The sequence below is a fragment of the Mauremys reevesii genome, linkage group 1 (assembly GCF_016161935.1).
Source record: "Mauremys reevesii isolate NIE-2019 linkage group 1, ASM1616193v1, whole genome shotgun sequence".
NCBI lineage: Eukaryota > Metazoa > Chordata > Testudines > Geoemydidae > Mauremys > Mauremys reevesii.
In genome coordinates, this window is record NC_052623.1 from 296,299,870 (window position 1) to 296,444,048 (window position 144,179).

The 144,179-nt window shown below is 41.3% G+C and overlaps 1 protein-coding gene across 1 annotated transcript; it reads right to left on the reverse strand.

The window, feature by feature from the left end:
- Positions 1–9,356: 9,356 nt before the first annotated feature.
- Positions 9,357–84,071, reverse strand: RAP1B (RAP1B, member of RAS oncogene family). Its single transcript, XM_039501201.1, has 8 exons — positions 83,920–84,071; positions 46,422–46,508; positions 32,589–32,657; positions 29,427–29,483; positions 22,099–22,239; positions 15,558–15,701; positions 13,868–13,983; positions 9,357–10,610 (listed from the first exon to the last, which is right to left on the reverse strand). Exons 2-7 carry the CDS (start codon positions 46,476–46,478, stop codon positions 13,897–13,899), a joined length of 555 nt encoding a protein of 184 aa, XP_039357135.1. The 5' UTR covers positions 46,479–46,508; positions 83,920–84,071; the 3' UTR covers positions 9,357–10,610; positions 13,868–13,896.
- Positions 84,072–144,179: the final 60,108 nt, after the last annotated feature.

A 144,179-nucleotide genomic window follows, 5' to 3' on the forward strand; every position in this document is an offset into this window, starting at 1 on the left:
CATGTCGGGCTCTTCAGCGGCAATTCGGTGGTGGGTCCCTCGGTCTCTCTCGGAGGGAAGGACTTGCCGCCGAAGAAGAAAGTGGCACGGTGGAGCAGGCGCCGATTGCGATTGTGGCATTTCTTTTTTTTTTTTTCCACTTGGGGCAGCAAAAACCCTGGAGCTGGCCCTGCATTCAGCTATTAGAGGGAAGACACCTAACAAAGGGCCATTGAGGGAGAAGTGGAGGGAAAGAAGGAGTCATTGGATAAAAATGAGAGGAATATCACTACCACCTGAGAGGGTGGAAGAGAAAAAAAACTCATCAGCTTTTGTGGCTGGAATCTTGCTGAAGTTTTGGCTAGGGGGAGGGAGGAATTACTATTACTTTTGTAAATTCATTGCAGCATGAAAAGCTGTTGCTTTTAGGTGAACAGCTAGTTCCTCATGGCAATTGGAGCTGTATTTTTGTAAAACAAAATGTTTAAACAGTAAGTAGACTAAAGGCTCAACGTAAGAATTACCTTTATATATGAATTTCAATTTGAAAAACAAAGCTTGAGGGCAAATACTTCTAGATACCCAGGGGCGGCTCCAGGCACCAGTGCTCCAAGTGCGTGCTTGGGGCGGCATGCCGCGGGGGGCGCTCTGCCGGTCGCCGGGAGGGCGGCAGGCGGCTCCGGTGGACCTCCCGCAGGCGTCCCTGCGGAGGGTCTGCTGGTCCCGCGGGACCGGCGACCGTTGAGCACCCCCCGCAGCGTGCCACCGTGTTTGGGGCGGCGAAATGGCTAGAGCCGCCCCTGGTGCCTGGGGCGGCAAGCTGCCAGGTGCGGCAGTCAGGCTGCCTTCAGCAGCATGCCTGCGGGAGGTCCCACGGTCCCGCAGTTTCAGTGGCAATTCGGCAGTGGGTACACCGAAGACATGGGACCATGGGACCTCCCGCAGGAATGCCGCTGAATCCGCATTACCAGCAGACCTCCCGCAGGCACGCTGCCGAAAGCTGCCTGACTGCCATGCTTGGGGCAGCAAAATACATAGAGCCGCCCCTGTAGATACCATTTTAAAAACAAAAATCCATGTTAATTCTACTAATTAGGTGAAAGAAATATTCTTCCCCCCAATATGACAGCCAGCACTATTTAGGAATGTAGATGGTCCTATTTCTATTTTCTTCTTATGCTAAAAGTGTCCCTCAGAGAGGCAACCATTGAGTTTATATTGGGTCCCCAAAGACACCTAGAAGTGTCCATGTTTTTAAAGAAGTCTTGGCTAGGAAATGTAAGAAATAATAACAGTATAAAACTACCGGGAAACTGATGCAGGAGTTTTCCCAGCAATTCCCACATTTGACCATCTCTGAACATTTCTATAGAAATGTGGCATTTTTACCTACCTGCTGCTTCTTGTAAAGTTATTTAACTCTTAAGAAACAAACTGTAGCAGGCAAAAGTTGTAACTACTTGATTTTTAGCTTAACCTAGAATTGGCACATCTATAGGTATTAAATTAGTTTCTTAAGAAAGTTTCCTCTGAAGGTAATACTTATTCCCCAAGGTATAAAATACGTAGGAAGAGTGAGTGGGGTGTGGGTCTCAGGACGGCCTGCCTTCTAGTCAGAGTTCCTCTACTGAGGTGCTATTACCTTGGGCAAGTCACTTATCCTCTCTCCCAACTTTCTACTCTGTAAAATGAATATGTTTGCCTACTTATGTCACAGGGGTGTCTGAGGCTTTATTTGTAAAATGCTTTCAAATCCTCAACTGAAAACTAAATGAAAATTTTACTCTTATCTCGGGTATCTCATATCTTGCAGAAAGGTACCAGATGCTGTGGTGTTTAGATGTGCTTGTAATGATTAGAACTGGGAGCACTGGCTGTTGGGAGTCTGAAAGGACAGGAAACAGGGAGGAGGGGGGAGGAGTTGAGGAGGCGGAGTGAGAGTTGCAGAGCGTGCAGCAGCAGCTTGGTAAAGAGGTTTCCACTGTAAAAATAAAGTCCTGCTGAAGCTTTTTCGTGCCTTGACTGATTGATACAACAGATGCGCAGTTGGTTTAATAATAAGATGTTGATAAAATAGGAAGGATGTTTTAACATAATTTACAACTTGTAATAATAGGTAACTTCTTGGGTGGGAAAAGGTATATGCATACCCATACTTGAAATCCCAGCTCCCATAAACTAAATTCTATGTATGTACAGTGCCTAGCACAATGGAGTCTACTCTTGTTTGGCCCCCAGGCACTACCATCATAAACATGATAATTGTACATTTTAGACTTAATAGTATTAAAAACTATGCAAGTATCACCATCTGTCAGTTATAAAGAACTAAAAGGCTACTCCACCAAGCTCTGTAACCCCTAGAAGTAGACCTAGTTGAGTCAAACCCATCACTATCTGGACAAGATCCTCCAGTACCCTATAGAATTGTAGCAGAGGCACCAGCAGTCACCCAGATGCTTTGTTGGATACTTTCTCGAAGTCGATGAAAGCCCAGCCATACTCAATGTTTCCTTCCAGCTTCTCCTCCATCAACTGTCTAGCAATGACCACACTACCTATTGTCCCTTTTTCTTTTCTAAAACCTAACTGCTCTTTCCTAAAATGGGCTCCTTTATTCAGCAAATGCGACAGTATATGATTCTCTTGGTCAGTTTCATGCAGTGGGATAGCAACTTAATTCCTTGGTACTCTGAATGGTCCTGTATGTCACATTTTTGTTTGTATATCAATACCAGTGTGGACTTTCTTCACTCTCTTGCGATTTTCTTCTTTTCAGACTTCATGCAGGACTCATATAAGCCAGCATACACCAACCTCTCTCAAGACTTTGATGATTTCTATTGTGACCTTGTCCAGTCCTGCTGCTTTTCCAGGTACCATCTTCAGCATTGGAGCCTTGACATTTGCCTCTGAGAGATCAACATCCGTAATAATTGGTTCACACGATGGTAGTGTAGCATTTAAAGGGTTCTAGTTAAGTATATCCTTGCAGTATTCTCACTGTCACTTGCACGTCTTCCATCACTAGCAGTCTGCCCCCTGTATCCTTTACAAATGGTATGTTTCTCTTTTTCTTCCTTTTGTTTCTTGTTCACACAATTGAATATACTTTCTTTTTGGAAAGTTGAGAGCAGTTGTTCATCTCACAGAGCTTGCCTAAAGTTAGGTTTCTTGCCTTTGACTGCTTGCTTTGCTGCTCGCTTGGAGGCTCTATAGGTGGCAATGTCTTCTTTCAAAGAGTTATTTTACATCACTTTTCTGGTTTCTCTTATTTCTTTCTGCACCTTCTTGTTAACTACTATTCTTCATGAGACTGTGGTCTACCCAGCTTAGTGTGTCTACATACTGTCTCAGCTTCTCAGACCAAAATGTTCTTAAAGATACACTACTCTTCCACTGTTCCAATTTGTGTACCTTTTGTCTCAAACCTTCCAGCTGTTTCCCTAACCTTATCTGCAGACACCCCACACAATCTCCATATCTTGATGCATGTCTTGCTGGTACACAGCTCATGCCAGGACCATTTGTCAGTTGCAACTGTTACCAGTGGCTTGTGTTGGGGTGTGACCATTTTGCTCAGGAAAAGTTTACAATCCTTAACTTCCTCCTCTGGCTCATTTAGGTTATCAAGAAATCTATTTGCATGCTCATTCTGCTGCTTCAGTGTGTGCAAAGATGACTTTCTCTTCTCTTGAACCAAGTGTTGACATTTGCCCACTCATTACCTAAACACCCGTCAAGCAGTGCAGCAACATCTGCATCTGCAATCTCTGTGCATACCGTCCCAGTATCTGGTCATAGCCTGATCAATTTGAGCCCAGATGAGCAATAATTCCTATGGTCTGGCCATATCTTCTAGTTTCTGTAGGCCCTGCCTAACCTCTTCCTCAGGACAATGTTGTTGTGGGACATATACCAGCACAACAACCAACCTGCACTCCTTTGCTTCTATTCAGATAGTTGTTAAATGGTCATACACCTTGATGATTTCCTGAACATCGTTGTGAACCACACTCCTGCACCATTTCTCCTTCCACTACCATTTGCGTAGTAAAACTTACAACCCAGACCCAGTTCTTAAGCTGCATTTCCTAACCATCTGGTGGTCTGGTGGATGTATATGTGGTTTCCCCTTCTCTCTCCAGAGCACCGTAAGAGTACTGCTGCTGCTCAGTACTCTTAACAATTTTTTCTCGTCTTGAGAAAATTTATTCAGTTTTTCTTCTCCTTGGTGAATTGCCTGCCACTGGTAACAGGTCCCACCTACCCTGAGTCAGGGTGAGGGCCCTGAACAGCCTGATTTTAAAGCACCAGATACTTGCCTTTCATACCCCCCTTTGTTTAGAATACCTCTAGCATGAGAAAGCAAGTAGTAGAAGTTTGGTTGTCAGAGGCTGTGAGACACTGGCTATTTGGAGCATTTTTATAGGAACTGAGAACTTGACTCAGACTGACCCCAGGCCATGGCAACCCTTTAGGAGGTATGCCTCAGTTCTTCATCTATAAAATGGGGATAATAGAACTTCCCTACCTCTCAGGGGTGTTGTAAGGATAATTTCATTAAAGTTGTGAGATGCTCAGATACTGTGGTAATGGGGGACCATATAGGTTCTTTAGAAGACTCTCTGCACCCTCTACTGTAATAGAAGTGATAACTCTGCTCTTGTACTAGGCTCCAATTATATACTGCATTCTACAGAATCAGTTTTACATTATGCATTGCAAAGTGCTCTAGTTTTGTGTAAATACTCTAAATTTTTATGTCTTCATAATGCTTAAGCTTGATAAACGATGCTAACCTTTACCTGCTGGAAGAAGGATCTATGCAGCTGTGTCCTAATACATATATTTGAATTATTAATTAACTGTATAGTTTTTAAAACAATCTTTCAATTGCTAGTTTACAACATATGCTGTGGCATCTCTAACCACTCTAGTAACTAAAGTCTTCTGATTAATTGGGGGTAGTCTTAAGATACTGAAAACTGGCCTAATTAGACTAAAAATATTGGGTTTTCAGAACTGCTAGACTAGCTTTCCCTAGCAGTGTCGGGAACTTTTAGCTAAATAGTGTGGGAAAAAATACTATTTCTTACTTACTAGTCCTTAAACCAGGGGTGGGGAACCTTTTTTCTATCAGGGGCCATTAACATACACAAAAAATCAGTCGTGGGTCACACACAATCCCATGGCGGGGGGGAGGAGGAGGCTCAGAGCTTCCTCTAGGTGCTTCCTCGAGGGTGGGGCCAGAAATGACAAGTTCATGGTGTGCAAGGGGGCTCTGGACTGTGGCAGGGGGTTGGAGTATAGCAGGGGGTGAGGGCTCTGGGACGGGTCTGAAGGGTTTGGGGTGCAGGAGGGGGCTCAGGGTTGAGGTGCAGGAGACGGTTTGGGGTACAGTGCTGACCAGAGCCACCAGGGGCCCTTTTTGAGTGGGCGCTCCTGTTGAAAACCAGATGCTGGCACCCCTACAAGAACCAGTGCAGCTTGTTCCATAGCGTGATGGGGGCTGAGTGGTCCGTAGACTCAGCCAGGGGCATCAGGCAGCGGCTTTTGGGTCTCTCCCTCACCGGTAGCAAAACCTCAGTGAAGTATCACCTGCACTGCATTCTCCACTGTGGCCCCCAACACAGAAGCGAGCAGCAGAAGGAATACGGCAGCCCCTGATGGGTGGAACGAGAAGAGAATACAAATACCACCCTCCAGAAAAAGGGAATATGACACTCAGGAATAGTTAGAGGATGGGAAGTGGAAGTGTAGGGATCAGGAATGAAATTGGGATCCCCACTGGCTAAGCTGTGGTACCATCTCACTAGGCACAGGGGCTGACTGGGCAGCTGTGGGTCGCCCTTTATGACACCAGGCTTGGGTGCCATGATGGGTTTGGTGCTCATACCCTTGGCATCAGATTGGATAATGATTGATTTGGTACACATGGGAATGCCTGCCTTGATTCAGGAGGGGGCCCCAGAAAGCCCCAAACCTGGCTGTTTGTCCCCAGCCATCTCCTCAATGGGCTCAGTGGTGTAGAGCAGGGGGCCAGCTGTAGCTGGGCACATGGAAAGAGCAGAAGCTGCCCCCATCATCTAGAGCAGGGGCAGTTTCCCATGCAGTACACTGAGAACGGAGCAGCAGGCCCTGCGATGGACTTGCGGCCCAGATCAAGACCTGCTTCAGAGTGTCATCCTCCACCTGGGCTAAAGGAGATAGATCCAGGGCCTCCATCTCCTGGAAGATCACATAGAGACCCCTGCCTGAGGAGGTCCTCTCCAGGAGATTGAGGTGAGTTCCATTGGGGCACGCTTCCCCTATAAGGGACTCTGAGGGGAACATCTCTGTTCTCTTCTGCTGCCAGAGCTTTGTGAGGCAGCTCCAGTAGATGGGCTTTCTGAAGGGGCACAAAAGTAGGCCCAGCAATTGGGCTCTCCAGGTGCCAAGCAGGATGCCTCCTGCTTCTTGACAGGGAGAGGCTGGACCCACAACTTATGCTTGCTGCACTTCCTCTCCCCATAGCCAGTACCCAGGCCTCCAGGGTGTCCATGGAAGGTTGACCAGAGGGGGAGGAGGTGGTCCACGGTGCAAGAGAGATGGGCTCAGCACTTGGGGAAACAGGGATGGTCTCTCCCTGAAATAGCCCAGGAGAGGACCTATCCAATGTCACCACCACCTTCTCCTCCATAGACCTTCCAACCCCCCCATCCCAAAAAAAGCAAAAAAAAAAAAAAAAAAAAAAAAGCCTTGAAGCAGCAGCATCTGTCTGCTTGGGTGAGTATGAGAGGGAGGACAACCCCTGCACTCAAGCAGGATTATCAGCTGGTGGAGGAGATAGGGGAACTGGGTAGATGGCATCAGCAGCAGAAGCAGGGCCTACACCCTCCTGCGAAGTGGAGATGCTGGACAGCCCTCCTCACCAGGCCAAGAGTCCCTCTGGATGTTCCCCAAAACCCATCAGAGGAAGCACCAAGCCTCCCCCAGTGAATGGACCTGGTACAGGGCACCAGGAATGACCCCTCTAAGCTCTCCGTGCTGTGCAGTCTGCCAGCAGAACAAGATGACATGGCAGAGGGAGGGGTCCTTATGGCTCAGCAAGAGAACACTGAAGGGCAGTGTTCATGTGCACTTAGGGCCTCCAGAAGCTTGAGGGGTGCAAAAAAGGTCACCCCTGAGATGCCTTTCTCCACCACCTCCTGGACAGCAGCCTCTGATGTCAGGCAGATGACCTTCCCATACATCTTGGAGGCTCCTTCAATGGCCAAGGGCCCCACCACCCATGCCAATGCCCACACAAGTTTTTATGTGGGGCAAGGCAGCCCCCAGGAAGCAATGGATGCTGTGCCTTCTGGTCAGGGTAGGGGAGGGGGCCTGGCTCCTGTTGATATTGGATGAGGCAGTGGCAGCAGATCAGAGTGCTGTCACCTGTGCATAAGCTCTGGGTGCCCAATTTGATACCCAGGGGTTCTGATTGGCAGACATGCTGAAATTCACAGCTGCAACTGAAGTCAATTAGAGCTGGGCTTTGAACACACAAAGTGCCTCACAATGCTAAGTACTCTGACAAATTATGTCCTGGTCATCAAGATGGGCACCCACAATTAGCAACTTTTTTACCTTAATATATGCCTCAACTCCCCATTTTACAGATGGTGGTGATATCACTCCCTCACCCCATAGAGATGTTATCAAATTAATGTATGTGAAGCACTCATATTACAGTGATGAGGGCCATAGAAAAGCCCATGCAGAAATAATTCAGTCTTCAGTTAAGAGTTTGAATAATCTGCAGTACTAATGGCATGAGGCCACACACGTTGAACAATGAGGCTAAAACAAAATATTGAGTCCTGCACTTAGGATGGAAGAATCCCATGCACTGCTACAGACTAGGGACCGAATGGCTAGGTAGCAGTTCTGCAGAAAACGACCTAGGGGTTACAGTGGACGAGAAGCTGGATATAAGTCAACAGTGTGCCCTTGCTGCCAAGAAGGCTAATGGCATTTTGGGCTGTGTAAGTAGGGGCACTGCCAGCAGATCAAGGGACGTGATCATTCCCTTCTATTCGACATTGGTGAGGCCTCATCTAGAGTACTCTGTCCAGTTTTGGGCCCCACCACTACAAGAAGGATGTGGAAAAATTGGAGAGTCCAGCAGAGGGCAACAAAAATGATTAGGGGGCTGGAGCACATGACTTGAGAGGCTGAGGGATCTGGGATTGTTTAGTCAGCAGAAAGGATTAATGAGGGGGGATTTGATAGCTTCTTTTAACTACCTGAAAGGGGGTTCCAAAGAGGATGGATCTAGACTTCTCAGTGGTACCTGATGTCAGAACAAGGAGCAATGATCTCAGGTTGCAGTGGTGGAGGTTTAGGTTGGATATTAGGAAAAATTTTCACTAGGAGGGTGGTGAAGCACTGGAATGGGTTCCCTAGGGAGGTGGTGGTGGAATCTCCTTCCTTAGAGGTTTTTAAGGTCAGGCTTGACAAAGCCCTGGTTGGGATGATTTAGTTGGGGATTGGTCCTGCTTTGAGCAGGGGGGTTGGACTAGATGACCTCCTGAGGTCCCTTCCAACCCTGATATTCTATGATTCTATACTCATTTAGTGAGCACTATCTATTCTGTGCACTGACTGAGGCAGGGGTCTTGTGGAAAAAAGCAGTATGTGATTGTCATGTAAATGGATGATCATAATGCATATGCAAACAAGGGGCTGAATTAAGGTGGCACAAGCAACCTTAATTCTATTTCCTGAGTGCTTGACTTTGCAACCTTAAAGTTTTTAAAGTGTGTGTAAGAGCTAATTCTGGACCTAGCATGGCATAGATAATTTCATTATAATAAGTAAGTTTGCCCAAGATCAAATAGAAGTATGTTTTAATCTAGAAAGAAGCAGTATGTTAGTCCACTTCATTCATAGAGACTTTATAGCCATAACATGCTGATTTTAGAGATATCATTGCATAAAAAGTCAAACAATAGTTACAGAACACTTTCAAGTACCCCAAAATAGCCACTGAACATCAAAAACCCTTTTTATAGATTGCTTCCTTTAGTAAATGTTTTTTTACACAGGGAAAGAAAAAATTCAATGTGGTACCACTAGTGCTCTGAAAAAAACAGAACCCCCTCCCCCCCCCCTTGCCTAGGTAACACTAAACAACATTTGTAGTCCTGGTCATCAACCGGCACTTACCCACTCATATTAAACTGGATGAATTCCTATGGCCTGTGTTATGCAGGATGCCAGACTGTATGATCATAATGGTCCCTTTTGATCTTAAGATCTATGAAGCCTCACAGTGCAAAATGCACATTATGTTTAAACTTGTTCAACCCATATTTACCGGCACTGTTAAAACACTACACAAAACATTCAAGTAGTAGATAATTGTAATGCAAGCCCTTGCATGGCAATCCAAATTTATTGAACTACTGATGCTAAGTCATACAAAATTGCACCACTTTTAATTAAGGCTTTTAGTTTACATTTGGCCACCTCAAAGCAGTTGTAACATTAGGTTGGTCAATTTAAATACCGTGGCTCCCTGTTGGATATACACACAATCTTTACACCCAAACGTTAATTCATACAAAGCAACAAGGCATTGTTAAATAAATCAGCAAAAGTTAATTACTGCAACTTAGGCCCTGTGACCAATTACACATGATTAAAATTACTTCCCACATTCACATCCACAGTACTCTTCCACCATTTAACATCTCAACCAAAACGTTACACATGTAAAACAATCACTAACAGGCAAAAGTACTAAAACCTGTATATTTGGTATTGCAAATACACTTATGCATGAGCAAGCAAGGGAATTAACAGTGAGAATCTACAGCTGCAGAAGCCTGAAAATGATTTACAAAATTGTTAAATCATTAAAAAAATCATTTTAAAATATACACTTCTTGTTGTAGACCCCCACTGTACACACAACTATAAACATTGTTCCCTATGTAAACAAGGAAAAGGAAACATACAATAAAAGGTTGAAAAGTCTGGACATTTCCTTCCCAACAGATATTAAAGGCAATGTCTTTAGTCAGACATACTGAAAAGACTCTTATTTTAAAGACTAGATCACTGTCTCCACAGGTTTTTCCTAAAATTAAAAAACTAAAGCTGTTGTGTTAATCAAAGCGGTTTTGTATAATATGATGATGATGATGATCCTGTATTTCTTTAAAAAAAGTTACAATAAGCTACAAATACCGATGAAGCAAAGTTATCTGGAGTAGTCTATATAGGAGCTCTTTGGACTTTCTTTTATTATGCTAAAATAGTGGTGCTTTTAGGATTTACATTATTGTACTCTCCAATAGAAAGTATGGGGATTATTGAAGTATACAGTACACAGTTTTCATACATGTACAACATTGGTGGATGAATGTCTCTTATCAGTAATACTGGATGTAGGCTCTGGTTTTACCAGTTGCATACACTTAGAATATTTATAAGTAAAAATCTCTTGTGACACTGGAAAGTGATTAGAATGTGCAAACTGATGTAGTAGCTTTCATCCACTTCTTAAAGGGTACCACCACAGGAAAGTCCATTTAAAATGTTGGTAGGTTTAATAAAGTTGGAATGCTGGCACTGTTGAATTGGGCAACAGTTCTTCAGACCTGCAACGATGAAACAGGAGATTAGTATTAAAGCACAGTTTTCTAGGACTGAAGAGTTCTGCATCTCAGTGTAACTAAGGTGAATTAAATGCGACTTTCAAAATTTACTAAGACCCTAAATCAGTAGTGTATACAGACCCAGTGACATCAACTTGAAATTTAAAAGTGAAATACAGTAGTAATTTTAGGTGCCATTTGCAACAATAGGTAGAAATGTGATTTAAATGATGTCCCTTTTAAAAATTATAAATATCCATTACCTAGTACTAACATTCCCCCCCCCAAATCAGCTCTCAAAAAGTTCTGCATTTTGTCTGAAACAGCTCATGCACATGCTTAGGAAACACAGGACTCAGTTTTCACGCTGGAAAGTTAAAAGTTGTAACACAGTTATACCAGCAACTTTTTTTTTCTTTAAGTCATGTGAAATGATGCATTTCACAGATTTTGGATCAGGTATAATGGAAGATTATTATAAAAAATTGTTAAAAGGGCTCTGAGAATTATTTTTATAGCACACATACTAAAATCGGTTCATGAACCGATTTAGTATAAAAGCCCAACAAAATGGATTTTGAAGATTTTTTCCAAATGCATTTTGGTCAGAAGCAAAATTTTACAAGTACATTAAAACACAGTTTAGTTATAAAAGGGACCTTAGAAAAGGAAGTCAGATTGGTTGATGAGGATATTGTAAGAAAGGGGGACTTTATGGGCCAAATCAGCCAATGTGGCACCAAAACTGAAGTTTTATTTAAAAAAAAAAAAGTACTACGTTTTGATAAGTGCATTTTTATTACTTGTGTACAAGTGTATTACCCGACCTTTTTGCCTCAATACTCCAAAGGTATGTGGGTATTCACTGTATCTGGACACCTTTCACTTTCACCCTTTCAATGAAAACAGCCCTGGAAGCTGCCTCTTTTAAAGAGTTTCAGAAAACTAATCAGATGGAGAATTTATGATATATTTAGAAATGGGAACGTAGTATTATATGGGCAAGAGAAACAAAAAAAAACCCTACCCAAAGAAGTACCCCAGGTTTATTAAAAAATAAAAGTGTAAATTAAGTATAGTTTCTATCTTTATACCTTGCTTGTTAAATATTGAGAAGCAATGAAAACCAGGAGTTTAAGTTTTCCTTTAAACATTTCTTTCAATGTGCTCTGCCTACTGTGTTGAGTCGCTAGTGCAGTCATGTGCAGAACTACAATCTGACACTTGGATTTATAAAGACATTAATTAGACAGGCAAAAAACCCAACTGCCCCCCCCCCCCAAAAAAAACCCCAGGTGGCTGCTGATGCCCCCATAGGCACACCATTTGTCAGCATGAATTTAATGGGATTAGGGAAATATAGGCAGAATGCATTTAAATGACCTTAAACACTAGCCTCAATCATTTGCTATAACAACTTTGTAAACCATGGGATTCTGATGTAGAGTGATTGAAGTGGTGAGACTATGCAGCAAAGTATCAAACCCCCAATTTGTAGCACCAGGTTTAAAATTTCAGTAACTCAGCCATGAAAAAAAATCTTTCCCGTTGCTTGATTCCTGGATAAACTCTACACATGATTGAGTTTAAACAGATTAACTTTCACTTCTTCTGTACCAGCTTGTAGTTTACACTGGTGATGAGCCCAAACCGTGCAGTTAGGGTATGGATTATTATTAGTGCATAGAATACTGCCACTTCTACCAGTGTTCAGGGGCAGCTGTCTGGGGTTTTGGTCCAGACCCATCAGGTTACTTTTTTTTTTGGCCAATCTGGTGCTCCAGATGCTTCTGGAACCAAACAATCTCAAATTTTATTTGGATTCAGACACTTCACTCAGCCTAGACTGTTTTTTGGCCAGATACTGGAAAAGAAAAAAAGGACAATGCACTGTCTGAATTTTAAGACAGGTCGGCATATTATCACTGTACTAATGATACCATAGCTCAGACAGCAAAACTCCCTCCACCCGCATAAGCTTCAAATACACTGAGTGGGAGGGATGAGACAATCCTGTACCAGAACACTGAGAAAGAATAGAACTACTGAAATGCAATCCTATCCATTTGAACAGGCTACTGAAGGGGGACAACAGACATGAAAGAATCAAGATGAACAGGTGACAGTTGTCCAATGACAGGACAACCATGAGAGTATAGCATTGTCTCCATACCCAGGCTGAAAATGCAAGTGACCAGGAAAAAGGAAATCTGAGGACACCCTGTGATGTCAGTGACTCATCAATTTCTCAAAAATCTTGCCAAAAAAGTGCAGGCTTAAGCTTGCTCTTAGCCTTCTAAAATATATAAGGCATTAGTTAATTGTCACACTAAAAGAAGTTAATCTAGTAAACCAATAGCTCTAGGTAAAAAAAAGTTTCAAGGCGTGATATATATGAAACATGATTGTCCAATAGCTCGCTTCCAAATATACACGTTGCAACGTATTTCTTTTTTTAAAAGACTAACTCCTCTATCAGGACATGTTTTTAAGTTATGGAAACCTTACAGTCCAGAGCAAGTTGTTAAAAAAAAAAAATAGCTTAACACATTCTATAAGCCTACGTACATATTTACAGCAGATCACAAAGCAAAAGATGACATTTTAGCTATACAGTAGTATACTACAGACTTCCAGAACTGCAATTATTTTGTTGGTAAGATACATTTTGTTTAATCAGACTTCATACAAGCCTGCCTACTTTTGGCTAGCTACATTTAATGCTTTAAGATATCTCATATGATATTTACATTTTCTGATGGGTATGCAAGGTTGTTTCTTTAGTCCGGCAAAAGATTTTGGTCCATCAGAGGCATATCTTATATGCATGCCGTTGCATCTGACTTAGGTTTTTTGGGCTCTGCCATTCCAATTTCAAATAAATACTTTTATTTCTATAAAAGCAGCAAAGAATCCTGTGGCACCTTATAGACTAACAGACGTTTTGTAGCATGAGCTTTCGTGGGTGAATACCCACTTCTTCGGATGCAACACGAAAGCTGTTCACCCACGAAAGCTCATGCTACAAAACGTCTGTTAGTCTATAAGGTGCCACAGGATTCTTTGCTGCTTTTACAGAACCAGACTAACACGGCTACCCCTCTGATACTTGATTTTACTTCTATGTTAAAACAAATAAAGTCTCTGATCCTATTTTGCATTCCTATTACTTGAATAATTGAACCTTTGAAAACAAACAGTGGTAGGTCAACAACAACAAAAAAGCTGAGAAAATTAAGAAAGTAAGAGAGCAAGCTTACCTGGCTCAGAGCTACAGTACATCTATGAATTAAAGTAGCTGACACGATGACTTTTTGCGTGCTTTTCCAGGCACTGGAGTTTTTCTGTTAATTTGCCGCACAAGGTCATAAAAGATCTGTGAACACAAGAAGTTCTTAGTTTAGGCAATTTAAGCCACTTCTGACTTTCAGCCTCCAAGCTTTTCATGCATTTGTTCACTTAAAAATGTGCACATTTAACCTTCATGTTTTGAGACCTATTTAAAATATGAGTAGGTACCTATTTGTTTTCTACCTCCTCCTCTAGTTAAAGCTGCCAAGATTCTCTCAGTTAACTGGAAGTAAGGTATAATACTTCACTTAGTATCAAGAGCAGCTTGTCTTGCAGGCAAAGTTTCCTGTATCCACATATATTTGAACTGTATTTCACACTCCAACATGATTAACTATATGCATCGTTCTGATTTGTAATTAAGTGTTCAGGTCAAATACAGTGGACAAAATTGAGCAATAAGCAGTTTATGTACTTTTTATAGAATTACTCCTCCTAAAGAGAAAATATTCCTTTAAGAAGATTATAGTAGAATTCCACTGTATATTCTAGAATGTTACATGCTTTGTAACCAGTCGGGTATAAGTTACACATTTGATAAGATCCATTAATTTAGTGTTTAAATATATGAAAAAAATCAGTCTAATTTAATAACTCGTTTAATATCCGAGTACTATCCTGATTTTTAATCAAAATAAGTTTAATTCAGCAGCTTCCTCAGGGATAAAATGTGGCAATAATTGAAAAGCTCATAACAAAAAAATACAAACTAGGATGGAAAGTTTAGGAATATATATCTAATTGGAATTGTCCTAGGACTGGGATTTTGGGAGAACACTAATTCATACTACAATTAAATAGCATGTGCTTCACTTATAAATAAGGTTTCTTCTCCCCCCAATATCACCTCCTCTCAATCTCTGAATGTCTTGCAACAAGTTCATAGGTTGTAGCTGCACTAGTAGTTATTTCCTGGGCATTTTCCACATTGAAATATCCTATTCCTACCCATTTCTACTGCATGAAATTCTATCTAATCCAATAAAATGTATTACTTTTACCATTAAGAAAATGGATTTATCTATTGGCTAACAGGTAGTCTCCAGAAATTCTAAATAGGAAAACACAGATATTAGCTATGATATAGTTTAAAATTAGATATGCTTAAGGCCTACAAGACCCCAAAAGATCATTTATATTAACACAATTGGTAACGACATTTGTGCAAGACATTTCTTGTGGCAGGGATACTCCCTACTGGTCTCCAAGAAGCTATCCTGTAGTTCCATCTCTATCACAAGAGTAAAGAAAACTTGAAAAAGCAAGAACAAGTGTTCTGCCCAATGTGTTTTCAATGAACAATTGAGTACAATAATGAAATGCTTGCATGTTCAGTGAAAAATCTGTAACAAGCAGAAATAAAAGCAGTTGCAAGCCCAAAGCCGTAAGTTTATAACTAGGAAGCTAGGTATAAACAGCTAGGTAAGTCTTGATTACAAGCATCTGATAATGTAAAATTTCTTGTAGGGTACAATTCTGCCCACTGAAATCTAAGGGACTTTAACATGAAGTTCAAAATTTTGTTTTTAAGACAGCAAGAAGCAGTAAGTTGTTAGAAAAGCAATTCATTTGTTTTTTTCATAAGGTATTAAGCCTTACCTCATTAACATTTATTTTCGATTTTGCAGAAGACTCTAAGAATGCACAGTTATTCCATTGCCTTGCTAGATTCTGTCCTTGCTCCTTTCCCACAACTCTTTCATCTTCCAAGTCACACTTGTTGCCAACTAGAATCATTGGCACCTAAATAGGAAGATATTTTAATTTATATATAAAGTTGAAGCCAGAAGCTGAATCACTACAACTGATGGGGAAAAAAGGGCAGCACAAGATAAACCTGGTATCTTACATGAAGCAGATTTTTTTGTGCTACTTGTTAACAGTTACATCAAGTCATTTTGATTTGAAGATGATCAGGTTACAGAACTGTAAACTGAACTGTTATCCCCGGATCTGGTCACATGTGCAAAATACTTCAAGTGAGTTCATTTTATTAAGTCAGCTCAAGCTATTCACTCCAAGGCCTCTCCTGACTGAAGACTGCCAGCTGTATTCAGCTAGTGAAAAAACTACTTGACTGGTTAAATTACAAGTTGAGACCACACAACTCCTGTTCAAGTTTCCCACCCTTACTGAACTTGAACTCAGGAGTTCCACAGGTTGACTGTGCACTGTGTGAAGAAGTTCCTTTTATTTGTTTTAAACCTGCTTCCCGCTAATTTCATTTGGTGGCCCCTAATTCTTATACTATGGGAACAAGTAGATAACTTTTCCTTATTTACCTTCTCCACACCACTCATGATTTTATATACCTCTATCATATCCTCCTTTAGTCTCCTCTTTTCCAAGCTGAAAAGTCCTAGCCTTTTTAATCTCTCCTCATATGGGACCCATTCCAAACCTCTAATTATTTTAGTTGCGCTTCTCTGAACCTTTTCTAAAGCCAGTATATCTTTTTGGAGATGAGGAGACCACATCTGTACGCAGTATTCAAGATGTGGGTGTACTATGGATTTATACAAGGGCAATAAGATATTCTCAGTCTTATTCTCTATCCATTATTTACTGATTCCTAACATCCTGTTTGCTTTGACTGCCGCTGCACAGATGTCTTCAGAGAACTAGCCACGATGACGCTGTGATGAAGCGATGAAGATCTCTTTCCTGATTAGTTGTAGCTAAATCAGCCCCCATCTTATTGTATGTATAGTTAGGGTAATTTTTTCCGATGTGCATTACTTTACATTTATCCACATTAAATTTCATTTGCCATTTTGTTGCCCAATCACTTAGTTTTGTGATATCTTTTTGAAGTTCTTCACAATCTGCTTTGGTCTTAACTATCTTGAGGAGTTTAGTGTCATCTGTAAACTTTGCCACCTCACTGTTTACCCTTTTCTCCAGATCATTTATGAATAAGTTAAATAGGATTGGTCCGAGGACTGACCCTTGGAACACCACTCGTTACCCCTCTCCATTCTGAAAATTTACCATTTATTCTACCCTTTGTTCCCTGTTTTAACCAGTTCTAAATCCATGAAAGGATCTTCCCTCTTATCCCATGACAACTGTACCCAATTTTTTTTTTTTTTGGGTAGGCTTATTTGCCCCCTCTGCAAAAAAACTGCAAAACAGAATTAGGAGTGTCCTTGGAAAATACAAAAGTAGGGCTGTTGATTAATGGCAGTTAACTCACACAATTAACTAAAAAAAATTAATCTCGCTTAATTGCAATTTTTAATTGTACTGTTAAACAATACCAACTGAAATTTATTAAATATTTTTGGATTTTTTCCCTACATTTTCAAATATTGATTTTAATTACAAGTATACAAAGTATACAATGCTCACTTTATGTTTATTTTTTATTACAAATATTTGGCAAACAAAAGAAATAGTATTTTTCAATTCACCTCATAAGTACTGTAGTGAAATCTCTATTGTTAAATGTAGATTTGTGTGTGTAAGTTGCATTTTGTTACGTAACTTCACTCAAACAAAATGTAAAACTTTAGAGCCTACAAGTCCATTCATCCTATTTCTTGTTCAGCCAATAGCTAAGACAAACAAGTTTGTTTACATTTACGGAACATAATGCTGCCCTCTTCTTACTTACAATGTCACCTTAAAAAGTGAGAACAGGAGTTCGCATGGCATTTTTGTAGCTGGCATTGCAGGGTCTTTACGTGTCAGATATGCTAAACATTCATATACTCCTTCATGCTTCGGCTACCATTCCAGAGGACATGCTTCCATAACTGATGACACTTGTTAAAAAAAATAATGCATTAATTAAATTGGTGAGTGAACTTCTTGGGGGAGAACTGTACGTCTCCTACTCTATTTTACCCGCATTCTGCCATATATTTCATGTTATAGCAGTCTCAGATGACCCAGCACATGTTCGTTTTAAGAACAATTTCACTGCAGATTTGACAAAAGGCAAAGAAGGTACCAATGTGAGATTTCTAAAGATAGCTACCTGACTCGACTCAAGGTTTAAGAATCTGAAGGGCCTTCCAAAATCTAAGTGGGATGAGGTGTAGAGCATGTTTTCAGAAGTCTTAAAAGAGCAACACTACAATGCAGAAACTATAGAACCCGAACCACCAATAAAGAAAATCAGCCTTCAGCTGGTGGCATCTGACTGATTCAGATGATGAAAATGAGCATGCGTTGGTCAGCATTGCTTTGGATGGTTATCAAGGAGAACCACTTATGAACATGGATGCACATCCTCTCAAATGGTGGTTGAAGCATGAAGGACATATGAATCTTTAGTGCATCTGGCACATAAATATCTTGCGATGCCAGCTACAACAGTGCCATGCGAACACCTATTATCACTTTCAGGTGATACTGTAAACAAGCAACATTATCTCCTGCAAATGTAAACTTGTTCAGCCAGTTGCTCAGACAAACAAGAAGTAGGACTGAGTGGATTTGTAGGCTCCAAATTTTTACATGGTTTGTTTTTCGATACAGATGTAGAATTATCTACAAAAAACTGCAAGTTCAATTTTCATTATTGAGATTGCACTACTATATACTTATAGTAGGTGAATTGAAAAAAATACTCTTTTACAGTGCAAATTTGTTATAAAAAATATAAAGTGAGCACTGTACACTTTGTATTGTGTTGTAAGTTAAATCAATACATTTGAAAACGTAGAAAACATCCAAAACTATTTAAATAAATGGTATCCTATTATTAACAGTTCGATTAAATGTAGGATTAACCGTTTTTTTTTAATTGCTTGACAGCCCTAAAAAGTAGTTTATATTATCATTTGGTAGAAAATACATGGCTGTGGAACTTAGTTATGGCATTCTAAGCTTTCCAACTGATTTGGTGGAGAGAACAGTTTTGATGCAACTTACTCAAAGCTGTTTGCCAAATTCTTTTAGCCTTGTCAGAGAAAATTTGCTTCTGCACTGCTCTGTCTTCCCCCAAGTATCTCTTTCCTAAAAGGACTGCAATAATGCATTATGGGGCAAACACTCAGAGAAGGCTGTGTTATTCAAGTATCTGAAGTGAAACCAAGCTTATGCAACATACTTAGTTTCTGACCTTGAATTAATGACAAATAGCTGAATTACTTACCTGTAACTGGAGTTTTCAAAGTGGGTAATGTCCATAATCCCCACTCTTTGCCTGTGCACACTGCTAGTGGACCCAGGAGTTGCTGGGAACTAAGTTTCAGGAAAGTTTGATGCACACTGAGTGCCAGGCACCCCACACCTATATACAAACACACGGGACATGTTCCCGCTTCAGTTTCCATTATCTGTCAGATGTAAATAATCTGAAGTGATTTGGGAACAGCAAATAGAGCAGATAGCTAATCCTAACACATTCATCCTATTTGAAGAACTTCAGTTCCCAATAAGTAACCCAGATTTTTCCTCCACACATCCCACTTCTTGTGGAATAAAAAGCAGTAACCCATAAACATACTGATGAGAAGGTTACGAGGCTAAGAATTAAGGGTGGGGGGAAACTAAGCTGATCAGTGTAGCAGGTTCCACATCACATTTTAAAATGATATGGTTGGTATAGACTGGAAGCTGCTTTACCACTAGATTTCCTGAGGTACCTTTCAAATACACTTGGAAAAGCCCTGAAATACAGCTATTCATTTAAAATGAGATTTTATGTACAGTGATCTTTTCAAAATGCAGAGATTTGCTCCTTCTATTCAAAGTCAGACCCGCTTACTAATGTAAGCAGTTAGTTTTACTTCCATAACTGGTTAGTTCTGCAGAGCTAACAAGAATAGAGGAGAGCAAACTGGATTCCATTCCTTCTTGTGCAGTGCCTCAGTAGAATTGTTTATTTTAAGCTCCATTTACAGGCAAGTTACTCTGTGAAAACCAACCAAATACAGGGTTACACAGGACATCACGGAGGGCACAATTTAGTTCACAGGGCTGAGATGATGCACAAGAGGAAAGAAGCCAGCTGACAGGTTTTTTTTTTTTTAGTTGCTAGTGCTAACATTTGACCTAGATGGCACTGAAACAGCCCCACGAAGCCTTTTTACTTCATTTTACCAGTCACTTTTCAAAGGGGAACTGCACTTTAAGGACAAGTCCTATAGTTTGTCAGGCAAGACTTCATTGAGTTTTATTACTTGAATACAGATTGGATGATCTGGCCTTGAGGAGTTTACCCAGACCTAGCTCACCCTCTTCATAGATTCCAAGGCCAGAAAGGATCGTTGTGATCTACCCTGCCTACAGTTTCCAAATGGATCCGCACTGCCATTTGAAATATTTTAGGGGTCTGCAAATTAAAAAAGGTTGAAAACCACTGATCTAGTCAGACCTCCTGTATAACACAGGCCACAGAAATTCACCAAAATAATTCCTAGAGCATATCTTTTAGAAAAACATCCAGTCTAGATTTAAAAATTGTCAGTGATAGAGAATCCACAACTGTTGGTAAGTTATTCCAATGGTTAGTTACTCTGTTAAAAATTTACACCTTATTTCCAATCTTGATTTAACAGGGGAAAAACAAAACAAAACAAAAACAAAAAAAAGCTATGAAACCATGTCAAGAGGATTAGTTTTTAGCCAAAATGGCAACCTGGAACTCTCATCTTCTATATTAGTGCTCTTCTCCTTCCACTTCTTTTGAATGACTTTCAGATTGGAGTTTATAAAAGTAGAATACATATTTCAGTACCAAATTATTTTAAATACACCACCCAGGCAGCCTTTGGATGTTTCCTATTTGCCCATAAAAGCACGACACTTTTAATTAAGACTCAGTTTAAAAAAATCTTAGAGTTGCCTTGGTTTTCGTCCAATTCCTTGCAATGCTCATTTGTTGCTAAATAGAAAAATAACTTGTTCGGGTTCGGATGCAAATAAAAGATTCATATTATCTAGAAATGAAGTTCTTCCTCCATTCATGACACTGGGATGATACTTGCTTGTAGGGTTCCATTAGAGAGAAGAGAATTAACTGAGGTGAAGACATGCACCAGATCTTGTGCATGTAGTAGTATACCCACAACAAACTTTCCTGAAAATTTAAGAGTTCAGTGTCTCCTGGGTCCATGCAGTAGTGGTAGCAGATATAGCTACATATATTCAGGGAGATTAGTCAAGATCCCTCATGAACATTAAATAGATTAACTAAAAGCTGGAAGTAGCTTCCCTCCACCTCTCCTCCCCCATTAATGTCTGTTACTGTAAACAAGATTATGATCTTCAGAGCCAACAAAACAAATGATTCTAAGAAGGAAGTGGAACAGGGTGTTACTAGTTGATATCACCCCCTTTAAAATACTTCAAAATAAGACTTGTTACTCAGCTGTTCACATTCAATCTACCTCTTTTTCCTTTATGCAATAATTTCTTTTGCTCCTCAACACAAGTTTAAGCAACAATAAAACTCAAACTTTTGAAAGTTATCCCTCACTCAAGTGATAAATTATCCATGTACTTCCCGTACTGTAGTAATATAGCCCCAATTAAATGCTGAAAGGCTCAGTCTCATTAAGATGTTCAAGACCAGTCATTAGTAACAGAGGGATACAAATTAAGATTGTGTGAAGGTAATACTAAGCTTAGTCTTGCAAATACTATCTCAAAAAAAGAACCTGTCAAAATGACCCATTTTGATTAACAATTACAGTACATCTTTCAGTAAGCAAGAAATTCTAAGATGTGTCTACAGCTAAAATATTCATTTTATAACAATACTGTTGAAAGCAAAATTGGGTTATAGCTAACTGTTATAAGCATTCACAGAACAACAATGAAGACTGAAATTGTAAGACCAAACTCAGCAGCTTTAAAGATGGGGTCTTCTGCAGTACTTTTGTTTTAGATAGACTAGTCAAAATAAGCTTATATATACTTATGGAGTATTTAAAAGCAAAAGATTAACAGACTATTTGACAGATTCACCTTAGACACCATACAAAAGTGCATATGATTTTTTTTCCTGACTGCTTGATGCAGAAGACACATTTTCAGTACAATGCACATACTGATCAATTTGCCTTTCAAATTAAAGCTTGGAATGAATTCAATGATGTATCTGATTAAAGCAAGTACAGCTTTAAAAAGCATTTATAACGAGGACTTTAAATATCAGTTTTTTCTACAACAGGGGACTGCTCACATCATCAGTGTCTTTGACCCGAAGAATCTGTTCTCTTAGGTCTTGCAAGTCGTTAAATGTGGACTGTGCTGTGATGGAATATACTAATGCAAAGCCTTGTCCATTTTTCATGTAGAGGTCTCTCATTGCTGTAAACTGTTCCTGTAATGAAAAAGACATACAATGGTTAATTTGAATTTCCTTACAGAAGCTGCCAGATCACCAACGTCCACATAAAGCCAGACAAGGATCACAAGTGGTGAAGTTTTTGGAACACAAATTGCACTTTAAAAAGCTTACCCTATGCATTGTAACCGTAATATTATAGTCCTCAGATATTCTTATAGATCTGACTTTTGGTCTTTTATACACACACACACGGAGATAACTTGCACTAGTACTAGTATTTGATAACAGTTCTAGGATCTGTCAAGAAATCTCTATAATGCCAGAAAAGTGACAAATCAAAGCTATTGTAATTTCTCATACCAAAAAACAGAGTGAAAAGAAACCTGAGATTTTATTCAATGAAAAAAATAAACACATACAGTAGAATCTCAGAGTTATGAACACTTTGGGAATGGAGGTTGTTCGTAACTTTGAACAAAACACTATGGTTGTTCTTTAAAAAGTTTACAACTGAACATTGACTTAATACAGCTTTGAAATTTTACTATGCAGAAGAAAAATGCTTTTTTTTTTTTTTAGTAATTTACGTTTAACACAGTACTATACAGTATTTGCTTTTTTATTTTGTCTCTGCTACTGCCTGATTGTGTATTTCCAGTTCCAAATGAGGTGCGTGGTTGCCTGGTCAGTTGTAAAGCATCTCTGATGCTCACAACTCTGAGGTTCTACTGTACTTTGTTATTCATTTCATAATACAAGTTCAAAAAGGGAAGTTGTTCAAAAGGAAGGCCTGCAGTCCTGTGAGGAAAAACATCTCATTTACCATAACTAAATTCTTTAGTCTTTAAACATATACAATATGGAAACAAAACCATATCAACATTCTGAGCAATATACTATTATCATCATCCAATTATTTAGCTGGTGCTTTTATTCAAGGCAATTGATACTGTACAGCATGTTACAACTTTACACAAAGTGTAAGTTAGCAGAGCTATATACCTCTTAAGTTTACAAATTTTGTAGCTTTGGATCGTTATTTTTTTTGCAGTTTGAAAGTACATTACATTGACTTTCATAGCATAAATATAAACGTAAAAACAAAATGGACTGTAACAGTATTCACTCACATCAATATTTATTTTGGAGTGTCACCATCTGTCACCAGAGTGGCATGTCTGGCACTGTGAATGCACAATGCAGAGACAGTCACTGGGATTACAAACTTGTCTAGTGTTCTCTGGATTAATGCACGACCCACAACATTAACCACCTTTTCAAGGTGATGTAGGAGGTTAAAAAAAATCTTTGAAGCTCCTGTACAATAGGCCATTTGTCAAAGTTGTCATCGCATTCTTTGTGTCAAGGATGGGACAATTACCTCCTCCTCATCATCATAGTAGTCTGCCTTGCATTGTTTTTGGGTTTTACTTCAAATTGGTCTCTGATCTCAGTTGCAATGTCCTCATCAGACACGTCGTGTAACAAAAGCATTGTCATCTATGTCTATCCATTCTTCCAAATGTGTGCGCACTGAGTTCTCTTGGTGGCTCAACAACTGCTTTCTCCATGGGTGCTATGGGCAGACCTCTCCCCGCCCCCCCCACCAATTCCAGATTGTTGAAGGATCAACGTCAGACCAGGCATTTGCAAGCATTAGAATGGCATCTAAAAGACATCTTCTTGGCAATTTCCACTGCGGTGGCTTTGTCGTCATCATCAATGTGGTGCAATATCATGCAAACCATTTGCTTGTGAAAGTATGCCTTGGCAATTCTGATAATTCCCTGATCACATGGTTGAAGGGTGAAGTTCTGTTCTTTGGGAAGAATTCAATTCGGACATTCCTCAGTGCTACATCTGTTGTCACATGGGCTGTGCAGTTGTCTACTAGTGGCAAAAATCTTTTTCCTTTCCTGGCCCAAACTTTCAATCCCAGTCCTTCAGCCACTCACCAAATAGATACCTCATCATCCAGGCAGCTGCACTGGCAACAGAGAGGGCTGGAGGATGTCTCATTTTTAAAACATTGAGAGTTTTGACTTTTCCAGATGAAAAGGTCCATTTTCTTACCAGTCAAGGAACAGATGAACAGAACAGTAATTCTCTTTAGACTTCTTTCCTCTTTTGTCTGATTTAAGAAGGTGAGTGTGCCATCAGGTAGGGCTTGAAAATTAATTCCACTGTCATCTGCATTCCAAAAGTCTTCAGCAAAGCCATGTCTCATTTCAATCCACTTGTTTTCTAACCATTTTTCATGTGATCCAATGTCTGTGTCTTTGAATTCTCCTTGCATTTTCTTAAAAACAATCCCCTCTTTTTTTTTTTTAAAGTGCTCAAAGCAGCCAGAGCTGGCCCTGAAGTCAGTAACGCCCAGTGCCACTGCCAGTTCTTCTGCATCCCCAACAGTCCACTTAGGGGGGCATTTCTCTCTCTGGCAATTTTGATCCACTTTATAAGTGCTGCCTTGACCCTACATGCTTTGCCTGATGGCATTTTTTCCCCCTCTCTCGCTATCTTTCAGAATCTTAGACAATATAGGCCGTGGAATGCCCAATTTCTGAGAAGCATCTCTGGCTGGTCTTGGGAAAATCATCATAGGACTCCAGTTGGTGGTGTTTATCTACAGAAAATGTCCTTTTTCCTGCTATGTCAACTCACACAAACTTGACTTTTTTTCTACACTGGGATTAAACTTTATACACACTAAATGCCTAATAATGCGAGATGTGATCAAATTCAAGAAAGCTTTATTGGCTTATTACAAGTCATTGCACTTTATTATCGTACTACATGTAGTCAGCTTGTCCCAAAATTATTCTTTTAAGCAGAGGATTTAGCATGGGAATGATTTTATCCCAGTAGTTTTGATTACTCTGTGCAGTAGATTGTTGTAGCAGTAATTTTTATAAACTGAGTACATTGGTATTTATCATTCAATTTGGCTAAATAATGGAGAGGTTCCATAGTTTATGATTTTTTCTTGCTTGCATTGTTCCAGTTTTGTTAATCAGATCCAGAGATTTCTTTTGAGATGGACCCCCTTCCCCCCAAAAAAACCAACCAAACAAAAAAAACCCACATCCAACACCACACATCTGGCACCTGCAGAACTCTGTTCTTTTTGTGACTCTACTCTCTGTAGTCTCATGTAAAAAAAAAAGTGTGAAATTTTGATCAGAGTCCTCATGCTCCATGTAAACTGACACCATTTGGTAGCTGACTGGAAATATAGCCTTCCAGAGAGTCCCAAATACCAACAGGAAATAGGGGCCATTATGTATGAGGCACACTGTGGAAGTTCAAGTCATTCTACAACTGCTGCATGCTTTAGGACATTAAATGTTTCTTTCTCCATGGAGGTTTGGATAATGTGCTAAACGTCCATATACCAGAAGTTCCTGAACCTGAGAAGTCTCGTTTTATTTTCGTTGTCTGAGCAAGTGGCAAAGATCTGTTACACTTTTATCTGCATTACTGGATGTCATCAGCTACTTGAACGATGTTCTGTCCTTTTTTCAGGTTAGTATCAATAGCAGTAACAAGGAATGCATTTTTCCCTGTGTGGATGCTTGTAGACATTATTGGGTCATTTCATACACTAAACCAACCATCTTATACAATGTTACAACTGAGCTCTTCCTCTAATTTTAGCTTTCTTCCCCTGCAGCATCCAGTGTGGGACCTGCAAGCTGAAATGTGTGGAGACATATACTCAAGGTGAAATGCTTCAGTCATTTCTTTAAACTGCTAATTTTGTACCACTTTGAAGTCAAATGTTTATCTAATAGGTTGGAACTTTTCTTATAAAGTTAAGTTCTCACTTTTATGGAATTAACACCATTTATCTCTACAATTTTGGAGGTGCTGAAGATGAATAGCGTGTGTTTCTGAATTAAGCTGATACTGAAGATAAGTTCCTGTTTGAGGCCTTCCACTATATCATGGCTCATTTCAACAAGACTGGCATTAGAAGTATCTTAGTTGCAGGATTTAACTCAATCTTTTACATTCAATTATACATTTGATCTTGAAAAATCCTGGTGCTATTCCACACCTTTTGAGAGGACAGTGAATCCTTTCCACATGGATACTTCACTTATACATTTTACTTTTAAATGTCTTTCATTACTTTGGTCCATTCAGATCACTTGCTTCCTTCCACTTCCTTCAACTTTAGTTAAATTCATACTGATGGACAATTCCTATAACCGCAATTACAGCTTTTCACATTTAGTTCTGTTAGAATGAGACTTGGTACTTACTTCTGTATAATTACGTTGCTCAGGGGTGTGGAAAATTCCTGGTGTAGACTGCTGCCTCTTAGGGAGGTGGATTAACTATGCCGATGGAAGAAGCTCTCCCGTAGGTATAGTAGCTGATTCACTAAAGCAGTACAGCTGCACCACTGTCCGTGAGGACAAGCCCTGAGAATCAGCCACCCTCGTGAATTCAACACCAAACAAGATGACTCAGACAGCTTCAAATAGGCTCAATATAGACAGATAATTGAAATATTTCAGGAGTACTTGTGGCACCTTAAAGACTAACAAATTTATTTTAGCATGAGCTTTCGTGAGCTGCAGCTCACTTCTTCGGATGCACAGAATGGAACACACAGACAGGAGATATTTATACATACAGAGAACATGAAAAGGTGGAAGTATGCATACCAACAGGAAGAGTCTAATCAATTGAGATGAGCTATCATCAGCAGGAGGAAAAAAAACTTTTTGAAGTGATAATTAAGATGGCCCATAGAAGGTGTGAGGAGAACTTAACATAGGGAAATAGATTCAATTAGTGTAATGACCCAACCATTCCCAGTCTCTGTTTAGGCCACAGTTAATTATATCTAGTTTGCATATTAATTCAAGTTCAGCAGTTTCTCTTTGGAGTCTGTTTTTGAAGCTTTTTTGTTGCAAAATTGCCACCTTCAAGTCTGTCACTGAGTGGTTAGAGAGGTTGAAGTGTTCTCCCACTGTTTTTTGAATGTTATGATTCCTGATGTCAGATTTGTGTCCATTTATTCTTTTGCGTAGAGACTGTCCGGTTTGGCCAATGTACATGGCAGAAGGGCATTGCTGGCACATGATGGCATATATCACGTTGGTAGATGTGCAGGTGTACGAGCCCCTGATGGCGTGCCTGATGTGATTAGGTCCTATGATGGTGTCACTTGAATGGATATGTGGACAGAGCTGGCATCGGGCTTTGTTGCAAGGATAGGTTCCTGGGTTAGTAGTTTATGTTGTATGGTGTACGGTTGCTGATGAATATTTGCTTCAGGTTGAGAGGCTGTCTATAAGCGAGGACTGGCCTGTCTCTCAAGACAGTGTGTTCAATTCTATGCACCCGAAGAAGTGAGCTGCAGCTCATCAAAGCTCATGCTAAAATAAATTTGTTAGTCTTTAAGGTGCCACAAGTACTCCTGTTCTTTTTGCAGATACAGACTAACACGGCTGCTACTCTGAAACCTGAAATATTTCAGATACCTACAACCCAATCTACCCAGGATATTCACAACTCCATCCACACCCCTCTATTCAATATCTAAAAGACAGCATATTTCACTCACTAGCTTCTCCACTCACCATCCATTCACCTTCCCTTCTATGCTTGTTAACAGTTCTTTAATTTATTGCTTAACAGCCATAACAAGCACTTTGATGGTCTCATTCCTCCCTTTATTCTAAAAGGTTAAGAGTTTTAAAATTCGCAGATTCAAGTAAAAACCCTGTTTGTCACCATAATATTAATCACCCAACAGAAAAGTGCTGAGTTATCAGAGTTCCATATTTAAGCCATGGTTTAGGTAGATAAAGTAGAAAAGACGGCCAAATGTATTCAACTCAATTTTAGCAATGAAACCAAGTTAGTTATGCTAAAGGATGTGTTTTAAAAAGAAGGTGCCTAAACCTAAAGTTTTGGTACATAAATGAATGTATTATACTCCATTTACATTATAATGGACAACTGAGTATTTAGGGGGTAACCATTTAACTGAAGTAGAAGCCAAAACACCATAGTAGAGAAACTTATATAACAGTAAGGCTTTACCATACAATACAGAGATTGTAGTGCTAAGACTGCAGCATGTGCCAAAAACCTTGTAATTGACATAACCATAAGTTAAGACCCAATAGGAGCTAGGTAACATGAATAGGACGTTAAGTTCCCTGCTGAAGTGAATAAGGATGATGCAATGAGGGAAGCAGTACGGCACAAATTTTGAACAGTTTGTGTATTATGCAACATCCAAAGCGTCCATAATTACAGGGAAAATACATCAGTGGACAGAAATAGTAAAGAATCAGAGAATGAAAAACCTGGGGAAAATGTTAAACTAGATTCAACATAGGAAAAACAAAACTTAATATAGCTAAAGAGAAATAAAACTCTGAATGAGTAATGTTGAAAAACGAAAGCAAAAAGAAGGCCAATGCAACTGTGTGAGGCCTCTGCCTTTTCATTATCATCCGGCTACAACCACATTTGATCACAACATTTGATAAAAGCGTTACCGGTTTTGGAAAAAAAGCCACTCAATCCGTCTATCATTTTACACATTTAAGGAGAACTTTGCTGCTAATTCCCAGGGAAGCGTTACTGGACCAGTCTGCTGTTACGGTTGTTGCGGGGGGTCTGCTCTAACGGTCTTGATCCAAAACCCATTGAAGTCAATGGGAGTCCACTAAAACGGTTTTTGGATTAGGCCATAAAGGTGAAATTCACTCCTGTGTAGAGGGTCAGTACAAAGCCTATACATCTCACAAGTCTCCAATTAAGTCCAACTTTGGCTGCCAAGAAGAGACTAGAATAAAACAAGAATACCATACCTCAGGGGAGGGCAAAGTATAGGGAATTCCCCAACAGAAATCAGGATTACCACCTTCTGGGCTAAATTTAAGATGCCTACATAGAGGTGAATTATCCCTCAGAATAATAATTCTTAATTTTAGGTTTTCCTATTATGAGGTAAAGCAAGAATCATAGGCAACATACAATTTGCTTTCTGCAGTGTTACGTCCAATTCTGCTTAAATACTGATCAGTGAAGAGCTATATGTAAGGGAAGGGTAAATGTGGTCGGTGTTGTACAACGGATGATTAAAAACTAATGTACCACCACTGATTGCTATTCCACTTTTACTTTGGAAGTATTTTTTAAAAGTGCCTAAGTGTGATTCATATATACAGAGGCTAATTAGTTGTACATACCGTTCCTGCAGTATCTAGGATTTCAAGCATACACTGTTGTGCATCTACTTCAACTTGCTGCCAAGAAAACAAAGATGAGGTTAAATTTTTTCTTCTCAAAACAAGAAAGACTGTCAAATAGGCAACTAGTTTCCCTTTACAATTAATCTTATAATACACAAGACAAAGTAAGGGAAAATAAGATCCTGGCTTTTAATAAGATTGTGCACTCTGAAAGCAGGAGATAGAGGTAAAAGTTTTCAGAAGCTCTTAAGTGATTTAGGAACCTAAATCTCTTGAAAGCAGTACTTAGGGACTTTTGAAAATGTTACCCATATATTAAAGAGTATTATAAATCTTTACAGTTTACCATAAGCAGAGAACACAGCTAGTCTGTACTTGCTTCAATGGGCACTCAGCAAGCATATATACTTGATATTTGCGAGGAAAAGCACAGATCAAAAGCTAGAAAGTTAAAGTGGCATGTTGATGATCGTTAAAAGGGAAAACTGGATTAATGGAGAGGTGGTAGAAATTCCCTGATGTAATCTCTCACTTATCAGTTTGCTTTAAGTGTGAAATAATATGACAGAATCTCTCTTCTGCTTCTCATATCACTCCACCCATGAAGGAGGATTGGCAGAGTTGTTTTGCAAATTGATACATTTAAGGGAGCTTGCTACTTAGTTTTTTAATGTATGATTGACCGTTTAAATTTAGGTTTCCTTTCTGAACCAAATTTAAAACTAAGAAGGAAAGGTTGTTTGTTTTTCCACATTTCCTCCATTTTCTTCTCCCTCTGAAGAGTATAAGGCCTCTTCAGTAGCCACTATTGTACTACGAAGGGATGCTGTTAAGTGGTGTACTCAACACAATTTCCTTTATAAGACATCTCAGGTTGAAATCTCAAGTCAACAGTATGTTGAAATAATTTAGATATTGTAGTCATTGAATTATGAAGTTTTAAAAAGCAGTTTAATACTTAAAGCAGATTACAGTCTGAACTTCATGTACAGCAGTTGCCAAAACAATGCTTTCAGAACCACAGAAACCACAAAACAAGTTAGAATGTCATTGCTATTGCCCTTGCTTGAGGGAAGCGTACTGATATTGTTCACACTAAGTATGACTTCCAGAATCAGATCAATTTAGAGAACAAGAAATCCATGGGATTCTGAGTCATTCCAGGACAACATGTAGTCAGAAATATGTTAATTTTTTGTTATGAATCCTAGCTGAAAGCCCTCATTAACAGAAGCAGAGATTAATTTATTTGTTTCTTGAGACCATTTAACCCTTTCATATTTCATAAAAGTAACTACTGGCTTTAGTTTCTTTTGAAAGCGGATCTTTCAAATATTTGCAAATGTCAAGTCTAAGGTGAGATCTACTGAATAGTCTAAATACATGCAGTAGGGAACATATCACCACTTTCATAATGGTTGCTAGTATTTTTGGTGTAATTTACTGCAGGCACTCTGATGTGGTGAGGGTCCAACAATTACTGGACAGGACTTGAAATTCTTGCCCCTTACTTTCAAGGCTGACATTTAAAAAAAAAAGTACATTTATTTAAAAAGAAAAGATTTCCTGTATAGTTAGAGCTAGAACAAATCTCACGTGAGTAAAATTTTCCACTACAGTGACTCTACCTGGTCATCAGGAAAGTAGTAAGTCTGGGATATTCTTCGCTCTCAGTGATTCCCCTTCTATCACCGAGCCAGCACAAAGCCACCAGCTAGCTGCTTCAGTGCCTTGACAATAGGGAGTTGAGGTAGACAACAATGGGGAACAGGTCAGAGGTGGGCCTACCCCCCCTCTCCAGCTGAAGACAGGACAAGGGATACTCGTGTCACTGCAGTTTGTCTGGGTCAGTCTTACCACAACTAGATAAGCTATATACACATGTTCATCCATCCTATTAAAAGCACATCAAGGTAAGGCTATTTTAATGTTTCATTTGAAGTATATATAATGAATTGTCTCAAGTGGTTCATTATGGTATAGAGTTTGAGAACCACTGTTTTATGAGTTCACTAATGCATCCTACACTAACTACTGATTCAAGCCGGACTTACCCCAACTTCAACACTAGGCACCAACCCACCTTTGTGGACAGCTTTCAGTAGGAGTCAAATCCTACTCTATTCAATGCCTCCCATGTAGAAATTAAGAAAAATGTATGCTTTGTAGTTAAGTAAAATAATGGGGTTTTAGCAGTCATGGAAGGGCTTTGAAAGTATAGGGGAAAATTTAACAAGGCCTTGAAAATATTAGGTTCAAAAGTTAGAACAAACATGGCATCTAGAACAAGACAAGTTTTGGGGAGAAGGCTAAGCTTAGAATGTGGTTAATGAGAAAAGATTTGTGTGAAAAGGGGTCTCTAAATTATAGATGAAGTTACAAACTGGTTCTAACAGACAAATAGATGTTGTTTTGTGATATATGATAAAAACTGAAAGTAATCTTTACTATACCAATGTTATCTTGAAGGAGGCCCAGTCCTAAAATTGTATCTACTCAAGGACAGGAAATGGGTCAACCCCAAACTGGCTCTTAGCTAAAGTTAGCAACTGGCAATGACATTACTTGTTTATTAGGAGGATATAAAAAAAGGTGAGCTCTTAAAGAGTTCATTGTTAGTACCCGCCTTACCAAGCTGGAGCCAGCCAACATGGGTTTGAACATCTCAAGTCTAGTCCATTTGCAAGTATCTTGATCAAGTACTTCTAACTGTGTTACTGTAGGGTGTAATAATTGCCTAAACTTTTAGACATGTTTAGAGCATTCAGCCTTTGGATTTTATGAAGGATTTTATGACTAATTGGTGTTATCGTTGATGCACAGTATCATGACATCAACCGTAACACTCCAATATTGGACATTAACTTATAATTTATAGACAGTAAAACATTTAAGCTTAAATTGCAATTCTCTTTAGATAACCACCTTTTGAAGGGCCTATGTCATCAACAGAAGCCATATTGATAATCACTTGTTCTTGTTCATTGGCTCATGAATATTTACGCTTCATAGATGTCAAATGAGTTAGTGACATTAAATGTGTTTAATGCTCTTGCCATTCAGATGCTAATTTTTTTTAAAACAGTGTTCATTTTAGAGTTTCAAAAATGATCCGTGTTTTGTACTATTAGTGTAGTATCACTTAATTTATTGCATTACCTTTCTGTAGGAGTCTTCTATCGTAGGATCATATTTTTCAACAAATATTCCTTGAACAAACTGTACAGTCTGCAACACAAAAAAGTTCCCTTATACAATGTTTATATGATGTCAAAATATAGAACAATATGTTTAGAAGTGTACATAGAATTGCCAAGAGCACATTCCTATATTTAGTGAAGGCAGACATATCTAGGTATACATATTCAGATATTTTATAAGACAACAGGTAGACATTTCCTCCAGATTGTAAACAAAATGCATTAGAGGTACATCCGTGTTCTAATACTTACATGTATTTATCCACTGAAGTTAGAGTGGATAAGTCATTTTAATGACTGTTTAAAGCAAATGAGTTCACAATCTATGTCTGAAAGACTAACATTACTATGAAATAGTTACTTACATATCCCGGGGGAAAAAGTCAGCTTAATATAATTAGTTAGATACACATGTTGTATAGTTATACAGCTTTCAACACAAAATTCAAGAGCTGTTTTGTATTGTCTACAACCTATTTTATTAGTACTATAAATGCAAAATGTGTATCCTGGACTACTAAATGGCCGTCAATATTTTCTAGAACACTGAACTTCAGGCCAAGTCTTGCTCCCCCCATCTGCCTGTTCTGTAAGCTGGGTAGGGAGAATTACAGAAGCTGAGGGTATCTGTGTAGGCCAGACCCACACCGAAGTATGCTGGTATCTGACTTGTGGATCTTTAGCCTGGTCTACACTAGGCGTTTAAATCGGTTTTAGGAGCGTAAAACCGATTTAACGCCAAAACCGTCCACACTAGGAGGCACCTTATATCGATTTTAATGGCTCTTTAAACCGGTTTCTGTACTCCTCCTAACGAGGAGTAACGCTAGTATCGGTATTAACATATCGGATTAGGGTTAGTGTGGACGCTGATCGACGGTATTGGCCTCCGGGAGCTATCCCACAGTGCACCAGTGACCGCTCTGGACCGCAATCTGAACTCGGATGCAGTGGTCAGGTAAACAGGAAAAGCCCCGCGAACTTTTGAATATTTCCTGTTTGCCCAGCGTGGAGCTCCGATCAGCACGGGTGGCGATGCAGTCCGAAATCAAAATAAAAGAGCTCCGCATGGACCATGCGGATATGATCGCTGTAAGGGCAGGCAAATCCGTTCTATCAGCGCTCCGTTACAGAAGATGAAATTCAGAATCCTTTTTTCAAAATCTCCAGACAGACGCCATAGCAGGGACTCAGCGCACTGCAGCGTGACAAGCGTAACGGAAAGCCAAAGAATCAAATGGATGCTCATGGACTGGAGGACTGAAGCTATCCCACAGTTCCTGCAGCCTCCAAAAAGTATTTGCATTCTTGGCTGCGCTCCAAATGCTTCTAGGGTCAAACACAGTGTCCGCGGGTCAGGGCATAGCTTGGCAATCTACTCACCCACCCCCAGAAGCGAAAGGTAAAACAATCCTCTGACTCTTTTACATGTCACCCTATCTTTACTGAATGCTGCAGATAGACGCGATAGTGCAGCACTCAACACCAACATCCTTGCTCCCCCCCCCCGCCATGGGTGGCTGATGGTACAAAATGATGGAAATCCATCCTCATCATCAGCCTCAGCTGATGGTACAAAAGGACTGGTAACCGTCCTCGTCATCAGCCTATTGGCCCTAATTTTTTCTGGTGGATGGATGGTGCAATATGGCTGGTAACCATCCTCATCATAGCAACAGGGGGCTGAGCTCCATCAGCCCCCACCCTTCATGTGTAAAGAAAAGATTCAGTTGCCCCTGGACTAGCAGTGGGATGCTGGGCTTCTCTCCTACACACTGCTTAATGTCCTGTCTGGACTATCATAGCAGCTGGAGGCTGCCTTCCACTCAGTTCTCACTAACAAGTCAGTGTGTCTTATTCCTGCATTCTTTATTAATTCATCACACAAGTGGGGGGACAATGCTACGGTAGCCAAGAAAGGCTGGGGGAAGAACGAAATCAACAGGTGGGGTTGTTACAGGAGCACCCCCTGTGAATAGAATACAGATCATAATTTCTGCAGGCTCTGACACAGAGCAGTTGTGCTCTCTGGTTCTATGATACGGTGGTTCTCTAGTACACTTGCCTATATTAGGCAGCACTGATTCTATTTTTAGATACAAAAAGGAGGGATTGACTCAGGAGTCATTCCCAATTTTGCTTTTGCGCCCTGGCTGATCGGCCAGGGGCACTTATGACAGCAGCAAATGGTACAAAACGATGGAAGGTGCAATATGGCTAGTAACCAATCTTGCTTTTGCGCCCTGGCTGATCGGCCAGGGGCACTAGCAGCAAATGGTACAAAAGGACTGGTAGCCATGATCATCCTCAGTTCCAATTTATGGAAGGGTTTGGATGGTGCAATATGGCTAGTAACCATCTCTGCTGTCATGCAAAAGCAAAAGCATGCTTCTGTGTAGCGCTGCTGAATCGCCTCTGTGAGCGGCATCTAGTACACATACGGTGAGAGTCACAAACGGCAAAACAAGCTCCATGATTGCCATGCTATGGCATCTGCCAGGGCAATCCAGGGGAAAAAGGCGCAAAATGCTTGTCTGCCGTTGCTTTCCCAGACGAAGGAGTGACTGACGACATTTACCGCAGAACCACCCGCGACAATGATTTTTGCCCCATCAGGCACTGGGATCTCAACCCGGAAGTTCCAAGGGGCGGGGGAGGCTGCGGGAACTATGGGATAGCTAGGGAATAGCTACCCACAGTGCAACGCTCCAGAAATCGACGCTAGCCACGGACCATGGACGCACACCACCGATTTAATGTGCTTAGTATGGCCGCGCTCCACCCGATTTTATAAATTCTGTTTTACAAAACCGGTTTATGCAAATTCGGAATAATCCCGTAGTGTAGACGTACCCTTAGACTAAAGCCCAGTGCCTAAGAGCATATGGACTACTACTCAACATCAAAACTGCAATACCAATCCAAGAAGATTCCATTACCTTTTACCATAAACTCTGGATTCCTTCTATGTCAAAGCCAACTTAAGACAGGCTTGGCGCAAAATTTGCCCTTTAGTGTCTTTTTGCAGAGAAAAAGGTTTTACTTCGGTCAGTAGTCCATGGATGTAAGCTAAAGCACGTATAAAAAGGTTGAAATCCTGGAGCCCAAAACATTCAGTTCCCATGCATGCTGGGAAAGTTATGGCTCAAGGTTCCTAAATTTTTCCATAGCACAAGCCATATTTTAATTAAGGCATGGTCTCATGGACTATCTCCCCCTCAAATTCATGGTCATAGCACCCATGGCAATTCCACAAATTGCTTACACAGAAGATCTCAGAGTACATATGTTCATAAGATCCCTTCAGATGTCCTTTAACAGCTGGAAAGGAGACACCAGCATGGTGAAAAAACCCAGTTCCCCACAGACCACCAGTAAGTGCTATGAGACTTCTGTTTTGGGATATTATAGGTTGCTGTGAGGCAACTGAACAACTCTGTAGAAACAGATACACTTCTAGTTTTTTTCTAGTGTTTTTGCACATTTTATTAGCACTTAAGGACCCAAATGGGATTAAGTCTGCCATTGTACTAGATACTAAAACAAAAAACAATACTTGGGAAGGACTGAGTTCAAAAGCCTAAGATTTTGACAATATGAAAGATGTTGAGTTTATCACAAGTAAATGTCAAAGGAAGCGTGTGATGATGAACAGGAGCAAGAGGGAATAGTTTCAGTTGGGAGCCACTGGCATAAGAGACTAAGGCCTTGGCTACACTGGCGCTTTACAGCACTGCAAGTTTCTCGCTCAGGGGAGTGAAAAAAACACCCCCCTGAGCGCTGCAAGATACAGCGCTGTAAAGCGCCAGTGTAAACAGTGCCCGAGCACTGGGAGCGCGCTCCCAGCGCTGCAAGCGAATCCCCACGGGGAGGTGGAGTACGTGCAGCACTGGGAGAGCTCTCTCCCAGCGCTGGCGCTGTGGCCACACTCACACTTCAAAGCGCTGCCGCGGCAGCGCTTTGAAGTTTCGAGTGTAGCCAAGCCCTAACTGAAGGCAAGCTTGCTGATAACCTTAGTTTTTGGTTTATCACAGCTAGTGTTTGGGGCCCCATGAGAACCACAATCACGGAACCTCCAATTTAGTGACCCCAGAAATGCTGAGATTTTATTCCCTTCTTTGCAAATATAGCTTTTAATGCAATATTGCAGGTTTTTTACATGTACCTTTTGGTTCTGTTTGGTAGTATGTTAATGGCGGACCACATTTTGTCTGGTAGGGACCCGAGACTGGTGAAACCAGTTCACGATTCTGCTCCAAAATGCTACATTCAGATCTGATCTACTCTTTGTTCTCTCATGTGTATTGGGAAGAGAGGGGAAGGAAGAGGACTCATGGTTTAGGGCACCAACAAATGACTACCCCATAGCTAATATTTGGAAAGAGTCCTTGTAGCTACTGACAGTCAGAAAGGTTACGTCAAAGAATGGTAGAAATTTTGCATTTTAGACAGTATGTGGCTGTTGCAGTTGTTGCTTTATGATTAAGGCTATGTTTATGTCACAGATTATGGAAGTCACGGAATCCATAACTTCCAGAGACCTCTGTGACATTCTCTGCTTCAGCCCAAGGGGCTTGCAAGACTCTGGAGCTGGCAGCTAGCAGGGCTCTGGCAGGGTTCCAGTGATGGGGGGCCCTCTGAAAGGTTCCAGCGACATGTAACAGACTCTTGAGAGGGCCCTCCTTGGGGTTCCAGCAACAGTCAGTCTCGCGCAGGGAGGGAGGGGAACGCGTTGGGCAAGCGGCTGAGGATGTCCTCCTGCAGGTTCCAGCTGCTGCAGGCAGAGGGGGAACCCCACAGCTCCCAGCCATGCAGTGGCAGGGGAAAACCATGGAGCTGTAGCAGCAAGAGTCAGACACGTCACAGCTTCCATGAATTTTTGTTTATTGCCTGTGATCTGTCCGTGACTTTTACTAAAAATAACCATGACAAAAATCTTAGCCTTGTTTATGATTTATAAATTCAAGACTATATTTGCTAGTATTAAAACCCACCTACCATTTCACAATCCACTCTCCTAGCACATTTAGATTTATTTCTGAAGAGGAAGTCACTCAAGGTATGTTTCCAGTATTATCAGTAGCAAGTTTTACAACTTCAGTAACAGGCCTACTTTAACTTAAATAGACTGAAAAGCAACACCCTAAGTGTTCCTCTTTAGGAAGTTCTCACCATCAAGATCTATAATTTAATTTTATTATATATACACACACAACCATTTAACCAATTCGCTATTCAGTTTACACTCTTCAGTTCTAGGACTCACTTATGTAGTGTCAAAACCTTCATCCTTGGTCCCTTGTTCTGGTTTAAATACCCTTCCAAACTGCCTCTTTGAACAGCAGGGTTTCTTTGTATGCTGGTATTCAGGTAAAGCCTATCCATAATGAATAGACTTCTGCTCTAAGAAGTGCCTTAGTTGCCCATCAAAAGACCTTAGTCTGTACTAGGAAGTTATCATAGGTAACACTAAGACAAAAATAAATATAAATATATAAAAAAAAGGGAATAAAACAAAACAGCGAGAAGAGTAGGAAGCTTTCTGGGGTGAGTACCATCAAATTCTGTAGAATCCAGACCACCATTTCAACACATTCAGGGACAGCACCCAATAGGAAACCCAGAACCTTCTGCTTTCCCAGAAGCTAGGGTGGGCAGAAGAAAGGCAAGAATTCCTCACTTTGGCTCCTGGACAGACAAAATAGTAACCTCTTTCGTCTGTAGATGGTAAGTTTGTCCTCTGGCTAAAAGATGTCTTGTACAATTTCCAAGATCTGGGCATGCATAAGCAAGCATGAAAGGACAGAGAACAGAAAAAGTAAAGTATACTGAGCTTTATGGAACATCAAGAGACAGCCCATGGAAAGATACAGAATGATGCATCACAGATAAAGAAATAAGGTATAATCAATGCAAGGGATACACTAAGTAGGAGTTTCAGGGTAACATACTCCTTCTCCTGCCTCACTCTGAACAGCGTATTGCCAGCAGTTACAAGTTACCACACAGCTCTAGCAAGCACATTTATTCTTAAGGTAAAAACATTACAGAAAACATAAAAACAAACAGATTTAAAACCACACACTAAACATACCAGGAGTCACCCACCAGTGTTATGGGGCCCTAGAAGCCAAAGTCTTCCCAACCTTTTTGCAAGGGTGCCCCACCCCCGGACAGAAGGCTCTGTCTGTCTGTTTGCTGTATCAAAAAGGTGGTCCTGAGTCAGTTTAAACACAGCCTTTACATGCCAAAAGCTCTGTTGGTCTCTGGAAAACCTGGTTTAAACCAGTACATGTAAGCTTCCCCCAGAAGGCAATAGCTCTCTGAAAGTGTTTAAGATGAGTCACTCAGGTTATCACCTTCCATGGTTCTTAGTTGCTAATAATGCTGTAGCAACCCCTCCCCCCCCCCCCCCCCCCCATGGAGTTGCATACAATCCTGGCCTACCTTGATATAACACAGATTCATAAATTTAGCACAATAAGTTGCCTTAAAGTTACTGCATGCAGTCGTGATATCTGTCACAGGGCTGCAAATATTGTAGAGTGAATATATTTTTCAAAAAGTTTCACCAGTATTCAATGAATCTGTCTGACATATCCAATATTTTCTCCAACCTGCTTTGTAGCCAATTTCTTCCTCCAGCTTTCCTCAATAACTAATTCTATGTCTGATTTCCTGCATAATCTTGTCTCCATTACATCGTCTGTTCATTTTCTTTTACTCTATGCTCTTCCCAATCTCACCTCACTGCTTTGCTTTCTAGGTTTGAGACCCATGTAACGCAGGGGATGCTAGACCTAAATTCTGTGGTGCTCTGATGCAGGAGACTGAAGATTTTGCAACAGCTTTATTTTAAATTGAAAAGCCAAAGTACCAATTGTATTACTCATTTTTATATCAAGTTTATTAACTTTGGCTACCACTGGACAAGATGCTGCATGAACAACTGATTTTCCTGGAGGGGAAATTCAACTTTCAGTAGTTTGGGAAATAAGACTAAGCACTTCAGGATGGATTTTTTTTTTTTTTTAAAGTGTCAAAACCTGTATCAAAGTATGCAACGACAATGTCAGAATATTCAGATATTAGATCTTGACTGAGTTTAGACTTGCTAGCAAGATGAAGCCACCATTAGTAATAATTTTTTACTCACAACTTGAACATAAATATGCATGTCTCCCTACCAAGAAGGGGGTAACATTTAAAACAGTCCAATTGACAGGAATTTGCAGACCTACTTTGACTTTTACTGATCTTCCTCTCTCTGTAACTCAGTTTCCCCATCTCTGCAGAGTGCTCTGATATTCGGGTGAAAAGAGCTATGTAAGATCTAAATATTTTTCAGCTAATGATTTTGTGAATGGCAGAGTTTGACAGAACAAAACTTGCTAGCAAGTAATTGCTGCCCCAAAGAGCAATCTACCGGTGGCCTGCAAATCCTGAAAGCAGATCCATCATTGTGTCCCACCCTTGGTCCTACAGGTTTTTCCTCCCTCCAGCTGTGATAAAGTAGAATCCCTTACATGTGAGATTGATCGCTGAAGACTCCTAAAGTGGAGATGGAACGTGGATTGGGGCGGGGGAGAAATCTGCACTGACAATCTTTAAGAACCACAATTACTGTAAGGAAAGTAGGTCTCTTCTTCCTGAATGTGTCAGTGTAGACCCCCACTGTAGATGGGTAACAAGCAGTATCCTGCTCATGATGGTAGCAGTGAGGAGTACCAGCTGTGTTAGTCAAAAAGTGATTTCAGAACAGCTCTCCTGAACTTAGCTGAACTTAAACAGCCAAGTCCAAAGCATAATGCTTGACAGTCAATGAGTTAACTCCATGTCAAGGAGAGAGCTTTGCAGATTTCTGTCAGCACATTTCTGAAGCAGAAGGATGCCACTTGAGCTTTGGTGGAGTGAGCCTTAATGTTCGGTGGGAGAAGTGTAGTAGCCAGCTGGGAATACGTGACACGTGTTATCTATTTCAATATTCTCTGTGAAGAGATGGCCTAAACACATGGCTATAACCAGAAATAGATGGGGACAGTCTGAACGATTTAGTCTTGTCAACATAATAGCACAAAATTCTGGAGACACTTAATGGGCACACAATTTTTTCTCCTGACATAAGTGTGATAGATAAATGAGGACTTAGTGCTACTTTATACTGGTCCTCTGGAATGTCACATGAGGAGTTTCAGCCAGAAGTGCTTCAAGCTTGCTCACTTTTCTGGCTAAAGTGATAGCCACTAGAACAGTCTTCAAAAGAACATACCAAAAGAGATTCAGAGGGAGGCTCCATGAATCTAAGGAAGACTTTGTTGAGGTTCCTGGTGGGAAGAGGGTCTTAGCTGGGTAAGCATGCAATTGGTCTTTGAGAAACTTAAGATACCATTAGGTGAGAAAAGAGAGCATGACTATACAGGAGGATGGAAAGCTGAAGTTGCTGACCTTAGCAAAACTTAATGAAAGACTGTCTGTTTTATGTGCAGTAGGTAGTACAGATTCTGTTATCGAGGTTTGGTCTGGACCCAGTCTATGTTGGGATGCCCATATCAAGAACCTTTTTCCATTTTAGGATATGTAGGCAGCAGTCATGGTGTGTGGTATTCAGCTAACAACCTCACTGACAGGTGCACTGACTTCAGGTCTGGATGGAGTATCTCGCCACAGTGCTGTGAGATTAGATCTGGGCAGTCTGTGAGTGAGACAGGTTGCCGAACAGATATTTGTAGAAGATCTGTCAAACAAAACTCTACCAGTAGGGAAGTCTAAGCAGGATTGTGGTTGTGTCATTTGATTTTGACTTTACCCTGGAAATTGATGGAAGATCTTGTGACCATTACAGAAGGAAGGCGTCAAGTAATGACCACAACCTCACACCTCCTCCGAACAAGAATTCTGACACCTAGTGCTGAACAAGTATACCACCAGGATCTGCCAACACAGGAATACTGGCGCTATGACTGATCTCTACAGTGACCACTTGAGTAGTAACAGGGTTGTCTGTTCAGGAAGTCTGCCAAGTTGTTGCCGACCCCCAGGAGGTGAAAAGCCATCCAGTTATTCTGTTTTGGAGGCATCATGCTCAGAGCTAGATAGCTTCCAGACATAAGGGAAGGAGTGTATGCTTCCCTTGCATGTTGCCAGCCAGAATGTGCATGGTGGATTTTTGAAAAAAATAGGCAGGAAAGCTATGCAGATTAGCCTGATGGCTTAGCACTCCAAGACACTGATGTGGAGTCCCAGGTCTTCTGGGGACCAGTTCCCTTGCATATGCAGATTGTCCAGGTGGGCTCCCTGTTGTATTTTTGGTTCCTTCAACCATGTCAGTTCTGTGATGACATGAAGTGGGATCATGACTTTCTGATTTAACTTAGTGTTTTGCTAGGAAATAGACCAATCTGAGTTAGAGCTGGAATGGCCATAGATCAGTGGTCTCCAAACTTTTTACACCCAAGATCACTTTTTGAATCTACGGGCAACCCAGGATTTACCCTACCCCTTCCTCGAGGCCCCGCTCACTCCACCCCCCGCTCCACTGCTCGCTCTCCCCCAACCTCACTCACTTTCACCAGGCTAGGCAGAGGGTTGAGGTTCAAAGGGGGGTGCAGGCTCTGGGCAGGGCCGAGGGGTTTGCAGTGTGGGAGGGGGCTCTGGGCTGAGCCTGGAGTTGGGGTGCTGGCGGAAATGAGCGGTGCAAGGTCTAGGAGGGAGTTTGGGTGCAGGAGGGGGTATGGGGTGCTTGCTCTGGGAGGAAGATCAAGGTGGGGCTTGGGGTGCAGGCTCCAGGAGGGGGCTCAGGATGTGGCCTCCCACCGGACAGCACTTACCTCCGGCAGCTCCTGGTCAGTGGCGGGCACAGTAAGGCTAAGGCAGGCTCCCTGCCTACCCCAGCCCCACACCACTCCCAGAAGGGGGGCCAATGCGCCCCTGCAGCCGCGTGTGTTTTTGTCTCCTCTCTGTAAGCATCACCCCCACAGCTCTCTTGGCCAGGCAGGAGCAGAGCATGGAGGGAGACCCCTCCCCGCCCAGGCTGCGGTGGCCATTTCCAGGAGTGGCGTGGGGCCAGGGTAGGCAGCGAGTCTGCCTTAGTGGCAGTCACACTGCACCGCCGGAGATCACAATCAACTGGGAGATACTCTAGGATCAACTGGTTGGTGACCACTGCCATAGGTGAAGTCTAGCAAGCAACATTATGCATGAGCATGCTGACATATGGCTTAGCAGCCCCCAAAACACATCTAGATAAAAAGTAAACCCAGCTATGATCGTAGAGTAATAGCTAATGCATTCACAAGACCATCTTTGGCAAGGTACACTCACTGACCTGGAATCGATCAGCATTCACAGTCTTATCTGTAACAGGCTAAAGGCTTAGTTTTCTTAGTTCACAAAAAAACTCAGTTGAAAAACACCCAGGCTAGGTTTGGTGCCATCTCCTGCGGAGATCTGTCCTTGAACCAATTTTGAGCTGGAAGAGACAGAATGATAGAGACATGCGTTTCCATTCTGAATCTGAGATGGTGTAAGTATTTGTGAGTCTCTCAGATCTAGGACAGGACAGAGAACCCCCTTCTTCGCTGCGACAAGGAAATATTTGAGTAGAAGCCTCTTCCCCTGTACTTCATTAGGTACCTCTCAGAGCTTCCAGACAAAGCAATGACACCACTTCTAATTGTAACAGGATCTTGTGAGAAGGGTCCCTGAAAAGGGAAAGGGAAAGGTACAGGGTTAAGGAGTGGAAATGTATAAGGTAGCCTTGGGAGATGTTCAATGCCCATTTGTCAGCTATGATGGCCACCCAGGCCTAGTGGAAATGGAATGTCTCCAGAAGTGATATGGATCCCTCAAGGACAAATCTCAGGCCCTTACTGGGCTCAGTCACAATACCAGGAAAGAGGTCTCCATGGGGTCTCTTTTCCACTATGCCATTCCAGTTCTCATTGAGGACCTAGAGGCTCTGTCCTTGGAGTAATGTTGTGTGTCCTTTTTTTTGTAATTTGCCTTAGTGCCTGGAGCAATGTTTGAATATCTGGCTTTGATTTGGTGACACTTTCATAGCGACGGGTGCTGGCTTTGCTGCCTGGGCAGCTGGTGACTTTGAGGGGGTTGGCTAGTCACTAGTGCCAGCTCTGATGGCCTCCTTTTCACCCTCTTTCTACTGCCCAATTCCAATGTATAATGTGTGCCTGACGTGAGGGAGCACTGGCTGATGTTGGCTTATCTGGTGTCATTCTGGGAGTGACTGTCATCTCTAGGTCTCAAGTGACCCACATAGACTACCTTAGCAGATATAGCTTGAGGTGCACATCCCTGGATTTGCAGGTGCTGGAGAAAGAACACTTCCACACAGAGGCCTCTCTGGGATGTGGCTCTCCCAGAAGCAAGAGGCACTGGCTATGTCCATCCTTGATAGGGATCAGTCACAGGACAGGCAGGGTATGAACCCTGAAAGTCTGGAATTTGCCATAAGGCGTGGTGGTTAGTGTTAAGCACCCTATCCTCCTGTACACAGCGGGAGAAGGTAGTCTACAGTTTTTCAGAGCATCTAATTTGATGGGAGCGTGAAGATGAAAATGTCTTCACAAAGTTGGTTTAAAAATGGTTTCAAAGTTAAGAGTATTAGAACATTTCAGGCAAATTAAGTGCATATATAGAGTCACCAACAAAAAGTCAATCACTTCGTTTATTGACAGGTATAAATCCAAGAGATATTCTGGACTAATGGTAAAAACAAATCTGATTTTACAAAACTGTATGTTGCCCCAGATTTACATATTCTGCATTGTCCCACTTGTATAACATTATTTAACACTAATTTAACCCAAACTGAGAGCAAACCAGGACAATTTCTACGCTAGATGCATAACAAATTAAGTCCCTGCAAATGGCCTCATTCTTCCACTACGGCTAAAACCGTAATGCTGCAACATCCATACTAAGTATAGAAATATGGTTGGCCAGAATAAGTTAGGAAGTAGAGAGACTTACTACTTTTATCAGATTAAACAACTGAGCAAATGTGGGCAAAGTTAAGTGATTAAATTTTACAAAACCAGTATGCATACGTACTGTAACCCAAGTTATGCTGTTTCAACTTTGCTGTGCTTCATTTTGTATTTGTTGCCCTTAGAACTGTTTACCATCCAGATTAAGTATCTGAGGGGTAGCCGTGTTTGCTGCTTTTACAGATCCAGACTAAGAGTCCTGTGGCACCTTATAGACTAACAGACGTTTTGGAGCATGAGCTTCCGCGGGTGAATACCCACTTCGTCGGATGCATGCCTACATCCGACAAAGTGGGTATTCACCCACGAAAGCTCATGCTCCAAAACGTCTGTTAGTCTATAAGGTGCCACAGGACTCTTTGCTGCTTTTACATCCAGATTAAGTATTTTGTTTCTCCAACTAGTAATTCAAATAAAATTGCAGCAACAAAAATATTGTCTAAATCAGTGGTGTTATGCATTCTGTGGCAGGGGCCAAGTTACTTTTTCATTTAAGAGTCCAGGAATAGAGTGGACTGGCAAAAGGCAATTTTTGTGGTCTTGCCCAGCTTCAGAATGTGCCTTCTTAGCCCAGTTAAGTATCACATTTACTTAAACATTTGAAATGTTCCTTCCTCTGTCCATTAACTCACCCTCTGTGCAACCCTCCTGCTCCTCCCTCCCCTCAAACACTTTGGCAATCCCATCACTACTTCAACACTTCCCCTTCCGTCTGAAGAAATCCTTTCCCCTTCTCCCCATCCCACCTTTGGGGAAATATATTCCATTTCTCTACCACTGGAGAATTCCCTTCCTTCCTCCACTATCTGGACATTTGGGGAGAGTAAGTAATGAACAGAAGCATCCTCTTTCTGCCGCCTGGGTTCATGAGGCTCAATGGTGGCAGCAGCAGTGAAAGCCAAGAGAGAGCAGGAGCCCAATCCTGCAGGCTCAGTTACGGTGGTAGTGAGGAGAGAGGGTGGGGGAGGCTCAAAAATAAACCACTCCAAGACTTGGTTGCCGCATTGGGTGGAATGGCTTTGGTACCAGTGCACAATCAGGCATTAATTCCTCAGTAAATTTTCCTGAGCAGTATATATATCCTCACTGTACTGGTGAATGTAACCAAAAAAATATTAGGGTGGGGGAAACCAAAACAAAAAACCCCACCACCATTGTCTCAGTAGCTGGCACAGTCATCCAATGAACTGGGAGCTGACCTGACCAGGATTTGTTCCACCTCCACCCCTCTAACTGACCCAACATATGAGTGACCTTTGAGAAGTTATTGCACCTTGATAGCCTCAGTTTCTCACCAGTGCAGTAGGGATGCACTTTCCTTCCTTTGCAAAACATTGAGAGCTATGGCTGAAAAGCACTATGACTGCAAGGTATTAGCATAACCAGACATGGATAAAGTCAAACTTAGATCTCAGACATATTTCAGTCTTAACCTTCAAGTTGATGTGATCAGCAATAATGTGTTCCTAAGGTTAGGTTAAGCATCCTTTTAGTACTAAGGGTCTGATTTCCAGCAGTTTGGCAAGTGTACATTCATGCACACGAATGGACACCCGATACTGGATGTGTAGGCACAAAGTCTAAGTTTGCATATATATATATGGGGAGGTAAGTGTCTATATCTAGCCATTCACACTCAAGTCATTAGTTTCCATGCACATATGGAAGTGTACATGAAAGTACACCTACCTACTAACTAAAAATAAGGCAAGTCAGTAGAAAAAAATGTCTAAACTGCTTCAAAAAAAGAGTTTATTAGTTACAGTAGTTAAAGGAATACTACTTACCAGAGCAGACTTTCCAACACCTCCTGAGCCAAGAACAACTAGCTTGTATTCACGCATGGTGAAAGTGTTAAGTCACCCCCTTGATACCTAAAATACACAATAAAAAAATTAGATCCCAAACTTCTACAAAAGGACAACCGCATTACAAGAACTTAAGTATATTACAGTGTTAATGTATTGTAACTGTGCCTACAGCTATGTACCTATAGGATGGTCACTATTTGAGAAAACTAATTTTAACACTAGTTTTATATGGCTGATAACTGCAGGATAACCTACCAGTACATGAACTAAGGCAGGCATAATCTAAGCAAGCTGCCTCTTGATTTGCTATACAACATGGAAACTACAGACCCTAACTGGCAGTCAGAACCTGTACTCAGAATTACTATTAATAGCAGTAATTCTACTTATCCACCAACTTAAAAAAGGATGCCTCTAGAATACTTTCCTCACTGCCAGAACAGTTAAATTTATACCTTTTAAAAAACTGTTTCTAGTTCAATACCAAAGGATTACACTATGTATCTCTGCATGTAGTAAGATCCATTACAAAATATTTCAGCCTTGTGAGTACAACTAATTATATATCAATAACTAGTTTTTCCACTTTGCAAAATAGCTTGTAGCTTTTACTGCACTGCCTAGGGTTAGAATGTTTTTAGCTTGCCCAAGGTGGTCTCCACCATTGTATTCACTGATTTACTGAACAGTTAGATTCTCTCCCAAGTATTTGGAAGCAGCCAGCAATTTTCTTTACCTACACACAGGCTTTCCATTAACTGAGGCACATTTACATATGGGACACTATTCACAGACTAAGTCAGAAGGGACCATTAGATCATTTAGTCTGATCCTGTACAACACAAGCCACAGAATTTCATCCAGTTACTCCTATGAACCAAATAACTTCCCTTGGCAGTTTGTTCCAATAGTTAATCAAAAATTGGTACCTTCTAATTTGAATTTGTCTGCCTTTAACTTTAGATATTGGTCTTGTTATACCTTTCTGATAGATAAAGCAGCCCTCTAGTACCTGGTATTCTCTCTCTGTGAGGGTACCTGCACACCATAATCAAGTCACCTCTTGATTTTTTTTTTTTTTTTGGAGGAGCTAAACAGACTGAGCATCTTCAGTCTCTCATGGTAAGACTTTTTTCAGCCCTTAAAAAAATGTAGTTCTCCTCTACACCCTTATAAAAAATGTTGAAACCAGAACTGGATTCAATATTTAGGATCTCTCTCACAATTACCATATGCAGAGATAACAGGAATAAGGAAGGTTACTTTTAACTACTTCCCTACTTATACATCCAAGGACCACATCAGCCTGTTTTGCTACTGCATTGCTAGGGCCCTACCAAATTCATGGTCCATTTTGTTGTTTCATGGTCATAGGATTTTTTAAAAAATTGTAAATTTCATTTAAGCTATTTAAATCTGAAATTTCATGATGTTGTAACTGTAGGAGGTCCTGACCCAAAAATGAGTCAGGGAGTGTAGTATTGCAAGGTTATTGTAGGGAGGGGTTGCGATACTGCTACCCTTACTTCTGTGCTGCTGCTGGTGGTGTGCTGCGTTCAGAGTTGGGTGCCTGGCCAAAAGCCACCACTCTCTGGTTGTCCAACTTTGAAGGAAGCGCAGAAATAAGGGTGGCGATACCATGACCACCCCCCAACATGACTTTGCAACTGCTTTTTGGTCAGGACCCACAGTTTGAGAAACACTGGCCACCCCCATGAAATCTTTATAAAAGAAAAGCACACAAAAGCAAAATGTGTCCCAGATCATGAAATTTGGTCATTGCCGTGAATTTGGTAGGGCCCTAATAATTACACTGGGGGCTCATGTTCAGCTGTTAATCCACTAATGGTCCTTAAATCCTTTTCAGAGTCACTGCTCTCCAAGCCTTGTCTACACTACAAGTTTAGGTCGAATTTAGCAGCATTAGATCGATTTTACCCTGTACCCATCCACATGACGCAGTCATTTCTGTCGACTTAAAGGGCTCTTAAAATTGATTTCGGTATTCCTACCCGACCAGGGGATTAGCGCTGAAATTGACCTTGCTGGGTCGAATTTGGGGTAGCATGGACGCAATTAGATGGTATTGGCCTCTGGGAGCTATCCCAGAGTGCTCCATTGTGACTGCTCTGGACAGTCTGAACTCTGATGCACTGGCCAGGTAGACAGGAAAAGCCCCGCAAACTTTTGAATTTAATTTGTTTGCCCAGCGTGGAGAGCTGATCAGCACAGGTGACCATGTAGTCCCAGAATCACAAAAGAGGTCCAGCATGGACCGAACGGGAGGTATTGGATCTGATCGCTGTATGGGGAGACGAATCCGTGTTATCAGAACTCCACTCCAAAAAAAGACGAAATGCCAGAATAGGGACCCGCAGCAGTGCCGCGTGAAACTTAAGGAGCTGAGGAAAGCCTTCCAAAAAACCAGAGAGGCAAACAGCCGCTCCCGGGCACAGCCCCAGACATGCCACTTTTATGATGAGCTGCATGCCATTCTAGGGGGTGCCCCTACAACTACCCCACCCCTGTGCTTTGACTCTGTCAATGGACTCTCATGCAACAGGGATGCGGATTTAGGGAACGAGGAAGGAGGATGACACTGAAGTTAGCGCATAGCAAGGAAGCGGAGAAAACGTTTTCCCCGACAACCAGGAACTGTTTATCACCCTGGAGCCAGTACCTTCCCAACCCACCCAAGGCGGGCTCATGGACCTTGAAGTCAGCGAAGGCACCTCTGGCGAGTGTACCTTTGTAAATACTGTACATGGTTTAAAAGCGTGTTTAATGATTAATTTGCCCTGAAGACTTGGGATGCATTCGTGGCTAGTACAGCTACTGGAAAAGTCTGTTAACTTGTATGGGGATGGAGCAGAAGTCCTCCAGGGACATCCCAGTGAAGCTCTCCTGGATGTACTCCCAAAGCCTTTGCAAAAAGGTTTCTGGGGAGGGCAGCCTTATTCCATCCTCCATTACCACAGCAGGCCAGTAGCATGTAGTCTGGAATCATTGCATAACAAAGCATGGCAGCGTATGGTCCCGGTGTTTGCTGGCATTCAAGCAACATTCGTCCTTTATCTCTCGGTGTTATCCTCAGTAGAGTGATATCATTCATGGTCACACGGTTGAAACAGGGGAATTTTCTTAAGGGGACATTCAGAGGTGGCCGTTCCTGCTGGGCTGTTTGCCTGTGGCTGAACAGAAATCATCCCCAATGTTAGCCACACAGTGGGGGAGGGGTGAAGCGATCATCCCAGAGAATAGGGTGGGTTGGAGTGCTTTAATTGGGTTTGTGCTGCACGTTAACCCAAAAACCGCAGCCTCTCCTTTTAAAATGGCCAACCCAACATGTGCTTGGTATGGGACATGAGGGCACTGCTGCTTGAAACCATTCCCACGTTATGAAGGTTAAAGAAGCCAAAAGACTGTGGCTCACCAAGGCTGCCTGCAAGCCGAATTCTGTTGCCCGCCAGCCCTGCGTCTGTGATCTCTCACACCAAGCCGGCAGGCCCTCAATACAAGTCAAAATGTGACCTTGTAAAGGAAGCACACATGCTATGTAATGTTAACAGCTTGGTTCACCGTGGAAGAGCGTACCCATTGTTCTCTAAAATGTGTCTTTAAATACTACTCTCCCTTTTTCCCCCTCCCGCAGCTGCAAATGTTTCAAAGCTCCCGCTATCATCTCCATCCCAGAGGCTAGCGAAGATTAGAAGGCGGAAAAAAAAAAAACGCACTCGCGATGACACGTTCTCTGAGCTCATGCAGTTCTCCCACACTGACAGAGCACAGCAGAATGCATGGTGGCAGACAGACAGTGTCAGAGTGCAGGAAAGTACAAAATGAACACGAGGACAAGAGGGACGCGCGAGAGGAGATGTGGCGTCAGCATGATGAAAGGAGGCATGAAGCAATGCTCAGGCTATTCGAGGATCAAACTCATATTCTCCGGCATATTGTTGAGGACAGGCAGCAGGAGGAACACAGACTGCCACTGCAGCTCCTGTGTGACTAACCGCCCTCCTCCCCAAGTTCCATAGCCTCATCACCCAGACGCCCAAGAATGCAGTGGAGGGGCCTCTGGCCACCCAACCACTCCACCCCCGAGGACTGCCCAAGCAACAGAAAGCTGGCATTCAGTAAGTTTTGAAGTGCAGTGTGGCCTTGTCCTTTCCTCCTCCCTTCCTTCCACCACCTCACCCCCCCCCCCCAACCTTCTAGAGTGCTATTGCCACTCACTTGTGAACTGTCAGGGCAGCTCTCATCTTGGTATTCTTGTGCTTCAGGGCAGGGGAAAGCAAGTTCCAAGAAAGTTCCCTTACACATGCGTAAGTTTCACAGCCACTGTGAATCATCCCAGACCTGCAACACTATGTGGTCCCACCAGTCTGTGCTTGTTTCCCAGGCCCAGAATCAGCGTTCCATAGCATGAGCCTGCCCCATTGTCACCAGGATGGACAAACTGCTGTGGCCCGTGCTTTTAGAGAAGTCTGTGTCCATGTCCTCATCACTCATGACCATCCTGCTGTCACCTCCTAGCCTGCCTTTGCAGGTTCTGGTGCTGCATATACTGCAGGATAATGCGCGTGCTGTTTACAGTGCTCATAGCTGCTGCAGCGACCTGAGCAGGCTCCATGCTTGCCGTACTATGGCATCTGCACGGAAAAAAGGCGTGAAACGATTGTCTGCAGTTGCTCTCACGGAGGGAGGGGCAACTGACGACTAGTTATCCCACACTTCCTGCAGTCTCCGCCGACCATTTGAATTCTGGGTTGTGCTCCCAATGCCTGATGGGTCAAAAACATTGTCCCAGGTGGTTCTGGGTATATGTCATCAGTCCCCCCTCCCTCCCCCCCAATGAAAGCAATGGGAAAAAATTGTTTCTCGCCTTTTTTCACTGTCACCGTATGTCTACTGGATGCTGCTGGCAGACGCGGTACTGCAGCGCTATACAGCAGCATCCCCTTGCCTTGCCGACGGCAGACGGTGCAGTATGACTGGTAGCCATCATTGTCGTCTCGTGGGTGCTCCTGGCTGGCCTCGGTGAGGTCGGTCGGGGGCGCCTTGACAAAAATGGGAATGACTTCAGGTCATTCTCTCTAACTTTTGTGTAATGGAGATTCAGTCCTGGAATATCATGCCAGCTGGAGGCTTCTGCCTCAGGCTGCTCTCCCAGTCATCAGCACCGCGCAGTCACGCCTACCCCTTGCTCCCATGGCTCATGAAGCCTGGACAGTAGTAAGGAGCAGTCCAAGTATAGGCTGAGCAAGTGCAGAATGGTGGTTCATTCTATTTCCCTGTAAGCCAACTGCCCACCCCTCCCCACTTTGATCTCTGCTTGCAGAGGCAATAAAGTCAGTGTTGTTTCAAATTAATGCATTCTTTATTACTTAATCACACAAATGGGGGGAATAACTGCCAAGGTAGCCCGGGAGGGGTGGGGGAGAAGGGAAGCAACAGGTAGGGTTGTTGTAGGAGCACCCCTAGAATGGCATGCAGCTCATCATTTCTGCGGGATGTCTGGGGCTCTGACCCGGAGTGGCCGTTTGCATCTGTGGTTATTTAGTAGGCTTGCTTGATATTTTAGGCAGGACTGAATCTCCATTACACAAAAACTTAAAAGAAGAGAATGACCTGGGGAGTCATTCCGATTTTTGTCCAGGTGCACTGAGGCTGACCAGGAGCACCCATGACAGCAGCAGACGGTACAGTATCACTGGTAACCGTCTCTGCCAACTTGCAAAGGCAAGGAGCTGCTGCTGTGTAGCACTGCAGTACCACGTCTGTCAGCAGCACCCAGGAGATGTACAGTGACAGTGAGCTGAGCTGGCTCCATGCTTGCCGTGATTTGTTGTCTGCACGGGTAACCCAGGAAAAAAGGTGAGAAATGATTTTTTCCCACTGCTTTCACAGAGAGAGGGGGGAGGAGAGCCTGACAACATGTACCCAGAACCACCTACGACAATGTTTTTGCCCCATCAGGAATTGGGAGTGCAACCTAGAATTCCAATGGGGGGCAGAGACTGCGGGAACTGTGGGATAGCTACCACAGTGCAACGCTCTGAAAGTCGATGCTAGCCTTGGTACTGCAGGTGCACACTGCCGACTTAATGTGCTCAGTGGGGACATACACAAACGACAGTATCAAATCTATTTCTAAAAAATCGACTTCTATTAAATTGAACTTATTTCATAGTGTAGACATAGCAAGATAGAGGGTATGGCTACACTGGCGATTTGCAGCGCTGGAAAGCCTCCACCAGCGCTGCAATTAGTAAGTGGCCACACCTGCAGGGCACTTCCAGCGCTGCAACTCCCTGGCTGCAGCGCTGGCCGTACACCTCACTCAGCATGGGAAATAAGGATTCCAGCGCTGGTGCTGCAGCGCTGGTCATCAAGTGTGGCCACACACCAGCGCTGTGATTGGCCTCCAGGGTATAAGGTGTATCCCAGAATGCTTTTATAAATTACTCTGTTTTGTTATGCAGCCTCTCTTTGTTTTGTTGTGAACGAGCTCCTCGCGTTGCCGTTGCAGTTGCCGCTTATCTAAAAAACGAACAGAGCTCCTGTTTGCTGTGATCATCTGTACCTGGCTGTAAACAATCAAATGAGATTGCAGGCAGGGAGGGAATGAAACAGCGGGGAGTCGTGTTGGCTGCAGGCTGTTTGCAATTAAGAGTTAAAGGGGTTGGAAACATGTTCTGATTTTTCAAGTCAGGAAGCTAAACACACAGTGTTGGCTCCAAAAATCCACTCTCTCTCTCCCCCCGCTCCCTGTCACACTAGACCCCACTCCACCCCCGTCTTTTGAAAAGCACGTTGCGGCCACTTGAATGCTGGGATAGCTGCCCATAATGCATCACTCCCAGCAGCGCTGCTAATGCTGCAAATGTGGCCACACACCAGCGCTGGTAGCTGTGAGTGTGGCCACACACTAGCGCTGCTCCTACACAGCTGGATGACCAGCGCTGCAAACTACCAGTGCTGCAAACCGTAAGTGTAGCCATACCCAGAGTCTTCAGTTCTGCAACTATGGCCTTCATTTTTTGCTTCTAGATTTATCACCTTGCATTTGGCGATTAGTAAAGTTGTCTTTGATCAACTAGGCCCAGCTTACCAAGTGATCCAAATCATTGTGTCTACCCTGTCATCAATATTTACGACTCCACCAGTCTGTATATCACAAGATTTTAAATTCAGCAGCTATTTTATATTTACTTCCAGACTATTGATAAAAATATTGAGTGGCACTGGGTCTAGAAGAGATCCCCTGAATTCTAAATTTCTGATTCAGAAAGCTGCCCTTAACATAGGAACTTCCGATAACCCCTATTTAAACTGTTACACATGAAATGTGAGGGTAATATTTGATAGCACTGAGAGTGCACTTAGCTCCTTAAGCCCTGCCCCAAAGGCCTTCTAAACTAGCTTTAATATGTGTTGCCATTTTCAAAGTCCTTGAAAACCATCTAGGAATTCTGCTGTCCAGTACTGAGGAATCTGTAGCACATACCCACTGTAGTTTTTTTATTCTGTACCCAAAGTATTTTGCCTCCACCCTCCACTAAGAGTCTGGTAAAAATGCTTTAGGAATACCCCCAATTAGTGTGACTAAAGAAAGTATCTTTAAGAGTAGTTAGCTTTCACTTCTTGCCTGGAGAAGGGGAGGTGGGGGGGGGGGAATAAAATAAAAAGATAAGCATTCCAACTAGCACTTATAAAACTTTAGAAAGCAGATACAATTTTAGCCTCCCCTTACTCAGTGTCCTAAAAGCTTGAGGGAGTTCTTAACAGGAATGCATATATTATCTATAGATTTCTTCCAGCAACAGTCAGAGCAAGATTAAGATGTTCCACAAAAGACCTTCCTTTCACACACAGAGTCAAGATACCCTGTGACCTGGAAAAAAAAAATCACAATGTGTCATTTTTCAGGAAATGGATGCCTGATGGCATGGAAAATTACATAATACTCGTATCTGAAGTTCGCTAATAGGCTGATCTGGCGATTGACTACTACATGAACATCCATTGCTGTGCTTGTGTTTGGAATAGTGTATCAATACTACCATGGTTCTTCACTTCTTTGCTGCTATACTGTCTATCCATGCTCCCCAAAACCTCATTTCATACTATACAAGTCATCTACCATGTACCATCATTGTTAGCAAGATTATGTAGTTACATACATTTATTGTAGCAGTGTTCATTCCAGGATATTAGAGCGTGTGAGTGAGGTAATATCTTTTAGTGGATCAACTTCTGTTGGTGGAAGAGACAAGCTTTTTAAACTTGGAAGAGACAAACTTTTGAGCTCTGTATGTTTAAAAAGCTTGTCTCTTCCACCAACAGAAGTTGGTGCACTAAAAGATATTACCTCACTCACCTTGTCTCTGAGGTGTTACGTCAGTCACCCTACAGATGCTTGACAAATACCCATGTTTTAATTGAGCTCCAGATAAAATTTCCATTGTACACTTGCTCCACAGAGCATCAGCATAAGAGAAGTAATATACTGACAAAAATACACAAGACATGGGAAACTTAAGAATTACTTTGATCTGACCAAGCATGTATACAATTATAGCCGCAGGATTGTCATTTTAACTTTACTTGATGAAGTAATGCCCAGAATTTGTTTCTGAATGTAAAACATCAAAATATAGGAAGTAAACAGAATTGGACACTGCTAGTTAGCACATTTTATAGGCACAAAATGGTACTCCATGTGTCAAAGTAGTTATATAGCAACATTTCATTCAGTTTTTATTTTTACAAAATGACTATAGTACAATTAGAATGATTAAACAAACACTAAGTTATATTGTCAATGTCCAAGCCCTGCTTTTTAAAAGCAACTTTTTTTTTTTTTTTTTTTTTTAAAACAAGAGTGGATGTTGCAAGTTAGGAAGTGAACAATTGTTCTGGGTGAACTAATGAGTTTTAGTGTACAAAAATGTAATAACTTCTATGAGAACATAGTAACGTATGGTACAGAGAATGATAGTGAAGACAGCATGTGTTTTCTTTTTTCCCCAGAGGAGAGGAGAAGAGAAAGTTTTGCTATTTTTTGGATAAGTGCTAACAGGTGTCAGAGCTAAAATAACTACACTTGCAAAGGAACTGCCATACTAGAACATACCTGAGATCCATATAGTCCAAAATCCTGTCTCTAACAGTGGCTATTTCCAGATGCTTCAGAATATGCAAGAACCCTTTAGTAAGCAGATGTGAGAATTTGCTTCCCATAATAAATTGCTATGCTTCAAGTCTTAAACCAATCTCTAGCTATTAAAGTTTAATATCCCTTCCAAAACTATAACCAAACATTATTTATAAAGCTCTAGACATTTAAATTCCTATAAACTGAAATTCAAATCCTGAAACTCAAGAAGGAGTCAAACCAAAAGTGGAAACTAAGTCAAAATACAAAGGACAAATACAAAAACCCAGCATGCATGTATGGACAAAATTAGAAAGGTCAAGGCAAAAAACTAGATTGAACTAGCTAGGGACATAAAGGGCAACTTTTTTTTCCCCATTTTATTAATGTGGGAAGCAAGAAGACCACCAAGGACAAGGTAGGCCCATTACTCTATGACAAGGGAAAAACAACAGAAAATGCAGCAATCGCTGAAGCATTAAATGCCTTTGGTTTTTTTTTTTTGTGAAAACTGAAAGTTAACAGTGATTGGACAACATAGTTAAAAATCAGTGTAAATGAGATAGGATTGGAGGCTAAAATAGGAAAAGAACATATTAAGCATTATTTAGACAAGTTAGAAGTCTTCAAGTTGGCAGGACCTGATGAAATACATCCTAGAATACTTAAGGAACTAGCCGAAAAGATCTGAGCTATTACTGATTATCTTTGAGAACACATGGAGGATGGGAAAGATCCCAGACGACCAGAAGAGGGCAAATATAGTACCTATTTATAAAAAGGGGAATAAGGGCAACCCAGGGAATTATAGACCAGTCATCTTAACTTTGGTACCCAGAAAGATAAGTGAGCAAATAAGCAATTTGTAAGCACCTACAAGAAAATAAGGTCATAAGAGCATGTATTTGTCAAGTACAAATCAAGTCAAACCAACCTAATTATCCTTATGAAACAATGAATTCACACTACTGTGGCTCTTTTGGGTAATGTCAATCGTTAATTTGACTCCTGAATCACTGATGTCTGAGTATCACTGGCCTATATTAACATTCTATAAATTGGGTGCACAACTGGTTGGAAAAGCATACTCAGAGAGTAGTTATCAATGGGTCACAATCAAGCTGGAATGGCATATTGAGTGGAATTCCAGAAGGATCTGCCCTGGCTCTGGTGCTATTTAATACCTTCATAAAGGATTTGGATAATGACAGGGAGTACATGTATAAAATTTGCAGACAATACTAAACAGAAGGGTTGCAAGCACTTTGGAGGACAGGACTAGAATTCAAACTGATCTGGACAAACTGGAGAAAAGGTCCAAAATATGAAATTCAGTAAGGACAAATGATAGTATCTTTAGGAAGGAATAATCAATTGCACAAATACAAAATGGGAAATGACTGCTTAGGAAGGAATTCTGCAGAAAAGGATCTGGGGATTATAATGGATCACAAACAATCTGAGTCAACCATGTAATACTGTTGAGAGAGAGGAAAAAAAGCAGACATTCTGGGATATATTAGCAGGATTGTTGTAAGCAAGATGTGAAAAGTAATTCTTCCACTCTACTCAGCACTGATAAGCGCTCTACTGGAGTACTGTGTCCAGTTCTGGGCACAACACTTCAGAAAAGATGTGGACAAATTGCATAAAGTCCAGAGGAAAGTAAAAAACTGTTACTCATCTTCTCATAACTCGTTCTTCAAGATGTGCTGCTCATATCCATTCCAATTAGGTGTGCGTGTGCTGCATGCATGGTCATCGGAAAGTTTTCCCATAGCAGCTCCCGCTGGGTCAGCCAGGGAGCCCCCGGAATAGCGCCTTCATGGCACTCAATATATGACCCTGCTGACCCAAATCCCCTTCAGTTCCTTCTTGTCAGCTACTCAGACAGAGGGGAAGGAGGGTGGGTATTGGAATGGATATGAGCAACACATCTCGAAGAACAGCAGCGCAATTACCTCCACTTTGTCCGTGCACATCTTGGGCAGCACCTTGTGAACAAGTGAGACCAGCGGGAAGGCATACATGAGGCAGTCTCCCAAGGGTAGCAGGAACACCTCTGTGATTGAACCCAAGCTGTGTTTCTGGAAGGAGCAGAACATTGGGCACTTTCTGTTGTTCTGGGTGGCAAAGATATGGACCTGGGGAAACCCCCACCTTTGAAAGAGCTGCTAAGGGAAATCTTTCAGACGACCGTGCATGCGGCGCACACATACCTAATTGGAATTGATATGAGCAATCACTCAAAGAACAGCAAAAGTTATTAGAGGTCTAGAAAACATAACCTATGAGGAAAGACTGAAACAATTGGGTTTAGTCAGTCAGGAGAAGACTGAAAAGGAACAAACAGTCAAGTATGTAAACAGTAGTTATAAAAAGGATGATAAATTGTTCTCCTTAATCATGGAGGACAGGACAAGAAGTCCTTGGCTCAAATTGCAGCAAGGGAGACTTAGGTTAAACATTAGGAAAAAAGCTTCTTAACTCTAAGGGCAGTTAAGCACAGGAACAAAAACACTTCAGATAGTTTTGGAATCTGTCATTGTCTAACTTGGTCTTAAAAACCTCCAAACATCTGTCAGGGATGGTCTAGATCAGTGTTTCTCAACCTTTTTGAAACCAGGGGCTGGCTTGCTGACTTCCTAAACTGTGTCAGGGAGATCTCAGGGACCTGCGCGGGTCCACGGACTGGTCACTGAGAAACACTAGCCCAGGTAATGCTTAGTCCTGACTCAATTCAGGGGACTGGACTAGACCTACTGGGGTCCCTTCCTGTCCTACCTTTCTATGATTTAACGATCCTGTATCAAGAATATCCAATTTTTTGGAATTCTTGATAAGTTCTTGGCCTCAATGACTTACTACAATTGCATTCCAGTCTAATTACACAATGTGTGAAAAGTAATTTCCTAATCAGTTTTAATTTTGCACCTTGTAATTTTATTGAACGTCACCCTGTTCTCGTGTTAAGAAACAAGGAGAACTGAAGCTCCTGATCCATCTTCTCTATACCATACCTTATGTCCTCTCATCTTTTTTTTAAAGGAAACAACCAGTTTTTTCAATCTCTTCATGTGTTTTTCCCATGCTCCTAATCTGTGTCACCCTTCTCTACCCCTGCCATACCCCCCTCCCCCCCAATTCTGCAATATCCTTTTGGGATATGCTACAAGTAGTGGTTCACATAGTATTCTAGAGGTTTCTGCAACATTAATTTATACAGTGGCTTAATGTTTCCCATATTCTCCATCCCATTCCTTATGAATCCCCATCTTGTACAGTTTTGATCAAAAAAAACAAACACAGTATTAACAGCTCAGTGAAGACCTCTGCAAAAAGATGTCCAGGTCCCTCCCAAGTTGATACAATTAACTTAGAACCTTGCAAATTGTAAGTAAGTTTTTCCCTCCTACGTTCATTGCCCTGCATGCATCAACACGGAACATTTGCCATTATGTTGCTCAGTCATCTAGTTTGTTTAGATCACTCAAGTTCCTCACAGTCCTCCAGTCTTAAATAACCTAAATTATGACATTTGAAAATTTTGCTACCTGACTACTCAGCCTTCCTTTCCAGATCATTAAACAATATGGGGCCTAGTAAGGAACCTTGAGGCACGCCACTGTTACTCCATTTTTATCATAGCAAAAGGCTATTAAATAGTTTTTCCCCCTCCTAGTCAGTGTTTGATCCATGACAAAACTATGCCTCTCAATCCATGACTACTTATCAGGCTCTCCTGAAAGTCCTTGTCAGAAGACTTTTGCAAGTCTAAATAAGTCATGTCAACCACTTCTCTAATATATACTACTCTGACATGTTCAAGTTTGAAGTGATTAGCAAAACAGGATTTTCCTTTGCAGAAACTGTGCAGGTTAAACCCTTATCACATGGTCTTCCCGGTGTTTTATTCTACTTATTAGTTTCAACCAATTTGCCAGGTACGGAGGTAAGGCTTACTGGAGTGCAATTCCCAAGATTATCCCTAAGTATAGGTAAAACATTTCCTACCCTCCAATCCTCTGGCACAGTATCTGTTTTAATGAGATAATTTGAGTTCATATTATTACATTTTTAAAACATACAGAACAGCCTGGGAACTGAAACAGTGCCAGAAAGCTTCAGCAAAAATCCTGGGAAGAGGGAAGGGAGAAGTGCTTGGGAGTACAGTATAACTGTTCTGAACCATAAGACTCCCAGAATAGGATCAACCAACCACTTCCTTTCAAGGTTAAAAGAAAGTTTTCCAAAAACCCAGACTGACAGATTTATTTAATCAGCCTTCAAATTCAGTTAGTTGCTAAACTGTAGTCAAAATTATCCACTTCAAGAACCAGCATAATGCCAGGTATGCACATACTACAGTCTTTCCCCTAGTCTAAATCATTTTAAGAATAGTCAACAGCCTGAACAGACATTTTCAACAGCATACTTGCTGTAGAATGAGAAATAAAAAGCCAGCTGCTAGTTGATTCTGTTCTTGTGTAACACATTGCCATGTGGGAGATCAGAGTTACTCATCACACAAATTCTCACACCTTCAGCAAGCAACAGTTGGAAGCGTAGGGAGGTGGCAGCAGTGGAATAATACTGACTAGATGTTCAACATTGCTTCAACATAGAAGGTACTCCCCCAGACTGGTAAGTTAATGATAAGCAACACTAGTACTTCCAGTGAGTTTCATGTGGAAGTTAAGACGCTTTTAAAGCGGATATAGTTGTAGGTCAGGGATCGGCAACCTTTGCCATGCGGCTCGCCAGGGAACGTGCCCTGGCGAGCCGCGTGCCAAAGGTTGCCGATCCCTGTTTTAGGTTAAAAAACCCCAGCCACACACAAACCCCAGCTTCTTTCCAGCCCCTTATCTCTGACTGAGAACTGGTCTTCTGCCACCTCCCTAGCCTGCCCTTGAATATTGGGGGCTGCTAGGCAGCAGAACCTATTCACTACACTGCTAAGGCCCATCCTCACTACATATTTTAAGTTATATTGTAACTAGGTCCCTAGCTTTGTAATGTAGGAGACTTTAATGTCCTCAATAGCTAAGAAATACGAACTGCCACCAATTCATTTCAGTGAAGTGTAGACTCCAAAACCCAATGACAATTTAAAAAATGTGCAATTTGTCGCTTTTGCAGATACAGCCAAATGGTGTGCTTATCCAGTTTTCGTTTATTCTTTTCATTGAGGATATGCCACTAGAACAAGGTTGCAAGTTTGGCGGGAGAGTATTGAGGGTATATTTTGAAGAGGTTTGATGAGTTGCAGTAGTGGGCTTGCAAGACAGTAGAGTGGAAGAACAAGAGTCACTAACATGTCCTGGCAGCAGAAGACAAACCAAGATTTTTCAAATCTGGCTTCCTGAAGTCAGGTGATGTAGTATTGCCAACCTCAAGCATTCAAAATACTTGAGACTGGTTTAAGAATCATGAAGTTTTAACAGCAAAGTCTATTTTCTTTACTTGTTTTTTGAGCTTACCTTTTTAAATAAAAAGTTGAGATTCTCAGTCACTTAACTCCAGGAACTGGGGTTTCAAGACAGACCACTGATGAGAGTTGGCAACACTCCCAGTTTTTGAAGTGTGAGCACACAACCTGGCAACCAGTGCTGAAATGGAAAACCACTGGTGGCACAACAATTGCAAGGGGGGGAGGAGAGAAGAGAAATCAGTCTACTTATTTAGATGCCTAATTTTTGGCACTCAAGTCTGGAAGATTCTTGGCATAAAAAGTCCAATTGCCAGGCTGTAAGACTATATGAGAAGCTATTTCCCTCCCAATATTAAGTCAACTCATATTTAGCACCAGCAAATCAATTCTACTACATATGCTACTCTGATGGGAAATTACACAGTCATTTGCTTTTCTGGTAAATATAAGCCACTGTAGAAATATAACTGAAGGAAATACCAGACTTCCCCAATCTCCTCTCCACTCACATTCAAACTCAGTCTCAAGCATGCTGTGAAGAAAGACTCTCCCTGACACCTGTCAGCCACACCAGGAAAGCCAGGCACTAGGACCATCTTCCCTTTCCTCTGCTTTTTGTCACCTGCTCAACTAGTCTTCCTCCCACTAATTCAGTTAACCTTATTCCACACTCTTTCAGGCCTACCAGTCACCTGGAAAGCTCAGTGCTGTCATCCCAGTATCACTCATTCCAACCTCAGCTTCCTCTGCTCTTGTACAAGACCCAGGAAACCTAACACTTGGCCAGATAACTTGTATTTGTACTGGGAAACAAGATTTTGTCAGCCATAAGAAACTCCTGTACAGCCTAAACGGGGTTTTAAAAGCTGTCCAGACAGTGTGGAGAAATGAGGAAGCAAGAGGCCCCCCAGAATACCCTTCCTCTCCCAGAAAGGAAGAAACCCACATTCCCCCTCATCATGCCATAGTGCATTCTCGGAACAGGTGGAAAAGACTGACAGTCACCACCCTCTTTTCCAGGGTCCAGTTGTGGAGGTGTGGATAGGAGGTATTGAGGATGGGAAAAGGATCCCTGGCACAATAGGTCACACCTTCACTAGTAAGAGCTGCCAACAGATAGAAACATCACATTTCTCTCAGAATGGATGGGGCTGACCTTCCCTGGCAAGACTGCCAGATCACCCTTGCGGCTCCACTTCTAGGATGCAGACCCAGCTCATTAACCCTTAAGGAAGGTTGAGCCAGAGTAGGGGAAGGAACAAAGACAAGGTTGGGAACACTGACTAGTACCAAGAGATCTGCAATCTTGTAGGCCCTTGTTTTAGGTTAGTTAAGACAATCAATCAAGGATGTCCAATCCATAGAACAGCCAGCAGAGGTTTGTTCCACCTCCTAGAGATTGGAAACAATTGGACCCTGGCAGTGAGCAAGACCCATAAATGGTGACATCACCGAAAACCAGTTTTCTTCTCTTTATCTGCTGAAAGACAGAATGCATTACACATTCTGTGCTGGCATAGGATGATAAAGAAGGAATATAACTGCAAAACTACAAATATTGTCAAGTGGACTGAAGTGGGTGTAGTACCTTTAATTTATTTTTTAATTTATTAATTTACCCCAGCTGTACTTCACTTTGATTATAGTCTAGGAATTTAAGGGGTATCAGGAAGTTAAAATAGTGGCATCCCATTGGCAAATTTATCTTTTGATAAATGACTGAAATCTTGACATCTAATCAGCGAATAAAACTGGGTATTTTATAACTATATTTCCTGTTATTCAATATTCAAGTTTGAATTATTCTATTGGCTTTAATTTCCAAAGACAGTTTACACACATATACTTCTTTAAGCTCATAAATTGTGTTTCTGCACAAATAAGTATAGGTATATTAATCCCTAAAGTGTGGGTTAAAGAAAAAAATAAATGCAGGAAATGCATGGGGGGGGAGGGGTGACCAGCAATAGCTGGCAGTGTTACTTCATAATGAAAACACACTAATTTGTTTTCATAAAGACACTTCATTAGTTGCTCAAAGGATTCACAGAACCTTTTATTCTAACACTTATATATAAAAAAATAGAGCTTTAAATTCAACTTTTGGATTCAGAAAGGGGAGAGAAGTAGTATTTCCAGAACACTTTTACCAACTGGTACAGGTATCAATTTAAGTTATATATTCAATCTTCCTCTGCCCTTAGGTTTACTCACTCAATGGAGCCTTGATCTTGTTCTCTTCACTACTGGTTGCTCTCAACTAATTTGGTAGCCACTGACATTTCCCCTTCCCTCATAACTCTGCCGCCTCTGCACCCCAGCAGCACTAGGAAAGAAAGTTCCAGGCAGGGAGTAATGAGTAGACTTGGAGAGGGAAGGAACCATCATTACCAGAGTGGGGCAGAGCAGCAACAAGAGAAGGGAGTGAAGAAAAAACCTAGAAAGCTTACAAGTCAAACCTCTGCATCCTGGCTGTTAAAGACCAACACCAATTACGTTCAAGAACAGGACTTGCATCTTGAGATTAGACAAGTTTAATATAGTTGCAGATTCTGCTAGCACTAGACCTAGCAGTCTAAAAACAGAAGCAGGAACTTCCCTTGCAGAAACAAATATCATCCAAACAAACCTTACCAATATTGCCCACAGACTGACAAATTGCTTTCTCAAATAATTCAGTGGAGAATTCACAAGTTAGCTCTATGTCATGGATGGTGCTGTGATAATTGCCCTGCATACTAACACCGTGATTGTGCATACATGCACAGAGATGACTGAGGATGGCCTCTCCAATCACAGAATGCTTCCTATTTCCTGGTCACAGGGGTAGGGAGACAAGAGAAGGAATAGAAAATGTGGATGAACACCCAATCCCCTCCAGGTTCATTACAAACAGGAATTCTTCTATACCCAATTTCAACAAGGCTTCTTAGCTTCTAGATGGTTTTCTGTGGCTCAATTCCCCAGGGCAGAGGATGGATCTAACAGTACAAATATACGCAGAGGCCAGGAAATTAGTGACCAGTAAACCGAATGGGTTGAAGTGACAAGAATCAGAGATAGCTGAGTGTGAGGTGGAAGAGGAAGTATATTATTGAATAAACCAACTCCTTTCCCCAGTAAGAATCTTTAAGGATGCATCAGAATGACTGCTTGGAGGATTCTATATCTGAACGTTGCACTTGCTGATGCAAACAGAAGTGCTTGGTAAAGGTGTGGATGGAGATTCAAGTGCCCATTCTGCGCCTCATCTATAAATGTGTCCCTCTGCCCTAGAGCTGGTCATGGCTCTAACATATTAAGATCAAACAAGGTGGTTCACCAAAACTTAAGATCCAGTGGGAGAAGACACTCTAAGAAGTGTCAAGACCCTTCAAGGACCCACAGTGAACAGGGAAGAATGGAACTTCCCTCATGTCTGTGTCCAAGACAAGTAGGTCTATAGGGACCCACAAGTGTTGAACCACCATCAAGACGACTGCCTTCCATACCCTGTGATTAGTGCAGAAGCTGAAGGAAGGTCTTCTGACCATAATGGAGAGGTTACTTTAGTAAGAAAGCTAGGAAAAGTGAAAAGTACTATTTCAAGAAGAATGAGGTGGTAAGGAAGAGAAATTGCAGACTACCAAAATGGAGAACTTTCCAAGAAAATAGTGGCACACTGAGGGGGCACAGAGAGAGGTTTCAAGATCTGAATATCATGTTGAGGCTCCCTGGAAGAACTGGTGATTTGAGGAGAGACCTGCAGTAGGACATGGCTCTTTAGTCACAATGGGATAGGTCCCCACTGGGTGGGCCATTTGATTTCAAAAGCATTAGAGGACAAAGTCTAGGTCCACAAGGAGTTGAGAAACATTTATCAAAGCCATTCTGGAACAAATCCAGAATGTTTGAGAGGGAAGTCATTGCCAAAGTTCAGTAGGACTAGTATCAGACTGAGAAGACAGCCTATGCTCTGTAGTAAGCTGTGTTGATATTAAAATGGTTTTGAAATCTTTAATACTGGTATTCTTGTGCTAGTTTTTTCTTTTATTATTAAATAAAAGAGCTCTTCTCATGAACCATGCCAGTGCTTGCTAATGGTAAGGGCAGGGTGGAAGAAGCACCCTTCCAGACTCACTGACAGGTGTGGAAGTAGTTCTGAGGCTGCCAAATGCTCCTCGGCCACTCTGGGGTAATAATTTGAGGTCTAAAATGATACTTGATCAAGGAACCAGATTCTGTCAAAATATTAAACTCTCCGTTAGTTTCAGGAGGAAATGAAATAAAAAGTGAATTAAAAAAAAGTAAAAATTTCGCTCAACTCCTTCAACTTCAAGTTTTGGGATCTTACTGGGAGATGGAAAGGCTTACCTAGTAATTGCGTCCACAATCCCTCCCAAATGACAAGATACTAAGGAGTGAGTAAGCTACTTTTTGTTCACATCCAGGTGAAAGAACTAAAGCAACTGTAGAGACATGCAACACCTGAAGAACAATCTGTTGGGACTTAAGTTAGATAAACTAGTCACTAAGGCAAGCGAGCAAACGCTCCCTTTGAGGAGCATTTTTATCATGTCCATGATGGCCCAATATTAGAAGACTCCATACTTTCTGGAAAAATAGAGCTCTTTATTTGGTTTCAAATTCAGCATCCAATATTTATGTCATCCAAGTTGAACAATCCATCTTTTTTAATCTTTAGTCATATGGAATCTGTTCCATGTCCCCCTATCATTTTTTTGCCCTTCTCTGCACTCCCCCCTCCCCCAATCCTAATGTATCTTTTTTGGGTTAGGACAATTAAAACTGCATGCATGTGTTCAAGGTATGGCTGTACTATGGATTTACATGGTGGCATTATGATATTTAATGTTTTATCTATCCCTTTTGCAATGGTTCATAACATTGTTAGCTTTTTTGACTGCTGTGACACATTAAGATGTTTTCAGAGAACTATTCACAACAGTGACTTGAAGAGCTTTCTTGAGTGGTAACAGCTAATTTAGACATCATTTTGTATGTACAGTTGGGATTATGTTCCCCAATGTTCACTTCTATGCATTTATCAACACCGATAACAAAATGGCAGATGAATTTCAGTGTTTTGGACTTAACTATCTTGAGTAATTTTGTACTATTTCTAAACTTTGTCACCTCACTGTTTACCACTTTTTCCAGATAATTTGTGAATACACTGAATAGCACTGGTTCCAGGACAGATCCTTGAGGGGCTCTGTTACTTATCTCTTTCCATTGTGAATTCTGATAATTTATTCCTACTCTTTGTTTCCTATCTTTTTACCAGTTACTGATCCATGAGAGGACCTTCCATCTTATCTCATGACTGCTTAGTTTGCTTAAGAGCCTTTTGGTGAGAGACCTTGTTAAAGTCTTTCTGAAAGTCTAAGCATCCACTGGATCACCTTGTCCACATGTTTGTTGGCACCTTCAAAGAATTCTAATAGATTGATGAGGCATTATTTTCCTTCATAAAAAAGCAGTGTTGCCTCTTCCACAAAAACATATGTTCATCGGTCTCTGATAATTCTGTTCTTTACTATAGTTTCAACCAATTTGCCTAGTACTGAATCCATCAGTTCAAAGATGATCATAGGATCATCAGCCTGTGAGCCTTTTATATAAAAAACAACCCTCCCCTCCCCACAACTGGCATTCTATTGGCTATCCTCCAGTTATCTGGTACAGAGGATGATTTAAACAATAGATTACATACCTCAGTTAGTAGTTCAGCAATTTCACAACTGAGTTCCTTCTTGGGTGAATACAATCTGGTCCTGATGACAAATTACTGTTTGACTTATCAATTTGCTCTAAACCTGCCTTTATTGACACCTCAATCTGGGACGTTCTTTTTATCAACTAAAAGGAATGGCTCCGGTGTAGGAATCTCCATCATCCTTGGCAGTTAAGATGGATGCAAAGAATTCATTTAGCTTCTCCATTAGCACCTCAACCATCCAGTGGCCTCATTGACTGTTTGGCAGGCTTCCTGGTTCTGATGTACTTAAAAAAATAAAAAAAAGTTTGCCAGTTACTGTTTCTTTTTTGGGCTGCCTAATTCTGCTTACACTCTGGCAAGTCCAATGTAAATGTTTCTTTCTATTTTCCTCAGTAGAATCTGACATTCAATTTTTAAAAGGATGTATTTGTCTCTAACCACTTTTTACTCTGATTAGCCATGGTGGCTTTTTTTGGTGGGGTGGGGTGGGGTGTCAGCTTAAAAAAATTGGGGTATACATTTAATTTGAGCCTCTACTATATATTTTTTAATAGTTTCCATGCAGCTTGCATATATCTCACTCGTGTGACTGTTCCTTTTAACTTCCATTTGACTAGCCTCCTGATTCTTTAGTAGTTTGCCTTTTTGAAGTTCAATGCTATTGTGTGTGTGTGTGTGTGGGGGGGGGGGGGTTGGGTATTCCTTCCCACCCGCAAGAATGTCAAATTTAATTATGTTATGGCTGCTATTTCTAAGCTGTTCAGCTATATTCACCTCTTGGACTAATTCCTGTGCCCCACTTAGGACTAAATCAAGAATTGCCTCTCTCTCTTTGTGGGTTCCAGTTTATTCATTTATTCACTAGCTGCTCCAAGAAGCAGTCATTAATGGTGTTTAGAAATTTCATCTCTACATCTTATCCTGAGGAGACATATTTCCAGTCAATATGAGCATAGCTGAAATCCCCCATTATTACTGGGGTTTCTGTTTTTGTAGCCTCTCTAATCTCCCTGAGCATTTCAAAATCAGCATTATCAGTAGTATATTCCTATGGCACTACTCTTATTATTCAAGCATAGAATTTCTATCCATAGAGATTGTACAGTATTGTTTGATTCAGTTAAGATTAAAAAAACAAAAACAAAACAAAAAACGATGTCTGACTCTGTGCTCTCTCTCACAGTGCCACTTCGTGACCAACGCAACCTACTCTATCATCTCTGTACATTTTGTACCTGATATTACTATGTCCCATTGATGATCATTATTCCACTAAGTTTCTGCGATGCCCATTATAAAATATCCTCATTTAATACCAGGCATTCAAGTTCACCCATCTTAGTATTTAGATTTCTTGTATTTGTATACAAGCAGTTATAAAATTTGTCAATATTTAGTTGTCTGCTTTCATGTTACATAATTGAATGCGACTCATTTGACTGGTTCTCTTCAGTTCCTATCTGTACTCTAGCAACTCCTGTCCTCCTTACTAGGATATAGAGCAGGAGTCAGCAACCTTTCAGAAGTGGTGTGCCGAGTCTTCATTTATTCACTCTGATTTAAGATTTTGCCTGCCAGTAATACATTTTAACTTTTTTAGGTGTCTTTCTATAAGTCTATAATATACACCTCTATCCCGATAGAACATGACCTGATATAACACGGTAAAGCAGCGATCCGGGATGGGGGTGGCTGAGCACTCTGGTGGATCAAAGCAAGTTTGATATAATGCGGTTTCACCTATAACACGGTAAGATTTTTTTGGCTCCCGAGGACAGCATTATATCGGGGTAGAGGTGTACAACTAAACTATTGTTGTATGTAAAGTAAATAAGGTTTTTAAAATGTTTAAGAAGCTTCATTTAAAATTCAATTAAAATGCAGAGCCCCCCGGACCAGTGTCCAGGACCCAGGCAGTGTGAGTGCCACTGAAAATCAGCTCACGTGCTGCCTTTGGCACACGTGCCATAGGTTGCTTAACCCCGATACAGAGCATCTTCCCAATAAATCCTCCCTGAAGGATGTCTCTGTCCAAACAGAGCACTCCTCTGTACTTGTCAGCTTTCCACCACCCTTTGTTTAAAAACTCCTCCATGATCCTTTTTATTTTATGTTAGCAACCAAGATTTTATATTATGTCATTAACGATGATTTAGCCCATTACGTGCATCTGCATTAGGGGTGAAATCCTGGCGCTGATCAAGTCAGTGGGAGTTTTACAACTGATTTCAAAGAGGCCAGGATTTCACCCTAGAGGTTTGCTCCAGTTTAATTAGACTGATTTAGTTAAAGTAGTGCAACTTTTCAAGTTTAGAAAAGTCCATAAGAGACAGGAGCAGAAATACTGATGTCATCAAAAGCCGTTATACCTATACTCCAGTCCAAGAGTAGCTTATTCTTCCTGAATATACATATCCTTTAAAACAAAATTCAAGCTGAGAGGAAAGTGTTTTGATTTGACTTTTTTTTTTTAAATAAAGGGGAATAAAAAGGACTGTTGTGTTTATAGCTAGCACTAGAACTACCAACTCTGCAAGTGAACCTGCTATTTTGGCAAACGAAAAAAGCTGACACTGGTTTTATTTCTTCCCTTTGTAACCACAAAAAGCTATCAAAGCAGGCAAAATTAAACATTTGTTCAATCAGATGTATGCTAACTAGTTCCTCAAAAATAATCTCAAAGTGCAAATAGATCTTTACACAAAGTTTTCTGCTCAAATGACCATCTCTAAATAGCTAAACTAATGTCTCAGCCTATCTTCAAAAAGTTTACTATAAGTTTTGTAATGATGAAGAATTTTAACTAATGATACAGAGCCCATTTTCTCTATAGTGAATTCAAAATGACCATCACATGACACCCGTTTAATATAGTTAGCCAGAAATTACAGTAGTAACTTCCAGCTACAATTCATTTATGAAGTATGTGTGACCCTACACTCCATATTCTTCATAGTTATATGCTTATGATATGAATCTGGCATAACTAAGATGTGTTTTATGCAAAATGAGTCATGTGAGGCATCATTGGAAAGGTTATGATTTACTGAATGTAATTATCCAATTTGTATGCATGTATCATTTCTGTATCTGAAGTTAGAAATATTGACAATGTAATAATTACATCTGTGTTTTCACCTGGGGAACGTCCACCAGACAGCATGCAAACAGCCTGGATGGGCCATTAGGAAGAACAATAGTACTTTGAAGATACTACTCTCCCTCCTTCCTGAGAAGTTTCCTGGGCTGCTGCTTTGCTGGGGGGAAGAGAGAGGAGAAGAGAGGACAGGAGCTGAGCCCGGGCTGGGAATGGTGTCTGGCGTGTGAAGGATATACCTGGAGTTTTAAGCTGCAAGCAAGAGCTGTCTGTCTACAAAGAAATTCTGCAACCTGTTTAAAACATTTAGGGTGAGAAATTATTATTTGTAGCCAGTATTCTGTAGTGTACTAAGCTTAGTTTGCTTGTTTTGTTTTATTTGCTCAGTAATCTGCTTTGTTCTGTTTGCTATCCCTTTACATTTAGGGTTTGTAGTTAATAAAATTATTTTTTGTTTATTCTAAAACCCTGTTTGTGCAATTCATAATGGTGGGGGGCTGTGCGTACCTTCCTCCACATTGAGGGAGGCCAATTTCATGAGTTTACACTGTATAGATTTTTTTTCCCCCTAGTGTAAGACAATATAATTCTGGGTTTACACTCTAGAAGGTGTGTGCACCAGAGTGCTGGGCAATTCCTGATTTTTCTCACACAGAGCTAATTGAAGAATCAGATTCTACAGCTGGGAGCATGCGTGTACATGTGCGTGTGTAGCAGGACAGGGTGAGGGAGCCCAGGGTGGTGGAATGGGCAAGCTCAGTGGGACCCCAGCACATCAGGTGGCACCGTGGAAGGGGGGAGGGTCCCAACCTGTCATAGTATGAACAGAAAATTTTATGTAAATAATGTAACTACTTTGGTATTTGAATGCCTTATGAGGTACAAGTTGCAAACTGTATGATGCATTTTGAAAAATAAAGTTATATGCTCTGTACTTTAGTCAGGCAGAAATACTGAACTGCTACAAATTCAGCTCTACTATAGCCACTGGTGCTTTTTTATAAAGTTTAGATCTCACGAGCTACAGCCTACACAAAGCCTCCACAGAAGTGCACTTTACAGAAGTCTCTTAAGCTGGGTTTCTACCTGTCTGTACAGGTCTATTTGACCTCTAGCTGGTCTCAATCAAGAAGCTAGGGTTTGAGAATTGACAAAATCCCAAACAGAACTACATATTTAAAAAACCTTAAATGAACTGATAAGTTCATGAGAAAGTTAGTTTGGTGACATGTAACTAATGGAAGTCCTGTCTTGGAAAGATCTAATACAGTATATTTGGGATACTTCCATTGCTTTCATAAGTTACAAAAATCATTGTTTAAATCTAAACCATAGTCCGACCCTTCCTAGAGGTGGTACAATGTTTTGAAGCTAAAATTACTTAAGTTTGATGAGCTCTTCCCTCCCCCCTTTTTAATACTATAATTTTAACGTCGGGAAAGCAGAGTTAGAAGTAATAGGACCACGTTAACATTGAAACTTCCACAGTAAGACTTAAGAAAAATCATGGAAGACAATTTTCACTGAAAGTACACTTATTGGGTTCTTTGGAGAACAATGCTCACTTAGCAGAAGTGACGGGCACATGGAAGTTTATTTTTTACTATATGAAATCATTCACTAACATTTTTTCCTGTGAAGAAAAAAAAAAAAGGTATTTTAACATTATCTGCAGAAAAAAATAAGATCCAGCTTGAGTTATCCATGATATCTGCTTATACTTGCTGATTCTAACTCAGTTCTGCTTGTTATATTGATTGCCTGCTGAGCCAGTCAGCCTATGTGTTTGGTTCCCTTGATGTGACTGGCCTTTATTGACATTAGATGATGCTCTGCCCAATTCAGGAACCCTGCTGTTATCCTGATGTGACAAATCCTTTGTTTGCCATAAACAAGCAGGGAGAGAAAAATCATTAAAATGTTAGCAACTGGTGATTTTGGATGAATTATCACCAGGGATCCTAGAAAACCATTGCCACAGAAAAACATGGAATTCACATTTTTACAGACGCTTTAGTTTTTATTTTTTCACAAAATGTAAAAACACAGTAGAACCCTGTTTATCCACGCCTCTGTTATCCTGCTCTCCACATTAACCGCCCCGAGTGGGAACTGCAGCCAATAGGAGCTGCAGGGGTGGCGCCTGCGGGCGGAGGCAGCACGCAGAGCCACCTAGGAAATGCAGGGACAGGTTGCCGCTTGCAGGGAGCTGCCCGAGGTGAGCGCTTCCCACCCCAGATCCAGCACCCTGAAACCCATCCTGCACCCCAACCCCCTGCCTCTTAGTTAACCAGAATTTTTCACTTACCAACACCCCCCCATTTCCCCAACATATCAGATTAAAAAAAGCTTTTACTGTTGATGGTTTAACAAAATTGTTTTAAAACAAATACGAAGTTGGGTTTTTTGTTCCCTTGGCCTTCCAGTATGAACAGATTCTTGTCTGAATTATAGTGGCATTGACTTTACTGGAGAGACAATGTCAATTTACTTCAATGAGTCATACTAAACCTAAAAGGTAATAATTGGAGATATACCAATCTCCTAGAACTGGAAGGGACCTCGAAAGGTCATCGAGTCCAGCCCCCTGCCTTCACTAGCAGGACCAATTTTTGCCCCAGATCCCTAAGTGGCCTCCTCAAGGATTGAACTCACAACCCTGGGTTTAGCAGGCCAATGCTCAAACCAGTTTGTTAATGCGATCTGATTTAGCCCCATTTCAAAGAGGACCAGATTGCATTGCATTAATGAACTGTTAATGCATGTCACCAAGGTCCACATATGAACAGTTAGTCTGCGGCAGGCCAGCATGTGGCAGATACATACCTCAACTTGCTGCACATTAAAAATCAGAGGGGTAGCCATGTTAGTCTGGATCTGTAAAAGCAGCGAAGAGTCTTGTGGCACCTTATAGACTAACAGACGTTTTGGAGCATGAGCTTTCGTGGGTGAATACCCACTTCGTTGGACGCAGACTCTTTGCTGCTTTTACACATTAAAAATTTTGCCATTGTTTCTTCAATCATGTACTTTTTTGCTACCTGAGCAGAGTTAAACACTCAAATCAAGAAATGGCAAGGTTAAGAGTTAGAATACTATGTTCAGAAATACAGTAGTTAGAACTGACCAAAATTCAGAGTTCTCAGTTTCAATATTTTGGCATCTCGTTTTGAACTGACTCCCAATGAGGTGACACAGGGAGACAACCAGACCAGGAGTCTGGCAACCTTAGGATCCCCAGCCTGGGGCAATCTGCACTGCATGGCTGCCCCAGAGGCATGGACCCTGAGAGTTGGTCACAGGACTTCCAGCTCCCTACTATAGATCCAAGAGTCGACCAGTAGCTAGCTGGGGCACTTAGAACTTGCAGGTTCCTGGCTCCAAGCAGGGAGCCTGGAAGCCCTGACATGCCAGGGCTGCCAAGGAGCCCCAGCTGGAGCCCAGGTTCTCAGAGTTCTGAGCTCCTTGCTGCAGAGCAGGAAGCCCAACAGCGTTGCCACAGAGCGGGTCATCCAGCAGTGCTGAGAGCAGGGCTGACTGTCTGGAACATGGGCTCCTTGGTAGATTCCATGAAACCATTAAAGACTTGCCAAAACATTTCACTTCCGCAAACTGGTATTTTCCAATTAAGCTGAACATTTGTCAGAAAACTTTTGACCAGCTCTAAAATACTATTTCATATACACAAGAGTTAAAAGGTAAAAGCCAAAGAATTTTTTTTTTTTTTTTAAACTGAGCATGTGCACATTTGCTTCTTTACAACATATGAAGATCTAGAGGCTTAGTTGCTTTTAAGAAAGTTTGTCTATTTTTTAAATCATCTTTGGAAAAATCAGGAATACCAATTCATCATATTTGGTTTCAATCAGTACATGGGGAAGTCTCAGAATTTGTATTGTTAGTGCTTACACCCTACCTAAAATGGTTGTGTCTTCAATTTTAAGACCTCCTTTCTTCAAAATTTTACTATAAAGAAAGATTTTAAGACGACGACTAATCTTTCCCCTCTCAAATTTTCCCTTTGTTCTTCTAATGTCATTGCACTAGTTCTCCTGTTAATCTCCCAGGCTACACAGGACCCAAATTTCTAATGCAACGGAAGTTAGAAATTTCAGAACTTCTTTATACATCATGAAAAGATTAAATGGTACAAACACCTTTTCTCTTCCTTTGTAAGTCACCTTTAAGGCTGCACGTATAACATATTCTGTCATTTCCTGATTCAAGTTCTTAACCACACAAATTTAACTTAAGATTCAATAATAGTTCTTTTTTTCCCCCTACTCTTGCTCTAAAATGTTTAAGTAGAACTTCTAAGCTTGATAACTTGCAAAAGAAATACAGATGGTGCTTGTAGCAATGCCTTTATAGTTAAGCTTGGCTAACACTTCCCAGTATAAGATCTTGCTTTCATTTACACAAACATTTGCTAAATTTCAACCACTTAGGCTGAAGTTTTCCAAGTAGGACCTTTGCCTCGAGCTGAATTTCAGTTCAGGCATTTCCTCCAAAATAAGGGGAAAGGGAGTTTTGACGACATTAAAATTTTCTTGCAACCACATCACTTAGCTCTTGCTCCCCCATATTTTAGATCAGAGACTTAATTTGTCAAAGGAGTCACACCTGCAGTCAAGGATGCGTCTTGGACACAACAATCTGCCCAAATTTAGCTAAGTTATTAGTTCCTGAAAATTCTCAGTTCACATATAATACCCTATCCCTTATATGGCACTTTTTATCAGTAGATCTTATGCCCAGTAGAGATGTTAGAAGCATTAATTGCCAAAGATTCCATCTGCATTTGTTCTCCTTCCTGACACACAGACAGTGTGAAGTATAAAGAAGCTGCCTGACTTGCTCAAATGCAGAGGTATAAATGAGAGGAGAGGGGCCAAGGGTAGCCTGGGGAAGGACACACAAGTTAGACCCTTTTGCATCTATTACAGCAGGGGTGTGCAAACTTTGTGGCCCAAGGGCCACATCTGGGTGGGGAAACTGTATGCAGGGCCATGAATGTAGGGCTGGGACAGGAGGTTGGGGTATGGGAGGGAGTGCGGTGTGCAGGAAGGGGCTCAGGGCAAGGAGCTGGGTGCCGGAGGGAGCCCAGTGCAGGGGGTTGGAGTGCAGGAGGGGGCTCAGGGCAGGGGGAAGAGTACAGGAGGGATTTGGGGTGTGGGCTCTGGCCCGGCAGCGGCACACAGCAGGGCTAAGGCAGGCTCTAACTAACTAAAAAGAGAATACAAATAATCTTATAGGAAGTTCCAAAATTACTGTTGCCTGTGTTTTTATTACATGATTACATACTATTTTTCATCAGGACCCCTGCCCCATTCAGTGCATAGAACCGACCTGTGCGCAGGGAATGAGTCATTGTTGTAGAGAATTAGGCTATTGCCATCACTTGAAGTTGGAAGGTATGTGGTAAAGGAAGCAAAAGGATGCAGGAAGAGAAAGGATGGTCTTACAGTTAAGGCAGCAGAATGCCACTCTCAGTTGGATTCTATCCCTGCCTCTGCCACAAAGTTCTCACATAATGTTGAGCAAGGCATGAGAACCTAACTTTACAGGTGGCCAGCCATTGTATGTTCATTTTCTCTGTGCCTACCTTCAGCCACCCCAGCCTTGATTTGCAGATGTGATGAATGCTTAAAAATGCAATTCAAGTTAATGGGAGAGCTGTGCTTTGAACATATGAAGCACTAAAAAGTGCTAAGTACTGAGAAGTCAGGCCTTAGTTATATCAACTTGGGCATCAAAATTAGTGAATATTTTTAGCTTTAGTCTGGGTACCTCAGCTCTCCATCCGAGAACTGGGAATAATACCACCTTACCTCAAGAGATAAATTCATTAATGTTTGTGAAACATGAAACAGATGGTATGGTAATGAGTGGTAGCATAGAAAAATCCATGCAAACATTAATATAGTGATCAATTGAGGTTTTAAATAACATACAGCAAAAAAGGCATGGGGCCACACACTGAATGAGGATGACAAAATATATATATATAAATTAATAAAGATGAATTCACCATTCATCCTGCACACTGAATGTGACAGGGGACCTGTGGAAAAAAAAATACTATATCACATAATTAAAGACTGTAACAGCACCCCCACCCACCCCCAACCAAATTAAGGTCCTATAGGCAGGCTTAATTCTGACATTTCCTAATGTTTGAGTGCTTAACTTTCCAATCTTTTCATTCTTCTAATGTAGTTTTTTTGTTTATAATTCACAACTTGTGTAAGCCTCACATAGGCACTATTTTAGCTACACTCTACTGGGTCATCTTTTCTCATCTACTTAGCAAGAAGCTGTTCTCCTGAGAACTTGAAGAGCTTCATATCAGAGAAGGGCTCTTGCCTGTGTATCTTACAAAGTGACCAGAAATCCATTTGAACTCTTTCACATTTAGTAAAGTCACAGGGACTGAGCAAAGAGCACATGCAGAGTAGCTGCATCAGACCACATGTACGCCTAACACACTTGCTTCACTACTCAGCTGAACTGTCCATGCATGTAACAGCAGTTTAGTTTCAGCTGCAAGTGCTACAAGCTTAGTACGTTTCAAATGAGATTTTCAAAGAGTCATTACTGGAAGTCAAGAACAAGTTTTATATGAACATGTTAATCATTTATATTCTATACTTTTTTAATCTCAAATATTTAAGCTTTATGTTATTTTAAAGTGTTTGCAATATTTTTAAATAGGTAAAAGATCATTCCTTCCTTTCCCCATATTTAGGTAGAAAAGTAACTCTCTCTTAGGATTTCCATAAGGCAGTTTGCCTTTTATGGACAAAGCCTCGAAGATAGCCAATCAAAAAAATTCATAAATTTGTGTTTAATTGCACGCAGGGGGATTAAAATGGATATCATTACACAAGCTTACTTAGCTGTCACTATTGCTCCTGCGATAAGTGCCCAAGCAACTCAAGTTTATACACAAGAATAATACATTTTGCAAATTAAGCTTCATCTTAAATGAAGAAATTAATTTTCCATCAAGCCTTTTTAAAAAAAAACAGAAATAACTGGGTGGGCCTGGTCCAGCAGCTACTCACACATCTTAGACTTCAATGGGGTTTACATGTGCAGAGAAGCAATTCTGAAACATTTAGTTTTCCCTCCTTCACTTCCCCACACTCCTCCATACAGCTTGCTGACAAACTGTTCATTTGCAGGTCAATAGTTTGCAGGTGCCAGACGAAGGACCACTGCGGCGGTGGAGCAGCCGCCGAAATGCCGCCTTGCCTCTCGATAACACCGCTTGTCGATGGCAAGCGGCGTCATCGAGAGGCATCCCCGCCGAAATGCTGCCAAAATTTGGCGGCATTTCAGAGGGTGCTCTCCCGGGGGCCAGGATGCGGGCGCATTAAGATGCCCCCGTGGGTGCCGTTGGGGACCACTGCCCTATAGCCAATCTTGACCCCCTAAATCAAGGAAAGAGTGCTAATCTTAGCTTACAGTAGGGGAAAATTGCATAGTTAATCCAGACCTTGCCTCTTAATCTAGAGAAATCCAGACAGTTAAAAACTGTTTAAAAATTTAGTTTCAGCAACTAAGTACTCAAGCAAGCAAGTCTGTTTAACATTCAAACCTCTCTACTCTTTATTTAGGCGAGAGCTAGCAATACATTTCCAACAAGCCCCCCAGGAAAATAAGGGAAGGTCAGAACTGCAATTACTGATATTTCCAAGATTACAAAACAAGAGGCCATTCAGCCCTAGCAGATATACCATGAAGCAAAAAAGGAAACAAGTCCTTGAAATTTTTTTTTTTTAATTGATCACCTTTAACACTGTCTGCAATTTACAGGAACTTTCTATTTTATAACAGCTGTTCTAAGATTACTTGTCCATGTATTAGTTCTGGAGATACTAGTAACACTGGGAAATAATATACTTGTTCAGAGGAACTGGATGCAATTAAGGTTCAAATCATTTGCTCTTTATGTTGTAATGCTTGCAGGAGAGGTACAAGTGACCCCAGAAACGGAGAATCCCCTCACAGGATTAAAAGTTAGAGGCTTGCAGAAGAGACCAGGGATGCAGCCTTCTAGCCACATGGTTTCCAGGGAAGAAACCCTTTCAACAGAGGGGCCTGATCTATGTCTGTGCTGCTGCCTGGCCTTTCTGCCCTGGCAGAGTCGCATAGCAGCAGTTGCTTCAAGTACTGTCCACTCCCACTTGGCTTTCCAGCTGAGAATCTATGGACTAAGCATAAAGTGATGTTGCAGAGTGGCTTTTCCCAGTTCCATTGTAACAGTAGTTTGGAGTGCTGTCAAAGGAACTTCTGTGGTGGTTTTCACCAACTACACCTCTACCCTTATATAACGCTGTCCTCGGGAACCAAAAAAATCTTACGGCATTATAGGTGAAACCACGTTATAGTGAACTTGCTTTGATCCGCCGGAGTGCGCAGCCCTGCCCCCACCAGAGCACTGCTTTACCGTGTTATATCGGGTCCCGTTATATTGGGGTAGAGGTGTATACACTATTCATTCATGGGACCTTCCAGAAGAACCAGGAGTCAAAATATGGTGACATTAAGGAGAAGTATCTCTGGAATGATGGAGCTATAAGCAGCAGCAGTCTCATTTTCTATCCAAAGTAAACTAATTTATAGGTTCTCAACTTGACAGTCGCAACCCTCCTCCCTTTGTTTATGGCTAGAACGAAAAAAGTACTTAAAACCTTTTTCTGTAATAACATGCGGTCACAGCATGGAGGTGGTTGAGAACCACTTAACAGTATATAAATAAGTGTAAAACTTAAATCACCCTTATTTCAGTAGCCTTGAATATTTTATAGTTTTTTCTATGAGGAGGAGACATGGGAGTCTGCAGCTAAAAAATAATTCACAGGACTAATTTCATTTCTGGAAGAATTTTACCACAACAATGCTAGAGGGAAGGATATTGATCTGCTCTGTATGGTGGCTACCAGGTAGTGCTTGTCTAGACTTGGGACTTGTCAACATGGGGAAACTGAACAGCATAGCTATAGCAGAACAGCTATTCCACTAGAGTGGTGCTAGTATAACTTCCCTATGTAGACACTATTCTGGATTAAGAGGGACTAGCTATTCCACTATTGCTATGCCAGTCACTGCCCCATGTAGGACAAGTGCTAGGATCAGAGGTGATTTTTAAAGAATATTTTGCTAGATGTTTTAATTAGTGCTGTTTAAAGTGTATTAGCACTTAGACACCTTTGAAAACATGTGCAACTCCTTGTCAACTCTACCAGAGTTTAAAAAAAAAGCACAAGACATCTCAGCTAACTTTTTAAAAAATAATGAAACAACTTTTTCTAGCTCTTGACAAGGCCTTAGAGAAACTACTCTCTCTAGTCAGGTATATGGTCAAGGACAGTAAACCGGTATGTGTATGTGCATGTCAGGGTTGTTACTTCTGACACCCTTTCATCCATTGGGAAGAAGAGGATGTCCAAAACATCCCTTCCTCTCACACAGATGCAACAGAGCTGACACAAGGTTCTGTATCCAACTCAGCAGGTATGCAGATTCTTTGACATTACAGGACACACATCTCCTGCTTCAAAATACACACCAAAGCAGACTGAAAAGTGCCACTGCCCACAGCCATGCACTGAACTTTAAAATTCTGATGTTACCATAACTAAGGCTGAGTCTTTTGTGGAGGTCACGGATTCTGTGATTTTCTGGCATCTCTAACTTCCACAGCTGCTGGTACAGCTGACCCTAGGGCCACCTGAGCAGCTGGGGTGCTCCGGCGCCCTCGGCCGTCTGCCCAGGAGCAGCAGCAACCGCTCGAGTGCACACACTCCCCCGCCAACAACAGCGTCTGCTGGAGCGCCCCTCCTCCCCCACCACCCAAGATTTAGTTAGGGATATTTTTAGTAAAAGTCACGGACAAGTCACTGGCCATGACTTTTTGTTTATTGCTCGTTGCCTGTCGTTGACTTGTCCGTGACTTTTACTAAAGATACCCGTGACTAAATCATAGCCTTAACCATAACTATATTGTAAGTTAGAAAAAGGAGGCATGTATCATCGGAAGTTGTGATGATTTGTTTGTGCAAATGAATTTAGTTTTAGTGAAAAGTGAGAGTTTAGTTTTAATGGAACTGAGAATTCTCAAACGGGTGCCCAACCTGCAGCCCACCAGAGCACTTCATAAGGCCCATGCTTCAACAAAATATACTAATGGCAGATTCATTAGCATTTTGTCATTATGTTTACATCATTTTAGCTTATACAAGTGTGTAAATAGACAATACTGTACACTGTTACGTATTTAGAGATAAACAACCTAAAGTTGAACCAGTGCCTGCCACTTCCCACAGCTCCCATTGGCTGGTAACAATGAACCGTGGCCACTGGGAGCTGCGAGGGGCCATGCCTGCGGACCGTCAACATCAGCAAAATGTCTCATGGCCTGCAATCAGATTACTCTGATGGGCCACAGGTTGCAGCCCACAGGTTGCCCACCACTGTGTTAGACTGTTTGTTAAACTCCAGTACACTTGCTCCCTCTCTCTATCCTCTTAGGAATTTCTATTTTCCATTTTGTGGACCTACTCTCCCCCAGATTTATACCTGTGCTGCTACAGCTCCACCAGAACTAAAATGGTAGTCAGTTTTACTTGGTCCCAACATTTGCCCCAGCACAGCACGAAACAGAAATTAGCTCTTACAGGCTCAGTCTTACTCCTGGTTTTGAATTGTCCTCATAGTCGGGTTTTCAATCAAAATAGCACAATTATATCCAGGGTATTATATACCTCACATTGCAACAGTACAGTAGAACCTCAGAGTTACAAACTTACTGGTTAACCACACACCTCATTTGGAACCAGAAGTATGCAATCAACCAGTGGAGACCAAAAAATCCAATACTGTACAGTACTGTTACATGTAAAAAGATTTAACAAAATTAAGGCAACTGTTTTTGCTGCTTGTTTCATTTAAATTAAGATGGTTAAAGGCAGCATTCTTCTACATAAGTAAAGTTTCAAAGCTGTATTAAAATCAATGTTCCGTTGTAAACTTTTGAAAGAAACACCATAATGTTTTGTTCAGTGTTACGAACATTTCAGAGTTACAAACGACCTCCATTCCCAAGGTGTTCGTAACTGAGGTTCTACTGTATTGAGTACTCCACCCACTCAGATGAACACTAACAAAACTACCACATCTAAAATAAAAGTTGTGTTCATCCTCATAGTTTCTTTACTTTGTACATTTTACAGCAATTTGTGATAGCCAATTTCACCATACCCTCTGTATAGCCACCTTCCCCTTTTGTTGGGTCTTTTTCACAGGGGAGAAAACAAACATGTAAACAATATATAAATATGTAAAACTAGGAAAATTGGTAGACAGACAAGGATAAGCCTAGGACACATAACTCACTTAATTTAAATTGACAAAAGCTGGTGTGCCTTTAACTTTAATTCTAGTCTACCTTGGTAACAGAAACCTAGAGGTGAAAGATTATTTCTAAGTTACTACATCCTCAGTAGGGAGGACACTAAGCACAATGAGTTTTGTTGTAAGTAGTATGTAACATTTAGATGGTATACAGCAGTTTATCAATAGTTTGAAGAAGCAAGTTTGCTTAATCTTAAACCTTGCACTTAACAATTGAGATGAGATGTCCATATATCAGGCAGGTACCTAGAGATGATAAATGGCCGTAACTGACTAAGTAGAGATACTATCATATATAACAGCAGACCAGAGGTTTATAAAGACATCCAAGACTTAACTACAGTTTGGCATAACAGTTTTTCCATCTCAAATCTGAAAGAGTCTACTACTCTGCTGCCAGCCTCTCTCTTTAGGGTATGTCTACATAGCAATTGGGAGGGTGGCTTCCCACCACAGGTAGACAGACACGCACTAGCTCTGCCTGAAATAGTAGCGTGGCTATGACGGCAAGGGTGGTGGCAGTGCCTCAGGCTAACTACTGAGTATATACTGAGGGGGTTGGGCAGGACTGTACTCAGGCAGCCTGCACAAGCCACCACAGCCACACTGTGTCTACTCTCACTGGCAAGTGCACTCACTGCTGTGTAGACGTAACCCTCACTGAGCAGTCAGTGAGCTCATTTCTAGCCAGAAAGATGGCTACAGTATGCTATAGGCCATTGGCAGTGGACAGAGAAATAAGGAACTAGAAACCTGAACAAGATAAGTGAAGACATTTAGAAGCATTGAATTCAGCCCTTTACTTAGCTTTCCATCTAACAAAAGGTATAAGACAGCCACAAACTCTTAAAGCTTAGTTTAAAAGTTATTTTAAGTTTACCAAAGAATAGAAAAATCCCTTTCCAGTATCCACGTATGACCTAGTATAGAGAACTATAACTTTGTCTCATTTGAGTGGTTGTTGTGCAGTACATGTGACATATGTTGGTAAAACTAAGTAGGACAGTCAAGAAGCATAGTTCCAACTGAAAAAAATGTTGGATTTTTTTTTAATAACTTGGAATTTGTGTGCACACATGCCATGAAAGAGCCTTGGAAAACATCAATTCCACTAGCTTTGTCTATTTAATGCCCTCTTATTATATGCTTGAACTCACAAGTCTCAGAGTTCCTATACAAGAACTGTAAAAAGCAACAAAGAGTCCTGTGGCACCTTATAGGCTAACAAATGTATTGGAGCATAAGCTTTTGTGGGTGAATATGCTATCAAAAATCTAGATGATTGAGTCCCAACTGCATTAAAAATACTTGGTTTGTGATGTTGCCTAAATATGGAGCTACACAAAGTTACACACTTATTCCACAAGTAATATAGAAACTTTTTTCAAAATGAAGATTCATATTTCCTAAGTAGCATTTATTAACCATTCCTTTTAAAAAGGAAAAGAACAGGATTTCAATAAATGTTGCACAGTCCAACTTTTGTCAATTTGGACTAAAGTACAATGATCACTTCCTGCAAAGCCTTATTTTATTCTTCTGTGGCATAAATTCTGACAGCTTTTAGTCATGCCACCATGGATCTCTTTCTAAAATATATACCTATACCTCAAAATTGTGGGCTTGATACGGATGTTATTGGGTGAGGTTTTTCTGCCAGTATTATGTAGGAATTCAGACTATCTCATCATAATTGCCCCTTCTGGACTTAAGACCTACAAATTCCTGAGGTTTCTTTTCCTTTTCTATTCAGATAAGGGTCAGAAGATTCATAAACATTAAATGATTGCAGTGTTGTCTATTTACATCGCAAGCTCCTTCTGGGCAGGATTGCCCCTTCCCACCCCCACCACCGAAGTGCTCAGCACACTTGAGGCACTATATAAGTAGCACAGAAACCAGAAGTTTAAAAGCAAAAAAACCAAAACAAAAAACCCACCATCCCAGCATGAAGGGATGACGAGAGAACGTTTAGCGAGGTACGAGCCAGCGCAGTCTCCATGTGTTACCCCGGCTCTGGGGGCCGACACTATGGCAGGGGATCGCCTCGGTCCAATGCAAGTGAAACGGACGAGGCCTATGGGCTGGACACTCTCGCCTCACGCCGGGGGAGGGTGATGGAAACTGTGAGCAGCTTCTCTCCAGCGGCTGATACTGCCGGACTAGGTGGGGCTGAACGCAGACTTCCCACAACGGGCTGACAACGCGGGGGTGAGAACTTTCTTCGCCGCCCGGAGCCGAGCGGCCCCTGACCTCCGCCCCGGCCGGCCCAGGCGCGGGCTGGGGAGCAGCTCAGAGCTCTGGGGTTACAACTTTCCGCTTCCGCTCTAACTTCGGGGCGGGCGGGCGCCCCCAGCTCGAGGGGCGGGGGAGCGAGTGGCAGCCAAGCCCCAGACTCTCGCCCCGCGGGTGTCCCCGCTGCCAGGGGCAGGAGGCGGCAGCGGCCGCTCTCGGTTCCTGCTCCGCCATATTCAGACACTTGCCCCCTTTCCGCACAGCGCGCTCTTCCCGCCGGCGCGGCCGCCGCCCCGGCCCCGCTCCCTCTGCCGCGGGGCCACCTGTACCAGACACCCGCCGCTGCCGCAGCCACCGCCCGCCCGGTACCGGAGGGACTGCGCCCGCCCGGCCACCACCTCCACCTACCGGACGGCGCCGCCGCTCCCCGTGTCGCCTCCGCCCCGGCCGAGCCTGCTCTGCACGCCCGCTCCCTCTCTCGCTGCCGCTGCCTGGGCGAGGCTTGAAGCCGTCGTCGTGACGCGGACGCTGCACGCCGAGCCTCGCTTTGGTTTCCCTAGCTCGTTCCGGCGGCGGGTTGGGGGTTGGGAGAGGTGACCTCCCCGCCCTGCTCCCACACTGCGCGCGCGCGCGCGAGTGAGCGCTGGCACCGCGGCCCCTCCCCCTCGCTCAGGGTGACTCCCGAGTGGTAGCGGAGCCGCGCGGCGCCCGAGCGAGGCAGGGTCCCGGTGGCGCAGCCAGGCCTCAGGCTGGGGGAGTCTCGCACACAGGGCAACGAGGCGGCTGATCGGAGCACGGGCGGGAGGCTGTGCGGCTGGGCCCGGGGTGGGTGTACTGGCGGGTGCTCTAGGGCAGGGGGTGGGTGCTCGGGGGCAGCTTAGGTGGGTTACTGCCCAACACCGTGTGACTTGTACCTACCTGTGACAGACACGGTTAACATCCTTAGAAGTTGGTCCAATAAAAGCTATTGCCTCGTCTCTTAAGGCTCTGAGTCAGTTTTAGCCTGTGACAACGTGTGTAGCTTGTCATGCCAATGGATTCTCACTGACTTTGGTCTGTTACGCCTCAACCACCAGCATGCCCTCTGAGTGGTCAGACCCCTGAACTTACTACCCTCTTACCCCGACTGCCTCACTCAGGGTCTTAGCAATTCAGATCAGGGAGGTCAAGGATGGTGGTTGAGCCCAGTTCCCCAATCTCTGTGTTAGGATTTGCATAATCACAAATACTTCATGATTGGCATCTCTATGTTCATGCTTGTCATGTACTGCCTCAGAGAGAGAGTTTGGGGAATGAAATAAAGCAAGATCTAGTCTTCCTGTGGTGTTGCCATCAGTCAGGAACTGAAATATGAGAAGGCTAACTCTAGGGACATAGGAATTGCCATACTGGATCAGAGTTATGGTCCCTCTAGTCTTGTATCCTGGCTCTACCCCAGAGAAGCACCAGATGCTTCAAAAAGAGGTGCAAGAAACCCCACAATAGGCAGATAAGGCAGAATCTACTTCCCCACTAAGGTCTCATCCTAATTCCTAATAGTTATAGATCAGTTAAAACCATGAGATTGGTTTAATCCTGATCTTAACCTATAAAGAACTTCTTAAACTATTAAAAAAACTAGGAGAAAATGTAAAAAAAAATGCATACACCCCGAATTGTTATCCGCATTTGTAAAGTGCTTTGAGATCCTTGGACAATTGGTATCATATAAAGACAAAATATTATTACTCTGGACACTCCTATTAAGCCTCCCAACCCTTACAACCGATCATTACCCTCCACTGCCACAGGACAGTGGACACATTAAAGTTGAAGGAACTATGACCTTTCTTGAGCCTTCTCCCCCCATTCATATTAGTTTTATACTGAATAATATAAAATGCCTTTTTTCCTAAAGTCACAAGTGTTCTTTTTCATTTGAATAAAAATGTATTTAAAGACTTAAATGTTAAGAATAAATTATTTATATTTATGGGAAATACTTAGTAAGCAAATGGTTAATATGGTGTGTTCAGATAAAGCTCTTGCTCAGAGGAAGTTCACCACTGAGTGTGTGAAACTGACAGGAAGTTACAATGAGGTTATTGGCAAAGGGAGTGGGTGTGGAGGAAGCACAGGCTTTCTGTTTGCAGCACAGAGATAGACAAGAAAAAAAAGATTAAATTTCCCCAAATTGCATGATAATGGAAAATTATTTGGTATGCTGCTTGGAGTCCATATAGCTCATGATAAATATAAAGTAAATATTATACCTCAGAATGTTAGAGCAGAGGTGGCCACAGTGCAGCCAAAAGAGCAAACAGATCACAGCATTAGATGTTCCATCTAGCTCCAAGGCACTAAGAAAGGGACACATAAGTTCTTATTTTCCCCTTTAAAAATATTTTTCTTCAGAGCATTGCACTAAAATAAAATCCAAAACATCATAAAATCTCTTCCAAAGTCCAGACAAATGTCTTGATGTTTTACAGCTAAAACCCTGTACAGTACTTTAATAATGAACCCTTGTAAGTGACAGATAATTCAAGAGAGCTCAGGTTGCAAGAAATCTAGTACATAGAGGTTTAGTTCTTTTTTTAGACCCCCTTTCAAGGTAAAAATAATGAATCTGGGAGATGTTAGTTGCTAATCTAGGTAAATTTGCAATGGCATATTTTAAGTAAAATTATATTCATGGTGTTTCTTGTAACTATTATCTTCACAGTGCATTTGCTGAAAAAATGCGAGAATATTTGTCTCAGTATTGTTTTCTTTCTGTTTGTATATATTTTTGTCAGCTCCCTCAAAAATTCAATATAGAGATTAAAAGAACAAATTGGAAGACATATCCTCTGCCCTCTGGTACAAAAAAAACCCCATATACAGCTTTCCTCTGTGAGCTAGTTTAATCACGTACAGTATTAAGCGCTAATACACATGCTGTTAATTATAACAGGAGTTATAGCAACCACAATCATTAAGATTTCAAGTTAGTTTCCATTATGAAAATATTTTACACAGTGCCTTTTGTTACCAAGTGCTTTACAGACAGTGGGCCAAATTTTGCCCTTTGTCATACCAGTGATCAGCTGGAGGGGGTTGGTGGGAATTTATCTGAGCCTTTTGTTAACAGAGCTTGGCCTTTGAGCTTCATGAAGGGGAAAATCAGAATTTGTTTTAAAAAAATAGCTTTTGTGTTAGTGAAGGTCAGTTGTACTGGAACTAGGGGTGCTGTCTCACCCCCTGGGTTGAAGTAGTAATAAAAAACAACAAATACATGGTTTCCATCATCAGCACCCCCCTATAAAAATGGTTCCAATACCCCTGGGAGGGTGGCCTTGAAAATGTAAATTGCTGCAAATTGATAACCAGGCTCAAAAGAAACAGGCAGTTAGGATTCAGGGTCTTCCACCTTCCTCCCCTTTAATGTAAAATGAGTTCTTAATTTTGAGGTGTAAGTCAAAGAATCACCTTGCTAACCCTCACCAAAATCCTCAGGCCAGTCATACTCATAATGATGTGACTGTGGTGAACAGGAATTAGTTATGTTTGGGGAGGGAGGAGGCAAAATAATGATTCACAGACCCACCCTGCTTGTTAAAATGTTTTGGATTTAACGGAGGCTATGTCTACACTAGCACTTTTGTCAGTATAACTTATGTCGTGCAGAGGTGTGAAAAAACCACCCTTCTGAGTGACATAAGTTATACTGACAGAAACGCCAGTGTGGACAGTGCTATGTTGGCAGAAGACACTTTCCCACTGACATAGCTACCGCCGCCTGTTGGAGGTGGTTTAATTATGTCGACGGGAGAGCTCTCTCCCATCAGCAAAGAGCAGCTACATGAGTGATCTTACAGCTGTGCCGCTGTAAACTGGCTAGTGTAGATATGGCCTGAGTCAACTGGTGGTCCCTAAGGCAACTGCTCCAGTACAGGTGTACCTCCCAATGTACTTCCCATCTGTGTCTTCCATCAGGTCCTAGAGTGTGGGCGGGGGGCAGATGCTTCATGCATAGTCTCTACTACTAACCTTGCCAGTTGTTCTAGGAGTGCATGAGGAAGAAAAGAGATGGGGGAGTCCTACAGCCACTGCAGTCTTATCTCTCCCTTCCTGGCTGGCCTATCTAGCCAGCCCCAGTCTGGAGTTTAAAGAAAGGTACTGGGCAGGAAACTGGAGCCCCATGTATCCTAGATACCACACACATACCAGTAGAGATCTTCTCATACCAGGAATTCCCATGCCAAGAGAGACGTGCTTATTTACACAACCTGCTGTACCAGCAAGTCACATGAGTCCCGCTCATCCAAGGCCCTTAAACCCTGTTTCCCAACTGACCACTCTCTGTGTTTAGAGAGGATCTGTTTCTCACCTAACCAACCAACCAACCCTCACCCAGAGGTAGCAGGATACTCTATCTACCACAACTGCTAGTAGAGGCTGCAGGACAAACTACAGCTGCTATTGTGAGGCACAGTTACAAGGGAGCCACTTAGGGATGTGCTAGATAGGAGGAATCCTGGGCAGGATGTATGTGAAAAGACTGATGGAGTTGAGTGTGGGGAGGATGAAAGGACTGATAGATTTGAGGTATGGTGAAGGATTGGTGGTCTTGTGAGAGAAACCTATGGCGTTGGGTTGTTTTATGGGGGGCAAGAGGATTATGGAATTGATGGATTTTTCTGAGGAAATAAGGAAATTATTTTTAAAGAGCTCCTTGATAAAAAGCTGGCAGCACACTACTGGACAGCACCCATGCAAGCTCTCTAAGTTTACTCCCATTGTCTTCAGTGGTGTTACCTGGGTGTAACAGGGCAAAATTTAGCTCTGTATGTATATTTCAGTTTAATTATTACCACTGAAACACAGCTATCTCTGAGGTAGATTTCAGCAGCTGCTCTGTGCCAGCAACTCAGAAATTTAATGGGTATGTGCCAGAGAATGTTATGCTGGCTGCATGCCAATTAACTACTGTGTGCTTTTCTAGACATTTGTCCCAAAGGGAATAGAAATGTCACTTGGCCAGTTTGGTTGGATGCTTTACTTTTAGAGGAAGCAAAGTCCTTGTCTCATCTGGTGAGTGGACTGAATGGCTTGAAGCCACAGCTGTTTCTTCCAGGGAAGGTTTACCGTATCAGAGCATGGTTGTGATGGCTTAAATGATAAAGGGACAGCTTCTCGAATTCTCAAAAAGTGGTTGGGGGTATTTTGTGTGTTTAGATAGTGACATGGATATTATTTATAATTCAACAATTTCCATTTGATATTTATGCATATACTAAAGTGTTGGTTTTAATAATACATTGTCTTCTTATTTGCTCAAGCCAAGCTGAATTTTCCTTTCCCTATTTTTGTATATTTGCATATAGGCCTTTACTAGGGCTATTTAATTCTCTGCACACTATTTCTGTGTGACCTCATCTGCTCACACTACTTTAACTACCATTTTTACACTGATGATTCTCAATTCTATCTTTACACTCCTGACCTCACTACCTTCACGCAACCCTGCATCCATTCTTAGCCTATCTCACTGACATCTTCCAGATGTCTTGCTATCTTGACTAGCCATCTTGCCAACTTAACATGGGTAAAACTGAACTCCTGATTATTCTTCTGAAACCCTCTTCACATCCTCAGTCATTTCACTGATTCCCTCTCCCTCCAGCACTGTATCAAGTGATCTTGTGATCGCCTAAAGTCCCTATATAACTTTACTCCTCCCTGCTTACCTACCCATCTCTTATTGTGCTGTCTTCATCCCCTTCATTCGGTCCATGTTGCCATTCTTGAAGTCCTATTGTTTACATCTCCCACAAACATTCCCACGGTGCCGCTTTTTTCCACGTTGCCCTCTGTGCATGGAACATTTTCTTTAGATGGTCTGCAGTGGGGGATCTACCCTTCACTTAAGTCCCCCTGAACTTTTTCTCAAATACCTTCAAGAAGTCCCTTGCTTCTCTATTTCATGTACTTATCTTATAAGTGACCAGTTTGTTTAAATGGGGAAGGTGGTCAGTGCTAGGAGGAAAGTGTATAAGGGAACTGGATTAATGTGGAAATTGGAATGGGGGGAAATAAGGGGGCTGAATTGTGGAAGGATAATGGAGGCAGAGAAAGGATATTGTTCATGTTCAACTCAAAAATAAACCTTATATAACTAACAAGACATTTATCATCACCTTGACCTCATTGCCTGTATAATGTATCACTTTTCCTCACTTTACATTTGTTTTTTTATTCTATATGGTCTTTGGGTCTGGACTGTCTCTTTTTCTGAATTGGGGAAGAACCTAGAACATGCTGGACTCTACTGCAATCTAAACAATAAAAAACATCAACATTACTTACAGAGTCTGTTTTTCTCTACTTGGTGGAGACTATTTTATCTGTGATAACAGCAGAATGTGTAAAAAGTGTGGAATAAGGTCCAGCATGACTGCTTTCAAAGCACACTACTCAGTATCATAGAGGGATTCAAGAAGATGCCATTAGCCTTGAAACTTAAACTCTTAAAAATAAGGGTTAATTTGGAAACAGAAAAGCCTTCTTTATTTTATTCTCTGTTGAAAAGATCTGCCAAATTGCATTGGGCAGTCAGCTTATCAGATAAGGAACAAGATTGTCACCACAACAGCAATGTTTTGGGAGGACAAAATTAGGAATAATGTATCCAGTTGGAACTAGAGAGGGAATGTAATTACCTGAGGTGGAATGTAGCCAGGATCTGAGCTAGCACTCTTACTATTGCAAAATATCTCATGGTATTTTAATAATTTCAAGTGTTAGGACCTTGGCATTACTTCTCTTTCAAGAGACAGCACTTCCACCAGTGTGCATCATGAGTAACTAGTTCAGTACTGACTCAGAAAGAGGATTACTGCCTCCTGAATCATCAACTCCACTTCCTGCAGTACCTGGATTTTTCTTAGAAGTCTCCCATCAAAGGCACAACCCCACTTAACTTATGAGAACCGATGAAACCACATTTCAAGATATTAGGACTGCATAGAGTTTAACAAACCAAAACTCAGTTTCTCCCATGTGACTCTGAGTTGCATACTACTGTAAATTGACACAAAGCCTAACCCCTCTCTGTTGTTATATACTTTGTAGAACATTGCATCTAAAATAAAACCTAAAGAGTGCAGGTAAAGAGAGCACTTTGGCTAAGTTCTGCAGTGAAGTAAATGAGAGTTTTGTCTGAGTTAGAACTGAGATGCAGAAATAGTGTTGATGGGCTCAGGAGGCACCTGAGCCCAGCCCAACTTGATCAGAAGGTCAGGGCAATCAGTCTGATGCAGGGAAAGAAATCCTTGGAAAGAGAAAAATAATCTTACTTCGCCAAAAAAGGGCAGGGTTTAATCTTGAAAAACCAATATTCTTGAACCTTAAAAACTATACTTTGATTTGTATGTCAATTTCAAAATGTTGGCAACTTTTTTTTCCCTTCATACTTGAAATAGTCTCTAAAGGCCAAATTCAAAGCCCATTGAAGTCAGTGGAAAAACTCCCATTGACTTTAACTTAACAGTGTTTGGACGAGACCTTAAATTCATTGATCTTCCAAAGTTATGGAACATTTAACAAAGCTGATATTCTAAAATAGGTCTATTTCTGGTTTGATCCAAAATTTAAGCAAAAGTTAGTATATTTAATAATGACTGGTCTAAAAATATTCTCTACTTCTTTTGTCCTCCCCCTGCTCCTAACTGCAGAATTCTATCTCAGTTAACAAATTGGCTTATATTCAAATATAAATGTGACTTTTTTTTACTCTTACCGGCTTCAGAATCCAACTCTAAGTAACCCAATGGGCCAAAAGCATTCCTGATGTAACTCCACTGAAATAACTTGAAATCACTGGAGCTCCATTAGGATTTAATTAGGCACATTTTTGTTCATTTTAGTGCCCAGCTTGATCAGCAGAACAAAATGTAGAACCTGGTCAGCAGAATTTATTTTATACCCTCATTAGGGTGATTTTTTCCTTGGTTAATTCTTAGCTTTCCTTGTAGTTAAGATCTGCGTTGCCATATATCTCCTCTGGCTGGGAGAGATAGTCCCATCAGACATAATCCAGAGGAGACATGTGGGTGTCTAGAATAAGGGCATATATTGTTATTTTTTAGGGTTAGTAAAAAAATATGGGAAAATTGTTTGTGAACAGTTTTCACAAAAATGAATCCTTTTTTTGGTCAAAATTTCAATATGTTATATAAAAACTTCAATATTTTGACCAACTTTATAGTCAATCAAAAACAGGATGATTTTTATGAAGATGTTTGCCAAGAATTTAGTCAATTTTTTAGTTGAAATTTAAAATTTACAGTGACAAAATTTATTAAAAAATAATCTAAATTTGGAAAGCTCTACTATTTTTCCAGTGTTTATATGACACTTTGGGACCATTGTTCCAGGATTTGGTCCATGATCTGGTTTTTGAAGGTTTCAAGACTTTTTCACATTGTATTATAATCAATGGAAATAATTCTGCCTTCTCCCTCCAGGTACAATATGATTAGATGTTGCAGACCCAGCAATTTTTTTTTAAATCAAGCTGGGTTGCTGAGGGGTGCACTTTAAACACTGGTTTACCAAAACTGTTATTCGTAGATTATGATAGCCCCTCCCCCTTTTTTCAGGCCGCTTGAAATACTTGTTAATACCATGTGCCTATTGTGTTTTATTTCTTTTATTTGATGATGATGTTTCTACTTTGTTATATTTCTTGGCTTTGTATTATTTACAAAACTAAGTAAGTACATAAATAAATAAATAAAATAAATATAATGCTAGCCTTCCAGTTCTTCTTCCAAGCGGACTAACACACAACATTTCACATGGCTTCAGGCATGAAAGAACCATGAACACCAAAATGTTCTGAGATTATCAACAGTGGCCTGTCACCCTGGTGTCAAGAAGGTAAAGCAGGAGATTGGAATGATCTACACATTCCAATTTGCTATTGATTTCAATAGGAGAAGGTGCTGGCACCTTGTTTACTTCATGAGCGGTTGGCAAGTATTACTGGGCCTGGTTTTCTAATATTAGTAAAAGCCTGATATTTAATGTAGAATTAATCATATTCAACACAAAATATAGGCCCAAATCCTCAGCTGCAAATGAGGAAAGTATAAATACAGCTGATGAGGGTGTGGATGGATTCAAAGGTATCTTCAAGCTGGGTGAGGATTTTACATCACCTTTGCATTACACTGACTCTGTGGCAGAGGTGCATCAGGAGAATCTCCTTGTGTAACCTGCAGTGGCCTGAAGGCTGTTCTAACTTGTGCCCATTGCCAATGGTCCCAAGGTGCTATTACAATATCCAAGGATTGCTAGGATGAAGGGAAGCCCTGGCCATGCCCCTTTGCCAGGGCCATGCTCCCTACATCAGCCACAGGGAAGGGAATAGTGTAGGAGCTGTTACACTGGATCTGTATCATCTGTGCTGGGGTGATAAAAGCTGTACTGGCTTTAAAGCTGCTTTATGCCAGCAGAAAAGAATCTGGGCCATGATCTTGATCACATAACCTAAAATTAAACTCATCTTTAAAAAATTGTGTTGTGTTTTTATTTTTTGCTTCTCAGTATTGCTTTAAAGATTTATTTGATCCTGCTTTTCTTAACTATTCTTGCTATCTTCTACATAATTCTCTTTTCATTAAAAAGAACCAATTGACTTTCATGGCACCTTTGACTAAGAACTGCAAGACTGATTCCAAAATGAACACGTTAGCTGCAGTAATTTATTATTTTTTTCTCTAATGCATATACTGTAATTTATTCCAGACTCTATTATATTTAATTCCATTATTTTATAATATAGTAAACTTTCTCCCTTTTCTTTTTCTATATCTTTTATTTTGTCTCCCTTTCATTTCAATGCAGCAATTTGAAGAAAAGCTTTCAAGTTAGCTCAGGAGTGTGGTTTTGTGATATAATCAACTTTAAGAGAATTTTAAAGTTCTGCTATAACCTCCATAAAACTGAAACCTATTCTCTGAAATCAGCACTTGATCTTATTTTATTCATTTATGCCCACTTCGTGGCAGAAAACAAAAAGGGACTCTAGCTACTTTTTGAAGACACCCTTGTCAAACACCACTTTATTCCAGAGTCTACCTACTTAGTATAGAGTTCCAGGAAAGATTAGAGCCTCTAATTTATAAGCCAATTTGTAAATTATTCTCATAAAACAAAACACTTTATTTTTTACTTTTACTTTGTGGATTTAGTGCTGGAGTGAAAGCCCTGAAAATGGAAGCCTTCCATTTACAGAATACGTTTTGTGGCAGCTAAAACTTCGCCATGATGCCCCACCTCCTGGCATATGTTTCAGACCAGTTCTAGGGATAAGCAAATACTTTAATTCTCATGACCATTCTATCCTTGACTTCTATGATTAAACTGCTAATTAGTGATGCTCATATAGATAGTTTGTGTGATCTGGACACTTATCCACTAGAAAATGAATGGAAACCACCAATCTTATTTTACAGAGGATTCTGGGTAGTAACAACTTTCAATCAGTACTAACTTCTAAAGAGTAACCTAGAGGTAAAAAACGCCATGTGCCATATGTAATATGTAATGTATGCAAATCAACATTTATGGAAAATAAATCCTGGCAAACTATCTTTTTTGGATGAAATTACAAGTATGATTGATAAAGGTAATCTTGCTGATGTAATGCACTAGAAATTCTGTAAGGCAGTCGACATGGTACTGCATGACATTTTGATAACAAAACTAGAAAATTATAAAATTAACATGGCATCACATTAAGTGGATTAAAAACTGAATAATTGATAGGACTCAAAAGTGATTGTAAATGGGGAATCATCTTCAAACAGATGTGTTTCTAGTGGGGTGCCACAGAGATCAGTTCTGGGCGCCATGCTATTTAGCATTTTTATTAATGACCTGGAATATAATACAAACTTTATCAATGACAATTTTGTTATGACACAAAAATTGGGGGAGTGGTAAATAACGAAGAGGATAGGTCATTGATACAGAGGGGTATCAAGAGCCAGCCAGCAGAAATTGTGGGGGACGTGCCATTTCTTGAAAGTTTAGTTTAAAATGTGTTAAGTGCTGAATGTCCCTTGTTTGGCACAATCAACTCATAAAATACATTTAGCTTATCTGTCATAAAATATCTGCAGTTCATTTTCTAAGGTTCACAGAACTGCCAAAATCCTGCCTCCCTTATATGTACAATCACACAGTATACATGCAATCATACAATCATACATATGTACACATAGAAAAATGTGCAGTTTAAACATAAACAATATACAATTCAATTTATTCACACGAATTTGTTGGAAGAACAGAATACATAAAGGTAAACCAATTAATGCATGTTTTTTCTGTTTTTCTGTATATTTTTATTGTATCCTGATTTTGGTGGTTTTCCATTGTCAGCCATTTTCAGCCAAAATCTCTAAAAAAAAATTCTCTCCAGATGAATAAGGTCTCATTAGATTATGTCTGCCTTCTCATGAAGTTTCATAAATCCTTCAAAAATTATGGGTATCTGAGGAAATTTCCTTTAGCAAAGAAAAGTCTTGAGGTATCATTTTCTTTTCCCTTGTCTATAGGGGAAAAAAATAGAAAAAGATGGAAAATCTCTTGGATGACGGGTGTGGATGGAGGAGGTAGAATACTTCTGGGAGGAGGAGGAGGGCATCATAAGATCTCTGGAGAAGAGGAATATTTCTCCAGGGTTTTAGGTGGAAAAATTTGGGGTAGGAGAAACAGGGAGGCAGCTGGTCTCTAGGAAGGAGAAGGAAAGGGAAGTTCATTATAGAACAGTATATTTTTAATACATATCCACAGTGAAATTCATGTAACTTCCTCCACTTACCTACAGGTTTTACAAAAAAAAAGTGCAGTTTTTGAGTAACAAATTTTCTTAGAACTTGCTAAAATTTTCTATGGATATTTTCAGTGGCTCTACTGTGCTCTTACTGTGGATGTATGTGCAAAGACACACTATGATGTGCTGTGGGAATCTAACTCTGAATATTCTCACTTCTATATGATTAAAGCCTCAACTTTTACAATGTATTAACATACAGTATTTAAAAAAAATTTAATGTACAGATGAAATTGGGACACAGGAAACATCTGAATGCCTCTGATTACCTCAGGGCAACTGCACCTTCCTGGAGTTGCTCAGCTGCTAGCATTAATGATCTTTATAATGACAAAAGCAGCATTAGATAAAAATAATTCAGAAGAAATATCTCTAATTGTTTGAGCATACAAGCGTAATTGGCCTCACACAGCAGCTGTGGTTAGGTGTGGTTTATGGATATCATCAAGAAATATTGATGTATATGCTACATATGGATGATATATGGATATAATCAAGAAGTATACACTAGGTGCTGTGTCATGCTCTCATTTTAATTGACAATGACTTTATCACTTATCCACTCTCTGTATTTACAAATCTTGATTAAACCACAATACTTCAATGTCAATATATGCACAGAGATTTTATAGAATGTAAGTGTAACCTACTATTTTTTCTGTTTGAATAGTTCATCCACAGACTATAAAGGGCACTCATTTATAAACAAGAGTTGGTTAGTGCCAGCTGCCCATAGGAGACATTGAGAATATGTAATATAGTAGAAACTGTTTAATGAAGACATCCCAGTAGATGGCTTCTCATCCTGACTAAGCAGCCTTTATGAATAAGCAATCTTCCTCAGACCCACTGTCCTAGGTGAGGTCTAGCCCTGTTGTGGTTGGACCCAGATGGGAGAAGCTTTCAGGCTCTACACGGCCACTATGAAGCGTCTAAGGGACTGGAATGGAGCTGCCTCTGTCTACGTGGTGCTTACAAGCTCTGTAGAAGACCCTATAGACATGTTTTGCAAATGGTATGTGTACTTCCACCTTTTCACGTTCTCTGTATGTATAAATATCTTCTGTCTGCATGTTCCATTCTATGCATCCGAAGAAGTGAGCTGTAGACCATGAAAACTTATGCTGAAATAAATTTGTTAGTTTCTAAGGTGCCACAAGTACTCCTGTTCTTTTTTCTCAGCCCTCAGAGGTCCTAAAAGTGCCTCTGCTTCCCCCTTATACAGGCTTACCCACTTTGTCTCTCTCAGAAAAACAAAAATATTTTTGCTTCAACATTTGTGGCTCATTGTGAGGTTAATTTTTTCCCTCAGAGCATTCATAAATCTACTCTAGAAAAACATATACAAGCCCAGACTCTCTCATTCTACTCAACTCCCATCTTGACACCACACTCCTCCCAGCTCAAACACTGAGCTCTGTAGAAGTTTTATTCTGTGGCTTCCACTACTAGAATGAAATCGGGATACAAATTCCCTAGTCCCACTGTAGGCTACCAGACTTGCGGGACCGCTGTCACAATGGGGAGTGACAGAATATTCCAAGAGTAAGAAAGAAACAGATCATAGTTACTTAAACAGAGAAAGAGGGGATATTAAAAATTAACTCAACAGTTCTCAAACTGTGGTACATGTACCACTGGTAGTACATGGTTGCAATCGGGTAATATGTGGATTGGTTAAAGGTATTGTATAATAATCCACTATAACTACAATAATTAAAATGACAGAGATGGTATGCTAAGTACTTTTGAGATTCTGACACACTTGGTCTTAAAGTCTGAGATCACTGAATTAACTCTTTTTTAAACTTCTGTATCAATGTACAGTTGTCAGTTTAACCAGTACTAATATTAAATGTGACAGATATTCCTAGCTACATAACAATTAAGGACCCAGTCCTGAATTCCTCACCACAACTCTCACAATTTTGAGTATGCAAGACATTGGAATCTTCAGTTCACAGTTCTCACAAAAGTCCTTGAACAAAACCTATTCCTCAAGTTTTTCTCCAGTTCTGGTAACAGCCAGACGTGTAACTTCAGAGGAGCTATGCCAGTTTATATCAGCTGAGGATCTGACCCATTTTTTTTCTTATCAGCAATGAAGAGCAGTAAATGCATAGATGATAAGGCCAGAAGGGACCACTGTGGTCATCTCATCTGACCTTCTGCATTACACAGACCATAGAACTAGCCTGGTGTTTGAACTAGAGCAGATCTTTTAGAAAAATATCCAATTTTGATTTAAAAATTTCCACTGATGGGGAATCCACCAAAACCCTTGGTAATTTGTTCCAATGGTTATTTACCCTCACTGTTAGAAATGTGTACCTTATTTCCAGTCTGAATTTGTCTAGCTTCAACTTCCAGCCATTGGATCTTGCTATAGCTTTGTCTGCTAGATTGAAGAGCCTGCTATTAAATATTTGTTACCCATGTAGGTACTACAGACTATGATCAAGTCACCCCTTAACGTTCTCTTTGTTAAACTGAATAGATTGAGCATCTTGAGCCTATCACTATATGGTATGTTTTCCAATCTAATAATTCTGATGGCTCTTCTTTGAACTCTCTCCAATTTATCAACATCCTTCTTGAAATGTGAACATTAGAACTGGACACAGTATTCCAGTAACAGTCACGCTATGCCAAACACAGAGGTAACATAACCGCCCTACTTTTATTCGATATTCCCGTTTATACATCCAAGGATTGCATTAACTCTTTTGGTCACAGCATTGCACTGGGAGCTCATGTTCATCTGATTATCCACCTTGAACCCCAAGTCTTTTCTCAGAGTCACAGCTTCCCAAGATAGAGTCAACCATCCTGCAAGTGTGGCCTGTATTCTTTATTCCTAGATGCATACATTTACATTTAGCTATATTAAAATACATATTGTTTGCTTGTGCCTAGTTTACCATGCGATCCAGATTGCTTTGTATCTGTGATTTGTCCTCTTCATTATTTACTACTCCCCAATTTTTGTCTCTTCTGCAGATTTGATAAGTTATGACTTTATGTTTTCTTCTAGGTCATTGATAAAAATATTTTATAATGTAGGGCCAAGAAGCAATCCTTTCAAGACCCCATTAGAAAGACACCTGCTTGATGATGATTTTCTGTTTACAGTTACATTTTGAGAACTGTCAGTCAGTTTTTTAATCCATTTAATTTGTGCCACATTAATATTGTATCATTTGACTTTTTTAATCAAAATGTCATGTGGTACCATGTCAAATACCTTACAGAAATCTTTTGTATCAAATCTATTACCTTTATCAACCGAACATGTAATACCTTAAAAAAATTAAATTAGTTTGACAGGATCTGTTTTCCATGAATCCATGTTGATTGGTATTAATTATATTATCTTCCCTTAATTTTTTATTAATTGAGTCCCATATCAGACATTCCATTATTTTTCCTGGGATCAGTGTCAGGCTGACAGGCCTATAATTACCCGAGTTGTCCTGTTTGCCCTTTTTAAATATTGGCTCAATATTAGCTTTCTTCCAGTCTTCTGGAACTCCTGCAGGTACTTTTTCACTTTCACCCTCCTTCAGTTCCTGCACTGCGTAAAGCTTGGCTGCGCCTATTGTGGGATTTAGACTCTGATCTGGTAAAGGGATTGCCTGCATGTATTCCTTTTCAGGACTGAAACATTACTTTATAAATGCAGTGCAGGAAATTGATTTCCCCTGTGTTTGTACAACAACATGTACACCTGGAGTGCTCTGTAAATAAAAAGTACCAAAGAACAGATAACCTCAGAAATGCCTTATTTTCCATCGTAATCATACATCTTTAAAATCCTTGTAAACATTAACTTATTATTATTATTCTGCAGATGTGTTTTGCATTGCTGTCTTACAGAACTCATTTCTAGCTGAATTTCTTTCAAAAAGCTAAGGGTAATTTAGGCATGTTGCCCATTGTTCAGTACATCTTGAAACAGTCCTCCAAGGGTCTGAGCAGGTTTGTCATTAAGAGATAATTGGAGTGTAAAATGATATAGTGATAGAATTGTAAGAGCTTAGGAAAAAAATTGTGTGTTGACAGACTAAATTAAGCTCTTAGTTATTCAAAATGTTAAATTGTTTCTCTTCCAAAGAGATGATCTTACTGCAACCCTTTCCACATGCCTTTTTAAAATACAGTTATGGACTTAGTGGTACCATCTTGGCACAGTCTTAAGAAGTGGCCATACAGAGCCACATCCCTTTGATAGGCTAGCTCTTTGAGAGAGAGAGAGTGTACCTGAGTTATTAGTCTTCCTAGAGCCTCCCACTGCACAGGGGGAGTGTGCAGGCTGAACAAACCTTTAATATGGTTTAGCCTGTTTCCTCAATGTAGAAAAGGGGTTGGGGCATGGTCCTGCTTCCTTTCTCTTTCCTCAGATACACACAGAAAGGGCAATACTTGTGCTTCATCGCGTCAGGGAATGCTGTTGTCTTTGGTCACTGCACAGGGTTGTTCCTTGTGCCCTCCACCAACATACCAGAGAAGAGTCAGGGATAAATTTAGCCCTGTAGTGTTATATTTAACTCATCTTTCATGCATAGGTGTAGTTTGACTTCTATATTTGGGGGTGGGGAGGGTGGGGGATGGACAGCTCCAGTCAGGACAATGAGGCCATGTGTGTGGAGGGGCAAATTTTGTACCTGCCCCAGGCTTATAGTTTGGGAGGGGGGCAATACCCCCCTGCCCCACTTCAAACTTCACCCATGCTTTTGTGTAGCATCTTTCATACAAACTATCTCAAAATACTCATCACAGTTAAATAGCTTTTGGGAAGCCAGGAAAAAATTCTGGGTCCTTTAGAAAGATATAGGCCAAACTGTGCCTCTCAGGATAGTGATTTCAATGGGAGTTGTATCATGAATCTGGGGGAAGGGGCATGAAATTAGCCTTTAAGGTAGAAATGTTAGACAGATTTCATATTACAATTTTCTTATTTCTTTCTGAAATGCAAATGATATGTTAATATAAGCCCTTGCTCAAGTTAGCATTTCCATGATTTCTATCCGTGTTAATTACATATTTTAGGGGGGCTGTGTGAAAGTTAGAGAAGGCCATTCCTTATATTTCCCTTGGTAACATTAAAAAGGCTAGCTTACCCCTGATGTGTTTGCTCTTCCACATGAACCTGGCTATTCACTTTCAAAGAGTGTCAAACTTTTTCTTGGGATCAGAAGAGATAAAAGAAGATGGAGTACAATGTCCAGCTCATCGCCTGAGTCTGTTGACCTTCAAGACATGTTGCAAAAGTCATCTATTTAGCTGGGCCTTTTTTGGAGGAGGTGGACTGAGTGGGGAAGGTTTAGTCACATGTTTTGTGTGGTGATCTCTTTGGAGAGTGTTTTTAAGAATTATTTGCTTTTTTAATGTTATTTTTGTAGCACTTACAGACTGATAGCTGCTGAGTTAAAATAAATACAAATTTTGATTGGCTCAGTTTTTCTTGCAAGAGGGCTCTATTGTATCTTGTAGCCACAGGCCTGCACTGGGCCTCCCAGATATACCTGCGTGTGCATGGAGAGTGTATCGGTTGTCCCACACTTCAACAGGGAGCAGCATGTGCTTCCCTCTGCAGCTGGCCAGGTCTGTGGGTTGTTGCAGAGGATGGAGAGGAAAGGGATATAGGAATTGTCATGCTAGATTATCCTCTTGTATTCTGTGTTTTATGAGAATGATGCATGAAACCCCCAAATGAAACCCCATTATGCAATAATGTGCCTAATGAAAAAGTTTTTTCATAACCCCTATCAGGGCCACCCGGGGGAGGGAGGGCAAGTGGGGCAATTTGCCCCAGGATCCGGGCCCTGCAGGGGCCCCCAAGAGAGTTTTTTGGGGCCCCTGGAGCACGGTCCTTCACTCGCTCTGGGGGCCCCAGAAAAGTCTCATGGGGCCCGGGCCCCCAGACCTTCTTCCGCTCCGGGTCTTCGGGGGCAATTCGGCGGCAGGGGGTCCTTCCGCTCTGGGACCTGCCACCGAAGTGCCCCGAAGACCCGCGGCAGGGGGTCCTTCTACCCCAGGACCCACCGCCGAAGTGCCGGGTCTTCGGTGGCAATTTGGCAGCGGGGGCCCCCCGCCGCTGAAGACCCCAGGGCCCCTGAATCTTCTGGGGGGCCCTGACCCCTATGAATTGGAGGCTGTTTTACAGCAAGGAGTCATAGTCCTGTCTCCATTCTATACCTTTTGGCAAGGCTAGTGATGCTACTTTCTCAGTCTTTGGCCAGATCCACAAAGGCATTTAGGCTCCTAACTCTCAGGGATTTCAGCGGGAGTTAAGTGCCTACAGACCTTTGTAGGTCTGGGCCTTTGTGCTCAGGTAAGTGCAAATAGTGACTGTGTTTAGCCTCTGCACAGGGTAGAGGTTCTTCCTTAGTGTCCACTGGCAGCTGGCCATGTAACATTATCAGTGCTTAGATACGTATGATGGTGAGGGGATGCACTAGAAAGTCCACAGATGGATGGATAGATAGAAATAGAGAATAAATATGATTTGGGTTCATTAACTTTAAATTCCAAATAGCTACTCCAAATTCCAAATGCCTGAGTATTTATTCCAGGCAGAAAGGTTATGGAGTCTGGGACATAGCATGATGGTATCAGAGTATATTGAGATTCTATCATGAATCTACCTTAATCCCTTAGAAAATTATCTCTGACCTAATTTTTACAGCCAGCGATTCTTATGGTTACAGCAAATAATAAGGGTGACCTTGGGCATTCCTGTTACCTCTCTCTCTCTTTCTCTCTCTCTCTCTCATGTAAATTATTCTAATCTTAGGCCATTTACTTGTTTTTATGAAAAGATAAAGTCATAGATCAGTCCTAGTCAGCTGATACATTTCTGCAAATTCATATCTGACAGTATTGCAAATAGGTAAATATTTCCAACATATGCTGATTGCTTTTCCGCATCAATTGACAGTATAAAAGTTGACGGCTGGATCATCATTATTTGGAAATGCTATCTAATGGTCTCTGATGTTATATAAACTGTATCATCTCATTGTAAATCCCACTTGTTCTGAGCATTATCTGCTTTGTTGGAGCTTCTAATCTTTCTTGCCAACATCTTTCTGAACATGTTGTAATCCAGATTTAGTAGGGAAATACTGTCGGTTGCTAGCAGTGGGTCTTTGGTTTTGATATTATCAAGATTGTGGCCCTTTGCCACGTTGTGGGGAATTGTCTGTTTGTTAACATATAGGTTATTGCTGCTTGGTACAATGGGACTAAAGTGTCCGAGAGTCATATAAAATTGTCTTCTCTAGCTGTCTGGCCGCTGGTGCCTTATTATTTTTTAGTGACTTGATAGATTCTATCATAGTCTCCTTTGTTATTAGGTCTCTTATACTGTTGATTGAGTTAGAGGAATCCCATCTGTAATGGGTAGTACAGAACTTTCAGGACTCAAAAGGTGGCCCATATTGCCATAGTTTCCTTTCATTCCAGTTTTCCTAACAAAGGGAAGCAACTGTCTACCTGGGAGTTGGGAATCTAGGACACAGAGGAGTTCCCTCAGAAACTCGAAGGCAGGAGAGTTGGACACATGTTCAAACTCACATCTACTCCAGGAAGGGGGCTGTTATAATAATGGAGAAAACCACTCCCCATTCCAGATGTCTGTATTTTTGTTAGTTTAGTTTGTTTTAAACTTGTTTTGGATAAACAGTTGGAAGCACTGTAGGCTTTTAGGAAGGGACTTTACTTTGTGTTTGCTCTAAAATAAATAACCTGGCCTCTTTCCCAAAGGAGGTTTTACTTCTGTGCCAGAAAAGGGGCTTCTGCTATTTGTGGGATGGACTGTGGAACTGGGCTCTGTTATATCATCTAAATACAATGGCTGCAGTTAGAAAGGAAACATCTTATTGATCACACTATTATTATTATCTGTACTATCGTAGCATCAAGAGGCCCCAGCTGGATCCCCATTGTGCTAGTTGTTGTAAAAACCTGGTGCAAAATGGCATTCCCTGCCTCAAGAAAGACATACTTGTTTCAAGAAAAGGAGGAAATCTAATATTCTTGTTCTTGACATGACTGTTGGTGAATGTAGTACAGAGACCTGCAGGAATAACAGATTTATTTGAGCATAGGCTTTTGTGGGTAAAAAAACTCACTTCTTCAGATGTAGCCCACTCTCAATAATATATGAGGAGGTGTCAATTCCGGGAGAGGCAAAGCTGCTTTTGTAATGATATTTTGTATGTGATGGCCAGTGGTGTTCTGTTATTTTCCTTGTTGGGCCTGTCCTGTAGAAGGTGACTTCTGGGTACCCGTCTCGATCCAGGAGTTGTTGTTTTTGTGGATACAGACTAACATGGCTAACTCCGATACTTAAGAGCAGGATATTGCTTGTAATCTGTCTTTCTAACTATTCATATTAATAAGTGTCTTGTCTCTGACTTTTTCCCAAGTAGGTAAATTGAAGCAGAAATGAAGAGTTGCAAAAGGAGGAGGACTGCAAGGTTTCAAAGGAGAGAGTCTTTTCCACCCGTCTTTGGTCAGAGGGATAGTGGTCCCCACACCAGCTCTAAGTGCTCAAGATGGACGCTGCCAGTTGCTGATTAGACATTTTGAACAGTTTACAGTTTAAAAATTGAGGGGCTAATGGCTACCCTCTTCCTGATCTTAATAAAATCTTCATCTCTGGTCTTTCTATGAAATTGAAGCCGAAATGAAATGTATTAGGAGGGCCAGTTGCACTATGAATATGGTAAATGTTGAGATATTTTCTGAGTAGAAATGCTTTTAAAACAGTGTAACCCTTCCCTGTCCATCAGGGACAACCAACTGGAGAGCACTGATTGCAGAAATCATTTAGATCATGCTAATCAAGCCCCAGCAGGAACGTATCATGCAGTGAGAAGGGAAGACTAGACTGCCCTAGTAAGAAGCCAGATAATGATAAAACATGATTAAAGTGATGTAGAAGAAATTACCAAGTGGGAGGTCAAGAAGTTATAAGACGGGGAGGCAATCATGGAACTGTGCTTTTAAAATGGACTAATTCTAGGAGAGGATGTATATCGTGATCATACATAAGTGGCTGAGCAATAATCACACCAAATTATAGCCCTTAGGGTGGCTTAAGATAGTTTAGGTGCCTTTAGTACAGAGTGAATATAGATGGATTATGTAAGAAACTGAAATTCTCATGAAATGTCTTTATAGAAAATGACAAAGCTTTTCTCTTGACTTAAATTTAAATGTTACTCAGAGAAATATCAAGTAACACAACATTGTACAGTAAGTAACAAAAAGTACTGCAGATAGGGCTGCTGCACTAAGCTTTATTGTATTGCGAAGCAAGTGCTGTCATTTTCAGATAGTGGAGATGAATTTCTCACACACAGATGCAGAGCTGCCAGCCCAACTGCATGAAGACAAAATAATTACTTTCTCTAATGGAGGTAAAGAATCTGGGATATTTTTATGTGTGGCAATACTTAGAGTTAAAATATCAAACACACTATTTGATTGGTTACAGTAGGTACTATACAAGCCCTTCTCAACTGACAACATTAACTCTGCAGTAGTATTGCAAAGCACAGTTGAGGAGTGCCACTTTGTAAGCTAATGCTTATAAAGCAGATTGAACAACAATCCGTCTCTTGGCAAACACTGAGAACCACTTGCTGTTTTTTCCTCTGCTTTAGTTCTTTCCATTTACCTTTTTCCCTAAGATTTTGGTAAGAAAAGGCCATAGTTCTGGTATATGTGGGTACAGCACTCATCAAAGTCAATGGTATTGAAGACAAACAAGTGGCATCTGCTGACACCAGGTCTGAATTTGGCCTGAAGTGTTTTGGAATTGCCAATTCAGAATTGTGTTTTGAAGAATACTGATTTTTGACAAGCTACAGAATCATGTAGTTGGCTAATTACAGGGCCATGTCAGCTGCTTATTAGCCTTCCTATCCAAAAGGAAAATACAGTGATATTGGTGGTTTGGTAAAGAGAAAAGTTCAGGAGGACAATGGTGGCCACTGGAATAAAGGAAAGGGGAGAACAAAGGTCCTCTTTGGGCTGGCATTAGAGTTAGCGGCAGCAGAGGAAAACTCACACTCATGCATAGCTAATTACACATGCAGGTATTACTGTGACAGCGCAAGAACTAGTGGCACCTGAAAACTTAGTATGAAAACCTGAAACGAACATAAGGAAAATAAACAGAAAAGTGGAGAAGACTAAACTAGGGGTTCTCAGACTTTTGTACTGGTGACCCCTTTCACACAGCAAGCCTCTGAGTGCAACCCCCCTTATACATTAAAAGCACTTTTTAATATATTTAACACCATTATAAATACTGGAGGTAAAGCGGGGTTTGGGGTGGAGGCTGACAGCTCACGACCCCCCATGTAATAACCTCACGACCCCCTGAGGGGTCCCGACCCCCAGTTTGAGAACCCTGGACTAAACCAACAGAAGAAGTGAAGAGGAGAGAAAGAAAAAATAATGTAACACACTCAAAAGTAAATGCAAAGGTCCTAAAATTAGGAAGGGGGAGAGAGATACTAGCAAAGTAAGGGGACCCTGAGGCAAAAACAACCAGAAATCATCCTTTTTAAAGGTGTTTAGTAGTATGAAAAATGGGCTTACAGGCAAGAAATCACTGAAGCCATCATTATGCTGCATCCTCACACCATATGGCTTTAGACCCTTAGCTACTATCATTTCATATGAATAATTAGTCACAATGTATAAGGTATCTAGGCTAATAAGTGGGGTACAATTGATACATCCTATTTGATGATATTGCATTTTAAAGTCAGGAATTGACTTTTATAATGTTTTCCATATCTTCCTCTCAATACTTATTTTCTCATTACTCTAGTCAGTTTGGTGGTATTTTAAGGCTCTAGTGTCAGTTACTGTACACATTTACAACCGTTCATATTTAGTGGTTTTAGAAGAACCAATTATAAAAAGAAAGGTTCTGTGGTATAGCGCTGACAAGAGTGTGATGAAAGTTAATGAAAACAGAGTTTATTTAAAATAGCTAAAATGTGTTAATGATTTAATTATATGCACAGCTTGGAATGAGAAGTAATCTACAGCAGGCATAGGGCTCCTACAGCAACTGAGGTGACAACATGCTCTAGAGATCAGAGAGGTAAGACTGTACTACTAACGAGTGAAACACTTCTCTCTCCCAACAAAGTATCAGTCAATGAAATGAACTCAAGCTACAAAATATGAATCCAGATTTCAACCATAACAAAGTTCATGGATTCTGGATTTTGGTTTAGAGTCATCTATCTCAAATCACCAGGAAGCAAAAGGCAGGGTCCTGGGCACACGATAGCACAATTGGACCCAACTGCACACCCATAGTCCTGACATTCTGGAAACAGAAATATACTCCAGCTCCATGCAATGCAATTTCTAGGGTGGATGGAACTTTAACCTTCATTCCCACCCTACAAAACCCAAATCCCACCCCCACAGCTGTGGCTCATAGAAAAATGCCAAAAGCCTTGGCCATGGAATCACAGAGTGTGAAGAAGACAGTTTGTACCTCTCTGAGCTATTTTTCAGGCTGCCTACAGACTCAGGCAGGCAACACTGAATAAGTTTACAAAGGATTCATATTTTAAAGGTTATCTTTGCAACCCTAAGGGAAATATCATAGAAATGTAAGGCTGGAAGGGATCTCAAGAGGTCATCTGCTCCCTGGCACTGAGGCAGGACCAAGTATACCTAGACCATCCCTGCTAGGTGTTTGTCGAACCTACTCTTAAAAGCGCCAATGATGGGGATTTCACAACCTTCTTAGTAACATATTCCAGTTCTTATCTATCCTTATATTTAGAAAGTTTCCCCAAATATCTAGCCTAAATCTCCCTTGTTGCAGATTAATTATGACTTCTTGTCCTACCTTCAGTGGAGATGGAGGACAGTTGATCACTGTCCTCTTCATAGTAGCCCTTAAGATATTTGAAGGCTGTTATCAGGTCCCCCTGTCCTCTGGTGTCTGTGCCTTGTAATGGCGGGACAGCTTGCATGTTCTAATGATCCTCAGAGTCTGTGTCGGCGGGGCCTTTTTGCTCCTGGTAGGTTCAACCATGCCAGATTGGTCTGTGGGGGAGGGGCCAGACAAAACAGACACCCTGGTCCTCCAGGTTGGGGGTTAGGCACAGAGCTAACAACCCTGTCCAATAAAAAAAAAATTTGTTATGGAAACAGCAACAGAGAAATCGACCATTACTCTGTGTGACGGCCTTCAGGAGTCAATGACCCGTATGACTGCCAGTGGTGAAAGCCGAAAGGAAGCCACTGGCATGAAGAGTGAAGTGCTCAACACCAAGACAAAAACCAGACCTGTTTTTTGGAACATACGGACGATGTCCGACACAGGGAAGCTAGCTCACGTCACAGCAGAGATGAGATGCTACAGCTTACACATCCTGGGTGTCAGCGAGAGCAGATGGATGGGATCAGGAAGATTAACAACAGCCTCAGGAGAAACTTTGCTGTTTTTTGGACGGGATGATGGACAACACCATGAGAGTGTTGCCATCCTTTTGAAGAAGGGAGTGGAGCATTTCCTGCTTGAATGGAAATCCATCAGCAGCAGACTTATGAGAACCAGACTGAAAGGGAAACATAACAATATCACCCTGATTCAGTGCTATGCTCTGACAAATGACAATGATGAAGAAGTAAAGGACAAATTCTACCTTACACTACAGGCGGAGTTAGAGAGAGTACGACCTAACTATCTTCATGGGAGACCTGAATGCCAAGGTTGGTAAGGACAACACAAACAACGAAAGAGCAATGGGAAGACATGGGTGTAGCACCATGAATTAAAATGGAGAAAGGCTTGTTGATTTCTGTAACATGAATGACCTAGTCATCGGCGGAACCCTATTTGAACTTCATGAAATTCACAAGCTGACATGGTGTTCTCCAAATGGCAGAGATAAGAACCAGATTGACTATATCATGATCAATGACAAATGGCGATGCTCACTGACAGATGTTAAAGTGAGAAGGGTGCAGATGTTGGCAGTGACTACCACCTCGTGACAGCCTCCGTCAAGCTAAAACTGAGAAGTGTGGGTCCACCAAACATGGGATAATAAACGTTATGATATTGACAAGTTAAAGTCCCTTGAAATACAGAAAGCCTTTGTTCTTCAGTTAAAGAACAGGTTTCAAGCACTTGCAAACCTTGATGAAGAGGAGGGGACGGACTGCAGATGAGGAGATCAACAAGAAGTGGGACAAAGTAACAGCAATTTATAAACAGAGCAGTGAAGCCTGTCTAGGTTACAGGCAGAAGAGAAGGAAGGAGTGGATTACACCAAGAATATGGAACGCCATAGAAACTAGACGAGCCCTGAAGAAAAAAATTTTAGACACAAAATCCCAGATGCTAAAGGACAAATACCATGAGCAGTATAGCAAGGCACACCGGAAGGTCAAACGCCTTGTGAGGGCAGACAAACGGCATTATATTGATAATCTGGCAACACAAGCAGAGGATGCAGCTGCTCGTGGTGAACAAGGAACTGTCTCCAAAATGACTCCTATGTCAGTTGGGTAAATCCAGAGCAGTCACATTGATTTCAGTGAAGTTCTCCCACATTTACACCCGTGGATTCAGCCACAAGGTTTTATCGGTGGTAAGCAGCAGACACCAACAAAGACTCTCATCAGGAACAAACAAGGATACCTACTAACAACCAAAAAAGAACAAGAAATGCGCTGGACAGAGCATTTCAAAGAACAGCTGAACAGGGAGCCACCTAAAGAGGAAGCAAAAGAAGATCTTGATATCAACATAGATACCCCAACTAAGGAAGAGATTGTTCATGCCATCAAATCCTTAAAAAATGGGACAGTTCCTGGCAAGGATAACTTGAATGCAGAATTGTTCAAAGTAAATCCTGAGTTAGCAGCATCTATCCTGGCCCCTCTATTTACATCAGTTTGGGAAAGGGAAAAAGTGCCAGATGAGTGGACCAATGGGGTTATAGTGAAGATACCAAAGAAAGGAACTCTCAGTGATTGTAATAACTGGTGTGGTATCACACTTTTATCTGTGCCAAGCAAAGTATTGTGTAAGATCATAGTCCAGCGTATATCAGAGGCAGTTGATAGCATTCTGTTTTCGGAAAGGGCGTGGATGCACAGACCAGATCTTCACTCTATGAAACATAATAGAACAGTGCTTAGAATGGCAACGGCAACTCTACATAAATTTCATAGACTTTGAGAAGGCTTTTGATAGCATTCACAGGGCCAGCCTACAGCGCATTCTGTGGGCATATGGAATTCCTTTCCGTACAATCAACGTCACCAAAAGCTTCTATTTCAACTTTACATGCAGTGTTGATCACAGTGAGCTCAGTTTTGAAGTCAAAACAGGAGTATGTCAGAGGTGTGTCATGTCTGCAATCCTCTTCAACATTGTCATTGACTGGGTAATGCAGCATACAACAGAAGACATGCCAAGAGGCATTAAATGGACACTCTTCTCATCCCTTGAAGACCTGGACTTCACAGATGATGTCGCTCTCCTATCACATACCCAACACCATATACAAGAAAAAAAAACTAAATTCAATGCATTCAGCCAGCAAATTTGACTGAAAATCAGCTGCAATAAGACAGATATCATGACCTTTAATATTGCCTCACCATCACTAGTATGGATAGAGGATTATGTTCTCACCAGTGTAGAAACATTCACATACTCGGGCAGCACCATCAGCCAGGACAGTGGAACAAGCCAGGACACCCAAAACAAAATCAATAAAGCCAGGAACACCGTCAGGAGCTTAAATACAGTCTGGAAATCATCAAAATACAACACCAAAACCAAACTCAAGCTTTATCAGAGCTGCGTACTTTCAACACTACTTTATAGTACAGAATGCTGGGGAATGAGAAAGTATGACATGTCCAAACTGTCTTCATTCCATACAACCTGCCTTAGAAAAATCCTCCATATCTTTTGGCCCAGAACAATCTCAAACCAAGATCTATTGACACAGTGCAGCAAGAAGATCTGAGCACCATCATTGCCAGCAGGTGCTGGAGATGGATTGGTCATGTGCTTTGGATGGAAACTGATTCCATCACCAGAGTAGCAATAAGATGGACACCCGAAGGCAAGTGAAAACGAGGCCACCTGAAAACAACATGGTGAAGAGCTGTGGAAGCCAAGCTGAAAAACCTGGTGCACAGTTGGGGAACTACTGAAAGACTTGCCAGAAACAGACATGAGTGGAGGAGCTTCGTTACTGCCCTAAATGCCAGAGGTGTAATGGGAACATGATGATGATGATGATCAGGTCCGCCCTTGATTTCCTTTTCTCAAGACTAAACATGCCCAATTTTTTTAGCCTTTCCTCATAGGTCACTTTTTCTAAACCTTTTATCATTTTTGTTCTCCTCTGAACTCTCTCCTGTTTGTCCACATCTTTCTTAAAATGTGGTGCCCAAAACTGGGCACAGTACTTATTAGCTGTAGCCTCACCAGTGCCGACTAGAGCGGGACAATTACCTTCCATATCTTACATCCAATACTCCTTTTAATACACCCAAGAATGATATTAGCCTTTTTTGCAACTACATTACATTGTTGGCTCATATTCAATCTGTGATCCACTGTAACCCCCAGATACTTTTCTGTAGTACACCGCCTAGTCAGTTATTTCCCATTTTATAGTTGTGCATTTGATTTTCTTTCATAAGTGTAGTATTTTGCATTTACTTTTATTGAAATTTATCTTGTTGATTTCATACCAATTCTCCAATTTATATATTCCCCACTATATATGTCTTCCAGGTTTGACAGCAAATCATTGGTAACTACTCCTTGAGTATGGTTTTTTTTTTGACCAGTTATGCACTCACCTTATAATAATTTCACTTAGAGCACATTTCCTTAGTTTGCTTATGAGAATGTCCTGTGGGCATTCCTAAACTAAAAATTACTAAATTACAGCCTTAATAAAATTAAGATATATCTTGTCTATTGCTTCCCTCCTATACATGTGATCAGTAACCCTGTCAAAGAAGGAAAGTAGGTTGGTTTGGGATGATTTGTTCTTGACCAACCAATGTTGGCTATTACTTTTCATCTAATGTTCTTCTAGATGCTTATACATTGATAGTTTAATAATCTGCTTTAGTATCTTTCTAGGTATTGAAATTAGGCTGACAGGTTTATAATACCTTGGGTCTTCTCTGTTGCTCTTTCTAAATATGGGCAAACATAATATCTTTCTCCAGTTCTACATGACCTTTTGAAGATAATTGCTAATGGTTCTAAGAATGCATCAACTAATTCCCTAAGTATCCTAGGGTAAAATTTGTCAGGCCCTGCTAACTCAAATACATCTAATTTATATAAATATTCTTTAAACTGTTCTTTCCATATTCTGTCTTGTATTTCTTCCTCCTTGTTGTTAATATTGTATTAACCATTAACTGTTTTTAGTGACGACTGAAGCAAAATAGGTATTAAACAGTTCAGCCTCCTTGATGTTGTCCATTATTAGGTCTCCTTCCCTGCTAAGTTGTGTACCTACATAAAAATTTAAATAAAAAAAGAAACACCGACTTCCTATCACCTAAACGAAATCTATGTCCCAACTCACTCATGAAATACAGATATATCAGGTTAAAACACAGCAATGGGGTTACTCAGAATAATAATACTTAACTCTTTTATATAGTACTTTTATCTACAGATCTTAAAGCACCTTACAAAAAGGAAGGAAGTGTCACTGTCTGCACATTACAGATACTGGGGAAACTGAGGCAGAGAGCAGAGCTGTGACTTGCTCAAGGTAACACAGTAGGTCATTGTCAGAACTAGGGTTAACCACTGGATCACACCGCATCCCAGTGAAAGAATTTCAGTGTATTATGGGTTGAGTTGTGTTGGAGACACACAATTCATAATTTTCATAATTCTTCTGTGCAAATGTAGGCACACTCGTAGATTGCTAAGGCTATATTTTCAAGACCAAATTTTTCAGGGAAAACCTTGTGGTACATGTTTTTCTGCCCACAAATTGGGTAACTAAGCAATTAACTAAAGTGAAACTTGAACTCCAGCAGTTAACAGTTTTCCACAGGGACTGTATACTCTACAATGCAACTGAATGAGAGGACTGAGTTACAAGGTGGTACTCAGTCTCTGACTCAGTATTCTCAGATCTCAGTTTGTAGGATAGATGGGACTGTATGTAACAGTGTTTCATGCCACAATATTATATTGATTTTATTCTGAATCACTTGTTCCCAGCACATTTGCAACTTTTAAAAAGGTAAAACTTAAAATGTACAGCTATTTAAATCTAAATACTAAAGTAGTTAGCACTGTTACCTAAATAATAAAGGATCTAAGTCTAAGCAGGCAAGTTTTGTTTCATTATGTCTACTTTCTCATTACAGGCTGTTTTAGGCCAGTCTTAATCATCAAGAAAAGATAAAGGAGAAAGCAATGCCTCAGAGATTTTATTGTCATCTATTATCTCAGTTTGTAGATCCTGTGGTACAGAGCTGCTTGAGACCATTGCTTCTGAACATCCAAGGAAATATGCAGTTCACTGTAGTGAACACTATGATTGGTAGTAAGAGTTTGCAGGAGTTGGGCCCCTAGTGATTTAATAGCCAGGACAATACCTGGTGACCACTTATTATTTCTATTTCCTCGTAAAGCTCAAGGCCATTACATGCAATGAGTGTATTAATGCATTATTATGCTTGCAATTTTGCACAAAAGTCAGGAAATTCAGAGTCACATTTCATACAGCTATTGAATTCTGCCACATTAAACACAAATATTAAGGCAATTATAATTAACATTAATACTCAAAGTAGGACATATTCAAGATGGGTGAGTTGCAGTTACCGTGGGAACCATAACTTTGAAGACTGTACAGTACTGAGTTACATCTGAAGTATAATTTAATACTCTGAATTGCACAGAAACTGATAATAAGGGCTATAAATACCATGATTCTATGGCATGATACTTGTAATATCACTTTCTAATTTTTAAAAAGCCAAATGTAGAAAAATCCCTCCCAAATTGTGTCAGGAAATGGAGCAGCTTTCACATGTGCTCATCTGTTTTTGTAGGACATCCACATACTACCTGAGGGAAACACGGATTGCTAGGCAGACATGTCAATGTGAAATATGGAGTGAGATTTGAGCCTTGACCATGAAAAGGGGAAAGCAGATTTTTCAACTTGGATGTATCTGAACGAACTAGTGAAATATTCAGGAATCTAAAATTCATTCCAGGTGAATTGGTGATTGTGATCACAATCACATCTCTGTAGCAGTCCAGCTACATATCTACTAATGTGCACCACATCCTGAGAGGTTTGCTATTCACAAAACAGTTCTACTGCCCTAGGGGATTCAAGTTCAAGAATCCAACTCTGTTAGAGTTTAGGACAGCTAATAGCACAGTACAACATAACACCCTGCCTGTATTCTTTATGGCCAAACCCTAATTCTGGCACTCAGTCTACAGACATGGGCTGTACCTAGGGAAGAACTGGTGGGATCCTTTGAAGGTCAGACAGGTGAAGGAATTTTCTCCCCTCATCTCAATCTATGCCACAAAATAACAGAGGAAGCTTCAGGGCTCGGGGTATTCTCTCAGGCCTGCTGTACCCCCCATGGCTATTTGCTTGCCCCCATTTCACTTCTCTCTGGAAAATGAACAGTACAGCAGAGTTACAGATGCACTCTCCCTCCTGCACAAACTCCTACAAACTGGGCTGAGGGAGCCCCTATGGAATTGTGCCTACTATGTAATCTTCTGCACCCCTCCGCCCGCTCTCCCCTGCCCAGTACATCAATGTATGTCTCTGCAAGGTTCTACTGTGCCTGGCACCCTCCGTGCACATAAAAGGAAGCTTTTACTTTATATGTATTGGGTAAGGAGAGATTTTTTCACTTCATTCATCACTTAGCCTAATCACTGCAGCATACTGGAAATCAGTGGTAAACTGTAAAGAGACCTTTCATACTGAGGAAGACAAAATTGCACATATTAGACCTAAAGCATAAACCCTTCATCTTTTCACTTGTTTTTCATAGCATTTCTTGCCTCATGTCTGCTAATTATTGAAAGCATTTAGGTTTGAATAAGGCTTTGGACTTCTTCCCAGTCACTTTCTCTTCCTGCTTAGTCCTCTGGTGAAGTCCTAATGCTGACTATACATCATCACATTGTCTCCTCCTACCTAGACGCCTTCCCCAGTACCTCCTTTCACAATCCCTGTAGACAACCCCACCATCCTGCCCATCACTCAGGTACATAACCTGGGTGTTATCTTTGACTCGGACCTCCCTCTAGCTTATCACATCCAGCCTATGTCTAAATCTTGCAGATTCTTTCTACATAACATACTAAGATACAGTCTTTCCTATCCATGGACATAGCTACAACTCCAGCTTTTTTTGTTTGTTTGTTTGTTTGAGGGACCGTGTGCTCTGGCTGGCAGTTGGAGGCAGGTTTGAAAGCTCGAAGCCTCTGGTAATTGGCTGAGCCTTAATCAGTGGGCGGGGCATTCACCCAGGCCAGGGCTTTATAAAGCCGCGCACAAGTGACCAGGGAGCTTTGCGAACAGGGGCTGCTAACAGGGAGTTTCGCAAGGGAGTTTAGAAGGGGAGTGGGAAGGAGTGGGAGCCCCTCGCCAGCCCTAACCCCGTCCCCGTGGGCCCCCCCCTAAAACCTATAAATGGAACCACAGTCCAAAACTACTTTCCGTAAACCACCCTTTCACTAACTAGGAGACAATGCAGGCAGAAGCCTAGCAGCAGAGTGGGGGCTATCCAGTTTATTGCACTGACTGTCGCATGTATGATTACCTGCCCTGTGGGCGGGTGGCGTATGTGTGCAGTCGGTGCAAGGAGCTCCTGGCCCTCAGAGACCATGTACGGGCTTTGGAGGCCAGGGTGGCAGAACTGGAGGAGCTGAGAGAGGCAGAGAGCTATGTTGATGAGGCTTTCCGGGACACTGTAGAATTGTCCCACCTCCGCTTAGACAGCTCCTGTGCTGTTGAGGAGGAAGAAGGGCCCAGGGAAGTAGAGCAGTCGATGGGAGCAGAGGGAAACCTTCCCGTAGTTGGGACCCTCCTTCCAGATGGTGCTGGGGTTGCCTCTCGCACTGAGGTTGCCTCTCTGGGGGAGGGAACTCCAGTTTCTAGGAAAAGGCAGGTGTTAGTAATGGGAGATTCGATTATTAGAAATGTAGATAGCTGGGTCTGTGATGACCGGGAGAACCGTATGGTGACTTGCCTGCCTGGTGCGAAGGTTGCGGATCTCTCGAGGCATCTAGATAGACTTATGTGTAGTGCTGGGGAGGAGCCGGTGGTCGTGGTACATGTAGGTACCAATGACATAGGGAAGGGTAGGAGATATGTCCTGGAAGCCAAATTTAGGCTGCTAGGGAAGAGACTGAAATCCAGGACCTCTATGGTGGCATTTTCAGAAATGCTCCCAGTTCCACGTGCAGGGCCAGGTAGGCAGGCAGAGCTTCAGAGTCTCAATGCGTGGATGAGACAATGGTGTAGAGAGAAGGGGTTCACGTTCATTAGGAACTGGGGAAACTTCTGGGATGGGAGGGGCCTATACAGGAGAGATGGGCTCCACCTAAACCAAAGTGGAACCAGACTGCTGGCACTAAACATTAAAAAGGTTGTAGAGCAGTTTTTAAACTAGGAGATGGGGGAAAGCCGACTGCTGCAGAGGAGCGTGTGGATCGGACACAGACTTCTCTTAGGGGAGAGTCTGATGATAGAGAATCTCCAGGTTATAGTCAGGAGCAGAGGAATGAGAAGTATAATGTAAGGGCCGGATCAGATGATAAACAGTCACATAAAAAAGAATCTGGCACATCAGAAAAAGGCAGGCTAAAAAACAGGGACAAGTTTTTAAAGTGCTTGTACACAAATGCCAGAAGTCTAAATAATAAGATGGGTGAACTAGAGTGCCTTGTGATAAAGGAGGATATAGATATAATAGGCATCACAGAAACCTGGTGGACTGAGAGCAATCAATGGGACACAATCATTCCGGGGTACAAAATATATCGGAAGGACAGGACAGGCCGTGCAGGGGGAGGAGTGGCACTATATGTTAAAGAAAGTGTAGATTCAAATGAAGTAAAAATCTTAAGCGAATCCACAGGTTCCATAGAGTCTCTATGGATAGAAATTTCATGCTCTAGTAAAAATATAACAGTAGGGATCTATTATCGACCACCTGACCAGGACAGTAATAGTGATGATGAAATGCTAAGGGAAATTAGAGAGGCTATCAAAATTAAGAACCCAATAATAGTGGGGGATTTCAATTATCCCCATATTGACTGGGAACATTTCACTTCAGGACGAAATGCAGAGATAAAATTTCTCAGTACTTTAAATGACTGCTTCATGGAGCAGCTGGTACGGGAACCCACAAGGGGAGAGGTGACTCTAGATTTAATCCTGAGTGGAGCGCAGGAGCTGGTCCAAGAGGTAACTATAGCAGGACCGCTTGGAAATAGTGACCATAATACAATAGCATTCAACATCCCTGTGGTGGGAAGAACATCTCAACTGCCCAACACTGTGGCCTTTAATTTCAAAAGGGGGACTATACAAAAATGAGGGGGTTAGTTAGACAAAAGTTACAAGGTACAGTGACTAAAGTGAAATCCCTGCAAGTTGCGTGGGCCCTTTTTAAAGACACCATAATAGAGGCCCAACTTCAATGTATACCCCAAATTAAGAAAAACAGTAAAAGAACTAAAAAAGAGCCACCGTGGCTTAACAACCATGTAAAAGAAGCAGTGAGAGATAAAAAGACTTCCTTTAAAAAGTGGAAGTCAAATCCTAGTGAGGCAAATAGAAAGGAGCACAAACACTGCCAACTTAAGTGCAAGAGTGTAATAAGAAAAGCCAAAGAGGAGTTTGAAGAATGGCTAGCCAAAAACTCCAAAGGTAATAACAAAATGTTTTTTAAGTACATCAGAAGCAGGAAGCCTGCTAAACAACCAGTGGGGCTCCTTGACGATGAAAATACAAAAGGAGCGCTTAAAGATGATAAAGTCATTGCGGAGAAACTAAATGGATTCTTTGCTTCAGTCTTCACGGCTGAGGATGTTAGGGAGATTCCCAAACCTGAGCTGGCTTTTGTAGGTGACAAATCTGAGGAACTGTCACAGATTGAAGTATCACTAGAGGAGGTTTTGGAATTAATTGATAAACTCAACATTAACAAGTCACCGGGACCAGATGGCATTCACCCAAGAGTTCTGAAAGAACTCAAATGTGAAGTTATGAACTATTAACTAAGGTTTGTAACCTGTCCTTTAAATCGGCTTCAGTACCCAATGACTGGAAGTTAGCTAATGTAACGCCAATATTTAAAAAGGGCTCTAGGGGTGATCCCGGCAATTACAGACCGGTAAGTCTAACGTCGGTACCGGGCAAATTTGTTGAAACAATAGTAAAGAATAAAATTGTCAGACACATAGAAAAACATAAACTCTTGAGCAATAGTCAACATGGTTTCTGTAAAGGGAAATCGTGTCTTACTAATCTATTAGAGTTCTTTGAAGGGGTCAACAAACATGTGGACAAGGGGGATCCGGTGGACATAATGTACTTAGATTTCCAGAAAGCCTTTGACAAGGTCCCTCACCAAAGGCTCTTACGTAAATTAAGCTGTCATGGGATAAAAGGAAAGGTCCTTTCATGGATTGAGAACTGGTTAAAGGACAGGGAACAAAGGGTAGGAATTAATGGTAAATTCTCAGAATGGAGAGGGGTAACTAGTGGTGTTCCCCAAGGGTCAGTCCTGGGACCAATCCTATTCAATTTATTCATAAATGATCTGGAGAAAGGGGTAAACAGTGAGGTGGCAAAGTTTGCAGATGATACTAAACTACTCAAGATAGTTAAGACCAAAGCAGATTGTGAAGAACTTCAAAAAGATCTCACAAAACTAAGTGATTGGGCAACAAAATGGCAAATGAAATTTAATGTGGATAAATGTAAAGTAATGCACATTGGAAAAAATAACCCCAACTATACATACAACATGATGGGGGCTAATTTAGCTACAACGAGTCAGGAAAAAGATCTTGGAGTTATCGTGGATAGTTCTCTGAAGATGTCCATGCAGTGTGCAGAGGCGGTCAAAAAAGCAAACAGGATGTTAGGAATCATTAAAAAGGGGATAGAGAATAAGACTGAGAATATATTATTGCCCTTATATAAATCCATGGTACGCCCACATCTCGAATACTGTGTACAGATATGGTCTCCTCACCTCAAAAAAGATATTCTAGCACTAGAAAAGGTTCAGAAAAGAGCAACTAAAATGATTAGGGGTTTAGAGAGGGTCCCATATGAGGAAAGATTAAAGAGGCTAGGACTCTTCAGTTTGGAAAAGAGAAGACTAAGGGGGGACATGATAGAGGTATATAAAATCATGAGTGATGTTGAGAAAGTGGATAAGGAAAAGTTATTTACTTATTCACATAATACAAGAACTAGGGGTCACCAAATGAAATTAATAGGCAGCAGGTTTAAAACAAATAAAAGGAAGTTCTTCTTCACGCAGCGCACAGTCAACTTGTGGAATTCCTTACCTGAGGAGGTTGTGAAGGCTAGGACTATAACAATGTTTAAAAGGGGACTGGATAAATTCATGGTGGCTAAGTCCATAAATGGCTATTAGCCAGGATGGGTAAGAATGGTGTCCCTAGCCTCTGTTCGTCAGAGGATGGAGATGGATGGCAGGAGAGAGATCACTTGATCATTGCCTGTTAGGTTCACTCCCTCAGGGGCACCTGGCATTGGCCACTGTCGGTAGACAGATACTGGGCTAGATGGACCTTTGGTCTGACCCGGTACGGCCTTTCTTATGTTCTTATGTTCTTATGTTCTTGCCTTGACAAATACAGTCTTGCCCTGCTCATATCAATTCCAGTGGTACTGCAAAGATCATTTTCCTAGCCTGTTGCTTTGACTATGTCATCCTCTCATTGCAGCCCTCCACTGGCTCCCCCTCCTCTATTGCTTCAAACATAAGCTGCTTGTCTTCACTTTCAAGGCCCTTCACAGCCTATTCCCTACCTATCTTCTCTCATTCACTGTCATATTATTGCCAACCTTAAAGGTTAAAAAATCATGAGTCAGACCCCCCAAAATCATGGGGTTTTTAAAAAGATTGTTTCTTTTGGTTTGTCTTGATTTTTAGAACTTCCCCGCCTCTTTCTATCTCTCTGTGTGTGTGCGTGTGTGTTACCAACGCCCATAAGTAAGGTGATTTGGCCCCTGCTTCAGGAGCTCTCACCCCTATATCCCACCATCTCCCTGCCCAGCAATTAATTCTGCCCCCACATCAATTCTTCCCCTCTAGTACCCACATCAGTTCTGTCCCCCCAACCCCACCTTAGCTCCTGCTGCAGCTCTAGGGGTTCCTCACACCCCTCTCCCAGCCCTGAGGGGCAGCTGCAGAAAGGTCCCCTTCTCCACATTCCTGGCTGGACGTTGCAGGGCGGGAGAGGAGCAGAGAGGTTGTATCTCATTCCTCACAGGAGGGAGTGGAGCTGCACTGATGCTGAGCCCTTTCTGCTCCCTCCCCTCCTGTGAGAATGGTGCTAGCTCCTGAGGGATGGGGGAGACAGAGAGCTCTGCCTGCTCCTGCAAATGGCTGCTCTTCTCAAGCAGGCAGGCTAGTGGGGAAGGCAGCCAATCATAGAATCATAGACTATCAGGGTTGGAAGGGACCTCAGGAGGTCATCTAGTCCAACCCCCTGCTCAAAGCAGGACCAAACCCAACTAAATCATCCTGGCCAGGGCTTTGTCAAGCCGGACCTTAAAAACCTCTAAGGAAGGAGATTCCACCACCTCCCTAGGTAACCCATTCCAGTGCTTCACAACCCTCCTAGTGAAAAAGTTTTTCCTAATATCCAACCTAAACCTCCCCCATTGCAACTTGAGACCATTAATCCTTGTTCTGTCATCTGCTACCACTGAGAACAGTCTAGATCCATCCTCTTTGGAACCCCCTTTTAGGTAGTTGAAAGCAGCTATCAAATCCCCCCTCATTCTTCTCTTCTGCAGACTAAACAATCCCAGTTCCCTCAGCCTCTCCTCATAGGTCATGTGCTCCAGCCCCCTAAACATTTTTGTTGCCCTCCGCTGGACTCTTTCCAATTTTTCCACATCCTTCTTGTAGTGTGGGGCCCAAAACTGGACACAGTACTCCAGATGAGGCCTCACCAATGTCGAATAGAGGGGAATGATCACATCCCTCGATCTGCTGGCAATGCCCCTACTTATACAGCCCAAAATGCCGTTAGCCTTCTTGGCAACAAGGGCACACTGTTGACTCATATCCAGCTTCTTGTCCACTGTAACCCCTAGGTCCTTTTCTGCAGAACTGCTTCTTAGCCATTTGGTGCCAAGTCTGTAACAGTGAATGGGATTCTTCCGTCCTAAATGCAGGACTCTGCACTTGTCCTTGTTGAACCTCATCAGGTTTCTTTTGGCCCAATCCTCTAATTTGTCTAGGTCCCTCTGTATCCTATCCCTACCCTCCAGCGTATCTACCACTCCTCCCTGTTTAGCGTCATCTGCAAACTTGCTGAGAGTGCAGTCCACACCATCCTCCAGATCATTAATGAAGATATTGAACAAAACCAGCCCCAGGACCGACCTTTGGGGCACTCCGCTTGAAACCGGCTGCCAACTAGACATGGAGCTGTTGATCACTACCCGTTGAGCCTGACAATCTAGCCAGCTTTCTATCCACCTTATAGTCCATTCATCCAGCCCATACTTCTTTAACTTGCTGGCAAGAATACTGTGGGAGACCATATCAAAAGCTTTGCTAAAGTCAAGGAATAACACATCCATTGCTTTCCCCTCATCCACAGAGCCAGTTATCTTCTCAGAGGGGGTTTCTCCCAGGCAGAGCTGAAATTTGTGAGAAGGCTGGAGCTTCTTGTGTCACAGTGAGATTAGCTCTGGGCCCAGCTGAAATCCTATGAGATCATGAGAACTGGCAACACTGCTGTCAATATGTTGACTCCCATCTCTGATTGACCCACAATGCCAGCCTCCCTTGCCCCTTTGTTACATTTTCAAAGAAGCACCTCCATGGTTTCTCCCATGCTGCCCTTCATGCTTGGAAGGAGCTCCCCAAAAACATCTGCAAATCTGAAGATTTGCCTTCACTAGACTCATTATCCACGTTCAAATCCCTCCTTTTCTGGGATGCCTACAAAAACTTGACAACAGTTAGGCAGCTGGTGTGCAGAGACCACTGCCTACCATGCAGACCAACATTCTTTTATTGTTTCCCTATATTGCCCCATCAGTCTATCCCTCTGTTGTCTTATCTGAGATTGAAAACTCTTTTTTCTGCATTTGCACAGTGCCTAGCACATGACTAGGGTTCCTAGGCACTACAGTAATACACAATTAATAATCAAGTTTCCATGGGAACAGATTGTGAAGTCACCAGCACTAGATTATCACTTCTTCTCTGGATCAAACATTAGGCAAGGCGGGGTTGTGAGGGAGGGAGGTGGCCCTTGTTCAAACACATATCAGATATACAAGAATATAGAAAGTGACCAGCCAAGCACACTGGGCCAAGTTCTGCTGTTGCCATTGAAGTCAAGAGAGTTTCAGTAATTGACAGTAGAAAGCTCACTCTTTTCAATATATGTGTTGGATAGTTTTAGATTTGCTTCATTACAAGGGATCTCTTTCAATACGTGGGATCTCCTGTGTCATCAGTACACAATGGACTTATGTTACAGATTCCTCCAAATGCTATTGGGAAATAAATGCACATAGAAATCTCTTGCATATCTTTGGTGATATCAAAGCCCTTATATCACCAAAGGAAAGGGAAAAAAAAGAGCATTCTGGTTCTGAAGTTGCATGGTTGTGATACTGACAAGGAACACTAGACCATGATGTTATTTCACTGTCTACAAAGAAACTACCTACAATTCTGTATTCTACTGTACAGTCAAGTTAAGGTTACTTATTCAGGGTTTTCTTGATAAATTAGCCTAGACATACAGAAAGCCTTGTGACAAAAAACAGTTTGGTAAGAACACTTTTGTTACACTTGAAGTCCACATGTTAACACAGCAATGCCATTTCTGTCCCTGGTTTAAAGTTACACTTTGATTTGGTGTTCTATTATAGGTTAGTTAAGTCTCCTCTCTGCAGCCCAGTCTGTAAATTCCATCACAAAAGTTTTCTTTAAAACATTAAAAAGAAGAATCTTAGATAGGAAAATGACAGTGATTCCTATGGCTTCCAATTCTTGAGGGGGAAAGCTGGCGGGAGGGAGAGAGCAGGTGACATCTCAGAGCAGAGTTGAAGAACTTGAGAAGGGGAAAGCCAGGGGAGAATTCAGCGAGAGGGAAGTTCAGGACAAGGTAAACTCTTTAGGTACTAATATGGCCTCCATCACCATAGTATCGGAGCCCACAGGATAGGGAGAACCAGTTATTTTGGGGACCATATTAAGAAGGCTTAATGTCTGGATGCATTTAGGCTCATTTCCTCTTAATCCACACTATGTTCTTCCACAGAGCCTGCATTTTAATTTGATCAATCAATGTTGAGCTAGCAGGAGCGGGGCAAACTACACTTAACAATGACCTCTACTTCCCCACACCGATACTGCTCTTCCCACATTTACTGGAGTATAATTATGAAAAACCTCTTCAGCGGAACAAGCTGGTGCCATCTACAGTGCAATTTTTCTCCTTCCAATAAGAGAACTGCGAAAATGTCAGGCCCAAGAAGAGGTAACTTGATAAGGCTTAAAAGAGTAACAAACTTGTAACAAACTGGTCTAACTTCATCCCAGATAAGCTATGATTACTTTAGGCTATTCCTACAGAGTCAAAAGAAATACCGTGTCAGCAGTGACTCTGGCTCAAGTAATGAGCATGCAATAAAGGAAAAACAATATCTGATTAAATCCTAGTGGACGCAGACAATATCCTCTCTCTGAAATGGTTCTGGGGAACCATTAAATTGGTCTGACTGGCTAGTTATCTAGCAAGCCACATCTCTGTGCCCAAAAGATAAAGGTATATTTGTGCCATTCTGATCGAGCATGTTGACTGATTTGAGGCAGTCTGGAAGGGGAACTATTAAGGAGAGAACGTGCACGGTGGATTTAGTACCATTTTGTCCTGCTTACTGCTCGTTTATCTTCTCTGTTTTTTGTTTTTCTCCTCACTCTAGAAATGGTGCTGAATGTGTTATAAGGTAATATCAGGTGCAAAACATTTTGGGTATTGATCACCTGATTATTTGGTAGCAGCATCATATACCCCGGCAGGCTGGATCTTTCAATACCTCTCTCCTCATTCACTGCACTCAATACACATTTAGCCAGCTAGGTCTGTCTCATGATTTAATGACAAAGTCCAGACAGAACCTTTTGGTAACCACAGAAAAGTGACTCTGAAGTATATTTTAATAATAAGGAAAGTAAACATACTTGAGATGGGGCAACAAATCTGTATGCAGTGTTCAAGATGTGGGTGTACCATGGATTTATATAGAGGCAATATGATATTTTCTGCATTATCTACCCCTTTCTTAATAATACCCAACATTCTGTTCACTTTTTTGAATGCCGCTGCACACTGAGTGGAACTATCCACTATGACTCCAAGATCTCTTTCTTAAGTGGTAACAGCTAATTTAGACCCCGTTATTTTATATGTATAGTTGGGATTATGTTTTTCAATGTGCATTACTTTGCATTTATCAACATTAAATTTCATCTGTCATCAGTCACCCAGTTTTGAGAGAAACTTTTGTAGAAAGGAGAGATCCTTTTGAGAGATCCTTGCCTACTGCAAGGTTCTCTTCTAAGCTCTCTCACCCCTGCCTATATCTTCACTGTATTCCAGAGAAGGGAAACTTGAGTGCAGCTTGTTCCCGTGGGCTGGCCATTTTGCAAAGCCACACAGTATTTTTCACTCTGCCCTGGGGTGGGAGCATGGCATGCAGGCTGACCAGCCAGAGAAGAGGCTGGATTAAATAATCTACTAGTCATAGAGTTTGACAAGAAGTCTAAAACAGCTATAATTAGAGCAGGGATTTTGCCATGGCTGCGACTTCTTGTCAAACTCTATGACTGGTAGGTTATTTAATCCAACCTTGACTCCTGTACTCCAGCTCTGCGAGAGGCGCAGGCAGAGTCGACGGGGGAGCGGCAGCAGTTGACTCACCACAGTGAAGACACCACGGTAAGTCGATCTAAGTACGTCGACTTCAGCTACGTTATTCATGTAGCTGAAGTTGCGTAACTTAGATCAATCCCCCTGCCCAGTGTAGATCAGGGCTAAGAAGAACTTTGAAAATTCCTCTTCCTGCCTCTGTTCTCATTGAATTCTGTAAATTTCTGGCATAGTAGCGTTCTCTTCAGATGGTGCAGTACCTTGGTAATGTTTCCTAAAGGCTTTTCATGACCTCCAATCATAACTGCTTTGAAACCCTCAATGATCTCTGTAGATTCTTCTAAGAATATCACAAAATTAGTAATTTAACTATTTTCCCCATAGACTTCAGATGAAAGGATCACATTTTCTAAGTTTTTGAGTGGCAGAAATCTGCTTTCAGATCCATGCCTTTTCTATTATATAATTGAAACATTAGAATTTTTTTAGCCTTGCTTAAAAATATGAGTGCACTAACTTGCACAACTATATCAATATTTTAGAAGCTACCCAAATCTTACACATGCCAAAAAAGGAAGCTTTACAATCTTTGCTAATCTCTAATGCAAGATGTATCCATTATTTATGAAGTTAGCAGACAAAAGGGGAACTGCTGTTGAGTGGAATCCTAAACAATAGAATATAATAGAAGCCCTAGGCAGCTAGACACCACAGGTTTTTGTTATTAGCACTACGGTCCAATCTCTCAGGAGATGAACAGTGAAAGTCATCAGAAAGTTTATCCTTTTTAAATATGAGCAGGATTAAGTAAAAAAAAAAAGAAGAAGATATTCCTCATTATGTTAAATTCTTGTTACTGCTCTCAGTCCATCATTTTGTACCACCCCATATTGACTTTCAACAGCTCAGCATTTCCTACTCTGCTCTTGGCGTATTTTCTAGATTCAGTTTTGGTTTTATTAAATGCAAATAACCCATGATAATAGAATGTTATGGTGGAGACTTAGACACAGCACTCAGGAGCTGACAGTAGCTTGTATCTTTTCTCTCTTCTGTATAGATAGTAACTTGTATATGGGGCTAGCCTTAATACTGGCAAATTAGACACCAATGCCAAGTTGCAATTTCCTGAAAGCTGAGTTTTATAAATCTTTAAGCACTATTTGTTTCTATTATGGATGATGAAATTGGTACAGATTTCTATTCCAGACGGGGTTAGGGGAGGTAGCATGTAGGAGGTGAGGAGGATGAGATAATTTCCCCAACATCCAGGTGGGGGGCTACCTAACCAGAAACTAAGACCTCATTTTAGTCTTCCCTTCTGGCTTTTGGTTTCCATTTCTGCTCTAAGACCTAAGGCGATGTATGAAATTGTTTCAGAATTTCTGATTCTTTTGTCTTACTAGGTATATAGATACCACCATTATTGCAAGAGGTGGTCTAGTAAACCCTTAGTAGCAGATCCAGTCCATGCCTTACAGTTTTATTGAGTTGCCTTAATATTGCACATAGTGCTTTTACATCTTTACAAATACCTACAAATGTATAGAGCCTCTCTACAAGCAAGGTGAGAAAACCGAGGCAGAGAAGTTAAATTACTTGCCCAGGGTCACAGAGGGAATCAAGGTTGGAGATGAAAACTAGGCATTTTGGCTCCTATTCCTGTGCTCAGACCACACTTTGTTTGCTTTATAGATCATTTGTAAAGCTTCCAGATCATTCTTAAAGCTTCTAGAACATTCCTGGTCCAGTGTGGGGAAAAAAATCTGGGATACTGTTTAAATTATTGTACTTAGTTCTCTCTGTTCAGTTTTTCACTTGTTCATGAGCAGTGACGAGTTAAAAAAAACCAACAACCTTCCCAAAGCATTGAACAAGGGCAAGGCTATACAGAAAGCAAATGCCAGACCATTTAAAATGGACAGGAAACCTTTCAAAATATCCTGAGAAGGAAGTGACCAATGTCTGCCAAGGGAAGAGCTAATTTAAGGATCTCTCTTGCTCACTGCTTAAAAAGAATTTCTTCATCTGGCTTTTGCGCTATGTGTGTAAATTTACAAAACAGAAAGGTACACATACGTAAGGGAAAATGCTTTTACTTCTCTAACATTTTGAAATGTTCAAACTTTCTAAGAATTGTGAAATCTTTTGTCTATTGAGAAACTATATTTTCTCAATTTCTCCTTTGTGTCATTTACTAAAAAAACAGAGAATGTTTTGAACTTAAAAGTAGTCAGAGAGGAATGAGCAACTTTATGAATATGGGGAGGAAAGTGAAGTCTGATGTCAAATTATTATTTTTCTTTAGAAGTACATTCAATGAATTTTTGTCTTTGGCTCAAGGTTTGCACAAATTCTCAATTCTTTGCTTTACCACATACAGAAAACACTTATAGACAGTATCAACATGAAACAGGCAAAATGTTTCTATATGTCTGGACTATTCAAGGAATTAAACTTCAGGTGAGTAAAGCTCTAAAGGTGAACTGTAAAACTAAAATTAGTTTTATGTTTTGTGCCTTCTAATGCTCCATTGTGATCTATGCAACAAAAATCTCATCTGAAATGTTAGAGGATCTCGGTAAGATCTTTGGAGGACTTGGAATTGACTTCACAAGATGTTGATACATGATCCAGATGTCTCCTTGTATGTCTGCACTACAATAAAAGAACCATGCCTGGCTTGGGACATCTGACTCAGGCTCCCAGGCGGGGCTGCCCAGAGGATTCAGGGGGCCTGGGGCAAAGCAATTTCAGGGGCCTCTTCCATAAAAAAAGTTGCAATACTAGAGAATACTATATTCTTGTGGGGGCCCGTGCAGGACCCAGGGCCTGGGGCAAATTGCCCCACTTGCCCCCCCTCTCGGCGGCCGTGCTCCCAGGGCTTGGGCTGCAGGTCTATAAAATTGAAGTGTAGATGTTTGGGCTTGGGCTGGCACCCAGCATCCAAGACCCCATGGGGAGGCGAGGTTTCCAGAACCCAAGTCTGGACATCTATGCTGCTATTTTATAGCCCCACAGCCCAAGCCTCACAAGCTGCAGCTGTGCCGCTGGCCTTTTATCATACTGCAAACGTAACCTCCCAGGCCAAACGCGAACGTGATAGGAATGTTGTTCTTTCCTACAGTAAGTCTTAAGTATGCTGAGTTATAGAATCTTGGTGGAGGGAATCTGGCTATGGAACAATCTTCCAGAGGCTATTAGGCAAATCCAGACACTGACCAACTTTAGGAAACATTGCCAAAACCTCCTCTTTGAGAAAACTTTTCCACCATAAATACTGCTTACAATTTGAACACTCAAATGCCAGCAGTGCCAGAGACTCCATGAAGTTCATTAAGGACTTCTCTATTGCTATTGATTTTATGTGAAGGCACTCAGACACTACAGTGAGGAGTGACAGTATGAAACCCAAAGACAGATAATATTCCAGATTCAACATTGTCCCCCTTTCCTTAAATGAGGGCCTGAGCCCTGATTCTGTAAACACCTTTGCAAATGAGTTGCTTTGCTCCCCTGTGGAATCTCATTGAAGACAATAGGATTATTTATATGAGCAAAGTTGCACATGTGCATAAGAGTTTGCAGAATCACCTCTCAGACAGCTGTAGCTCAGGTTTCAGCCTGTAGTGAGGTCACACCAGGGGTCTTCTGAAGAGCTTGCCGAAATTCTCCTGGAAAAAGGGTAGTGAGAATTTGATATTTCTAATGTAAAAACAAGCTGAAATAATAAATGAAGTGCTGGGGCCATGTTTCCACATCAGAAGGGAGCAAGCAGAGCTTCAAGCACTTCTTTGCAATTCACCTTTTAAGCCACTTCCGAAAGCAAGCTTAAAGCTGCCTAGTGATAGCTTAGGTACCAGCAATTGTGACTTGAGCACATTCATAATGTGCAAGCAGTGTAAAATTCAGACCAGTGACATGTATATGGTGCTTTAGCAGAGCCAATTTCACAATGCTGAAAACAGTTATCAGCCAAATCATCTGGGAGGAAGACTTTAATCAGAAACATCTGAATGATAATTGGGAATCATTTAAGAACACCTTCCACAGCTGCTACTCTGAAACCTGTCACAATTAAGGAAGATGGCTGTTCTGGTTAAAAAAACAGCCTGGTTTAGAGGGGAAGTGAAGAGAGCTGTGAAAAATAAAAAATAAAATAAAAAATAATATACAACAAATGGAAGAAAGAGGAAATTGATAGTAATTAATATAAATCAAAAGTTAGGAATTGTAGAAAATTGATAGAGAAGCAAAGGGACACAAGGAGAAATATATGGCCCACAGAGTTAAGGACAGTAAGAAGCAGTTTTTAAAATACAATAGAAACAAAAAGAATCCGGACAATGGTATTGATCTATTACTAGGTGGAAATGTAGAATTACCCATAATAATTCAGAAAAGGTGGATGTGTTCAATAAATATTTCTGTTCTGTATCTGAGGAAAAAACAGATGAGATAGTCTGATGACAGGTGATGAGGCATCTCTTTCCATTCCACTAGTACCTCTGGAGGATATTTCACAAAAGCTACTGAAATTTGATATTTTTAAATCAGCAGGTTCAGACAGATAACTTGCTTCCAAGAATTTTAAGAGAGCTGGCTGAGGAGCGAGCTGGACTGTTAACGTTGATTTTCAATAAATCTTGTAGTACTAGGGAAGTTCCAGAAGACTGGAAGAAATGTAGTGAATGTAGTGCCAATTTTTAGAAAGGGTAAACAGGGATGACCTGGATAATTATAGGCCTGTCAGCCTGATGCTGATCCCGGGCAAGGTAATATAGTGGCTGTTACAGGACTCAATTAATAAAGAACTAAAGAAGGGCAATGTAATTAATGTTCAAAACATGGAAAACAGATCCTGTCAAACTAACTTGGTATCTTTTTTTGATAAGATTACAAGTGGGGTTAATAAAGGTAATAACATTGATGTAATATACTTCTGTAAGGCGTTTGACTTGGTGCCGCACAACATTTTGATTAAACAACTAGCATGATATACAATTAACATGGCAAACATTAAAGGGATTAAAAACTGGCTAACTGATAGATGTCAAAATGTAACTGTAAACTGGGAATCATCATAGAGTGGGTGTATTTTCAGTGGGTTCTTTGCCCTATGCTATTTAACATTTTTATCATTCACTTGGAAGAAAACATAAAATCATCATTTATAAAGTTTGCAGATAACTCAAAAATTAGTGGTAAATAATGAAGAGGACAACACATTGATTCGGAGCAATCTAGGTGACGGGTAAACTGTGTGCAAGCAAACAATATGCATTTTAATATGGTTAAATGTAAATGTATACATTTAGGAACAAAGAATATTGGCCATACTTTACAGGATGGAGGATTCTATCCTGGGAAGTAGTGATTCTGGAAAAGATTTGGGGGGTCACAGTGGATAATCAGATGAACATAAGAACCAAGTGTGATGCTGTGGCTCAAGAGTACTAATGGAGTCTTGGCATGCATAAACAGGAGAATCTCAAGTGAATAGAGAGCTTATCTGACATCTTTATTTGGCTGTGATGTGACCACAGCTGGAATATTGTGTTAGTTCTGGGGCCCGCAATTCAAGACAGATGTTGGTAAATTGGAGATGGTTCAGAGAAGAGTCATGAGAATGATTAAGGGATTAGAAAACATTTCTTATAGGGATAGGCTGACGGAGCTCAATCTGTTTAGTTTAAGAAAGAGTAGTGACTTGGCTACATAAGTACCTACATGGGGAACAAAAATTTGATAATGGCATGGGCAGTGGTTGAACCACCGACTCACGGAGGCTAGCCCCCAGCCCCCTCCTTGCCTGAGGCCTCGCCCCACCCTTTCCCCCCAAGGCCAGATCCTCCTCCCCACAGCCGTGAGCCTCCCCACCCCCAGAGCTCTGGATGCCCCCCCCAACCCCGGAGCACCGGATGGGCAGGTGGCATGTGGCCCAGCCTCCCAGAGCACTGGGCAGGCGGGCAGCGCATGGCCCCCTAGAGCACCAGGCAGACAGGTGGGCCCCTCCCAGCCCCAGAGCACAGGGTGGCATGTGGCCCAGCCCCCAAAAGCACCAGGTGGGTGCCCGACCCCCCTGAGCCTCAGCGCACCAGACAGCATGGCCCCCAGCCCTGGGTGGGTGGGTGGCGCGTGGCTCTCCCCTGCAACCCTGGAGTGGCAGGCGGTGCATAGCCTCCCTCCAGCCCTGGAGCACTGAGCGGCATGGCCCCGCCAGCACTGGGCAGCCCCAGCTACCCCAAGTCCCACCCACCCTAGTCCCAGCCCCAGCAGGCTTCCCTTCTTGGAAGAGGAGCAGCCTACCTGGGTTGGGGCCAACTAGCACCCAGAGGAGAGGGGGCCTCTGGACGGAGTGGGGGCAGGGCCACGCGGCGCTTTGGGCAGGCTCAGCCTTCCTCTGCCTATTAGACGTGCCGCCCCTCGATAATGGGCTCTTCAGTCTAACAGAGAAAAATATAACATAATCCAATGGCTGGAAGTTGAAGCTAGACAAATTCAGAATGGAAATAAGGTGTACATTTTAAACAGGGAGATCAATTAACCATTTGAACAGTTTACCAAGGGTTGTGGTGGATTCTCCGTCACTGACAATTCTTAAAATCAAGATTGGATGTCTTTCTGAAAGATCTGCTCTAGGAATTATTTTGGGGGTAATTCTGTGGCCTGTGTTATACAGGAGGTCAGACTAAACCAGGGGTAGGCAACCTATGGCATGCGTGCCAAAGGCGGCATGCGAGCTGATTTTCAGGGCACTCACACTGCCTGGGTCCTGGCCACCAGTCCGGGGGGCTCTGCATTTTAATTTAATTTTAAATGAAGCTTAAACATTTTAAAAACCTTATTTACTTTACATACAACAATAGTTTAGTTATATATTATAGACTTATAGAAAGACACCTTCTAAAAACATTAAAATGTATTACTGGCACGCTAAACCTTAAATCAGACTGAATAAATGAAGACTCGGCACACCACTTCTGAAAGGTTGCCGATTCCTGGACTAGACGATCCCAATGGTCCCTTCTGGCCTTAAGCTCTATGAATCTATTATGGCTAGAAATTTAGAACTGCTATTCTATATTTTAAAAAAGTGATTATATCAGCATTATTGCTAAGCTCTGTTGTCATGATTTCAGATTCTTTACTTTTTCCTTTTGTTTGTTTAAAAAACTGCATATTCCTCTCTCCCTTTAAGTTTAGAGCATGAGGGTACCAGTAAGAAGTAAAACCTGGAAGCAGCTGAGGAGGGGACTTGGGGTATCCACATCTCTTCTATGCACACTGGATTGGCAATACTAGGTGTATTTAATATATATCTCATTACTACATGAAACATTCAAATTAAAGATATCATCCTGCTGTCCAGTTTTCTGGTGTGTCAGTACATCAGAGTGCAGCCACGAAGAGCAGAGAAAGTTTGAAATGAATTGGAGTTTTTGAAGATGCACAGGGAACCTGCAGAAAGGCATCAAACCTGGCAGGAAAAAAAAAAAGTTACAGCTCAGGGAGGAAAACTGGCTTTTAAGAACAGACCTGGGATCCTGCAAAATGATACATGGGCCAACAGAGGACAAGAGATAATGAAGAAGAACAGCAGGGGCTGCAATAAACCTGATGGAAATGACTGAATAATGAAAGCAAGTTGGTACAGTACTACCTACCAATACTGTAGGCAAATTATAATAGATGTTCAGGAATTGACTGGGAATAGGGTAATTTACTCTTTAATGTTCTGGGAATGTTCTGGGAATGGTTTATCTGGGAATGGCCATTCTTTTAAGCTAGTCAGATCACAGGACTGGTGAACAGACATTTACAGCGATGGCATAAAGAGTCTCCTGGTAGTCTTTAACACTGGGTTGTGTGACAGCATAGAGGCTAGGAAAGATATGAGACCGAGACATTAGTGAAATAACACCAGACCTGATCCTGCAACCTTTACTTGCTCTTAGTACCCTTAACAGAATCAAGCCCACCGTGTGTTATGTGTGTGCCTGAAAGAGTCTCATACTTAACGTAATACAACAAAACCTGTTTCCCAAGCTGTGGTTGGTGTCACAGTTAATGCTCATATATGGATTTAGACTGCTGTTTGAGTCCAAGCATTGTTATACTCATTGTGCTGGGCATTAGTCAGAAAATCAGAATTAATTCCAAAAGACACACACAGACAAAAGCTACTCTCATATTGTTCAGAGAAAGATATTAGATTCTATGAGCCCGATTCTGATTCTGCTTACACCAGTTTAATTCCAATTACTTAGTGGAGTTACTCCTGGTTTACTACCATATTAGAGAGATCAAATCCTATATGACTCAGACTGTAGTATGCCAAGTTATTTCTAAGAAAGTTTATAATGAAAAAGTATACCAAAAAACAAACAAACAAACAAACAAAAAAACACAGAATAGTTTGCTAATTTTTTTCAAAAATTAAAAAGCAGGAAAAGCACCTTTCTACATAAGCATTTTCCACTCTTTTAAACTGATGACATTAAAGGAATGACACAGAGAAACTTAGATGCATCCATGAAGAGGATGACCAGGAATGAGGGCCAGCATTGTCCACTCCTTGCAGACATAGGAAACTCATTATTTCGGATACAGCCATCTGACCATGAGAGATGATGGCACCTCACTTTTCCAGAGGATCATGCCCACCTCCAATCTCAAATCCCTTTCATTATGCTTAAGGGGAAAATTATTTTGCAGCCCTGAATTTGATAACACGTCACTAAACTTGCAGATTTTATTTTTGGAAAGGTTTATTAATCTCAATTGGAAAGACAGTACAGTATCTAGAACAGCTTCTCAAGGGAAAAGAAATGGATCCAAGTATGGGCCCAAATCCTGCAAATGCTTTATCTATGCAGCTTTACCTATGTGGGACAGATCAACTCACGTAGGCCATGTAATTGGAATGTACTCTACAAGGTCAGGCTATAGCTCTGAACACTGTTTTTACCACTGAAGAGAGACACTGGATATTTGACAGTGCTCAGACGTTCCCCTGAACAATCACTCTCAAAGTAATATTAATCAAGACACATGTACATGTGTTTTCTATTTTGAGATGATGATGATCTCCTTCACTTTTCATCTGAGGCTTCCAATTGTGAACTCTTCAGGGCATTGAAATCAATAGCAAAAGCAAAACTCTTTATGTCTTCACCCTACTTCTTCCTGGAAAGCACGTAGCACATGGTGGGTAACAATATCAGAAATGATTGAAAAAATGTGAGTAATTTCAACAGAATCTGTGATAACCAGTAAAGGTGTCAGCACAGGAAAAACAGTAAGTTCAGTGTTAATTATTTAAAACTAGGACAAGAATGCCATAATCTTTAGCCCAAGTGTATCTAAACTATGAGCCATGGGTCAAATGAAGCCCACAGTTCTAAAATATAGCCTGGAACCGCCTTATTTTTGCTCTGGGGGTTTGGCTTCGGTGACATACTGCCAAAATCGTAACAAGTGGAACCCTCAAAACATTTCCTCTTTGGCCTACAGTGGGCAACATTCTATTCTATACTATGCTCATTTTAGCATCTGAGTAACATTCCCAGTGTAAAATACTATTCATGCCCCTAAAAAATTAATCCTTGAGTTCCATTGTTTTACCTCCTCCTTCATGAATTCTATACTCTTCCCTACCCAAATCTACCAGTCCTTTGCCATCAACCCTATCGAATCATCACCTCTCTTCAGTACCGCAGAGGCTCCTCTAGGTGGATCTCCTACCTGGCAGCTATTCCTTGCAGCAGCACTGGTGGTGGCAAATGAGTTGTCCTGTAGCCTCTGGCTGGAGGGTGGTTGGGAAGGAGAAATGGGTCCCCGTGATGTTGGCCTAGGTGGGGGAAATGGGTCCACTTTGGTTCTTTATGTGAGCAGGTCTCCCCTGACTACTTGCAATCTAACCTGAATAGCAAAGTTAATGGGAACATTGAATGGGAAAGGACAGCAGGGTTTTGCCCAATGGGAGAGGAATTTTGGATTGGATCCACAATATTTTCATTTGATAGAATCTTACAGCAGAGTTTTCAGACCTTAAAAAGTTAAATATTGTATTGTTCTTGTAAGCCCATACCTAACTCAATGACAGACTCTCTCTTTGCCATACCCAGCTTTTTCTAGAAGCTGTAGACACTGAAAGCAAGTACCTATGTGTTTGTTTTTAAGGCCTGGTCTACACTGGTGGTGGTGGTGGTGGAGAGGGAGATTGATCTAAGTTATGCAACTTCAGCTACGTGAATAATGTAGCTGAAGTGGATGTACTTAGATTGACTTATCGTGGTGTCTTCACCATGGTTAGCCGACTGCTGCTGCTCCCTTGTCGACTCCACCTGCACCTCTTGTGGCGGTGGAGTACAGGAGTTGATGGGAGAGTGCTCGGGGATCGAATAATCATGTCTAGACTAGACATGATAAATTGACCCCCGCTGGATCGATTGCTGCCCGCCGATCTGGTGGGTAGTGTAGACATATCCTATATCTCTCCAGTCACTCCTGAGCTATATAAACACTACACTCGTCTCTGCTGACTTCCTGGTTATTTGTCTTTGAGAGGCATGACACACCTTTTCACTAGCTTGAGTAAAAACTGAGAATTTGGCCCCAGTACTTTAAGATCAAGTGAAAGTCATTAAAAATTGTACTTATTTAATGTGATGTAATTTATTAGATTATGGATAAGATGATATTTTTACATGAATTTCCAGTTACTTCAAACCATTATTTTGTACCACCCCATGCTGACTTTTAACAGAACAGTTTTTCCATCATCTTGGACAATTTTCGATATTGTTTTGTAGTGATTAACTCTAGTAACCTTGCAGATCTCTCAGTCAGATTCACTAGAAATAGGTAATGCTATTAATAATGAGTTGTCTGCGCTAAATGCAAGTGCTAATCAAGTCAAGGCCTCTCTGGGGATAGGGATGGGTTTCCCTTCTCATGCAGGCACATTTGAATTTTTTGAAAAATTAAAACTGTAACCCTCAAAATATTTAAGTCTAGTAATAGTCTACCTCATCTCTGTTACCAAATAGTAACAAAAGCTAGAGAGCAGGAAACAACTCATAAAACACTGGGGAAGAAAAGTACATTTGCTGCAAATTACCCAAAGGCTAGGAAGCTAACTCAGTGTGTAGCTGAAATGAAAGCAGCACTTTAAACATTTTTTTTATAGAGCTGGAAATGTACATTATGCTGTACAGGAAGAGGTCAGTGCCTAATAGATAACAACTCCTTCCCCAAAGGGCTTACAGTCTGCAACACAAGCACAAAAGAAGAAAAGAAAAAGACAGTATGATATTAGAGAGCACATACCACGCTGTGGGTGGCCTATGGAGCATTGCTTCCTGAAGAAGCAGGTGCATTTTTAGTAGCTTCTTGATGCTAGAGAAGAGTTTTTTGTTCAGCTTTATAGCTGGTAGGTGTTAGAAATGAAAAGGTTCATTTACATCTTCGTAGGCAAGAAGGTCAAACAAAATGTGAAACAGGTCATTAAGATTCAGATGATTTTAGGAAGCATCGCTGCAGTGCTTCAGTGAGTCAGCAGCAATGCTGCCATGTGAACACTATTTTAGTTCCTTGTATGAAACTAAAAGCTGGGTGGAGTGAAAACCCTGCTGCTGTGACTTCCTTAACACAAATATACGGGGGTGCTAAGTCAGTATGCGGAAAACTGTGAAAATGACATTACGAGAAGGGTACGGTATAAGGATATGGAAGTGATCAGCTTTGTTAATATTTATATTGTGTTATGCCGTGAGTGCTGTTTGGATACGTGTGAAAAAAGGAAACAAGGGACACTTAAACCACCTTTTTTCTTCTGGACCTGGTCCCTATTGTCATTTCACCTATGGGCTGACCAATGAAATGGCTCTAGTCCTCCTGCCCCCTCTAACCTAATGAGTGTGGGAATTTGTCCAGAAGAATGCTGGCGCAGACATTTGTATGATCATGGGCAAGAGTGCTGCCTTCTTCCACCCCACTCCCTCCTACCTCTTCTGATCATATTATTCTCTAGCCCTCACAGCATGGGGCATCTGCTCACATTATCCAAGCCTCAGGGGGCATAGAGTTTAGAGCCAGAAGACAGCTGATTGCCAATAGATTATTTACTCTTTCTCCTGGGACAGCAAAGTAATTAAAAGTAACAAATGAAAATCATTCAAAAGACGGAGAACAAACAATGAACAGAGGCGACTGTAGCTGACCAAATCAGCTACAGTGAACTTGCATCTTTAATATCCATCTCTGTGTAAAAAAATTCATAGCTTTAAAGGAGCTGAATCAGCACCTTAACACAGTGCTCAGACTTTCAACAATATATCATCTAAACACAAATGTATATAGAGCCAGAAGTAGGTTAGGTGCTTTATGAAATCAACACATTTATTAAGAATTAGTGGATTTTGGTGAAGGATGTTCTTATTTTGACTGTGTGCTATGCCCAGTTAGGCCTACAAGCTCAAAAAGCAGATTTCCTGCGGTCATATTGTACCACTGATTTTTAATCAGAACTTCCCATTGCTCTCAATAGAGAGTTCTAATTCTAAATCACTAACACGGTCTGGCCATAGGTTGGGGTTTTTAAAAGCTTTGTATTTAACCCAGCAACAAGTAAGAAACAAAGGATAGAGCAAGTGTAAAGAAATACGAAGTCTGGATTCTGAATGAGCACAGGTACACCATTAGGGTATGTCCAGCTTCCGCTGAAGTTAAAGGGAGCTGGATCAGGCCCTCAGCAATAAGTAGTTTTTATTGAACATAAGGGCCTAATGGAGCATTGATTGAAACTAGAGTCATTGACAACAATAGGAGCTGGAGCGGGCCCCAAGAGCTGTGCTCGTTTGTTCCAAGAAATCCAGTGTATTGTTCAGTTTCCTACTTTTACAAAACACAAGAACAATGAGATTAAACGTGTATTCTAGCACTAGACATCTGATTATTGAAAATTCAACATAAGTTACAAGTTAGAAGGAGGAGGGATTTATAAAATGCAATACAAAATATGCTATATAACATCTTAAGAGCTAAAGACAATTGTTAAATTAAGAAAATCTTGTACTGTTTGCTTTATCTTGATCTCTTCTTTCATATATTTAGAGTAGGACTTAATACTGGAGAGACTGTTCTATTTTCTTGGTAAGTTAGTTTAGAGAAACTTGGCTAAGAGAAACTAAGGTCTTCATTTTCCCCATGCCAACAATAACCTATTACAGGGGCAGGGGTGCTGGAACAATTTGTATAGTGGGGGTGCTGAGAGCCATTGAACCAAACTGTAAACTCTATATATGATGGAAACCATGTCAAGTCACACAGCAGCACCTCAAGCACCCATACTTCCAGCACCTATGCACAGAGGAGAGGGGAGTATATACACAGAGGGGACTTCCATGGACTGGAGGGAAGAAACAGGTTACAGAATTGGAACTCCCCGTTTCTCTATTGGAGGCTCCTCTCTGGTGGTTTTAATTGTAATAATTAGTGACGAATCTGGGTCTGTTCTTGCTTCTGCTGAACTCAGTAACAAAACTTCAATGGAAGCAGGATCAAAGCCATTGTGCTGGGGAAGACAATGGAATTTCATTTTGAAAGCAGGATGTCATGTATCCTGATGTAAGGGATTTTATGTGACACTGCGTACACAAAGCTGCAGTTTCCAATAATTTTTATGTACCAAATATATTAATAGCTCAGTGAAAGAATACTGGAAAATGAAAATGTACATCTTTCTTCTGTCACGAGAGATAGTTTGAATGATGCAGGGACAAAGATAGGCCTCAATCCTGCAAGACCTCCGTGAGCAGAACTCCCATTGCTTCAGTGGAAATTCTGCAGTCAGGGAGATTGCAGGAACAGACTTTTTCAGATTCTGTGTATCACCTGAACTGTATTTTTTTTGTTGGTAGCAAAATTATTTAAAAAAAAAAGAATATGAAGCCTATTTTACTACTTTCATGTGATCACTGAATTTCCAGATCAAGAAGTAGTTTATATTTGCACAATATTAACAATGGCTATCTAGCATTTTTTGCATTTACTGACTCTGACTCTGTATCAGTAATATCTCTTGCTATTTAAAGGAATTTAACATTTCCTTTCCAATTCTAGGAGAAGCTGCAGGGTCCCAGAAAATCAGGAAACAATCCATAATCTATCCACATATTGCATGTACTGACATACAATCTAAACAAGTAGAAGGAAATGACAAGGCACAGGCCCTTTAACACATGGGCAGTATGATTATCTAGGGTTTTCTGTTTTTAAGCGGAGAGAACCTTTATCTTTTATTAACGTTCTATGTGGTTTAGGGAAAAGTTTTCCTGAAGCTGCTAACTTGATAGTCCAGACGCTCTAAAGGAGGGATTTATGTGACATTCAGAAATGTACACTCATGAGTAATTAAGTTGCCTGCTGACTATTTATGACACCCAAGAACTTTCAGCAATAATAACTTCAGCAGTACAAATATGTCAAAACAAGTAAAAATTAAAAAGTGAACTTTGGGGAGCCAAAAAACCAGATCATTTAGATTTATTCAACAAGAGAACCTATGCAATTCTTTGCAATTATTTTCAGTGGTATAAATTGTAAGCAATTTCTAAAGACATAAAATTAGTTAAAAAACAATGACACGCTAGCATGAGACCCTAGATGCTCCCCAACTGCAAGCCAGATTTGCAGTGAGGCTCCCACTGAAGTCAGTGTGTGCACTCTAGAGTAGAACTCTGCCCCTCATATTATTTACGATGATTAGCTCATTACTTAGTGTTAAGACCAGAATAGCCTGATGTGGGCTATTAATACTGCTGTGTAGGAACATAGCTACTTTCATCTGAGAATCTAAAATAATTTTTATAAAATTAAATAAGTGTCACAGCACCCCTGCATGGGAGGTAAGTATTATACCCATTTAATAGATATACATGGGTGTTAAGTGATTTATCCGTGCTTGCATAGCAAATCAGTGGTCAAGCCAGACTAGAACCCAGGAGTCCTGAGTCCCAGCCACCTCCTATTAACCCTTGATCCCATTCTTTCCCCTGCCCTTGCAATAAATATTTTTCAAAATAATCAATCCTTCACCACCGTGTGTCTAGAAACATACTGGCTAAGATTCTGTGCTGTGCCTCTAAGAGGACAGCATAACACTCACAGGCAAGGGCAAGAGTGTCTCAATCCTGGACTGCTTTACAGCCATAATATAGACATGCATGGGAGGAGCCCAAGTTATATACCCAGCTGCCCTAGGGGCTGCAGTGCTGTCCAGAATTACTGCCCCTCCCCCACCATGCCAGGACTGGTAAGAGTGTAACTGGGAGGCAGATTTACAGCTGTGTTCAGAAGGGAATTCTCCTTCGGCTGGTATCAGGGCTTTTAGGGCCCCTTTATTCTGCTCTGGCTAATTTACCAATCATAAAGTGTTTGGAATGGGGATGAGGATCTCACTCATTCTCTTCTTCTGAGGCCTGAGTTTTCTCCACTAGCACATATGTGAAGAATAATGGGAAGGGGAAAGGACAATGTGATACCATGATATTTAACCATTAAAGAAAAAATGAGAGACAATTTTTTTTAACACAGATTGTTACTACTTTCTTAGACTTGTAGACTTTAAGGCCAGAAGGGACCATCATGATCATCCAGTCTGACATCCTGCACATCACGTGCCACAGAACCTCACCCACCCACTCCTGTAATCGGCCCATAACCTCTGGATGAGTTACTGAAGTCCTCAAATCATGATTTAAAGACTTCAAATTACAGAGATTCCACCATTTATTCTAGTTAAAACCAGCATGTGACCCATGTCCCAGGCTGCAGATGAAGGCAAAATATCTCCAGGGTCTCTGTCAATCTGACCTGGAGAAAATTCCTTTCTGACCCCAAATATAGCATCAGTTAGACATGGGGTTCTCAAACTTTTTCTTTCTGAGGCCCTCTCAACATGCTAAAAAAACTGCATGGCCTACCTGTGCCACAAATGTTTTTCTGCATATAAACGCCAGGGCCATGTTAGGGGGTAGCAAGCAGGGAAATTTGCCCAGGTCCCCATTCCACAGGGGGCCCTGCAAAGCTAAGTTGCTCAGGCTTCAGCTTCAGCCCTAGATGGCAGGGCTTGGGGCCCCAAGTTTCAGCCCCATGCGATGAGGCTTCGTCTTTCTGCCCTGGGCCTCAGCAAGTCTAATGCCGGCCCTGCTTGGTGGACCCCCTGAAACCTGCTCATGGCCCCTAGAGGGCCCCAGATCCCTGATTCAGAACCACTGAGTTAAACGAAATACATTAAACAAAACATGTATAGTCTATTAAGAACTCCATACTAGTGTTTGTCTGGAGTGTTAACAAACGTTAAACGTAAGTCTCAGAGGTTACCCTTCATTTGCGGGAACAGAGGACAGCTGACATTACCAACATACCTCCTGAGACAATTCCTTGGTGACCTATCTCATCTCACCATGTCTGTGATGGGCAGTCCCCCATGGCCACACCACAGGAAATTAAAGAAAGGGAAAAGGAGGAAACATTACCTATAAGGTATATAACACAATATTTAATATAGCCGAGCACAAATAAACTCCTCAGATGGCTTATCACAGCTACAGACATATTCCATGTACTTGTCTCAAACCACAAAATTAATACCCAGACTGGAATTTCTCAGAAATCTGGTGTGTTCTGATTCATGATGTTGGTTCAGTCTACATATTACCATAGTTACAATATTCTTAGGAAATGGAAGTGTTAGCGGGTCAGCTAGTCCAGAAGAGTCCTAAAAAGAACAGATTTTAATGACTGCTCAGTTGTTGTTTCTTATTCCAGTACTGCTTTGAAATGGAATATTAGAATTAAAAGATCAAAGACAGGAAAGAATGAAGCACATGTCTTATTGTATACTCTCTTTTATCCTGGTGGCTGATCGTGGTTCTGGATATCAAGCTATGCATTCATGGAGCAGGAGAGGGGCTATTACACCCTCTCTCTCACCAGGTTATTGCAGGCTTTCCTAGTGTCTACTCTACTCTTTTGGCAACCAATAATCAGAGAGCAAAGACGAATGATTTAATAAATTCTAGTGAAAGTGGAGCAAAATTGACTAAAGACAGAAGGTTGCACAATAATGATGGCTTCTTGCGCCACTTTTGCTTTATATAGATCACTAGAAGTAAGCACCCACAATTACACTAATCCCACTAAAACTTTCAACAGTTTGCAAGTAGCTAAGTCTGCAGCACCCAAGTTGGGTATAATCAAGAAACTGTTGGTGCAACAATTACAGTTTCTCCTTGTTTAGTCTAAACTAGGAAATGGGGAACAGAAGCCACGATACCACAGGAAAAGTGCTTAAGTAGATATAAAAAAGCATACCAGAAACAAGTAGTAGACACTGGATTCTAGCAAATATAAACCCTGTTGTATGGAAGAGGACTGGGAATTATATAAAAATGAGTAGAAACAAGTCAAAGTGATAATTAGAGGATTCAAAATAAGCACTTATTGATAAATGCACTGAAAAATTCTACTAACCTGAGAAGTAAAGTAGGAAACATTTTTTCTGACCCAGGAACATTTGAGATTTCAATTTTTTTTTCTCATTCTGCATTGAGCTGAAACTGAGACCTTTCAAACCAGAGAAAGAAAAGCCCAGAATAGGCAGGGCACCACTGGAAAGAGAAGAGCCAGGTTCAAGTCTCTGAATGAGGCAGAGCAGGGACTTGAACTTGCTCTCCCATACCCACCACCCAGTGCCCTCTCTGTTGAGCTATGCTGGGGAAGGTATGTATTTTTCTCATTCTGAGCAGAAGTTCCATCCTGGACCCAAGAAACCTTTCCTGATGAAGATTCAATCAAAACTGGTGCATTTCCCTGAAAAGATTTGTTTTTGCCAAATCTACACTGTTTGTGATAAAAAAACAAGCCTATCAAAAAATTCCCTACCAGTTCTAATCAGAAGATCCCTCAAATATCTTTTTACGGGACAGTAGGTAAAAGGAAAAACCAATCCACCAGAAAGGGTTGTGGCTAGTTGGAGGGTAGGATCAAGAAATTGGACAGTTAAACAATGAATTTAGTTCTGTCCCTACAGATAAACCAAGAAAATGGAGAGCTGCATAAGCTATTTCTGTGTCTCCTGAAATGGAGGGGCAAGACTTCAGGACAGTCCCAGGCAAAAAACTTCTGGGCCTTCAAAATTCCAACTGACTGACCTGTTTGGAAAACATTGTGTGTCTAGTTTGTGTCAAATCCCTTTGCTCCTCACTCATTCTTCAGATCCCAACTTAACCTTAGATTATATTTTACTCATGTAACACCAGTGAGAAAAGAGACTTCATGGTTATCAGCAGAAGAAGTTTAGGGGAGCAATGGAAAAGGCCAGTAGACTGCTACTTCATCAGGCATGCTCCCTCAGTGGCAAAATACAGGACAGCAGAGAGCAGCAGCCAGGAGAGGCCCCCACATTCCATAGGGGATGCTGTAAGCATATTTATTCTATTCCTGTCCGACTTTAGGCAGGTCACTTAGCCTCTGAGAGCCTCAGTTCCCCATCTGTAAAATGGGGATAACAACCCTATCTCACAGGAGGGTTGTGAGGATAACTACATTAAAGACTTGGAGGTGCTGCTCATATACTATGGTGATGGTGGCCATATAAGTAAGTATCTACTAGTTTCCACACATCATAATGTATGTATTATTATCTAAGTAGAGGAATCTTAGCAGAGAGGAATTTGATTATAAAATTAATAAAAACTGGTGACGAGAGTTACACAGAAGTTTCATGGCTATTATAAGGGCTCTATATCCAAGAGGGAATAATACTGGGAGTCTGGGACACAGCCAACTTACTGAAACATCTGGTTAGTCACTCACCAACAGATACATTCCAAACAACACTTTTTGTCTGCAGAGCATATTCTCCATCTATCTGTTTTAGGGTTTTATTATACAGTCATGCATTATTTGAGTGCTGTCCATGCAAAATTGATAGTGATGGCAAAGTCTCTAGTGCACTTCATGGAGGCACTGCCATTTTACCCTTTTCAGGGCAAAGGCTCTGCTTGGGGATTCCATTCTCAATCTCTTAGATTTTATTAATTTATGTTTAAAAATGGTGCAATTGTTTCAGGGTATTAATTGTTTTGGTTGGTTAGTGGTTTTTGGGGTAGAAACCACTCCAGTGTTGGGAGTGTCATTCTTATGGCCTTTTGAAAAGCCAGGTTTTGCAGCATTTCCTAATGTCTGTCAGATTCTGGATTCACCTAATCACCTCTGGAAGATTGTTCCACAGCCAGATCCCCTTGACTGAGAATGCCTTGTCCCCTATTCTCACATGCTTTGTGATTTGCGCTATGCCAAACAACCAGAGCTGCTTCAGTGGTTCATTGAGTGAAGTTGTCGTTCAAGCAGCTGGAGGTAGATTCATTAACCTCTTGGAAGTTTAGGATCAAAGCTTTAAACAGGCATCAGAAGCTACCTGGGAGCAGTGGAAAGGCTTGAGCATGGGCTTGATTTTTTCACAGTGGGCTAAACCACTGAGGAGGTGGGCAGCTG

What these genes read in the sequence shown, in the direction of transcription:
- RAP1B (XM_039501201.1), bottom strand. Translation starts at nt 46,478, where the DNA reads ATGCGTGAATACAAGCTAGTTGTTCTTGGCTCAGGAGGTGTTGGAAAG. An exon ending in TAGAAGACTCCTACAGAAAG is followed by an intron (nt 29,484 to 32,588) that starts GTAATGCAATAA and finishes TTTTCTTGGCAG; the next exon opens with CAAGTTGAAGTAGATGCACA. An exon ending in GGGTCAAAGACACTGATGAT is followed by an intron (nt 15,702 to 22,098) that starts GTGAGCAGTCCC and finishes CTTCCTATTTAG; the next exon opens with GTGCCAATGATTCTAGTTGG.